General features: G+C 44.2%; 1 protein-coding gene across 2 annotated transcripts; it reads right to left on the reverse strand.

The window, feature by feature from the left end:
* Positions 1-4,745: 4,745 nt before the first annotated feature.
* Positions 4,746-120,070, reverse strand: TTC24 (tetratricopeptide repeat domain 24). Of its 2 annotated transcripts, none has more exons than XM_069218033.1 (12): positions 119,941-120,070; positions 58,679-59,506; positions 48,200-48,415; positions 44,690-44,818; positions 44,330-44,451; positions 32,436-32,555; positions 28,130-28,230; positions 26,459-26,616; positions 20,562-20,682; positions 15,302-15,384; positions 14,254-14,302; positions 4,746-5,975 (listed from the first exon to the last, which is right to left on the reverse strand). In XM_069218033.1, exons 2-12 carry the CDS (start codon positions 59,442-59,444, stop codon positions 5,882-5,884), a joined length of 1,959 nt encoding a protein of 652 aa, XP_069074134.1. In that variant the 5' UTR covers positions 59,445-59,506; positions 119,941-120,070; the 3' UTR covers positions 4,746-5,881. The 2 variants fall into 2 exon arrangements, with proteins under 2 accessions (XP_069074134.1, XP_069074133.1); XM_069218032.1 differs by having other exon boundaries at positions 20,562-20,700.
* Positions 120,071-121,896: the final 1,826 nt, after the last annotated feature.

Below are 121,896 nucleotides of genomic sequence, written 5' to 3' on the forward strand. Positions count from 1 at the left end.
ATAGCATCTAGACAGATGACAACAAATTGATGAAGGACATTGGATAACACAGAATTCATGAGCCTTTGAAAGAAAGACTGCAAGGGCATTACAAAGGCAGAAGGGTAGGGCGATACATTCCAAGTGGCCAAAGGGAGTATGGAAGACTGTTTCACTTACCTTATTTTTTATCTGAAGATGATAGCCTCCTTGTAGATCTAGATTTGTAAACACTGTTACACCTTTTACAGCTTCTAAGATATCTTTAGTCAAAGGAAAAGAATACCGGTCTTTGATAGTAACTTTATATAGGCCCCAGTAGTGAATACAAGGTCTCATATCTCCAGTTTTCTCTTGCGCAAACAATAATGGCATGCCTTTCTGGAGATGCTGCTCTTGTATTCAAGTCAATCTGTAAATTCTTATCTTTGTACTGCTTTAATACTCTTCTTTGTTACTGGGAAAAGGAATATATCCTTCCAAAAGGTATAAGTTCATCTGAAACTGTAGGAATTTGATAATGAATTATCTGTTTTAGGGAAGACCGAACACTGTTGGCTTTAGAAAAATGTAATTCAATTGATTGTAATGCACTGGTATTAAGGAAAGTGAAGCAACTATACAAGGACAAGTCCTAGTAGTAGCTGATTGACATGCTGAAGAAATATAATCCCAAAAGTAGTAACAATTTTCCTGGCAGAACTTAGAAGACAAAGAAATTGTGTGAGTGGCCCAATTGATATACAAATTTTGTCTTACCAATGGAGGCAAGCCCGGGATGATGACATAATTCAAGGAAGATGTAAGATCAAAGAATAAAGTTTCTTTAAGTGAGCTTACAGCTACCGTTGTACTGGTGACCAAGTCAGAGGACAAGGTTGACGCATCTACTGACTAAACTAGTTCAGGCAGTCTACTCTTGCAGAGGTCTTGATTTTCTCTTTACAAAGACTTGACCTGAACCATATATGTCTCAGAGGCCCCTAAGATAGGAGCTAAGATATTGAGACCTCTTTCATTATATAAATGGTCATCCTAGAGGAATAATTTCTGGTATTTGCAGATTTGATGTGAGGGAACCTAGTTAAACATGTATAATCTTCCTCACAGAAGATGGGGTCTTGGATTTCTTTAAAGGGCTTATTGGTCTATTGGGAGTTTCTCAAACCTAATGACCAGACTACCATTACAACCACACGCATGCCTTCCTTTGGCAATATTATTCTGATTCTAACAAAGGTCCTTTGGTAAAACCCATATTCCCAGATTCCTCCTGGGAAGCTGTTGAAGTTCCTGAAACTGTCTCAGATAGTCTCAGATCGTAAGCAGATCTAGACCAGCAACAGTTGTCCTAGCCTTATGCCTCTTTTTCTCTTCTCTGCTGTGATCAATGCTCCATTAGGAGGGCTGAACTAACAAGTTGGGGTGAGGGTGGTCAATCTGCTGCCACAGACCAACTCATCTTTAATCTCTTTTCTCAGATCCTTACGGAAGACCATCATCTGGGTTGTTTCATCCAGTTAGTTTCTGCTGCCAACTCACAGAACTTTGTAGTATAAGTAAGGACATCCATATTCTCATGTGTATTGTCGGACAAGGCTTTTTCTGCCAAGTATTCTCTATCAGGCCTTTCAAACATTAAATTAAAGAGTACAACAAAATTTGAATAATCATTTAAATTAGGATTATTCCTAGACACCAAAGTGGTTGCTCAAGCCAGAACAGCGCAAGACAAATATTCCATGAAATATCCTATCTTAGCTCAATCAATCAAATCGGGGAGAAGTCAAACTAGACCATTAGTATGTCCTAAAACTCTTTTAATTTATTTGGGTCTCCGGAAAACTTAGAAGTACTTACACCAACAATAAGAAGATCTTGGGCTATTGATCAAGGCTTGTTAAGTAAAGCACTCTCTAATTTATACTGAATTAGCTCTTGCACTTGTTGCTGTAAGGCGGCTACCATGTCAATGGTGTGGCTGCAGTGTAACATATAGGAGGACAGAAAATAACCACAGGGTTTTTTGTATCTATTCCTTTTTGATGATCTTGCAGTTGACCCTGAAATTGAGCATATAAATGTGCTAATGTAGACTTGTAAGAGGGGCCATTCACATAAGGCTGGGGTTCTCTTCAATGTCAAAAGCAGCTGCTGGCCAAGTCCATGGGTAAGACAGAAATTGTCACTATTGTTTCTAGCAGGAATGTTTGCTCTCCTTCCATACAGAAGTTTTAGGGTTGGTAGCTGATACAGAGGTTTGACAGTAGGAGCGAAGGCAGGTGCATTGATCTTGCTAACAATGTCTGGCACTTTGAACCAGTAAATGCTCTGTTTTGGACATAGAAAGATTGTGTGCTCTGAAGTTGCACCCTTAAATTTGCACAACCAGTATTCGTCCTGTTGTATAAAACAGGTTCAATGCAATATTTGTTGCTGCAACACAGCACCTGAAAGTGCTGCATATTTCAAGTAATTAGGCATTCTTCACTATATAGCAGTCCATAACCTGTCATGGAGATTCCACTTGAGTCTTCAGTTTGAGGATCTGCATCTATTGTAATGCTTGTGGCATTAGCATATATGAATCAGGCATATGAACCCACCCCAGTGGATGGCTGTCGAGGTAGTAAGCAAGTGACACACACTCGTGGCTTTTCTGCTAGCCCTTGCTGGAGCCACATTTCCTTTAATTGTCAATTGTATTGTCCATGAATGGCTGTATAGAGGAACATACTACCAAAATAATTGAACTCCAATATGTAGCACCCCCTATATTGTAATTCTGACCGGTGACCTTTGAGGAATGTCATCAAGCACATTGGCCAAATATTCATCCTTGAAAAACTTTCCTTGATTACTATTCAACAGGCTAAGTTGTAAAATTTCAGCAGCCTATTTCTAAGTTTGTCCTGTTCAAAAAAGATTCACCTCAATCATGCTGAGGCATTATTTGAATGCATTGATTGTCTTGATAGTTTATTTAGTATTCAGTACCCAAAATAATCTAGTTACCAGAGGTTTGAATTCTGCTAATTCAATGCATCTAATGTCAAACCTATTTATTACCCACCTCCAGTGCTGATATTGCCGCTTTTAGAACACACTTTCATTTCTTAGAAAATATGGCAATACAACAAGATGCCTATCTTTTTAAAATTACCCACTGCTGGTAGTGACATAATTCAAAATAGAGTGTACAAGTTGTATCAATTTAACCACCTCTATCCCCTAAAATATTTCTGCCTGTCAGTACCCCACCAAAGTCCACTGCTTTCTTGAGCATCTTTTGCAGTGGGATAGAGAAAAAGAAAAAAACATGCTAAAGATTAGGCTTCTCTGGAAAGGATGCAATAAACTCTTGACTTCAAAATCAACATAAAGCCATTGCTATAAAAACACTGGTGTTCCATTCATGCCAAAATGCAAATTCTGTTGTGTACAAAGCACTGCGGATTGTCTCGTGCTTATGCCTCTCTCGATTTTATCAGCACCAAGTGGCCCTATTAAGAAAATTCCACATGATTATATTTCTGATGTTACACACATTAACATGCTGCTCGAAAGCGCAGGATAAATAAGATTCAAAGGGAAGACACTAACTAAAAATATATGTATTCTAGCGCATTTAAAATTATGTATGAAAATGCATTGTATGCTTATATTATTGAAACAATGCTTAACAAATACAGGCTTACATACAAAATATGGAAAAACCTCTTAGTGAAAAAGTTCTAAAGAGTCCAAAGATATGAATGGTTCCTCTGAGGTTTCCTCGCCGTTTTCTGATTATAGTTGCTATGTGTAGCCAAATAAGCACACCCCTGTCTGCTTGCATCGTGCAAATACACAGACTGTCAACTATAATTGCATTTATTTGACCCACACTGACTGTGTCATAGTATGTGCATTCCCAGCATGATTTGAAACTGAGGTAGTAGGTGTGCTCTTCCTGACGGGGGCATATGTTGTACTGCACATATTTGTGAATGTTATAATAACTGTCTCTTCTGCACATAACATTATAAATAAATAAATCATAGAGGCCAATCTTTTATATTCTGAGATTCCATGACAGTAGTTGAAACACTCCACAGTAAAAAAAAACAGCATGTATGTTTTTATGTGTTCGCAATCTCAATCTGGAGCCCCGATAACCTATGCCTAACCATTTTTAAATGACTGCCAAAACACTGTCTTTACCTTTTTTCATGACATAGGAAACCATAAAATAATTTATCAGTATGTTGATGATTTGTGGAAACACAGATTTAAGATGGGAATACCATAATCCACAATTACATATCAAGAGCTGCCACTTCATTGTAAGACATGTTCACTTTTATACTGATTGTTTTCCAATACTTAACATCATCTCAGTATAGTCTCCTTTATGTATTGACATTTGTTTGATAAATGAATGCTTTTTATAATTATTTGCACACCTCCCTAACAGACCACAAGAAAGAAGGTGAAAAATAAGGAAAGACAACACCAGACACAGATCTTATTTATGTAATTCACTGAAATGGTACCCGATCAGTTCTTATTTCTCTACTATATCTTATGTTGTAAAGTATATTTCTTACTTCTTTTTGAAGAACAAGAAAATACAGGTCTTAAATTCAAGTATCAAAACTATGCAGATGACTTCGTCTTTATGTCAGACACATACATCAATAGGGCAGTTTTCAACACAATGTACTCAGATCATCTGATGGTCTGAGACTTTGCAAAAAAAATATTCAAACACTGCACTGCAAGAGTCAAATAACAAAAATATATTTAATAACATTTTGCTGCAAGACATAGTAACATTTGCTGTACAGTGCAAAAACGTAATTTCAAGCTCTAAATTCTATTTACATGCTCCAGAAATGTATTAGTTAGTGGTCTGGTTTATCCAATAAATTATGAAACACCGAACACACTCTGAATACTGTAGTCTCATGTCGGTCGGCATGTTCAAAAGGCAGAAATACGTAGTAGATAGGGGAGGCACTAAGCAGTAAGATTAATTAGGATAAAAAAGTTTTACGTTTCCTGTGAGCTACCAGTAAGTGTGGTGGGTAAGGTAGGCTAAGACAATGGTGTTCAGCTGCTTAGACTCTTCTTTACAGAATGCATAAACTACATATGAACTATGTCAAACCTTCAGGAAATGGGTGAAAAGCAATTAACACGAGGGATGTATAATCCATGAAATACGTTTGGGCTTTATTAAATATGTACCTATGCAAAATACAAATAATGTGGCAGTCATTCAGACCTTTACCACCAGTTAATGGACAATCCTGTATGCGGACCAGGTGTTACTCCATTGAAATGTTTTAACTTTTTAGTTGGCAGTTCCTTGAAATGTCTATGAATCAGCTTTATTTCAGAACTATATATTAACTGAAATAGTTACGTGACAAAAATATCTAATACATACAAATAAATACATGGCTTAACCATCTATGACTCTATTCAGGTCCTTGTTCAATGTAATTCAAATTTTCTTCCAGATTTTCTTGTGCCAATCACTGAACAAAGTTATTATGGTGAAAAGAAGCATGTCATACTATACTTAATGATGTTGCATCTTTATGGATTGTGTTCATAGAAGTATTGAATGCAATACGTTATATAAAATTGTCCTCAGAAGAAATGTTCCATCAATCAAGGAATAAGGTTGCCAACAATGCTGTCACTTTAAGCCAAAATGGGCAGATGCATCCTTTTTGTCTGAATATCTTGAAAACATGTTATTGGCAATTTTGTTCCTTAAATATGTAGCTTATTAATGAGGGAAAAAAGGTGATGTATGCAATGGAGCCAACATCTAAGGGCAGTTACAAGAAATCAAGGGTAAAGATTATGCTTTCGCCACCATATATATATAGAAAATGTTTCCATTACTTCACATGACAGCACACATTCTTGATATAGATTTGCCCGATTCCCTTTTCAATGGTCTTAAATTGTGTCCATGTCCATCAACTTCCTTAATGGCCCTGAAATGTAATTAGGGAAAAGATAATGTCAGCAAACATGTAATAACAAAGCAAAATACTTTCCTGCATAGTCTAGACAAACACAATCAAGAGACATATATAACATTATCTCTTTCTTCCTATCTAGAGGTATCCGGCTTCAGTCACATCAGGTTTTACTTTCTGTTTTTCTATAAATAAATCGCATGAAAGAAAGGATTAAACACCCTCATTACAAGTTGGCCAATAGTTTGCAGTATGTGGGGAACTCCTGTAATAAATCACAATTACATATTTTGCAAAAAATATCAGATTTCCCTGATAAATTTCAGCAACTTGAACCTGCTGATATTTTTTAGAGGTAAAATGCCATGTAAATATCATGACATGTTGATTGAGGTCCAGGAAGCACCAAAATCTGCATGTTGTACTCCCTTTTGGGGAATAAACTTGCACTCACACCTGATAAATAACGCACCCCACCATTTTGTTATTTACCAGGTGCAATAAATATCACACTTAACACAGGGCAAAAGTCTTTCCAGCCAATACTTTGTGAGGGAAAAGAGTAATAAGAGACATGGTCAGAAGTGAGAATGTGGTCCCTCACAAGCACAAGAAACATTTTTTGCAAAACAGTGAGGGAGTGGAGAAGTGGTGGGGTATAATCTAAATAGCACATTTACAACTTTAAATTATCAGTAGACCAATTTCTATCTGAAACAAAGAAACCTGTCCAATTGTTGAATATGGAGAGCTTTCCACATCATGGAATCAAAGACATTGAGAGATTTACCTCCTTTGTGTGTGTGTTCTTATTTGAAATACATACATTATTTTGATATACGCATCAAAGTGGAAAACAAAGAAAAACTCAAGGCACAAACATAATGATTTACTTGAAAACAATTAAAAAATGGATGTGTACAAAACTGTAGCAGGTAAAGTTCAGATAATTATTTAAGTTCCAGTAGAGGAAATACTTGCACAAAGGCAGGTATTTTCTTCAAAGTTTGAACAAAGGTTAACTCTTTATCTTTCAGTGTAGAAGTCACTCTCTCTACAGATGCCCTTGTAGCTATATCATTCAACCAATAACCAATATTCAGATTTGTATTTTTCCCATTTCTTCGGGACAATGCATATGGCAACGACAATGCTTTTTTGTGCTGCATTAACTTTACTCATAGAGGTTAAATAATTCAGAATTAACAGATTACTAGTTGCTGGTAAAGTGAATTATTTTGGTTTGATCTCCAGCATGAACGCACCTTTGAGGTTCAGTTTTTAGGTCTGGTATTACATTGCAGCTGTTGCCAGACCTTGTATGATCAACAGAAAAAGAGCTTTAAAAAGCACTACAGAGAGAAAGCATCTTATGCTTCGGCCTAGATGTTGATTTCCTTGATTATATCATTTGATTGGGCACAAGTTGGGTGCTTGGGCTGAAAGAGAATGCTTGTTGCATTTGAAATTATATGATATCATGTGATATCTTTTTTATTGCTAGACGCACTTTTGCCGCTTAAATCATGTGTATTGTGTGCACTCATTGAAAAATTATTTGAGTCTGAGTACGGAAACACAGGGAGTTTGTGTGCACTGGGAACCACAAGAACCTGCAACACAGACCGATGTGTGCAAGCAGTGAGGTCTCGGTCTATCCTTCGTACTCTTTCCTCGTCACCATAGGCGGCCTTTGCTCATTGCTTCTCATATGCTGTTTTCTAGAGATGGGAGAAAATCCCTTTTTCCAATTAACGGTAAGGAAATGCAAAACTGCAGCCAATTTGTCTTTTCCGCATCCACCTGGCCTAGAGGAAGAGACAGGAATGCAAGCGAAATGACATGCAAATTAAGAATTCCTTAATCTGGGCAGTCAGGAATGCAATGAATGAGGAATTAATCTGCCACTTGGAACTGTCAGGGGCAGGCCTCTTCAGTTAACTTAACTGTATTTACCTTAATTTAATTACAATGGCTGTCCTGTGCAGTTGCGGCTTGGAGCTGTAACTAGTGGCGGGGTGGCGTGCTGGGGGATTAATAAAATAAAATAAAATTGAAAAATAATTACACTTACCTCCTCCGTTGCCGCGAAGCGCTGCTCCTCTCCCTCAATGTCACTGCAGGAACAGGCTCCCAGCCTGCCCTGCGCCAATCCTGATGCTGCTTAGAGCAGCATCAGGATTGGCTGGGTGCGCCTAGCCAGGGCGCTCCCAGGCAGACTGGGAGCCTGTGCAGGCTCTCTCCAGCCCAGCAACACAGTTGCTGGGCTGAAGACAGCCTATTGCGCATGTGTGGCCCGAGACGGCCAGCCAAACACACATGCGTTCTGAGGGTAGTGCACAGTGCACTCCCCTCGTCCAGGTCATCCCAAAAGGCCCTGCCCCTTTCACAAAGAAAGGATAATAAATATGGTTTATTATCCTTTCCTTGTGAAAGGATTTGAAGCGGTTGGTGCTGGCAGGAGGGGGAGAGAGGAGCCGCCACTAGACTTCTGGTAAAAAAAAATCCCAGCACGGGAGCTTGAGTGTGGCACCAGCCTGCCAGGCGGACCCTTCAGGAAAGTGCTGCTGGGGAAGTTGCTTTGAAGCACACTGTGAGGGGTCCAAAAAATGTAATTCGCATTTAAGTAAATACATTGTCCAGCCTCACAATGTGCTTCAAAAAACCACTATGCTTTTTGTGGGTTTTTTCCGCCCACACAAGCAGCAGATCAAGTTCAATCCTCTCGGCGGACAGCAAAAAATGGGTGACATTCCAATGTTTCTTTTTCCACACTAGAATTTGTCCCACCCATACTTTCCTAGTAACTGTGCCATGTGTACCACTATAAGTGTTTTTTATGTAATCATTAATGAAGGCACATTCTGTGGCTGTGGGATCCTGTGACCGGCAGTGTGACACATATGGGTCCAATGTTTTCTTCTCCACCTGGGCATACACGGGGCCGGTCTTTAGCATATGCGAGCTTCAACCAGGCACATGGAGCAGACCTTCATTGGGGCGCAGGAGCTGCTTGCAGCAATCTTCCGACGTGGCTCTAAAGACACGCATTGGCGAAGCCAATAGGCCTCGCCTATACAAGAGCTGTTGGCTTTGCCAATGTGTTTTAGTCATGCTGTACACCAGCATGGCTAAAAGAAAGTGGTCTAGAGGACAGTGGCAGAGAGTGGAGTGTCATAGAGTGGAGTAGAGTGTCTTAGAGTGGAGTGACACAGAATGGAGTATAGCAGCGTGGAGTGACAGAGTGGAGTGGAGTGGCTTAGTGTACAATAGTGTTGTAGATTGAAGTGGAGTAGAGTGTGTCAGAGTGGAGTAAAGTGGCATAGAATATTGTAGAGTGGAGTGTGGCAGAGTGAAAAGCAGTGTCATGGAGTTGGGTAGAGTGGAGTAGAGTGGATTGGCATTGAGTGGACTAATGTAGAGTGGTAAAAAGTGGCATGGAGTGTCATAAAGTCGAGAAGAGTGTTGTAGACTGAGAGGAGTAAAGTATTGAGGAGTGTTGTTGAGTGGAGTGTCATAAAGTAGAGTGGCGTATAGTGGAGTTACACAGAGTGGAGTAAAGCGGTGTGGAGGGTTGCAGAGTGGAGTACTGTTGCATACAGTGTATTGGCAAAGAGTGGAGCGGTGTAGAGTGTCATAAAGTGGAATGTCATAAAGAGGTGTAGATAAGAGTTTTGAAGAGTGGAGGGGTGTAGAGTGAGGGGTGTAGAGTGCCGTAGAGTGGAGTATGCATGGTGTGATAGCGCACTGCCATTAGAGACAAAACACTTTTTCAATTGAAATGACCATTACGTTTGCAGACATACAGCTTTATTAATAAAACTTTTCAGCATACAAACGATAATGTGTGGAAACAGGCATCGCCTGGTGTACTGATTTGTTTTGATAGTATTATAATATTTATTTCCACCACTCTGCCTTCCTAATTCTGATATATTTTGGAATATTTCTACAGTCCATTTTTGCAATTTTGTTGTGTGCTAGAAAAAAGTAAAATCTTAAAGCCTTCAGTTCACATGTTTTACCAAACAAGATTGTCACATAAATCCTCTCACTTTGCAGGGAGAGAAAGAAAATTAAACACCAAACTCCCTGGAACACAAAGCCTAACATTTGACCCCTGTCTTTGTACAGCATGTGACAAGATAAAAACAAAATTTAAAGGCCTTTTTATAACTCTTTCACTTCTGAACTCCATTAGTTATTTTGGTGGGCGATACAGCACCCTCCACTCCCCTACTTTCAGCGCCTATGGCATGGAATGAAAATGAGGAAGTGGACTGTTTAATTTATACAGTTAGTAAAGTGCCCTGCCCAAAATAAGCAAGCTTGTAGACAGAACACTGTTCCTCACAGGCATGCTCAGCTAATGTACTGTCAGAGATAAGTAGAATCAGTCAAGCGGAAAGTTAGGAGGCAGGACACCTTTTCCATTGAAAACAGCAACTTTACTTCTGTGAACTAATATACAAGAGACAAATGAAAACACATGCACTCTCCTAGAGTGCCTCACAAAAAAGTAAAAGAAGTGCCCAGAAAGCGAACACTCATGGAACAATGCAGGGAGCCAGTCAGAAAAGTGGTCAACAGGCTATGCTCACCGAGAGGGACAAAGACATGCTGGACATCCTAAAACAATGCCAGCAAATAGAAAGCAAGCAAATGTAAGTTACAAAACACCAAGCCAATGGTAAGCAATGGGTAGAATGCCTTCCCAGGGAAGCATTCAGCATGTCTCCATTATGTCTTTGCAACCTGACGGCTCCGCTTTCTGGTAGGCTTACCTAGAAGTGTATTTAAACACTTAGGGCCTGATTCTAACCGCGGCGGTCGCCGCCCGCCTGGCGGGAACCGTCAGATGGCCGCTCCGCGGTCGAAAGACCGCTGGGGCCATTCTGACTTTCCCGCTGGGCCGGCGGGCGCTAGCCAATATAGCGCCCGCCGGCCCAGTGGGAAAGCTTCCTGCAACACTGAAGCCGGCTCCGAATGGAGCCGGCGGTGTTGCAGGTGTGCGACGGGTGCAGTTGCAATCGTCGCGCTTTTCACTGTCTGCTAGGCAGACAGTGAAAAGCATACTGGGGCCCTGTTAGGGGGCCCCTGCACTGCCCATGCCAGTGGCATGGGCAGTGCAGGGGTCCCAGGACACCCGTTCCCGCCAGCCTGTTCCTGGCGGTAAAAACCGCCAGGAACAGGCTGGCGGGAAGGGGGTCAGAATCCCCATGGCGGCGCTGCTTGCAGCGCCGCCATGGAGGATTCGGCCAGCCGGGGTTAATTCGGCGGGAAACCGCCAGACCCGGTTTTCCGACCGCAGCTTTACAGCCGCGGTCGGAATGGCCCAGGAAGCACCGCCAGCCTGTTGGCGGTGCTTTCCGTCGTTCGCGGCCCAGGCGGTTTTTACCGCCAGGGTCGGAATGACCCCCTTAAAGCTGCTGGTGCTCGTGTCTGCATTTTGACTGGTTTTGTTCAAACAGCTCTCCTTTCTCTTAACCCCCCACACCCACCCACCCTTCATATTTTTTCAACACATTGCTAAAAAGAAGAAATGGTCAGGGTGCAAAATTTTGTTTTGCCAATGATGAGCAAATGTCAACTCTGGGCATTCCCCTACTAGGCACCCGACCACAGCCAACATCCCTTAACACAAACTACACAGTTCCAAGTGATTTTAGGTCTGGCAAATTGCACTTGGTTCACAGACTCCCCTATGGGGATGGTATTGCTGGGGTATCTATTCTAAGGTAGGGAATCTGCAACTAGAAGTCTCTATCAGATGAACAAGTTACTTACCTTCGGTAACGCCTTATCTGCTAGAGACAGTATCCAGTTGCACATTTCTTACCAACCCATCCATCCTCCCCGCTCTGCAAACTGATTTCTAGGGGCATGGACTCCTCTTTCAGAGCCTTAGTTTTGACGCACCAGTAGTCAGTTTCTTTATGGCTCTGCGCTTCTGGAATGGAAAGTCGTGAAAAAAACTGACGTCAGCGTGCCGTGGTGTGCCTATATAGGAACTGCATATGCTGATTTAGGGGAAAAGCAGTTGCAAAGATGGCACTCTTTAGTTTCCTCTCAACTTGTTCATCTAAGAGTAAGAAACATACTCGGTCTCAAAGGGCACTTTTGGTGGCTTCAATGCCACAATGCCCTTCACGGGCTAGTTCACTGACTTGCTGTTTTAGGCTCTCCTGTATGAGGATTCTCAAGCCTCTCGATACAACACCTTCCTTGGACACGGACAGTTCATCATGTATGTTTTTCAATTGTTTTTAATTCATCATCATCAGCAAACGGTCCAGAGCTTCTCTTCCACAAATGAGTTGAAATTATGTCTTTGAGGATAAGCTTGTTCTTATCAGCATTAGTAGCAACAATAATCTGTTCTGTTCAATGAAGAGGGCTCCTTGCGTGCTGGACCTCACAATGAAGTTAATGTACTCCTCAGTCTTGTTTCTTGACAGTTGGTGACAGTTCTCTTTCTCGCACTTGATCATTGTTGCATTTAGCTTTTTGTATCATAACTGGTTGTCACTGCTTTTAGAGTTTTGCTTTGTATAGATGATGGCTCTATGTTGTGGACCTACGCAGTATTTCTTCTTTCAGCCTTTGCAATGGATTTTGGTGGGTTTTTCGAATGCTCTCTTCTGCAGAGCCTTCAGCTTCTTTGAGGGCTATATTTGGGCTGGAGCTGGGCTTCGACTTCACACACACCAACTTCAAACGGCTTATCATTGATTTGGGTGCATGTGGCACACACAAGCAGTTTTCTGTATAGTTGCAAACTCTCAAGGGCAGCAGTCTTGTTTCTTTGGGGCAAATATCCCCTACTCGTCACCCGCTGGAGCGCCCTCCCCAGCCAGGGAGCATGCAAATGAAAACGCCACACATGGAGCTCTGTAACAGACGTCCTTATTCCGCAGCATATAATAACACACCGCATTCTGATTATGTCATTCCTCTGTTGAGTCCGCCCAGAACCACAAGGGTCCTAGCGCACATAGTCTCAGGACACTACACCTGATTGGTTCATTGGGAACAGTTATGTCAACTACAAGAGGTCTAATCTGTTGTTTTTGAAAAGTTGTAACAAAGACAATAAGCCTGCCTTTTTTTATATACCCAATGTTTTTGCATTTAAAAGTAGAACATAACAGTGAGTACATGACAGCATGATCAGTTGAAGCAGATCATTAAAGCCTGCCTTTTTTATTTTGAAAAGCACATGCTAAAGCCAGAGGGCCTATATTACAAGATGTATACAATTATTTGGTTACAAAGAATCTCATAGATTACCACAGAAGGTAAAGGGTTTGGTGTTAGTAATCCAATCAGGTAAACCCTGAGGTGTGGAAGATGTGCATTGTGATAATCCTTGCTACACCCTTTTAGAATGGTTGTATGTTGTTTTACCAATTGTAATTGTGTAGTTAGTAAACACTGTGTGTTTAGGCCTGGCCTAACAGTTTTAGCAAACGGTTAGCCTTCTTTAGCCTCTGGTCCTTGGAATGTCATTAATTTTCTGCTTCCACCCAAGGCCTCACAGAATGGGTCAGTCCACCTCAGTCATTGGCTCTACTGACCTGTGCTGTGTGTGACTGATGGCATTTCACCGGGTCATATGTGCACATTCACCTGAAATTGAGTGTGTTTTAGATTTGGGGTGGGGAGTCAGACCTTTAATTTTCCATTTTCTACTTTTATAGGTACCCTTTAATTTCTTGCCTTCTCCTTTTTTAAATTTTTTAGGGAGGCAGCTCCTCAGATGCCGCTATTAAGCCAGTTGCTTGCCACTCTTTTCATATGCAGCATGCCCCACCACTCTTTGCAACACTTTCTAAATGATAAATCATACTGTCCAGGGTGTTCAATTGTTTTACGTTCCAAGATTGATTCCACATTTAGAAGCAAAACATCAGCCGTGTTAAAGCTGTACAACAGTGACACTACAAACAAAATATGAATCCAGTAAGGCCAGGAAATGTGCTGTTTACTGAGCGACAATCTTGGAATGGTAATTTGGATACTGTTTCTTTGTTGTACTATTCCAAGGTGGCTACCACGTAACTCCTTAATATGGCGGCCATGTCAGACATGATTACCTCACAGAAGATTAGGTTCATGTATCTTTTTTAAGTTCTAATGCAGAATTTCTATCTTATATTTAAATCCCCCTCAAAACAGTACTAGCATGTGCTGTACATATAAACAGAATTTAGAAGGACAATATCGTATTTGGTCTATTTTATACAGCAAATCACTGAGTAGTAGGTAACTTGATACAGTTATAGAACCATACCTCTGTGTGGCCAGCGTCTTGAACTTAAGAGTTTCATAGTCATGGTTGCCTGTAAACGATATCGAAAATGGCCACAGTTATAAAGAAACAGTGTCAAATACATGAGAGAATTATATCACATCTGGAAAATATCATTCTTCCTTATGGAATCTTCAGTAATATTAATATCTACCAAATCCCCTTAGCCCTGACTTTCATGCAGGATATCCAACCATCTTTTTTATAAACAGAACTATTCATTCCTAAATATCCCTTATGTATACTTAATGTAACATTTGCATCTTTTGTATACAACCTATTTTGAATTAACACAAGCTTTAAGAGCAACATGACCATGATACCCATTTAAATCTTCAGTTTAAAAGGGAAAAGCAGGGATATATTAGCACAGCTGTAGTAACAACGATGTACCCAGCTTTAAAAAGAGTTTTTATGCTTGTTGGCAGACTCTCAAGATCTCCAGGAAGATACTCCATAAATTAAGTCTCAAGTGAACACATCATAAGATTAGCAGGATGCCATAGTCAGTAGCAGTATTGGAATATTGGCAAAGAATATGATAGTTGATCTACACAAATATGTAACTCATTCAAACCATAACTGCAATGTACACAGAGAAAGAGCAAGAATAAAACTGTACTACATCAGTCAGTGACACCGATGTTTCCCAAATTGAACGTGGTCCAAAATAATGGAATTAAATTATCACATTAACGTACAGAAGCTGAGAAAAGATTATCTAGGACCTCAAATCCTTCCTCCCTTTAACAATATAAAGACAGTCTCTGTAGCTAGTTTCAAGCTATATAATGTATGTAAATTAATATCCCTTACAGTGAACGTATACATTTTTATAATCTTGTGTGAGGTTGGATATTGTTTTGAGATGACATACAAAATGGTAACGATGCATAAAGCATTTTTTATATAATACAAAATAAATATCTGTTTGTGTCTTGAATGCAGTCAACAGGATATTATTGAATTAATAAAAAGTAGAATTACAACAACAAGGCACTGACACAAGTATACATGAATAACTACTTACTTATTTGTGTCTCATTTAATTCACCATTATTGGCGCAATTCTGGTAAACTGGGTCTGGGTGGAGGTATGTGTTGTTCAAATTGCTAAAAAAAAGGATATAACATGTAGATTTAGAATTTAGTTGTGCAACAGTGAGACACAGCTATGATATCATAGTTTAATGTACAATTTAAAGGAGAAGAATCTAAATCAAATTAATAACAGATGGCCTTTAATTTAGGGTTATGTTTTTTCCCGAAGGCAAGTGAGGGATACTTTTACTTTTTAACATACTTTTCCAAGCCACAGTCTTAACTTCACTTGGATGCTCTTCCTTAAATGTAAGTCAGCCGTTATACACGTGGAATGTTTTGCCTCCCCAGTGGCTTCAGAAAATAATCAAAAAGTTGAGTCATAACATCTAGTCCCTGGTCATGTCGTCTAGGGCCAGATGTACAAAAATGCTATTTCGCATTTCTTAACTAGCAACTTCATAGAAATTGCTATTAAGAAAATGCAAAATGCTATGTACAGAGATAACAATTTCCTAATAGCAATTCCTGCAAAGTAGGAATCGCTTTTAGGAAATCGGTATTAAGAAATCTCATTGCATTTTACTCAATGGGATGGTTTTGCATTTCCTAAAAAAGCTATTTCTTATTAAGAAATCGCTATTTAGGAAATGCAAAACCAGGGACAGCAAAGGGAAAAAAGCCCCCCTTGTTGCACCCCAAAAAAGGGGTTCACCTTTAGAGCACACATATGCCTAAGGGGCATGTGTGTGCTCTATTGCAATTAAAAAAAGGACTCTGGGGTGTGTTTTTTTAAATTGCACCTGGTTACCACCGACTTCAAGTCAATGGTAATTGCATCTCCTAAATGCCTAAGTCGCATTTAGGAAATGCTTTGTACATCAGAATAAGAATTGCAAATAGGGAATATTCCTAAGGGCCTGTGTACATAAGAAAAGGCTGTTTTGCATTTCTTAACAACCAGAAATACCGATTCGGACCTGTAAGAAATGCAAAAAGGGCTTTGTACATCTGGCCCCTAGTTCACAAGGTTAATCAACTAATATGGTCCATTTGTCACACAGTGCTATTCTGCACAACTTAAAGGCAAGATGGACTGCTCAGTGAGAGAAAAAACTGCATATCTCTTTCAGTGTTGTGATGTATAGATGGGTATTGATGGCAAGAAATAATAACAATTATGATAGTTGGTCTGGTCTTGGCAGGAATGCCATTCTGGTATTTCTTTTTTTTTTAAACACGAGCAATAGGCATTAAAAGTGTTAAGTAATAACAAGTAACACTGTAGAGATGTCTAACAGTAGCAGTCGTATGTTTTCTAAACAAATTAAATAAAACAACTCCATCACAAAAATGACCTGTTGCAAAAAAAATATGAAATAAATTAAAGCTGAACTGAAAACAGAGATTGACGTACCAGAACTAGAAATAAAAGTGGACCTTCTAGTTGAATACGAACATGTGTTAGAGCAAACTCCCATCACAGTAAAGAGAGCCAATGGCTGTAGAGGGCCACCCATTGCTCCGTGATGGAGGCGAAATGTGAATGACACTTGAACAAACCAATAAATCTACAGGGCCGACTGAAAGCCACTCCGTATTTTTATTATAAGGTTTTTGGAAAACATGTGGCTGTCATACTGCTAAAGCTGTTTTAAAGTCAGAACTAAAAAATAAATCCTTAGCCGTGAGGACCGGTGGAAGCTGCATTTGTTCTCGGGCCTCATTCTGAGTGCCCGCCAATCCTGCTGAAGGCAGAATATCCTGATTACAAGTTGTGTGGAAACTTTTACCTTCCTCGAACACCTGGCTATTATTTCCTGCACAAATTGTGCTAGGTATAGCCTGTAGAAATTCATGGTGTGAAAAACGCAGTGTTGTAGTTTTGCAGTTCAAATGGGTGAATAAATGTGGTATTACCCAGGAGCCACAGTTCTGAACCGTGGAACACGAAAACATGGTGTAATCCTGCTCCTGGAAACACAACATGTTAAGATAAACAATTGTGATTCCTTTATATGTCTTTGATTGGTTTAAACATACCTATGCAGAGGGAGTGAGCGGCATATCAGATTTAGGCCATTTGGGCCAATACATAGGGTTCACTCTGAGAGATTATGAGCACCTTATGATTAATGTGTCATACCAGGTCACCTTCCCATTTTTTCAAAAACCGATCTAGAAGAGCCATCATCGAGAAAGGACACTGTTTATGTCATCATCACATAGAGCCTGGAAATGGGTAGGCACTAAGCCCCAACAAAGTACACATGATCAGCAGTTAAACATGTCTCTTTTTGAGCAGGCTGAGATTTTCCAAGAGGGATTCTTAACTTTTTGCAGGATGGCAGAGAGGGAGAGAGGGATATATATAAATATATATATATATATATATATATATATATATATATATATATATATATATATATATATATATATATATAAAACTATGACATTTTGCAGTCTTAGCACTGGGATCTCTGACTGAGTAGTTCTTATGGGGAAAAGAAAGATGAAAACATTTGTCTGCTGTGGTGCCCACCTTATTTTTATGAAAGAATCATCTTAACTGCTTCCATCTGCCCAACGGTATCATCATGAATGTAAATCAGACAGATTCTATCCAGTGGCTGTGGTTTAGAACTCCTCCCACTGGACCGCCTAGTTACACTGCGCATGAGACACACGGGACACCTTATTGTCACCAGATGCTGCATGATAATGCACAGGCAGAAAAAAGCAGAGCACTTAATGGACAATATCAGTTGGAGGGAAACACCATGATAATTACTTAACGGTTCCCAATTGCCACCAACATTACTGATAACATAGGCATCCCCAACGGCAGATATCATTGCCAACACTCACTAGTGACATACAGCAAAGCGATCCCATAATAACAAATAAAGCGGCATTGTGGTCCAATAAGGTAACCTAGCCCTTACACAGGCCATGCCAGAGGCAGAGCTCCCAAGTTTCCCAGGTTCACGCAGGAGTAGCACTCTATATTTTTTCTTGCCATTCTGGGAAATGTTATCCACATTTTGTAATGGGATCAACAGAACTACAAATCCCAGAATACAAAGAAAATACTTGGACTGGATACGTTATTCATGCATGGAATTGGGATTCTGGCAGCAGAGCTACCCACATCTATCCTCACTTGTCAAAGGCAGCTGACACTGTGGATTGGTGCCTATCAATTTTCGTTCATCTATGTCTCTCATAAGGAGACAAAGAGCATGCAATGACATCAGGCCAAGAACTACCAGAAACAATGAGAAAAGCACAACTGGCATAAGTACAACATCAAACGCAGGGAGCCAGATCTGTGACAGCTATAGATAAAAAGAGTGAAAAAATGTCAGAGACCCATTTAGGCTTTGTGAACCTACCTCAGGAGCAATAAACCACAAACCAGAAAGAAGATGATTTCATTTTCTTTTACCAACATACATTACCACACAATTTGTTTTGATGAAAACCTTTCTATAAACCACCCTAAAATGACAAAAAACAAGCAGGAACATTCGTCCTATGTTTATACAATTGTACTAATTCCCTGAAGTGTGTCTGAGAAGCCATTTGATAAACTATTTACTGTGTGGCCTACTACAAAATCCAAGTTTCTTAAAAAAACACTGGGCATATGATTTCTTTATAGTAAGCCCCTATGCTGTTTCGGCTCATCTAACCATTTTTCAAAGAGCCTTCTTTAGGATGAATAGGTATTTGCATTAACTGAAACCTCATGACATTCATGATGGGTAGAAAGAGGGATACACTAGATTGGCATTAAAAGTTCCACTGTAATGCAAAAATTATTATGACCACATCAGTGGTCTTAAGGGATTCTGGCCGAATTACTCCAGAGACACCACTGTCAAAGTGAGTGATGTTTCAATTGCTTAATAATCTCTTCTTTCAAGCTTCTATAATAGTTTTGTAACCTCCGAGACCAAGCTGTTTTTAATGTAATAAATCAAAGCTATATTCTTATTATAATAAAGGTACAGCTACCGAAGGAGGTCAATTTAGTCAACTGTGACAACTCCTGAGTAATTCAGGAAACATAAGTCTTTGGTGAGCAACTCCAGCACCTCAGTCTGCAGTTTCCATCTTTCTATTTATATGTAGGTGTCCTGGAGGTCATCTGTTGTGATCAAACGGCGATAAAATCTCAGCAGACTATAAGTAGAATGGCTACATTTCAGAAGACCGCGAGAGAATTGTGGTCCAAAGAGAAACAGGCAAGTGCTACACAAAAACATTTTGAAGTTCTGAGTGTGAGCCAAAGGACAACAATGTGTGAAGACTGCCATTGTCAATAGCATCTAAAGGTTCCAGAACTATGCCTATCTGAAGTAAATAGATACCTCTCATGTTGCTGAGAAACAAGTACATTTATTCAGTTTCCTAACCACTTCCAGCCTTGGCAGATCGTGTCCTGTTGTCCCCAGCTCTGATAGAAGCCTCTCAAACCGGTATTTAAATGGAACAAACAAAGGCAGCAAACAACCTAATTAACTCCGAATCTTTTGTTTGCATTTGCTTATTTTTCAGTTCTGCCTAACACACATATCTGTGAGGTTTTAGGAAATCTGCATTCTCTGCCAGTGGCATCCACGATTATGTTTAAAACACTTAGGGGGAAACATACCTCTTTACATGAGAATGTCCTGATCTATCCAAAACCTCCCATGGTCCCAAGAAAGCTTAAGGTATAATGTGGAACGTAAAACCAGATGGCCTTAGACATATCGAACAACTCCTTCCACTTAGGATGGTGTAGAAGACTTACCTAATTGAATAAATCTCGTAAGCTGGACGTACATCAGCATCTAGGTGCCTTTTAACATAATCAAAGGCACAAACATGCAGCCAAGAGGGAACACTGGCCTTTCAGGACTTTAGCACTGAACAGCTTTAATCATAATATAATCGCCCAGAGACTTGTTAAGGTATGGCGAATGGGGCTCTGGCCCAGGTCCCGAGCATTTCAGGGGCCATCTGCAAACTGTGAAACAAAATTACTACTGCATCTGCGGTTCTTATTTCGAGCATCAATGCCTGATTTCCAGGCAAACCCTGCCTATGTAAATTACCACCCTTTTAGTTCAATATATACAAATGTTTCTTGAGTAAATATCATGAAAATCTGCTTTGGATCAGCATCTTTGGACCAACACTGGGGATCGATGTTGCAGAGCTTATCTTCTGAATACTTTTAAATAAGGTTGACTACCCACCTGTTTGCCTCGGGCTGGCTGTTGTAGTAGAACGGAGCCATGTTTTCTTGATCTGTGTCTTCAGAGTGTCTGTGTGTCACCACCGTAAGACTATCTGAGTCTTCTTCAAGTCTCTCTGATCCTGAGGAAATACACAGCTCTTTGGTAGAAATGAAAGCTTTAATTTAACAACCATCTTTTCAATTATTTTCAAATAAGCCATTGTGTTGCCAAAATGTCCCTTTGCACAACTAGTTTGTTTAGTTGTGGTACCCCCTGCAAGACGTCTGCTGTACACACACAGTGCAGTGAAAGTGGCAGGTCAAACGAAGAGCGAAAACTCATGGAATATGTTAGTGGCACATATAGGGCCATGACTGTACTTTGTTGAGGGGACGTGTTCCCATCATGGTGGCAGGGATGAGGATGGGCCCAGTACTGCATAGTTGAGTTGCATAAGACCTGTTTGAGGAGGTCCTCACATTGTTTTTTTTTTAGATTCACATAGGTTTGGTTGTATCCTGACATTTCTATTCATGGGACAGGAAGCTGCTATTGCAAAGTCAAAAGCATCATCTTAAAATAATAAATGGTGATTCCAAAAGTTAATTAATAAACCTTTTTCAACTGATAGCTTAGCCTGGTTCATTTAGTTCAGTGACGTTTTATTAGTTTTGCAATAAAGTAAGAGAAACCCCATAACAGAATTGAGCACTTTGTATAGGATTTAAAGTTAGCATTGGTATGAAATCACAAGTGATCACCAAACTCCCACTAAGCCTCCCTTGATAGGAACCTTTAGAATATCTTAGAAAGTAAACACTATGTTTTACATTGCCCAATATGAATCCATCACGGCTGACGGCATCAGTCCTTCCTGGATAATTTGCAGATAGCGAGAGTAACAAGCCCATTCCCCACTGCCTGGGAGGGCATACATTATTTAGAAACCACTTAAATAAGTAACCAAGCAGTAGCTTCAGTGTCCTTTCAAATTCTGGATTATCCCCACTGACACTGCTGCTCAGTCACTTCATTGCCAATATGTAGCATAAGCTATGATGCCAGTGCACCAGGGAGGGTGGTTCCCCACTTTTACAATAGAATGCTTTTGCAAGCTTTGCAGCAGTGAGGCACTACCACACAAGCTGTCTGCCAGCTAAATATACACCTGCATACCAGGCCAGCTGCAAATCGAGTAACATGACCCCCAGGTAAATAGATATGGGATAGTCTAACATCTCCTTCAGTGCTTTTGTCACTTGGTCCCAAAACAGGGATCTCCGTTGATATCCCCACCAAAGGTACAAAGTGTCACCCCTTCCTCCTATTCCCTCCAACAGTCATGGTTGGTGGTAAGGTACATGTGGTGTAATCGCACAGGCTTACGGTGTCAAATGTAAAGAACTTTATAATGGATATCATGATTCTTCAAGTTTGTTTGTCTCCCTTTATGGTCTTTTAGTCTCTTGCTGTAATCTGCCTGTTCAGGGTTTTCTCCCAGGTAATCATACGGTATGGAGCTAATTAACACCATTTAGATTTAAGAAACAAGGCCTTCAGAGCCTACTATCTAGGACAGCAGAGTTTCAAAAAGTGACTACCTACTAATAGTTGTACATCAAATCTGGGGTTTGAGGACACACAGTCTAAGCTGGTAATTATCCAAGTCTCTCCTCATACAGATGGAAGTCTAATTTCTATTGCAGGAATAGTTTATTTATTTCCCACCCTTGAAATGATTAGCTGGTATCCAACAGTCTTCTTTTTTTCATTTATTAAAGGGACCCATCTGCACTAATGGCAAGCAATCATTATTGAAATGTATTGGACTGTCCCAAACTAACTGTACCCTTGTCCAATGCATAACAGGTAGTGGCTACAAGAGTGCTTATATATACATTAGGAAGTCTCTGCTTTTTGTGCAGCTATATTAACTATCATAAGGGTCTGCCAACAAGGCATGGCCCATTAGTACCCAATTCTTGTCGGTCTTGAGGACAAACCAATCCACTACGGTCCGGAGTTGTGTCATTACATAACATATGTAAATGCTTGTCAGAGCCAGGCCTCCGCTCTTTCTAGGTTATTAGAGCAGGTTGAAGGGCAGTCTAGGCTGCAAGTTATCCTAAATAAATTTTGATTTCAACTTATGTAATTGTGCAATAAATGTATTTTCTACGTTGATCGGAAGGGTATGAAACAGGTGTGAAACTCTTAGAATAATATTCATTTTGACTACATTAATTCTCCCCAGCCATGAAATGAATAACAGTGTCCACTTAGAACATCCTTTCTAGTATCTCCAACAGAGGAGAAAAGTTAGCCCTGGATAGATCCTGTACCTGTGGTGATATTTTTATATCTAAGTATTTAATATGGGGTTTCCCATGTAAAAGGGGACAGCACTCAAAACCTTGCACCACATCAGGGAGCAAAGACAAGTTAAGGAGACTTCCTGCAGGCTATGCAAAGGCCCGAAAGAAGATATGGTTCACCTGATTTGTATTTGTCCAGCCTTAAAAGAAGCCCGCAGACAACTATTAAAACCGCTTTTTATGAGAAATGGGACTCGTTCCTGTCGGTCAGCGGTGATGTCAATGTTTGATCCTAATGATGCACAATCAATATGCAAATTTACAGGGAGTGCAGAATTATTAGGCAAATGAGTATTTTGACCACATCATCCTCTTTATGCATGTTGTCTTACTCCAAGCTGTATAGGCTCGAAAGCCTACTACCAATTAAGCATATTAGGTGATGTGCATCTCTGTAATGAGAAGGGGTGTGGTCTAATGACATCAACACCCTATATCAGGTGTGCATAATTATTAGGCAACTTCCTTTCCTTTGGCAAAATGGGTCCAAAGAAGGACTTGACAGGCTCCGAAAAGTCAAAAATAGTGAGATATCTTGCAGAGGGATGCAGCACTCTTAAAATTGCAAAGCTTCTGAAGCGTGATCATCGAACAATCAAGCGTTTCATTCAAAATAGTCAACAGGGTCGCAAGAAGCGTGTGGAAAAACCAAGGTGCAAAATATCTGCCCATGAACTGAGAAAAGTCAAGCGTGCAGCTGCCACGATGCCACTTGCCACCAGTTTGGCCATATTTCAGAGCTGCAACATCACTGGAGTGCCCAAAAGCACAAGGTGTGCAATACTCAGAGACATGGCCAAGGTAAGAAAGGCTGAAAGACGACCACCACTGAACAAGACACACAAGCTGAAACGTCAAGACTGGGCCAATAAATATCTCAAGACTGATTTTTCTAAGGTTTTATGGACTGATGAAATGAGAGTGAGTCTTGATGGGCCAGATGGATGGGCCCGTGGCTGGATTGGTAAAGGGCAGAGAGCTCCAGTCCGACTCAGACGCCAGCAAGGTGGAGGTGGAGTACTGGTTTGGGCTGGTATCATCAAAGATGAGCTTGTGGGGCCTTTTCGGGTTGAGGATGGAGTCAAGCTCAACTCCCAGTCCTACTGCCAGTTCCTGGAAGACACCTTCTTCAAGCAGTGGTACAGGAAGAAGTCTGCATCCTTCAAGAAAAACATGATTTTCATGCAGGACAATGCTCCATCACACGCGTCCAAGTACTCCACAGCGTGGCTGGCAAGAAAGGGTATAAAAGAAGGAAATCTAATGACATGGCCTCCTTGTTCACCTGATCTGAACCCCATTGAGAACCTGTGGTCCATCATCAAATGTGAGATTTACAAGGAGGGAAAACAGTACACCTCTCTGAACAGTGTCTGGGAGGCTGTGGTTGCTGCTGCACGCAATGTTGATGGTGAACAGATCAAAACACTGACAGAATCCATGGATGGCAGGCTTTTGAGTGTCCTTGCAAAGAAAGGTGGCTATATTGGTCACTGATTTGTTTTTGTTTTGTTTTTGAATGTCAGAAATGTATATTTGTGAATGTTGAGATGTTATATTGGTTTCACTGGTAATAATAAATAATTGAAATGGGTATATATTTTTTTGTTGTTAAGTTGCCTAATAATTATGCACAGTAATAGTCACCTGCACACACAGATATCCCCCTAACATAGCTAAAACTAAAAACAAACTAAAAACTACTTCCAAAAATATTCAGCTTTGATATTAATGAGTTTTTTGGGTTCATTGAGAACATGGTTGTTGTTCAATAATAAAATTAATCCTCAAAAATAAAACTTGCCTAATAATTCTGCACTCCCTGTATCAAATTCTTGACTGCACACACCAAAGACGTAAACCTGCCATCCGGGATGCATACATAATCACGCACTTTTTTGCATCTTAGAATTAAGAAACTGATTTTAGATCCTCGCATGGTTTCATGGCCAAGGAATTTACGGAATTTTATAGAATTTTAGAGATGTTTTATTTTTAAATATGTTGTATTATGAGATGATTGTTATGGTTTTTATTAACTAAACAATAAAGATTATTATTAAGACAAGTTAAGGAACTCAGAGTTATCCATCATTATTTTGTATCTTCCACCTCTTTAGGGATAGAAGGATATCAACTGTGTAAAGAGCTATTTTATATTCCTCCAAGCAAAAGGTTATACCTTGTGCAGTGTTGTTGTGGGGAATGAGACAGTAGTTCAATACTTAGCGCAAAACGAAGAAGCAACAATAAGGGACCCTTTCTCTTGCTTCTACTGACTTATAATTAGCAAGAGGAGGCCATTCAGTAATTAGGCATCATCTTGGTCTCACTCTGGGGGCCACATGCAGTCAGCAAGAGGTTTGTCAATGAGAACCTCCAGCTCACCTGGTCATAGCCCTTCTCTTCACCCAAAGATGCCAGCAAGGGTGATTACCTCTTCCCTGAAACCTTTTCCAGGAGACCAATCAAGCACCTGATGTTATCAAGAAACTATTTTTGATAAAGCCACACTGATCAGCACGGATCAAGTCTGGCAACACTCCTTGAAGTCGAACAGCTAGGTTCTTAGTAAGTGGTTTAACCTTAACATTGAGGGGGCTATTGGTGGAACACAGGTATATGATACTGGTTCATTCTGTAAAGATCACTATTAATATTTGGTGCAGATTCACTTTCTAAAACTGGTAAATAAAAATGATGTTGTATCCGATAATTCAACCTGTTAGGTAAGTATATAATTATTATTGTTAACTCCGCCCATACCTCAACAGGTAAGTGGACTTAAGAATAATTATATAATTACCTTGCAATATATTGGTAGGTTGATGTAGTGGATACAGTACAATGACCTCTGTTATAGTGACCCTGTAGCATTCCAGAGTAGAGGGCCTGCGCGCCATTCGATTTGACCCATGATTATTCTAATTAAATATGATCTAAATGATTAGATTTGTATGGCTTGAACCACACATGTGACTCTGACTCTCAGTGGGTGTCAGTTCTTAGAGGCATTTTGCGCTATGAGCCACAATTGCTTTTAACACGGTGCACAGTATTCTAATTTCTTTGTTACTTGGAGCTAATGAATTGAGATAGATAGATAGATAGATAGATAGATAGATAGATAGATAGATAGATAGATAGATAGATAGATAGATAGATAACTGGTATGGCAATTTCAAATGTTGGGAATATTACAGTCTTAACGTTTATAGTAAAATTGGTTTTACATTTACAAAAACAGATTTTCTCTTTATACAGAAATTTAGTAATCAACAGGCACAGACCTTTCTACATTTCAGACTAATTAAAAGTGTCTTTTTAAAACATTAGCTTACCAAAATCTGAAAGCCCTATGCTCAGATGTTTAAATGATCCCAGACAATCACACTAACTTTATTGACCTTAGATGGATGAAAGGTCACATCAGCTGTGCTTGGATCTAAACCTATAACATGCAATTCACACTTAGTTCTTGGCACTAGAGGCCTTTATTCACTCATCACAAAACTACTGTTGAACATTTTGGAATGTTACCTGAAGTTTCGCCATCCGTTCTTAGATGAGGATCTATTTCGGTTCTTTGGTTGTCCCCCTGTTTTGTTGGTTGTGATGTGGGCGCCCACTGTACAGGTTCAGGACTTGTGGGATTATAATTCTCCTCGGACAGTTGGGCAGGACCTTGTCTCAGAAACCTGTTCGCACCACAAAAAACTGGGTAAGCATCTACTTCAGCCGTGTGTGGAATACATGAAAAGTATTACTGCTGTTGCCCTTGTTCCCCCACATATCACCATCTAGCCTTAAGCACATACCTCTAAATGTTGGTTAGTTTGGTGCTTACCTACATAGAAGTGATATTCCATGCCAAATTAATGAGCAATGTATGAAGGGAGTTCTGATTGCGTAGCTCACCAGAACTGCAGTGTTATTACGTTTTGGATCTTAACCATAATGTACTTTCAGCTAACGTTTTTAGTGGAAGCTCTATGTTTTCTAATAGCATGTTTTTTCTGATCTGAATAAAGAACGACAATTTCAATTCACAAAACCATATTTAGTTGGTATGGGTGGGGGTAGGTCTCATTACAATATACATTTGCCCCAACCACTGGCTTTGTGTTGCAAGATTTGGGAGCAGGGTATCTCCTGTGTCTTTTCCCAAAATGCACCTTGTATGGCCACTGATGATGTGTAAAGGACACAGGACGTGGCCTCTACCAGAACCCTGCACTCATACATTGTGCCCGAAGATCATGCTGTGCTGTTACATACGTTCTACTGCCATGCACAGCTTGATCAGTGAACAAGGTGTCACCTTGGGCCACACTCTGCCACCCCACTACCATGATGCCACAAGAACACATTACGCACATCTTTAGCCATATGCAGCAGGCTCTAGATGCAGGCAACACCCTCAGCTCTGACTATGTGTCCGCAGAATACACATTAACTTTGGCTGTGCATCCAGCCTCACCCTGTGCACAGCCCTCTTTCTCCCAGAACTCGCTAGGCACAGCCTTCAACCCAGAACTCTGACAGTCCATTTCACCTTTGGGGGTTCCTTCTTCAAATCTTTCTAGAGCTGTGAATCGCAGACCAGCTCTGCATATCCTCTGTGGCAGTGGTTCCCAACCTTTTGACTTCTGTGGACCCCCACTTTATCATTACTGGAATCTGGGGACCCCCCACTGAATCATTAATGAGATTTGGGGATTCCCCACTAAGTCATTACTGAAAGCTGGGGACTTAATATGTTAATATTATTTAATGTTGTAAGCAGTCGTAGACCCCCCTGAGAAGGCTTGGCGGACCCCCAGGGGTCCACGGACCACAGGGTGGGAACCACTGCTCTATGGCGCTTATCAACATTTATGGAATCCGGGGGGTCAATGAAAATATGTGGTTCCCCATTTGCACATGAAATATGTGTAACATAAAATCTGTTTTCATTTTAAGGACTGCATACATGCATGTCTGAAACCATAGACAATGCAAAAGAGTTGTGCTATGGTCGTGTTCCTCACCATAATTTCCTATAAAGGAAGGTGTACACTATAGAGGTACGACTGTACCTCTGTAATATCAATAGGGTTATAATTATATTTTTCTAAGGCGCAGATCGAACTTAAAAACCAAACGAGTACTGCTTTAAGAAGAAAGTTTCATCCTAGACATGTCTAGTCTAAAAGACTATCTTCTACTTACACATTGTTGTTTTGCTGAGAATTCATCTGGCCATGTAAATCCCATTGCTTCCATGGTACGTGTATGTGATTAGTAGTCCATGGTTTCCCAGGCAGCGGGTTCTGTGACAAGCAAGACAAGGATTTTACCAACCCATGGTAGGTACTCTGGGAACATTTTAACAAACCTTACTGATTCATTATTTTTCATTTATATAACCTGGGCATTTCCCAAGGGGAAATTGTTGCCACTCCCTTAACTACCTGTTAGAGAAGGGGAGGAGGAGCCAGACGCAACCATGTAATGTAGGGACAAAATGTATAAACTATAGGAAACATGCAGCAAGCATGCTTTTAAGATGTTACTTAAATTATACAGTTTAGGGATTGTCAATCAAAACATATATATATATATATATATATATATATATATATATATCATCCAAGGTACTTCTTGAAAAGAACCAAAAAACTTGATTTATAGTATCCCCTACGGGAACTATTATGGGCTAGAAGAAACTGCAGTTTGGATGCCACATTCGAAAATGAGGTTAAAGTGATGACTAAAAGATTCATTGAAAGAGGTTACTCGCAGGCTGTAATAGATAAAGCCGTGAGGAGGGTTAGACAGACCAAAAGGGAAGACCTTATGGTAGATAAGATGGAAGATATTAAGAAGGAAAACATAAAGATAAGATTTATAACCTCATATCATGACAGAGTGAAAGAAATTAAGAAAGCATTCTTAAAATTTTGGCCAGCTCTCAGGACTGATGAAAATATAGGAAAATTACTGGATGAGTATCCGGCTTTTACGTTTAGAAGAAGCAGGTCCTTGAAAGATATGTTAAGCCACAGTTTAATATCAGCAATGAGAGAACACAACCTATTCAAGGTTTCTATATATGTGGTAAATGTAAAGCGTGTAAATATAGTTCCAACTGCAAGGAGGTACTATTTCCCGGGACTCATAAACCGTTTAGAATAAGGAAGCATGTTTCATGTTTATCAGACTATTGCGTTTATGCCTTAAAATGTCCCTGTAATAAATTTTACATTGGTAGTACCATACATAGCAAAAAAGCGCATTCTGGAACATATAAGAGCGATTAGAAATGAGGATAAATCCTATCCTGTGGCTAGACATTTTAAGGAATTTCATAACAAAAATGAAAGAAAATTACAATTTATGGTCCTGGATAGGGTCATATTGAAAATAAGAGGTGGTAATAGGACGCTGGACTTAAGGAAATTGGAATCACGGCTGATTATTAGTTGTAACACAATGGAACCTATGGGTTTAAACAAGGATGAATAATTATCTGTGCATTTATATTGACTGATCGTGTAACATTGATATATTTTGAATTTAATAAGTCTGAATTTCAGTTGAAATTATTACATTGTGGGCTAAAAGTTTGTTGTTTAACAGTTTCCCCTTTTCTTCTTTCCATTATTGGCAGGATGTATGGTTAACTAAATAAGAAGCAAAAGAGCTATTATATCTCCAGGGTACATTTGGACTACCCATAAGTATACTGACAGGAACAAGATGAGTGATTCCACATGAGGTATGATTATTTGAATAAGTAATAAATGAGTTAAAGTATTGGTAAAAAATTAAAAAATTCAAATTGAAAAATTTAGACATGTGTATATATAGGAGGGAAAGTGTTAGAATAATTAGTGGTATAGGAGTAGAAAATAACATGTAGGAATTGTGGGTTTAAGTATGTTATATAATCTAAGTTGCACTTGTTATTGTAAGAATTCACTTTAAGATGGCTGCCACTGTTTCAGGTAGTAATTGTAGTCCACTTTTTATGTTAATTATGTTAGTTATGTTAGTTATAATGGAAAGGGAAAAAGGGTTTTTGAATATCTTTGAAAATCTCTGTGATCAAGGGAGCAGAGTCTCCTGACACGCGTTGGAGAATATCTTTTTGCCATTTTTGTGTTTTTCTGCCTGATTAAAGACACTGGGATTGTAGCAAGTAAGTGGCTGCGACATTGTCTTCTTTTCAAGAAGTACCTTGGATGATTTATAGGTGCTCGTGACCCTGTTGCAGCCTGCCGTGTTGGATGCTGACTCACACGCAATTTTATATATATATATATATATATTACCTACTGGCAGTTGCCAGTAGGTAGTTATAGTTAGGATCATGTTTCCATAGGAAAAGCATTTTTTGACTTGCCTATGACGAATCTTCACAAAGTTTTCCAAAAAAAGTGTGCTGGTGATTATTGTAACGGATGGAAAGTTTTGGGTTGATATGTCAAGCGGGGGCCGAGAAAAAGGGAGGATAAAAAAAAGGATGTTTCCCATGGTAATTTCCATAGGAGTTTTGAACACGACTACAGTCCAAACCACTGGATGGAATTACACCAAATTTGGCAGAAAGATAGATTTTGACCCGCAGATTGTGTTTTTTGTTATTTGGTGTGAATTTGTTCAGTAATTGTTGAGAAATTAAAGGAAATCCAAATCTGTATCTTTAGTGCCACGTTTCTTTCTCAATGACTTTGCGATTATCACGGCTTATTTGCGAATAAACCAGCCATTACAAATGCCATGATAGGCTGGCTGCAACCTGAGCAGAAAGTTGCGGCCGCCATTTAGGTAATGGGACAAGGTTCCCAGGGCTGAAAATTAAAATCAATAGTGGTATAATGGGTCAGGGTAGAGGTACCCTGATGCTATGGTTGGCATATAGGGGCCTTTGAGGGACCCCTGAGGTGTATAATATGTTGAGAAACAGGTACTTCTTTCCTACGTTTGATCTTCGCAAATTCATGCCTACCGTCAGCAGGGCCCTCCTGTGTAACATCGCTATGAATTCACGAATATCGGTTAAAAAAAACAGACACATTCAGACACTAATTCATTCCATCATAGATGCACTCAGACTCATGCACCCACTCATACACCCAATCAGAGACTCAAACAACCACTTTCATACCCACTCAGACACCCACGCACCAACTCACAGATCCACTCAGACCCTCACACACCCACTCACAGACCCACTCAGTCACTCATGCACCCACTCAGACACTCATGCACCCACTCACAGACCCACTCAGACACTGATGCACCCACTCAGAGACACATGCACCCACTCATAGACTCACTAAGACACCCACACACCCATTTACAGACAGACTCAGACACTCATACACCCACTTACAGACCTACTCTGACGCACCCACTCAAAGACTCATGCTCCCACCCACAGACCCACTAAGACACTCACACACCCATTTACAGACCCACTCAGACACTCATGCACCCACTGACCCACCCACCCACCCACTCACAGACCCACTCAGACCCTCACGCTCCCACTCACAGACCAGCTCAGACACTCATGCTCCTACTCAAAGACCCACTCAGACCCTCATACACCCACTCACAGACCCACTCAGACACTCACGCACCCACTTACAGACCCACTCAGACAGTTACGCACCTACTCACAGACCATTCAGTCTTGCATCCACTCACAGACCAACTCAAAGGGTCATGCATCCACTCAGAGACTCATGCACCCACTCGGAGACCCATATGCCCACTGACAGACACTCTCACAGACCCACCCAGAGACTTACCCATGCAAGGTTGGGTGATTGTAAGGGGTTGGTTGCAGCCAACACCTGCTGTGCAGGGCCAAAGGCTGTGCCTGGTTGAGTAGTTATAGCGGGTTGGCTGCAAGAAACCTCAATCGAAGAAGGAGCAAAAAGTATATATATATATATATACCCTCATCAAAACAAAAGAAAGAGTAGCAAAAGTACCTGTAACTGCTACTTATGGAGCTGGAAACCGAGCTGCCATTGTTAAACAGATTGTAGCAATAGAGTTGCAATACACACAACAGCACGAAAGAAGAGCAGCAAAGCAATGCCAAGTCACAGACCTTACACCAAAGGTAAGAAGTGGAAAGTACACAAGTCAGGAACTGACAAAGTACTGTAAATTCCCTGAAGCTTTGATATGCCACTAACACAAGAAGCTACATTGCAGAGTATCCCCACCTTATCCACTTAAGAGAGCCTGTTGGAAGCTATTGCTCCCTTGCCAATGAGGTAGTGGTTGAAAGAATCCTACTCTTGCACTGAGTTGTAATGGAATCCATCCTAGTCTCCTGCTCTCAGGGTAGTAGTGAAAGCCATTGTACTCTCCCACATCCAAGAGAGAGGTGGGGTTATCCTACTCTCCAGCGTGCCCCGTATTGTGGTGGGGAAACCATCCTACTCTTGCCCAGAAGAACCAGAGCAAATGTGTATGTGCTACAAGAATAAGTCAAACTTCAGTTTCTACTTACGAGAGGTGCAGCTGCGATTATCCCACCACCGTGGGAGTAGCGACTGTTCATCGATAGCTTGTACTGGAGGGCATCTGCCAGCTTGTTAACAATTCGCTCCTGTACAGCTTCAGACACATCCTGCAAGAGACAGTGACGTTGCTGACATTATGTGGTTGCTGTTAAACACCTACAAATGAGCCTCTCTGTGCCTCTTACGAAGTGCCAATCTTACCCTGTATCTTCCTTTGAAAAATTAACATAGAAGAAATGCCTTCCACGTTATAATCTGCAGTCTACTCAGCTATCTATAAATGCACATCACGAGATTTCACAACATATAGAATAATCAGGGATAAGAGGTATTACATGTAGCATTATATGGCATCATTTAAAGTTCCCTTTGGCAGATGTCCCATTTGCAGTTGTGGCAGAATACATATATTTCCACCACACCTCTAGAGCTTAAGGTGTTTAAGAAAGATATATTATTAATAGTATAGAATATGAAATCTACAATCATAGAAAGTCGCAATAGCCCACAGTGATTACGCAGCTACACGTAAAATGTTTTTCCATCAATAAAACCATGCAGGCAGACACAATTACCTACATTAGAGCAGGTGGAATAAGATTAATCAAACATTCCACTGCTGGGACCGAGTGTTTATTCAATGGATCAGCTTTACAGTTTTCACCATTACGGGTTGAAAGCAAATATAGGTTTCTGACATTATTCCCAAATAACTGCAAGCTGTGTAAGCACGACCTGGTAACTTGCATCAACAGTATAATATCAAGAGTTTTGGGCGCCAATACTACCACAGCACTTCAAAAGCAACCATTAGCTTGCAAAGACACACTAGAGTGTTTCTTTCCAAATGCACACATTTACAAAAGGTAAAAAAGAATTACTGAGCCACCCGTAGTGATTTCAACCTCTTTTCTTTGCCACAAGCCTTGCACCATGCCCATGGTACCCTTTTACTTTATTTTTAATGTTTTTTATTGACGTTGTTGCAATCAATTAATCGAATACAAAGTAGTATAATAGAAAGCAGCACACAGCATCACCAAGAAAAAAGAACAAAAAACAGATAAACAAATACAAAACTATATAAAACAAATTCTCATAGAAATAGGTTCGCCCAGACCCTATTTAACCGCCCTCGAGCATTAAGGGCTCGATCATGTTGAATAGCTGCTGCAAGCTGACAGATCTGTGAGAACAATCGCCACCGTTCAGAAGCCGTGGGAGGAGCAGGTTGTACCAATGCTCTTGCAATACAGAGGCGGGCTGTAATAATCGCAATTGACACTACAGAAATGGCTCAGATTAATATAATGTTTGTGACCCATCATAATATCCTTAACCGACCACTCAACAGGATATTACAGACGAAAAGATAGCAGCTGCGCGTCACCAGACCAGAACGTAAGAGTAATATTAGCAGCATGCTGGCGACACTTCAGGCAATGCGTTTTATAATTCAAATGATTTCTACACCATTCACAGATCCTATCTGGTGTGTAATATAGCATGCATAATGTACAAAATTGTTGCAATTTAAGACTGACTGAGCATACTGACCGATTAATGACATCAAAAGCAGGCGAGATTTCGTCAGCCGATATGACCTGTCCCATTTGGTAGCTAAAACAGACCTATCATCTGCCATCTCAGCCGTCATAATACGATACAGGACCCTGATTGAAAGTTATCAGTCTAATATAAAAAAGTAGGCCAGAATGTCATGATCACTAGCCCCAGTCATAAAGACTAAATTGTGTATAAGAAAATCACGAACTTGTAAATATTTAAAAAAAGACTGCTGTGGAAGATCATATAGGGGGTCATTCTGGGTCGACGACCACGGAAGCACCGCCAACAGGCTGGCGGTGCTTCCTTTGCTATTCCGACCGCGGCTGTAAAGCCGCGGTCGCCCAGCCGGGTCCGGCGGTTTCCCGCCGGATTTCCCCCGGCTGGGAGAATCCTCCATGGCAGCGCTGCTTGCAGCGCGCCATGGGGATTCTGACCCCCTTCCCGCCAGCCTGTTTCTGGCGGTTTTCACCGACAGAAACAGGATGGCGGGAACGGGTGTCGTGGGGCCCCTGGGGGCCCCTGCACTGCCCATGCCGCTGGCATGGGCAGTGCAGGGGCCCCCTAACAGGGCCCCAGCAGGATTTTCACTGTCTGCTTTGCAGACAGTGAAAATCGCGACGGGTGCAACTGCACCCGTCGCACCCCTGCAACACCGCCGGCTCCATTCGGAGCCGGCTTCAATGTTGCAGGGCCTTTCCCGCTGGGCCGGCGGGCGCTCTTTTGGCGGTCGCCAGCCGGCCCAGCGGGAAAGTCGAAATGGCCCCTACGGTCTTTTGACCGTGGAGCGGTCTTTCGACGGGGGAAGTTTGGCTGGCGGCAAATGCCGTCCGCCAAACTCGGAATGACCCCCATAATGTTTGCAGTGACGAGAAAGCACATACACCGTCTGAGTCGAAAAGCTGACCAACAGTTGTGATGCCCCGCATCACCCATGTAAGAAACACTGAATCCTGAAAAATAAATGGAAAAGTAGGATTACCCCAAATTGGTGTAAGTGGATGAATTGCCTGCAGGGAATACCTGGCACAAATTCCATGCCAGATCCTAAAGGCATCTCTGATAATCTTAAACCGTACCCTCTTAAAATAAATATGGCAGCTGCATTGGATCAGAGCGAATCAAAAATCATACCCTAAAGTTAGTTGGTACTCGACTGCATAGCCACCAGGCTGATGATTCGTAAGGATATTTTTAAGATGTGAGCCAAATGCAGCCCAGAAGTACAACTTAAAATTAGGGAGGGAGAAGCCGCCTTGGTTAGACGGAAGTTTTAAAAGACTGATGGCCATTCTAACCCTCCGATACCCCAGATAAAACTGTCAATTGCCCCCTCAAAAGGCCGGAAGTAATTATCAGGAACCCGTAATGGAATAGCCCAAAAGAGAGAAAGAAATTTGGGTAAAATATTAATCTTAACAAAATTACAGGATCCTAAAATGTTACGTGGAAGGTGGTTCCATGACTGCATCTTCGCTACTACAGATTTCAGAAGAGGTTCATAATTCAAGGAAACAATTAGCTCCACATTGGCACAAAGCTGAACCCTGAGATACGTAGCGGAGCTGACAGAAGGTTGGACTGAAAATTAGAAATAACCTGCGTTTTGGAAAAATGAAGGGTCGAATTTAAGAAAAGTGGTGCTGCATCCAATGCAGTGTAATTTTTTTGCGCCCTCCTGTGCCCCCCTAACGACACTATGTGTGCACCGGGTTTAAGATACGTCACACCATGGCAGTATTAAGAACAATGGCGTCAACATTTTTGACGATTTTGTGGTGCTTTGCTCCACTAGCATCCAAAAAGTCTGACGCTAGTGGAGCAAAGTGCAAGGAGGCCCATTGATTACAATGGGTGCGTCCTCAGCAAGCACATGAACATCAGCATCGGGAACAGAGGGCACTGTAATGTCATACATTAGAAAAGTAACAATGTTACCTGCGGACATCCTCATTGTGGCAGCTTCCCCATTTATTTAAAGATACATTGTTACAGCATTCCTGTAATTGACTGACAACGGGGAGGAAAGACATGGTGGGCCCAGACGAAGAAACAGAAACTGCAGGAGGTAATATGTCTTTTTTGGGAGCCACTTGTTTGAGTGAGCTGACCAGTATTGCCCCCACCACAGACAATGTAGAAGGGAGGGGTGGAGAACACTCTCCCCTGACTGTCTCTGTGGCAAGCAGAGAAGAGGCAATGCCAGTAGCCAGCAGCTATGCCACAGATCAGCTGACTGCAGTGCCGGCAAAAGAGCAGGAGCACTTCCCCACCAATTGTTGCTGTGCGGTGCCACAAGCATGAGACTGGTTACCCACCAGGCAGGGGGATCCCCCATGAGTGCCAGCCTTCTTGTGGGCGCCATGACAGCCCAAAAGATAATAATGCTTCTCTTTTCTCTTAATAAATTGAGTATTGATATTTTCTCTGTTTTATTAGATGCAAACATCTTGCTTCTTAAAACTTTTGCATCTTTCTCTGTTATTCTTTGTGTCGGCTTGTTTGTAAAATCATAGAGTCACATCACATATAACTGTGTTTTTCTGATAAACAACTTTTATTGGTTTTCTTATGTGAAGGTACATTTGAGGCATACAATATATAATTGGAGAAACTGAGGAATAACAATTTTCATAGTTCGCATACCATCTGTTGTCAATATTTCTCCTCACAGTTCAGCTCCCATGTGTTGAACAACAATACAATGTGGACTTACATTTAGACAGCCAATCCATAGTATTCCCACCATTTACCCAACATTTTCATACATTTCTTAGGGCAGCCATGGGCTTTCTAAATTGGTTCTTCTTGTCTGGCACCAAAATCCATACCGGCACACCTCTGGGCCATCCTCAGCAGATCCAAAGCCCTCCACACCTGAGATATTTCTCTCTTGGCCACTAAAGCTGCAATGCCCACCAAGGCCCTGTCCCCCAGAGAAGTCCCTATGTCCCCCACCACACACAGCAGGGCCAGTTTGGGGGTTAATCACACAGAGGTTTCCAAAACATCTGATAATATTCACTCAGTTATGGACCAACATTTAGATATAACACAACTTTGCCATACCATGTGACAGAAGTCAGCCTGGGGGGGTACCCACACCTTCCACAGTTAAAGTCGGGGAGAAGACCTGCAGCGTATAGAGCCTGAGGGGACAGGTAGTTGCAACAACGGCACGCCTATATTGCTACTTCATGTGGGGCCGCGCAAACCTCCCACCACTCAACTTCGTCAAGCTCCCGAATCCATTTTTCCCAAGTCTGGCAAAGACGTTTTGGGGGCATTGTTTATCAGCGTATGGTACAGCTTTGCCTCAAGAGGGTTAAACTCTGGTACTTCCTGGAATTGTGATGTGTAGCAACCCAAGGCATGTCTCACTTGAAGGTATTCATGAAATTGTGTGTGTGAGGGGAAGAACTGAGCCTGAAGGTCTGCAAATGAGAACATGGTCAATCCTCGCCATAGGCCAGCTAGTGCTTTAATACCCGCCAAGTCCCACTTATGAAAGCCCTCCAGTCTCGATACTTGCAGAAGTCTACAGCCACGCCAGAAAGGAGTCTGGCCTGTCAGCCGACCTTCTCAGCCTATAAAGTGGAGGGCCCTCCTCCATAAGAAAAAGATAACTCTGGTAATCCCTGGAAGCACCTGAGGTGTCGGGCAACCATAAAGGTCTAGAACCCCATCCAGTCAGAGGTCATTAAGTTCCAACTGGTAAGTGGGGTCACTCCAACCACCGGTAATCCAATCGTTCACAGTGAGGAGATGAGCTGCCCAGTTATATATCTGAATGTCCACAGCAGCAATCCCTCCATTTTAGATCGATCTTCAGCATTTGGGTTAGGCAATTCTGGGGGACGCATCCTCCAGATAAAAGAATGCAGCAGCACCATCACCTCTCGGGACCACGTCGCAGTGATATATTACGGTTAATTCTGATGGGTGTATAGACATCTGGGTAACACCATCATCTTGATCATGGCCACTCTGCCCAATACGTTGAGTGGTAGACGATGCCATGCTGCCAGACCATGCTTGGTTTTCTGTACAAGGGGCATTAAGTTTAGGACGTGAGCCTGCTCAGGCATCGTACTGATATGGATCCCTAAGTATTTGAAGTTGAGACCGAGTATGGGGATATTTGCTTGCCATCCGCAAGAGGCGCTATCGCACTTGGGGGACCAGGAGAGATTTCTCCACGTTTAAACATAGGCCGGAGGTGTCCAGGGCTCAGCCATATAGAGCAAGACATTGTCCACGTATAGAGCAATCTTATCCTTCGGAGGCCACCCCAACTCCACCCTGTATCTTTCGCTTTGGAAGTTTGTTTTTGTAAAACAAAGAAGTGTTGCTGAGCAGCCACATAAAACATGGTGGCCACACAGCAAACTTTCGGAGCTTGAAAGGAACCACCAAAGGGATACAGATCTCAGACAAGACGGTTGAGATTTCTATATATGGCATGCTGTATGTTTGTCAAGTCAGTAGAGTACATCCCTTTGCTGTCCGGTGGAATGGAGTACAGCCACCAGGTTATTAATGACCACCTTAGTCCTGTAAGTAAGTAGATAAGTAATAGATACACCTCAAGGTTGGAAATGGGATTAAAGCACCCCAAAAACTGGTTAAGGGTGCAAAAGTGGTTTCGCTAGAGTGACAAATATTTTATAGAAAAACTGTGCAGTTGCATATATTGGAAGTTACTGACCCAAGAACAATTATACTCTATATAAAAGTATGAATTTGGAAATCACGACCAGCACCTTCACATATCTGCCTGACACGCTCACCATCTCCTGTGGCTCTCAGCAGACCCGCAGCCAGGACACCATCAGATTAGAGACAATGAAAAGGAAGCAAAAAATAAATTCAACCAGCTTGCTACATCTAAGCACCCAGGATCTGAAACAATATCTGTTTACTGATCAGGACTGCCCCAACCCTGCATCAATACTGAAAGAGCTGAAGACGTGCCTCTTTAGAGAACACTACATCACAATGCAATAACAATCCACTTCTGCTCCTGCAACCCAGCAACATCATTTGTTGACTGTATCCGTGCCTTTGTCACAGTACAGCACTCTGCTGCCAGTTGGCTAGATTTGCTCTATACAAATACCACGTACATAAAGACGCTGCGCCCCATTTTAGTTTCTCGAATTCATAAAGGTTTTCCAAGAGTTGCAGGCTTCCAGTGTAAGATGTGAAACTTCTGGGAATTCTAAACATTCAGAAATCTGCACCCATGGAAGGTCTTAAACATGTGTATGCAGATTTCAAAATGTTTTTAAGACTCAGGCCAAGGTTTTTTTTCCCAGAGATTAAACATGTATTACACCTTGAGGTGCATGGTTTAGTGACTTCTAAACCTCAGGTAACTTATAGTTACTTCCAGAAAATGCTTTGTAAATCATATCTGGATACTAATGTGAACTTACATGCAAGTCATGTTTACACATAGAATAACCTTTGTGAATCCACTTGGTCATGTGTATTTGTTTCCCTTCTCCATGTCAACATACACTCATTGTGCAAGGCTTAGTCGCAATGATAGCAGACAGGCAGGTCTGGAATGCAAGCGTGTTTTGCCTTACACAAGCAAATGGCAATGGCGCTATGGCAAAAGACCTCATAAATATTGGATGAGTGCTCATGGAATGACACTAAAAGCATTAAGAACCATGGGCCAGATGTACAAGGTTTCATGGGTGCAAACGTCCCAATTCACAGAATCGATCTGTTTGCGATCGCAAATATGCCTTTTGCTATGAAAAATACACAAATTGTGATGTAGTAAAATGTTACAGAATTGCAATTTGGATTTGCAACGCAATACCGATTTGGTATTTGGAACTGCATGCTTATGGCATCCAATCTAAGTAACAAAGCTGAATGGACGAAATCCACAGATTAAGCCACAGTAAGCCAATCACATAAGGGGAAGGGGTCTTCAGGGGCCACCTTCCCCTTTCAAAATGATTATACATTTTATTTGCATTTTTTTAAAAATGCATCCCGTTTTCCTATAAAGAAAACGGGCTGAGTTAGGAGAAAAAATTGCTTTATTTAAATGAAATCACAGATTTGTTAGTGTGCTGACCCCAGCAGGCCATCGTCTCTGTGATGGCTGCGTTTCCTAGTGAGTTGCAACTTGTGACCTAACTCATTCATATGCATGAATTAGGTTGATTTGCGACCCACTGGAAATTGGTATTTTGCCAACCGACCTATTAGTACATTGGTCGGTTCAGAAAATACTGCACTGGTCGCAAACATACTGGTTGAAAATGAGACCAGTATTTTGTGACCAGTGCTATGTACATGTTCTATGTACATCTGTCCCTAAAAGCAGTACACTGGACGGGCTTTGGTTTGACAACTTTCGGGGCATTTGCCAGGCAGTGGTTGTGTTAGTTGCCTATTACTCATATCTCACAGAGACATTGTTAACACAGACCCAGTGTCAAATACAGAAGAAAGAGCTTTGCATATGTATCCCTCTGAGAATTACAATCGGAGGGCAGTTCACCCTGTGAATTCTCAGGTAACAGGATAGAGTTTTCCTTTGTGAACTCTGGCAAATACAGTAGGCAAGGGTTTTACAATATGAATTCTCGGATAAACACAATATGAAGGAATTGTATATTGTTTACTCGTGACAAACACTATAAGAAAGGGTTTTTCATTGATTAATACAGAGACCTTTTTACACACATTTCTAGTTTAGGAGGTGATCGAGATGTCTGTTTTCCATTGTGTACATTTGTAATTGTATCCTTACTATGTAGTTGTGTGTGAATTAATGTTTTTTGTCTTTTTTTAAATGAAAGCACTGCCCAGACATTGACGTATTAAGTATTATTATGTGCTTTGTGAAGTTATGGGTTTCTAACCCAAACCATCTTCCTGACTAGTCCGTCTAGAAACCATGTGGATCGAGTGCTAAAAGGGTGTTCTTCACGCTCAGTTTGGATTCAATAGAAGTGTGCTAATGCTCTGTCCCTTTGAGCAACAGTGGTGTTAGCTATTCTTCCCATAACTTGAGAGCAGCAAGGCGTTCCAGAACTTATCCGATCCGTTGGGGCTTTCTATCACCCGGCCCATATTGTGTTTATAATGCCCTTCACCTGTCAGGAACACCTGAATCCACAAATGTCTCGATTTCTGTGTTTCACAGTGCAACCCCAACTCAAGATAATAGGGGACCCTCCATAGTTGCCCCACCACCCTGGTGAAAAAAAACATTTTGTCTCTGTTTATCTGTAGACCAGATACTGTTCCAAATTCTTTCAATTCTCGAAACAGGATTGGTATCATTTCTCTGGGTTGTCTGGTGTATATTAGGGCACAATCAACATATACAGAGACTGTATTTCTTCCTGTGGCCCCAGTCTCTAAGGGACTGCCTCAATCATATCGCCAACGGTTCTATAGCTAAGACAAGGCCGAGGAGCGACAGTGGGCATCCCTGCCTTGTGTTCTAACCTGTCTCCCATGCCTTGGATACAATTCTTCCTGACTTAACCCTTGCAGTTAGGTGTGTGTACAGAAGCCACACCCATCCCCTGAAGCTTGGTCCAAATCCCATTTTCTGCAAAACTGATATGATGCATTCACGAACCTGAGAGCAAAATGCCCTCTCTATATCAAGTGTGACAAGCACACATTCTTTCTCCATCTGGGCAGTAGCATGCAATATATGATCGAGCCTGCAAAGACTGAAAAGTGCTCTGTGCCGTGGCATAAAGCCACACTAATCTTTGTGAGAGTTGTAATTATCTCATTAAGCCTGGATTCCAAACACTTTGCTAAGTATTTTAATATCAGTATTAAGAATTGATAATAGATGGTAAGAGGTCGGTCAAGAGGATCTCTGCCTTGTTTAAGCATCATTATTATTATGGCTCCTCTCATTGTGTCTGGTAGCCAGACCTGTGTCTTAGCTTGATCGTAGACTTCATTTAGATTTCCCACTATCTTCCCCTAACACATTTGATAAAATTCTGCTGGAAGCCCATCACCACCTGAAGTTTTTCTACCTGGACAAGTCCCGGAGCACTTTCTCTATTTCCTCAGCTTAAATTATCTGGTGTCAATCTGGGCAAAGCTAGACCTTTCAGATAGGTCCAAGCCCCATCCATCACAGCGCTCTTAGAGCCTTTATACAAATGAGCGAGGTAGTCATGTAGCATCTCAATAATGCTGGCTTGGGTTAGTGCTACCTTAACATCTGGCTTTCTCAGCCACAATATAGTTGTACTTATTCTCTCCTGTTTCAATAACTAGAGTAATAACTTCTCTGCTGTATCTCCTTCCCTATGTAGTTTATGCCTGTGCTCCCTACAAGTAAATGTATCCATGCCCCACGTTCCCTCTATCTCACTTTAAGCTTCTAGTATTGCTTGTTTGTTTTGGGGGACTATTGTTACAGTTGATTGAAAGCCTGCTAACCTCCTCTTGCACTCCCTGAGGGGCTCATTTAATTTAAATCTGGCTTCACATATTTTGCTCATACACTCGCACCTCAGGGCTACATTTAGGTCCTCCCATCCTGTGGTCCTATTGTCAGTGGTTTCCCAGTACATCCTCAGGACGGTGTTAATGGTAGCATGAATTCCACTTCAGACACTCAAGTCCACTGACATATGTGGTCTCTATCCTCCCATTATCTTCCTTACTCTGCAACCCTACCTTCTTCCATTTCCTGGTTCTCTTTAGGTCATTTTCTCTTGCACTTTAATCACTCTTCGCCACTTTTATTTTTCCATTTCACTTACAATTTCTCTTTTGTTCTGTTCCTGTTTCTGTGGGGTTAATAAGGAAGCGATGGAGGGAAATGGGATGAGAAAAGAAAGTACATGCTATGATAGCCAGGCATTTCTCACTCTTGTGCAACTACACCAAGGGCACTAGATCAACCTTGCAGCAGATCTGGGATATTTCTGCCTCAGTCACTTTTCAGGTTCCCAACTTTTAACTGTTTCCTTTGCAATCTTTGAACCTTCTTCTGGTAGAACCTTCTGGTAGTCCATATGCAGTGTCTGCGTCGAACATGCCTGAAAGTGTATCAGAATATGATTTGACCCAATGTAGCTAGCCTGAGTTATGCATGGCAAATAGTCGCCCTCTCATTCAACTGTCTCCCAAGAATCAACTCAGTTACTGCAATACAGGGTGATTCACCCCCAAGTCCTTGAGCTTTAAAGCCGACCCTGCCTAGCCAATACTTGACATTGATGGAGAGTGCCCTTACTTCTGGAGATTAACGCCCTGCAGTCACCAGTCTCAGGTTACATATACCGACCTTTGGCGAGACTCAGGTGGCTTCAGCCTCTACACGTCGACCCTTCTTTGATTGGACTGACCAGACTTTCAAACCCCAAAACCAGGACCGCGGTAGACATAGAGATAGGACTCCATGGTTGCGCATAGCTTGGATGTGGAAGGACCACAATGGCAATACCCTTGACATAGAAGAACAACATGGACACATGGTACAAACATATAAACACCACATACAAGAAAAAAACGCAAACTAAAACAGTGTTTCAAAGATTGTGGATGTTGTTTTTTTTTTTAGGGATCACAATACCAAAAAAAGAGCAGAGATCGCAAGTTATCTCATATCGTACATTAGCAGCTCCTTCATTGTGATTTTCTTTGCAATCTGGGACTCTTAGTCCAGTTTTTACAAATGTAAAATAAGACTTCAAGTGTGTTATTGTAAATGAACAAATCAGGACTGGATGGGCTTGAAGAGAAAGAGGAAGATGGTCGAGAAATGGCAATGGAAATTGTTTTTACAGCCCCTTTTCTATTTGGTGTAGACAGAATTGTGCTAACCTCTTTGATATGAAATTAAGGAGTTGAAAACATTCCACCCCCTACACCGTGAGGAGTCCCCATCACGGGCTTGGCCATAGCTGAAACGCTCCTGATCCACCCCTCCTTAATTCCTGCCCTGCTGTGTGAATGAAGCATGGAAGCACAGCAATGTGGAATCAGAGCATGCGTTGAATTTGGAAGTGGGAAATCGCCATATCCAAGGATGTCACAGGATATTTACAGGAGTGCAACAGAAAACACGTCTCATGCAGCTTCCAGGTGTGCGGCTGCCAATGTTTGTTAATAGGGAAAAATCACAAACCTGCACCTGCTTGTAGCAATATTTCCAACTATGCCTATTTACAACTTTTTGTGGCTCATACCCCCAGTTCACAGGCTGGGCATGTGTTCGGTCTGATCACTTGTCTGTGTGGCTTAACAGCAGGTCCCAACACCTACTCCTGTTGATACGATAGAGTGTGAAACGTACCTGGGCTTTAGAGAGACAAGACAGGGCCTGCTTGTAGTAAAACACAGCCTTCTCAGGGTCCCCCACACGGAACCTGGCAGCTCCAAGCCCTTCGCAGGCCTGCCATTGCCCCTGGATGTCACCTGCAGAGGAGACAGGCAGAAGAACTGATCACGCAGATGCTCAATGGCACATAAAAAAAGAAATAATAAGTGGACTGCATTTTAATCGATTGACCATATAAAATACGATACTTGATTGGGGTATGGTAGACGGGGAAAAATGAAGGGCAGTGAGCAAGATATTGGTGACTGCAACACAAATAGCATGGAACCTCTCACTGGGGCTGTGAGGTAGCATGCTACCAAGTATGTCTCTTACCCGAGTCCTTAAAAGCTTGAAGTGAATGCAAGTAATTGTCAGATGCGGCCTCATGGTCTCCGAGCTGGCTGAAGGCATACGCCAGGTTTCCAAAGCACTGGCCTTGAGCCCTCCGATTACCCAGAATACCTGAAACATATAGACACATCATTGTGGAGCCTTACTTCAGATTGTTCTACTTTTTACATAATAGAATCTTGATATTGCATCGACTATTCTGAGATTAAGCAACAAAGCCACAAAGGTGGACAGATCTACAGAAGGATCGGAAGATTTCTCAATAGGCTTTGGAATTGGAGGGCTCCACACGGGATAGCAGGCCCTAACAACCTCTTGGCGGTTTCTTAGCTTGTTGTGGAAATCTATCAATTCATCTATAGGTCTGCCTGTGTTTGCTAAGCAAACTAATAGTGATTGCAGTAGAACATATCTTTAATCATTTAATCATCAATTATAACATGGCAGCCATTCTCATTAATTTCACTTCTCTCAGCAATGGAATATCGCGTTGCACGCTAAATCATGAAATCATGAAATATGTTATGAAACCACTGGTGTGACCACATAACTGTTTTTGCACATGTGAGAGATGGACGTCAGGGCCCAAGGGAAAGGTGGTCACTCCTGCTTATCCTAACTACATGCACACACATTAGAAAAGAAAATAGAAGAAATATGGTTTGCCTGAATGCACCACAAAACCATTTCTAGAAATTCATTTAAAATAGATAAGCATCCTTGCACATCTAAGAGGGTCTGCTCTCTGGAATGACATACAGAATCTTCCCACCTTACACAAGACATTTGTACCACGCAAACGCAAAGAAACCAAAATGCCAATGTAACATTTTATGGAGCAGCTACACGCGGGTCTATCTAACAGTGAGTCTATCTTTATTTCTCTTCTCTGTTCACCTGCCTCTGAATTTGTATTTTTTTAAATATTATCTGTTGTTTTGCCTATGTGTAAGCATTCCCAGTTTTGGTAACTATTTAAGGTGCTTAGCCCCTGGAGGAAACAATAGAGTTAATTTGAGAAACTAAAATGAAAGCAAACGAGTTCTGCAATTTCTGCAATGTTTCATAGCCATCTGCCTTTATGACTATCTGAATGTCTATACATTTTGTTCTATGCTTCTGTATTCATATGTGCCACTTCGATTTTGAATCGCATTCCCAGTCAACTTTGCTGGGGTTCACCGTAAATAAATTTTTAACAATAGCTACATTAAGATATTTACTAAGGAGTTGAATCTGTCCAATCTTTCAAAGTCATACAAAGGACAGTGGAGTTTTACTTTTTTGTAGGGTGTAAGGACTTGAGGGGTGAGGAAATTAATTGGCTGTTTAATAGGGAAAGAGAGCTACATAGGTTTTTGCAACGACACGGTGTTAAGTGGAATGCTTCAATTAATCTCAGCCAATGGCGATCACTCCGGCCTAATCTGAGTCCATAATGTTTCGACTGCCATGCTATTATGCACTTCAGTACTGACCCTATTCCTCAAAAGAACAGTCCACACCGAGCTGCCAGACAAGACTCCCTCTGGAAGGGCCAGAGGTAACCTCAGGCAGGGCAAACCCCATTTGCGGCTTGTCAGTAAGTTGTAGCTTGACTCCTATAGCACAGTGAGCATGGGTTGCTTGTGTTACCGTTCAGAGAGGACCTGGCTTGGCAGTTCGGGCTGGATTGTTCCTATTGGTGCAGGGCCAAGATTGATTTACATATGGCTGGGTTTAATCTGAGGTGGCATGGTGGACAAACGAAAGATGGGTTGGAATGCTATCCTGACTTATTGCAAGCAGTCCTTCCATCATCTATTGTCTGTTTTACGCAGTGTTCTAGTCACATTCAGAAAAGGGCAGGCGAGGTCAAGTACCCCAATTTGGAATACCTTGGTCAGCAGGCTGACGGCGCGCCACTGCAAAGCGGCACACATGGTGGACCCCTATTCTAGTGCAATATTAAGAAGTGAGGGACAGTGTTCCCTGACCTGGGTATCTTAATGAGGATTTTGGCTCTAGCACCCCAAACGTGGGTAGGTGGGTGTGGTCCACGTACCTCGGGATCCACTTATCTTTGTCCAGTGTCGCCTGGCATTTGTAGGGAGCTTGCCCAAAGGCAAAAAGAGTCAAAGAACAAGTATCGCAGTCATTCACATTCCAGAATCATCATGTTTTGGGTTGCACAACATCGTACTGTCCTTTTCGTAATCCCGGACAGTGACAAAAAGTGAATTGTGCCTTATGGTTTCCTCTGCTACCAGCACACACAGTTCTTCATTACCAGCCTGCCTTGACGAGGGCAAATTTCCTGGGTCTTCACCATATCTGATGGATTTCAGAATATCATAGGACTGCTCCACTCCAGGGCACAATGCCCAAGTGATCAATTGCACACTGCCTCTGCTCCAATCTGCAGTATCATTTTGAGTCGGTCAAATACCATGTTTCCCACGTGCCTCTGTGGATAATGATTCTATTCAGTGAGCTCTTCAGGTGTAATCTTCGGTCTATCGCTTTAGGTACCATCTGCTTTGCAGCCTTTGTTTGCCCCCATGAATGCTTAATTGGTGCTTCTGGTTGCTGGTGGTGGGCACCTGGTGTCATTTTTGGGGATCGGGTCAGATTTTTCCCCATTGGTCTCTGACCCAGAGCTAGACAGAGGATGGCAAAAAAGTAGAAATAATAATGAAGCAAAAGATAAGAAAACAGTGACAGAGCACAAAAGCAAGGAATAGAAATAACGTGCATGAGTGAGATAAAGAAGGAAGAACTATCAGGTGGTGGAAGAAAGGGGCATGAGGTGGAATTTAAAATTTCCAATCATAGGTCCTTGTATAAGAAAAAGTGGCGCATCAGCTATGATGCGCCACTTTTCTTGAGCACCCCTGCCGGCACCTAATGATTCCATCGTTGCACCGTATTTATAATACAGTGCACCACTGCGGTCGTTAGCACGATAGTGTCAAAACTTTTTACGCTTTTGTAGCATTTTGCTACACTAGCATAAAAAATGTTGACGCTAGTGCAGCAAAGTGCAAAGAGTCACAAAGGTTACTATGTGAGTGCCATTTTAACACCTGCTCTGAGCAGGCGTTAAAAATGACACCAAAAATGACGCAGTGAAATCTTTTAAATTTCACTGTGCCATTGTTGCGGGACTCCTAGCGCCGGAACACCCCCCTTGCATATATTATCCCTGGCTCAGGCATAATGTGGTGCAAGAGGTTACAAAGTGGCACAATGCATGCAATGCACCACTTTGTAAATATGGTGCAGGCAGAAAAGTCACATTAGCGCTGCCTTAGCATCAAAAAAATTACACTATGGCGGCACTTAGGTGGGGCTAGGGGCTCTTAAATATGCCTCTTAGTATTCAGCAACCTGGACATTCGGCAGTGCCGGCGGCAGGCTCCCACGAACATTTTTGGTCCCTGTTCATATTTTATTTATTTACTTTTAGAAAATAAGCAATGTTGCCTCATGTTTCTACCACCGGCGACTTACTGTGCACGTAAGCTGCTTTCCTGTGGAACTCCACCGCCGTCTCAAACTGCTCCAGGGTGTTGTAAGCTGCACCCAAGTTCTGCAAGACCACGGCTTCCTTCCGCCCATCCGTTCCATCAGTTTGGCAGAAAGGGAGAGCTTTCTCAAAACTTTCCGCAGCCAGAGCAAAGACCTTAAGTTGGGAATAACTGAGACCAATATCATTGTACAGTTTACCTGTGAAGAAAAAGCGAACATTAGTTGTACACAGTCAGTATATGTAGGCCCTTGTAGTAAGCTGTGACTTAATAAAAATACTGTAAAAGGAAGGACACAAATAAATGTTGGGCTCATGTGTTGGTGTCAACGAATACATAGTACACATATTACAAACTATGTACATTTAACAAAACAGCATTTAAAAATATTAGGATAGTTCGTTAAATAATGGATATTTCCAATGTCTTTTTATCAAGAAGGGACAAATGATGGATAATTAGATGAATGAGACGGAAGCATCGCTCTGAAATTGCTGACCAAGCTGCAAACAGACAGATGGCAAGTAATTCCACCCAAATGACGCTGCAATTTCTGAAAAATGAAGTTCTGTTTCTTTTAAAGCCTGTGCGACCGTATTACCATACTATGTCATTGGGTTGGCGGCCTGGTACCGATCGACAGCAGCCACAGTTACCACTAGGTGATACTTACTGCCCACTTCAGCCCAGACAAAAAGAGCACAGGCAGCCGATGAATGGACACAGTGTGATTTGTACTATAATCTGGCATTAGCACCAGAAATGTAACATTTATAGGCCCACCTCCTGTGCTGGAAAAGCTGTGTAATAGGAGCTACTGCTTTGGCTCTCTATTGGCTTTCACCTTGATTGACTATTTCCATTTTTTTAACATGCTTCAATGCTGCTCTACCAACATTTAACTTTAATCTCAGCTACAAGTCCTGCAGTAACCAATGATGTTCAGTGGGATGAAAAGCCGGGACTGGGTTATCCAAGACTGTCACTAGTTTTTTTTAAAAAGCACGTGGAACAAAGCCCCTATTTAGAGCACGCAGAAATCTAGGTTAGTATGTACACAGTATGCAGATGCATTGTATTTCTTTTTTATTTCAGTGTATCAAATCAGTCGATTTACAAAAATGGCAGGGGAAGCAGAAGCGACATAACACCCTTTGATTCCTACGACATCACAAAGTTGCCCTTTTGTCTCAATCTTAGCCCCTCCACAGCCTCTCATTTCCATAAGGGGTTCTGGGCAAGATATGGAAGCTACAAAAAGTGAACAGGGCTCTTAAGCCTTCTTGCTGACTTCCTGTTCCTACTGCTGCCTTCAAAATTCACAAGACAAGTGCAAGGGCAACACCAGGATTCCCAACAAGGGTGGCAGTTTGCACCCAAGCCATGATAAACTCATGACATGGCCTGATTTAGCATTTGGCAGACTAGCTACTCCTTTAGAGTTGGTAGGACCATCTGCACCCTGAGTGTGGGGACCATTCATTGTTGTTCTTCCAAAACAAACTCCTACTTTGGGAGTTTGCTTTGGAAACAAATAACTTTTTTTTTAAGTTTGACATCCATCCATCATGGTTGACAGTACAATTCATCAAACATGTCCTACGTAGACAGGAACTGCCATGATGCAGTTTCTGTCAGTATAGAGAGTTGTCCTCAGGGCCGTCTTCACAATCTGATAGTAATCAGAGTTAAAGGCCTTCTGGTATCCTCAGGAACCATCCATAAAAACTTCTCCCTGGTTAGAGTACCTTCCGGTCTGAAGAAATTCCCTCCCATTGCCTGGGCAGTAGAATAACCAATGATGGAAGCTTAATGTTAACGTTCATTTCAATAGGAGGTTATAAAGCGCGATCTGTCTCGACCATAAGGGTATCCTGGCGAGGAGGCAGTGAAGCAAGGGCAAACCAACAGCGATAAGGAAGCAGTTAACTAATTAGCCAAGATATAAGATGGTTAACAATCCAGATTCTGAAAGCCCTATGAAATGCAAGATGATGTGCAATGTGTCAATATGTGCCGCCTGTAACCCAAGATTGGTTTTCTCATTGTACAAAACAAGGGCAAGAAGATGGCGCCTGTCCCTAAAAGCCTCTTAGCTGGGCAGATCCACTGTAAAGTCCCCTACAAGAGGTACTCCAATGAAATACATTCTGTGAGGCACTGCAGAATTTAAGAAATAATGTTTTTTTAAACAAGAGGTTTTATCACACCACAATGTATTTTAGCCATGTATTAATTAAATGAGACAATGGGGGTTATTACAACTTTGGAGGAGGTGTTAATCCGTCCCAAATGTGACGGATATACCACCAGCCGTATTACGAGTTCCATAGGATATAATGGACTCGTAATACGGCTGGTGGTATATCCGTCACTTCACTGTCACTTTTGGGACGGATTAACACCTCCTCCAAAGTTGTAATAACCCCCAATGTTATGACCTTCAGTACTTAAATAAGAAAATATTAAGCAATCCTTTATTTTTGTTGCATTCTTTGGCAAAATCTAGATACTTTAAGATTAGTTCTTATGAAAGAGAACCCCTTGTCTCATTCAGGCAACAATTCACCATGGTACCTGAGAGCCTTTTATGGACGTGATCCCAGGGAAGAGTTTTCATAATAAAAATACAGGGGATCCCTCTCGTATGGGGTTATAAGAGTAGTCAAAGGTCCCTGATTTTTTTTACCAAATTCACTGGAATCAACCCTTAAATGAAAGTAGCATTGTTGAGGTAAGAGATGGAGTACGTAATGAACAGGATTATTGGTGAACTACAGGAATCCCACTTTTTAGAAACATTAATGGAAGATCTAATCCCAGAGACCCTGAATGAAGAGCCAGCAGGAAGGACTGAAAGAGCAGAGGGGAATTTGTGCGTCCCAGTGGTTACCCAATATTATCAGTTTATTTAACTATTAGGAATTTGTGACCAGGTGATGTCATCCTTCTATAAGAAAACCAGTGTTTCCAAACCTGATAGGATTATGACAATTAGGACAACCTATCTATTGGAGAACATATCTAGCATCATCATTTTGAAAGGTTTCACGGTGAGGACATCCAGAGTGTTAAGAAGCGAAGCTAACACATATATGTACAGACCGTTACTTGTACTCTAGTGGTTATAGTTGCATGCCTGATGCTGAAGTCAAGGAATCGGATGACTATATAATCCAGCATGGAGTCTAAGTGCTTCATTACTAATTACCAGTTTTGTCCTGGTATTGATAGGCACCTTCCCTGAGCTACTGATACAGAGGCTTAGAAAGTCACAGTGAGTTGCAATACTGAATGATTATGAGGAGCAACCTGTGGGTATCCTCAGAAATGAGGAATTACTGGAGGAAATTGTAATTCCTCATTCATCCCTGGTTTTTCAACCTGAGGCAAACTCCCCAAATGAAACCCTCAGACCCGGCAGGTTACTGCAATTCTGATGATGCTGGTGAAAGGTTAGAAATGCCAGGGCACTTGTAATAAGATTGAAAGTGGATCTTCCAAAGCTCGACAAATAGAGCTCATGGTGAGGATAAAATAGACTTTCAGAGTGCTTCCGCTAACAATCCTTTATGTCAATCTCGTGTCAACTTGAAATTGCCAATTACACCATTCGACTTGCAAATAAATACAATTTAGCTGCACCCAAAAACACATGATTTGGACATTTTATGCAACTGATTATGAGATAAGGAAGCACCCTACTAGATTTCATTGGGTAACCTTGTCCAGAACCCGATGATGCATTTATTTAAGGGTCATTGTGGGGACCCTTGCAGTTAGAAACAGCATCATCGGAAGTATAATGAACAATGCAGCCTACGAAGTACGAGGATGGTACCCACGGGGGTCTTCAAAGACATACCCCATATTTCACATCATCGTGCAGAGCACTAGGATCGACTTATCCTTAGGAGACTGAGAAAGTGATGTTGTGGATGTATTATATCGCTATGTGGCAAATGAGCATCAAAGTGGAAGCTAGTAAGGCAATGCTGCAAAAGACAAATTTAGCAACTCAAAAGTAAAAGTTCACAAAGGTTAAATACTAGTTTATTAATAACTCTCTTGAATACAGAAGCACCCGCTGCTCTTTGAGAGCTATCTGCCAACAAGGGGATGAACAGACCTGCTGATGTTTCACTTATTTTCCTAAAAGACAAATCAGAAAAAAACAGATGCTGCTTTTCCACCATCAAAACATACTTTGTTATTTTCGCACTTTTTAAAAAAATTGGAAATGTACTTAGGTATTGATTTCTTGTTTTTTTCATTCTTTGTAGAGCACTTGTATGCCATATTACAGCCACCTCGAAGCACTAGGTCATTAGATGGGCAATGAGGAGATGAAGAACTGGTTGAGGATCAAAGTGTTTACCAATTAATTATAGGGCCCGGTACCTCAAGAGAGCTGGGTTTGTGAACTCAGTAGTGGTGTCACTTGGAGAGGTCTGGCATTGTTTGTGTCTGCTTTTGAAAGTATGTAAAAGTCCAGCGTCATACTGCGCATTATAAAGTCAATTTAGATTCCATCTAAGCACTCTGGATTTTTACAATTAGGGTAACTAAGATTATACTGAGTTCAGTGCTTAATTTGTAAATAAAAAGGTGCCGGTGCGCAAAGCTCTCCTCTTAAATAAGCGGCTGCTCCTATTAAAAGTGCGAACACTGAATACTGAGGCAGCTTAATCCTCAAGCCATCTCGGGCCTCTTTAATCCATTTACAGCCACTCCCTGCCCCTTCCGCTCACTCTTGCAGCTTTCTGCTTTCTTCCATTGTGACGCTTTTTCGTTTTTCTTTTCCTCCGTTTCCCATGTGTGTCTTTTGCTCACAGGAAGTGCTTGAGACAGAAAAATAAGTGCTGGCCCTCAAAAATAAGTGCCACACCGCACCGGAAACCACAAGCACAAATTAAACACTGGGTTCACACCGTTCTAGTTATGAGGTGCATGGTTTCTTTGTCAGTTTCTGTGTTTTTTATGAATTTCTTCTATTACAAGTCTCACATTTATTGTAGATTATAAACTACAGAGAATTGGGGGGGGGGAGCGTAAAACTAAAAAAAATTGAAGACCTCTGAAACAGACTTTTAAATTTGGGATGGCCATTGCAGACTGCCTCTTTTAGTAGAATGGTTTATTCCATCGTACATCGCTCCATTTAGTACGTTTTGAGCATAACCTGTTTCAGTGTGTGTGGACCTACACAGGGAGAAGCATAACCTAGTTTTCTCACCCACATATCAGTTTTGAGCACTCGATCACAATTTGTGCTGCCGTTTTAAGACTACAGAAAAGAAAAAAAAAAGCAATCATCATGTTTGTTGAAATACTGTTTTGGACATTCTTTGCACAGCCGGTTATTTTCCTAAGGAGGCCTTCCAGACACTTGGAGGCCTTCCAGACACTTGGTCTTCTGTCGAAACGGAAGCTGCCAATAGAAAGATGCCTTTGTGTGCAGCTTCTGGGAGAATAAATACCCCGGATTATGAAGGGAGGCCAGGAGGTGGAAGTCGCCCATTTCCAGGCTGGCTTTGCTATTTTTAGCTCTTATGCTGCGCCCTCTGGGTGATGCGTGGAGTACATTACAGCATTTGTATATAGAGCATTCTACTACCTCTTGTTGGGGGCCCTCGAGTGCTTACCGACACGGCTAGTTTTATGTACAATACGTGTATTTTGGGATGGAGGATCTACCCCGCTTTTGCTAGATGCGACTTACCAGAAACGTAACTAGATTCAATTAGGAGACAGCAAAAAAGGCTTTCCAAGTTGAAAGTAACTGCTGGGACTTTACCCTAGCTGACCCCAGCCCGGTCAGGAGAGTTGTATTATGCAAGAGAGCGAGGGCAGCTCGTTTCTGGAAATCCCCGGAACAGGGAAAAACTATTTACCACGGAGAAGTTATCCCTCCGCTTCCAAGTCGATGGTCCTCGGTCACTGCTGGTGGGCGGGACTCCGATGGCAGTGAGCAGAATCCATCGTTTTATGACGTCACAAAACTATACCGCGTCAAAAAATAGCTTCTTTCATATGCTATCATTGCTCGATAGTAGCGCGCTGACATCCGCAATGTGTCATTTTCATAGTTTGCGTTTATAAGGCACTGCGTTTAAAACAGTCACTGCTGTACTTTTAGGCACTGTACAAACTCCAGACCCTGGGATTTTTCATGTGTATATGTTGATGGCCTTGTGGTCAAAATGCGATAAAGTTTTGCCAGAGGTAATGCACAGGAAGGGATGGTAACATGCCGGCGTGGATTTTCAGCACATATTTAGACATGATGTGCTAACTACAGTGACTTCGGAAGGTGTGACTTTCGCTGCTCCCAGTATTTTCAGAAGCAGGGAAATCAAGGGACTAGGAATCGACTAAATTGGGCTCTCCCGTGGGTTACGACCTGTGCGAATCACCTTCAGTTTGTACAGTAAGATGCGTCCACCCACTCCCACCATAACCACACTGAGGGAACTTTTCATGGATTTCTGTATGCACTAATGACTGACAGGCTAATTTACTCACACTGTTACCGATTTGAGAACTTGAGTTATTGAAATATGCAACCCCATTCCTACATTCTTCCCGAGTTAGCAGTTGAAAAAAAAGAAAACTTAAAAAAAAAATGCAATGTATTACAATGTTTACTGCATAGTGCACACTCACCAACTGCCTGATGTCCTAGCGCTTTGGAGCAGAGTTTGTCTGCAGATCCGACCACGGGATGTGGGGTCCACCATCGGGGATGCCCTCGGATATATCCTGTCCCCTTGAGCAAGTGTGGTGTAGAAGGTTTGAAGGGATTTCCCTGAGGATGCGGTATTAGGGGTGGGGAATGTGCTTTGAGACCTGTTGTGGAGTTGATATATACTTGATTTGTCTCTGTGGGGTGTAACACACTAGGGGTGCAACTCTTCTGACATTGGACCTAATCTGAGTCAACTGTGGATTACAACCCATCACTTGGGTCTCCCCAGATCCCATACCCCATGAACTGTTTACTGTCTTTCCTGTGTGTTTTTGTGGGTGGCTGTGATGGTGTGACGCTGTACATTTCTAACAGCCTTTGTGTGGTTGTTCTTCGGCAGAGCATAGGGCTGGCTTATTAGCCGAGAGATTTAGGGGGTTATTACAACTTTGGAGGAGGTGTTAATCTGTCCCAAAAGTGACGGTAAAGTGACGGATATACCACCAGCCGTATTACGAGTCCATTATATCCTATGGAACTCGTAATACGGCTGGTGGTATATCCGTCACATTTGGGATGGATTAACACCTCCTCCAAAGTTGTAATAACCCCCTTAATCTTTTCTTCAGAGGTGTTGTGTAGGTTAATTCTGTAGCTTGGTCATTCGAATCCCACCTGGGTTCCCAGCATCTCACTTGAGTAGAGTCCCCAGATTCTGTGTTCCCATGCAACTGTGTTCTCGTTGTGAATGGAAGTGCCCAGAACTAATTCTCCTATCCCCATTACGGTGTGTTAAGGATGGTGAAAGTGACTAACCAGCCCTGTAGGACAAAAGTATGGTGAGTGTGGCATATAGAGCTTTAGAATCTTAACTATCAAGGTAGACAATTCTGTATTACTTCGCTAATCTTCCTCTCTCTATACACCGGCCCTTCTTTCGTTCTTTGGGATGTCTGTTAGGTGTCTTATCTGGTATAACACGTCTCAGAGTAACACTTCTCAGACTTTATCTCCCTTTGGACAATGGTGGGCTTAATGTACCCAACCATGAACAATTGCAGGTTACAATCTCACAGATGCAGCAATGCTCCTTCCCCCTTGGAACTGTGAACGGATACGTACCATTTCCACCCCCGCTAAGACGTCATTGCTGAGTGCGCCTCTCCTCCAGGTCACTCATCCCTGCTTTTGCAGGCCCCTGTCTATTACTCGGTCTATTTGACCCTACGCCATTGCATTGCCGCTACTTGGTATGCCACGTGGGTGTGTGTTGACTTCCTTTAGGGGAATTAACACCATGGGATGCGGCTGGACTGCATAGTGTGGGCAATCTGTATCATGATGGAACCCTCATCTCCACAGAGGACCTACTGACAGACTTTGACCTTCTTCTGGACATTTCCTGTTACATGCTTCTAGTGCTGGTGTGTTGAGCCAGGCATGGGGAGAGATACAACTGGAACCCCCACAATATATTTCCATACAATATCCACATGTCTTGGGTGCTGATATCCATCAGACCCGCTGGTTGGGCGGGGCCTAACGCATGCACATAGCCACCCCCCTCATAGCATTGCGTAGACACTTGGATTCCGACCTTGGGCACACTTGCACTGATACCGAATGGCAAACTATTCCGACTGACCCTTCCTAGTGTCCTGTAATGCCTGCTTCAAATTATTACAATTCTGTATCGTACACCGAGCCTACCCAACTCCCAACAACATAAACCGCTATTTTCATCATACCATCGCTGCTTGATCCCGATGCCTAGCCCCAGACGTGGAGATTTTACACATGCTCTGGTCCTGCCCGTCACTGACACATTATTGGAGGGAGGCCACTACACACCTGACATGCTTTACGGGGACTATTGTGGCTTACAGTTGGGAGGTGTGCATTTTGGGTCTCTACCACTGCGCAAAAAATTAAGACCCGCAACAAGGTTTGCGGACCTAGCCCTTCTTTTGCTGAAATGGCTGATCACCCAAAAATGGAAAGCAGCCCCCACCAGCTGCCCCGGCATGGATCCTATCCATGTTGGCATCGGCCCTGGCGGAGAGCACACTGCTACACAGAGAGGCGGTGAAGGGTCTCCGTAAATCCCCCATTTCTGAAATGTTTGATGCACTAATAGGGAAAGTGTGCGAGGGTACACCAGGTACTCAACACCCCTCTTGAGGACTCCTGTGGGGTATATCCCTCTCCCCTCCTCCTCGCACTGCGGTAGATGTAACTGCCGGCAGCTGCTCCTTTTTCAACACTTAACCTTGCCCATGCAACCCCAGAGACACCCCGGGATCTACGACTTGCCTGACATTTCTTTTTGTCACCCTGAACGAGTGCAGGCTCATTTAATATTATCCTTTATCCTTTCATTTTCTTTCTGAGTTGATTTAATATGTGTTTGCAATTACAGCATTTAGTATCTCTGTACTGCAACATACCTAACTTCTGTGTACTCAGATGAACACTTTGATATAATTAACATTATTCTTGATGTGACCCTGTTATTACTGTATAGGTGTGTAGCCTCTATTATATGTGATGTAACCTGTCACCGTACTATCTACACATGCTATTTCGGACACACAAAAAGTATACACAACTTAAATGGACCCCAGCATTGTGTTGTAATCAAAAAGCTGAAAAAATGCCAAAAAAATAAGGGTAGACGTGATTAGTGAAAACTGTGGAGGAGAGACAAGGTAGCCATACATCATTTAGCTGGGGTGTTTATTCTATGGATATTTGTGTTCCATCCCACAAACCACTCCATCATGACCTAAGCAGAGAGATCCTTGGCTGGCCCCTCTATCTCTCGTAATTAAAAACTGTGACATCTCATTCTGGAGCAATTCAAATGCCTGCGGCAAGTGAACGAACCACTAAACATGTCCTGCGTTAGAGCACTGAAAGTTTCCCAAACCAATCAAATCCTTTCCTCCTTTCCCTAATGTGAGCATGCTCACTCAGTTTGATACCATTGGAGAAATTGAAATATACGTGCTAGTCTTCTACTACCAATGTCACGTAGAATTGAACTGATAAATTTGTATAGTAGGGAATGTGGATTAGGCTAGAAGAGCAAGACAAGATTGGATCGGATCAGGTGGAATTGTTCAATCGGGAAGGTTCTGGAGGCTAGACTGGTCTCTTGTTTGTATGCTGAGCATTCTGTCATATATATGGTTGCTCAGAGGTACTGTGAAAAAGGAAAACATGTTTGTTGTTATTGGAGGCATCAAAAACATCAAGCTGAATTGAAGCATAAAGCAATTGCGATGACAGAAGTCAAATTTAGGGCCTGAATATGGGCGGGTCAGTGTTTTCCCACCACTGCGCACGCCCTGGTTTGCGTAATGGTCAGAATTCCAAGTTTAGTTTTTTTAAAGGTACAGTATGCAGTAATTACCAGGTGCGTTAAATGCCTCAGCCAATCATCATACACAAATACCTAACCCAAGGGGGGAGATGTTCTACTTCCTTCTCACAGAGGACCCCTCATTAAGGAGTCCAGTGATCTCCCTCCAACATCCATTCTCATCTGCTGCAGTAGGCCAACGAAGGACATGTTCACACAACTTGGTCAAGTCACGTTCAAAAGATAAGATTAGAACTTGGTTTTCGTGGTTCCTCAACTGACCTGGTGGTAGCCAATACACCATCCTGCTTTGTTCCGCAAACTTAAGGCTTCTTACCTGAATTAGTGAGACTTTTCATCTTAATGTGCATAAAAACATTTCACAATGAAAAACATGTGTCATCTCTTACCCATCAGTTCCCTGTTGGAGATGTTCTCACACAGCAGGCGACACTCATCAAGGACTTTGACCACGTCATCATACTCATATTGCTGACTCTGCAGCATATAGTTCCCAGCTTCATTCAGGGCAATGGCAGCAGGTTCCAGTCTCCCCACTTCAAGATAAGAATTCCCTGCTTCGTGAAAACACTGGGCAGCCCTAGATGGGTCGTTCATTCCAAGGTAACAGTACGCCATTTTCATACCCGTGTCAGCCTCGTTCGACATCTTGAGTGGTTTGTAATGTTCAGCAGCTTTCCTGAAATACTCTAAAGCCCTTGGGAAGTCCTGGAGGCTCTCATAAGCAGTCCCAATATTGAAATACAGATCGCCCGTATGGTCTTCGGACTCACCATCCTTTGGCTGTGATTTAAGGAGAAATTCCAGGCCTTTGTCTGGTTTTCCTATTTCTACGTAGGCTGCCCCAAGGTTGAATGCGCAGGCCCGCTGCACTGACTTATTTTTAGTTCCCAAAGAGAGGAGAAATGCCTTTTTGAAAGCAGTCAAAGCATCCTGCAAGTTACTATTCAGAAGGTACTTGTGTCCTTTCTTGGTGAGAGCCTCAATCTCCGTTTGAGACATGTCTGGCCCATTCCCTGCCTCCTGAGGCTGCTCACCAGGAGCTTCCTTCTCTTTCCATTTTTTCTTCTTTTTCCTTGAGTTTTGAGGCTGCAGTGGAGCTGGCCCTGAAGGATCAGCATATGCTCCAGGTTTGGAAGGTTCCTCTGTAGCCATTAGTGACAGCACTGGTATCTAAATTTCAGTTCCTTAGATGAGACATGAGTGCAGACATGTTTCTAAAATAAAGTGCAATAACAACTATTAATTGTATTTCAGAAAATATAGGATTTTCACTTAGAAAATTCAAAATATGAAGAGAGCTTCTAACTCTGGTTCATGGACAGATAAAATACAATGAGACTTCAACTCACCATACTAACACTCACTGTGATAGAAAAGTGATAGGCACATAAAAGGGTGAAATTATGAATTCAGGTTCCCCAGATATCAAGTTTTTGTTCCAGGACTGTGAGAAAATGCAAGTATAATAAAATAAAAGCTACTTACCTGAACGCGACTCTTCTCGCTGTGCAGCAGTCCAGCCAGCAGAGTTCCTGGAAACAGAACAAGCATTTACAATGCAACGGGTCTCGCGTTTGCTCATGTTAGAGCTGATCGCGTTGTAAACTCCTAACCCGACTTTTCACCTATCGGGCAAAAGTGCATTTATGTACATAACCCAAAAAAGTGAAATTAACTATGTAAAGCGCTCGACTTCTGCCAAGCGAGATCGCGCTCGTAAATTAGAGAAAAAGAAGTCCACGAGCTCGATGGAAAACAGCGAGCCTCGCATGTTTTCTGTACGTGGTCGCTGCGCTCGAGGAGGGCTAGCTACCGGAAAAGGCATGACTTATGCGTGCCTTCGACTTATGAAAGCAAGCAGATTTTATTAGGCAAGCCCACAAACCAATAAAAAACACTGACGTGAAGTTGACAGGGCTCCGAGCCTTTTTCTAAATACAATAGCGTCTTGCTGCGATACGCATGCGCGAGCGCATGCAACGCAGGCTCGACCCTAAAAAGGAGACCGTCACAAAGGGAAAATGACAGGAAAAGAAAACAGACTTGGACGAGCTGGGTCAGGGAACGATGGGCCGGCGCTAGGCGTGGGCAGTGTCGGCAGCTGCCCAGGGCCCCGTGCCTGCTCACAATGGGCCTCGCACCGCTGTGCTAACTATCCAAAGACTCCAATGTTACAAGGCCCATGAGGCAGGCCCCCTCCCCTGAGCCTCACAGCAATGTTTCAACGATGGAGGCCCAGTGGAAGCGCCCCCTCCTCCGGGCCACGCTACGGAAAGATCTTCAAACCCCCGCCGGGTGTCATGGGCTGGGCTGGGAGTTCAGTTCCTTGAATGTCTTTCAGTCGCTCCCCTAAAGACATTTTCAGCTGAGTAAATTTAGATTTTTTGTATTTGTCAGCTTCCCCTGCTGGCCCCTCTATCTGATCTTAATCCCTTTGTATACATTATAACAGCGATTAGGCAGGCATTTACAGTGCTGTAAGGTGTGAAGTGTGTCCTGTCTGTGCGTGAATTAAACGTGGGGTAACCTGCAGGGCTCACACAGAGAATGACACTGCATCATTTTGAATGATGAGAAAGGTGGAAGAGCAGAGCATGGCCTTTGCAGGTGGATATAAAATGAGGGAACACACATGGTGGAAGGTGCGCGGAGGAGGGAGAACTGATAGTGAGAGAAAAGTAGTGGGGAGAGAGGCACAGAATCAGGGACAGAAAGTATAAGTAGCTGGAGAAAATGGAGGCAAGGGAAGAGGAGAGGTGGGTGTAACAGGCACAATTATTGAGGGAATGGAAGAAGCATTGAGAGAGGGCAGTACCTTAGCAAGGATTCTATGTGCCTAGATGCTATTAGGGTTGGAAAATACAGCAAGTATCAGTGCTCAATGCCTGTCAGGGCAGGTAGAGGGGACTACTGCACAATGCTCCTTCAGGGACGCAATTTTTAGAGATGCTAAAACTTACTACATTTAAAGGCTCCCAATGTGTGAATAAAAACCCTGTTTAAAATCTGTCTTTGGGTATTTATTTATTTCATTAAGCCTGATTCAAAATGCTCACATATTATCAGATTAGCGGAATGAGGCACACAGAGATTATGATAACGTTCGTAATAAATAATGCGATTGGGCACCGTTGAAACCCCTGACCCCAAGGTAATATTCCGTATATTTTGGGGGGATTTTCCCCACACACACTTACTAAAAGCTTTTAGATTCTTTTAACGGTTCCCAACCTTTGTACCAAATTGGAGCAGACAAATAAGGTAAACAATTAAATTGTTTGACCAAGATCACACAGCTTAGACCAATAGGAAGGCTGAGCTTACAAAACATGTCTCCTGGACAAACAATTTGGGTGGCAGGGACTCTGATGGCAAGGCCAACAGATGAAGAAAATGTCACCGTGTTTTTTTGGACCTGTTCATATTGATGAGTCAGTCTTCATTTTTTACTCATATTTGGTTAAAATGGCCAAGCTAGTTTTTTATTCTAGTTCCATGGCCAAAATGTACCACTCAGCCAAAGCCAGTGATGGTGTTTGCCAACTCTAGTGAATTGCCCATCTTGCTAGGGATCTTGTCAATGTGTTCTTTTTTCTTTAAAGCAGTCGCTACTTGTATTAAGCCAGTTTTAAGCTGTTTCAATATTTGAATGTAATGTATGTAATGGACAAAAGGCAGAAGTATATTGTGAGCCCTTTACTTAGAGTCTGGAGCAGTAGATGGTTAGTTGGCAGGATCCATGGTAGATACCATTGTTTACACTTGATGCTCCAGAATTTAAGACTATATTATTTAATTTGGATGAGTTCTCCCTTTTAGAAACTTGTCTCTCCAAACGTGGCAACAGCGAGCATTCAAAACTTACTCCAAGAGGTGGTGAAGGTACTGGACCTCATATACAGTATGCCACCTTATTCATACACTATACGCAGCTTATCAGTCATTCTGGTAATGTCTTTTAAAATGATCAGATTTAGAGAAGGTGGTTATGGAATGAAACACCACAAATTGCACTCTGTGAATAACTGTCTGCAAGTCCCCAACAAACATCTTACAATGTGTCCGTGTGCACAAAGTGTCCTGCGAAATGATAAGGGGAAATAAGCCAATCTGAAACCCTTAAATGCTGTGTGTGAAAGTGGCCAGACTCGGATAGGCAGGGAGCTGGAAAATCCAAAGTTGACCAATGGGCCTATGGCTGGGCCAGTTGGTGGGACAATGATCCTGTTATCCAAAAAGCTGTGCATTTAACTGAGGGGAGGTGCAATTTGGTTATCACATTTTTGGCTAAATATGAGTCAAGTGGCTTGGTTCTGGACCCTTTTCATTTTGGCAAGTGGCTTCTCTTTTTACAACTTTAAATCTCTGGCATTTCAGTAGCTTTATTTTGCACCTTGCTGGATTTCCTGTCCTTATAGGTGTGGACTGCACAGATTCTACTATAATAAGCCCCTCTTATTTTGTTGATTTAATGTACTACTTGCCCGTTTAGTGACTGGTTCAGTATAGCTTTGGATATGTTTTTTCCATTACCATCAAATTGTTGTACCTTTTTAGCCATCTTTTCTTTATATCCAAGTTAGTTCATCATTTTGGATCTATTAAAAAAGTTTAAGAGTAATTGCTGTGTTTAGGTGCTCCAAGTTGTAGCTGTGGTCTAGCATTTGTTGCTTCTACCTGCCAGTATATCAGTTAGCCCACCTGTGAGGGACATCTATGCCTTCTCCTCCTCTTATATCATGCAATCTGTGCTTTATATTCTTTGCTGCAACACTTGCAGTTCACCCACCTGATTCAGAATGTATCCCTTTGCATTGATCCCCGTGCCTGCTGAAAATCAAATGCTTTATCTTTAGGTCGCACTGACATAAAGTGAGGTTTGGGAAGTCACTTGCAGACCTGCTGGATAGCTCTGGGACAATCTGTCTTGGAATTTTAATCATGCACTGATCTGGAAACAATTAGTGAACATCACCACAATTATAGCAGTTTTGGAGGCCTAGCTTTTCCACCCAGTTTGATTAATGTCATACATTTCTACTTAATAGAGCTTTAAAATATATGTACATCTTTTACATGGATTATTAATTAAATGTTTAGACATTTTACTGGCCTAATTATAGTGACTGAAATGTATTTTTGCCTTGAACCGCTCATCCCACATGGTATATTGGTGTGGAAGGGCAAGGACAGATGGTAAGGCGTGTGACACCTCCACATCCATGCATGGTGACTAACAAAGATCAGAGAGGTGCTGTGAGAGGACACATAACAGTTTTCCATGAATCTCCTTAAATGCTAGAAGAAGGCTTAAAGCCTGTAGTAAGAAGCAGAACCCTCGGTTACAACTCAAAAGTTAAACTTAATGTACATATTGTTGGACATTTGCCATTTTTGCATGGTCACTATAGATTTTATTTGCCTTTTGCTGGACCTTTTATTTGCACTGGCTTTATAACTCTGTTCTGTTTACCGTTGCTTATTAGTAGTAAAGTGCCTGTGCCCCCACCCCTTTTAAAATGGTTGGACTGACATGCTCTGAAATTGTATTTTAACTTGCCTATTAAGTCCCTAGCATATGGTACAAAATGTACCCAGGTCATGAAAGCTAAATGCTACTATTAGACTGCAGCACTGTTTTGCTATTCACTATAGTGCTGCAGTGCACACATGGCTTCAGGACTACCATTGTAGCCTGACTGTTGCAGTGTAAAAACATAATTTTGTCATGTAAAAATAAACCCTTTTGATTGGTCAAAATATATATATTAAATATGAATAAGATAGCCCTTTTTAGGCCTTGTTACCCATAAGGAAGGGTGCAATGGTATTTAAAAGTAGGACAAGTAGATATTTAATGTTAACATGTCCTTACAACATTAGTTTTCAAACTTTTTAATGCCGAGCCCCACCAGTGGGAAAAAAAGTTTAATTATGCCCCCCTCAGGATTGTTCACACTTATTCTATTAAGTTGGCAATGTTTAAGTATGCCTAGACTTGTTTAAACATTGCAGATAAGTTCTGTTACCTTTTCAAAAATGTAATAAATGTTTTTCTGCTTAAACAAAACACTGCTATCTACATAATGCTTGTTTTACCCAGAGACTGGCACCCCCCCCTAGGATCATTTAAGGCCACCATAGGGGGGCCTTCCCCTTAGTTTGAAGACCTCTGCCTTACAGTGACTAGCATCCAAAAGCTATTGTTCTGTGGGAAGTCAAACTCTCCTATGTAGAAAACTGGAGTACAGATAAAAATCCAAACAATGTATCACAGTAACGGGACTAGAAAGAAAAATAATTAAACAACTGTTTTTTAATATTTATTACAAATCCAATTCAGTTGTGAAGCCAGCTTTTTAATAAATATTAAGGAAAAGTAACTTTTGGAAAGTTGTCCATATCTGCCTGAACTGTCAGGCTATTAAGCATAATCTGCTGACAGCTCTCAGCCAGTTTTTAGCATATGGAGTTGCCTCAGCCAGGAGATGCGAAATACCTTGAATGTAAAGGATTATGGCCCTAATGCAGATCAGGGAGTTTAATATTACCACCTCCCAGAGCGTCAGTATGGGGGAGAGGAAATTGCACTGCCATCTGAGAGGATTACTTCCCCCCACTTGAGCTGTTACGATCTACACAACATTTGGGGTTACTTATAGGGATTTGCCTCTGCCCAGAAGGCTCTCTGATGTCTCCCTTTACTGAATCCTGTCCCATTGAAATAGGGATAAAATGGCCATCATTAGAAGGAGATGTACTTTGACTAACAGGACTAATAGTGTGCTTTTTTAAGAGCTGCAACATGTTTGATCCAACAGACTTGATAAGCACTGGTTTACTTTTTAAAGCACCCTCACTCCTCTCAGCCCGCAGCACTTTGGGTCCTGAAGTCTACCACAGTGGGCAGTAGATACACAGGAAGTGTGAAGTGCTTAAAGTAGTGCAACAGTAATACTGCTCATGCACTTCCAAATGCAAGCCACAAACATACAGCCAGAGACCGCTGTCTCCGACTCTCCCATCTTTTCTGATTGTGGATCTCTGAAAATGTGGCAGAGATCTCTGCACACAAATGTGTTGTAGTAAATGCTGGAGAGGCAACAGTGAGTGACTAGAAAATGGGGAATACTTACTACAAAATGGCGAAGACTCACAGCCGAAACGTGTCTGAAGTTCTTTGAATAAAGGACTCACCAGACCCCGGTTGTTTCTTTTCCTTGGTTGTCATACAGCATGTGGGGCACCAAACACGGACCGAGCACCCGCCGTGTGTTTGGAGGCATTTTGGTGCCGATGAGACTTTATATATATATATACGCACACGTATACACTCACTTGAACACACACATATCTGTGTAATTATTAATATATATGAACAATATTTTTAACATAATAATAAACTTAATTGTAAAAACACTGCATCAAAATTTCCTAGCTTTTAAATTAATTAAATATATAGCTTTTTTTAATAATAGGTTACCGATAAATATTTCAAATTAATTTAAAATTATATTTTCAATTAGAACATATCTTTAAAAAAAAAATACAATTTAATCATTTTTCCTATACTTTTCTGTAAGGAGATTTCTACCTTGGTGTCGGAGGTTTCCATCTCGATGGTGGAGATCTCCGTTCCAGTGTGGACATGCCAGTCAACTCAGCAGAAAGTAAAATACTGTTGCAAAGTTACTTGTGATAACTTTATGGTCATAAATATCATTGCCAGAGGCTCCAAATCTTCACTGGAGGGGGCAAAGGCATGTAAGTGTACACCTACGAGTAAATCTTCAGTCAGAAATTGTGGAAAAAAGTGAAGAGTTACGCCTAGGTGCAGGAGTAACTATACCCTTGAGACTCCGGCCCTACGTTTCTGCCTGTCAGCAGAAATGTTAGAGGCTGTCATCTTGTCTGGGCATCTCAAATGGTCTCTATCTAGGGTCATCACTTTTCCTAGTCTGAAGATTGAAAATGATCCAAATAGAGACTACTCTCCTTTGCCCTTGGTGATACTTTACACCAGTGCTCCAAGCATCTTACTGGCTTAGTTTTTTAGGCACTTTGCACTGGCCAAGGTGCCATGCGTGGCAAGTGCCTATGCTTCACCCAAATACAGCTACAACGATACTCACAAAATATAACCCTCTGGTACCTCAACTGATCTCCTGCTCTACAAGAAGAAACAAGTTTTGTACATACAGCAAATTTATAGCATTTCTTCATGGGCAAAGACAAGACACATTGAAGATCACTTGGAAATCAGGAAAGGGTTAAAGACCTGTCTCTTCCTCAAAGCAGGTTTGCACTGTCTAAAAAACAGAAACACAAACAATACCAAACACTTTCCACATAATTTACTCTAACAGCCCACAACCATCCAACCAGAACCAACAATACCACAAAGCTCAAGCGTATTTTACTTCACCCCTTGTCATTCCATTACAGGCACTACATGTTCAGTGACATATGATAGGATAAGAGCATCACTCTGGTCATCAGGCATTTCTCCAAAACAGTTCCCAAAAAGACAGCACTGAAAACCAAAATGTTTCCACCAAAGCACAGCCTATGGTGTAACTTGGCACCCATCCGACTAATGCTTGTGGGCATTTCCTCAGGTGTAGGGCGTGCTATATAAAGGCAACAACATTATAATACAACACAATACAACTTTCTCCCTCTCTGCTGCTCATGCCCCTCCCAGAAACATTTTAGTCATTGTTTTCAAATGAGGAGAAGAGCAAGCTTACAAATAGTCTGCCTTTCAAGGTAGACTGGTTTCTTCCTGTCAGTATAAGACAAAGCGCAGTGAGCAAGATACAGAAACTGCGACAGCGCCCTGAATTATTGACACATCTATCTGATAGTGGCTCTGCCCTGCGAGGAGCACTTGGTAAGAATAAACACATTACTGTGGCATAGCATAATGCTATAATACAAATAACACACCAAATCCTCACCTTCTAGAAATCTATCTAATTAATCAACTTTAACACAAAGGGCTGAGTTTATAGAAATACCAGAGGATTAATTTACAGGTTACACACAGATCTCAAAAGCAATCTACCTTAAGAGCATAACAGATAATGTAATTCATAGTGCACATGATAATGTGAATAATTCAATCCTTGTTTATTTCAAAACCATATTTTCATACAACCGATCTACCAAACAAAAAACGCAATAAAACCTCTCACATTACAATTTCTTAGAGTTTGAGTCTGCAAAATCGAATGATAACAATAAAAATGTGAAAATATTCAACATCGCACATTTAAGGACAGTTCTGTAGATGATGGCTGAAAAGTAGACCTTACTATATAATACTTACTCATCAATTTAATGAGATGTCTTTCTCTGAGTTCACAAGTTGTTACATTATGAGAACAATTAAACAATATGATCAAACTAACGCTTATTTTTATCAGGCATTCTCTGTTTGTTAGACAAAATGATGCCTCATATTTCGCTTGATTCATTACATTAATATAGAAATTGACTGTACAAAATAAAAGATACCATTGGTACGCTGTTAGACATTTGGACAAAATATTGAGTTTTAAATACCGAGATATTGTAATATTGAGTTTAAAACATTGTGATACAAAAATATTATGATGGAGAAATATTGTTTAAAAGAATATCGATTTTTTTAGGCGAGTAATTTTGTTTTCAAGCATATCTGTGTTGTTAATATCGTTTTCAATAATGTTGTAAAAAATATGTTTTAAATTATTTTTATGTCTTATTGTTCATATATTAATTTTATATTTTAAATATTGTTTCTATAATTGTTGACAAGTTTTTTTAAAGTTTGCAATTTTAAGTGATTCATTAATTTTAATGTAATTGTTAATGGTAATTTATAGTGTTGCAGCAGGTTGTGAGGTTTTTATGGGTACATGGTGGGAAGTTAATTAAGTATAATTAATGAATATTTCATTATTAATTTATTCTTAAATATTTAATTATTAATTATGAAATTGCGTAGTTATGTTTTTTACTTATATATTAGGAGTGGATTGCTGGGTTTGTAGGGGACTAAGGGGGGACGCTAATTAAGTAGTATTTATTTATTGATTCATTAATAATGTATAATTGGTTATTAATTATATAAATTGTGTACTTTTATTTTTCCTTTCATATATTAAATGCAGGTTGTTGGTTTTTTAGGGGCATAGGGTGGAAAGTTAATTAAGTAATAATTGACTACTAATTATTTATTAATTTATTATTAATATTTAATTGGTTGTTAATTGTGTATATAGTGTGTGGGATGTTGGGTTTGTAGGGGTATAGTGTGGGAAGTCAATTAAATGATAAGTAACAATTATTTATCAATGTATTAATAATGATTTATTGATTTTTAATTATATCAATTGTGTAATATTTACATTTATTAAGTTATATAATAGATGTGGGCTGTTGTGTCTGTAGTGGCATAAGGTGGGGAGTTATTAAAGTAATAATGAATGACCAATTATTCATTGATTAATAATTATTTAATTGATTATTAAATATGTTAAGTGTGTTATACTTATTTGTTTTAGTTATATTTTAAGTGTGGGCTACTGGGATTGTGGGAGTACAGTGTGGGAACTTAAATAACACATTATTAACATTGTTTAATTCATAACTAATTACTACATTTTTTAATAATCATGTAAATTGTTTAATTGGTTTTACATTTTATAATTATAATTTTCCTGATAAGAGTTGCATATTTCTGGTCAGCTAATAGGTTTAATAAAAAATGTTATGTGTTTGAAGTGAAGTACTTTTCCTACTGTTGCACAAACTGGAGAGGGAATATTAAATTGACCTCCTCCAAAGTCCACTGCTTTCCCTACTGTTGCACCGACCGGCGTGGGAATAGTAAATTTTACCCCTCCAAAGTCCAACGCTTTTCCTTCTGTTGCACAGATTGGAGTTATAAATAGTAAATTTTACCCCTCCGAATTTTCCTGTCCTTTCCCTACTGTTTCACAGACTGGAGTGGAAATAGTAAATTTTACCTCTCCGAAGCTCAAAACATTCTCTATTGCTGCACAGGCTGGAGTGGGAAGAAAAATAATATGATATTTTTTCTGACAGTTTTGTGCTTACCGTTACACTCTGAGGAAGCATGAAAAAGGTAATGGTGAGTTAAAAGGTTGGTAGGTTTTTCTCCACTAGCCCTGCATCTGGTTTACTTCTCTTGGTGTTTTCTTGGAATAGTCGGTAATGCGTTACCAATCACACATAAGAGAAAGGGGGGAGTTAAGGATTCCACCCTATTTGAAGTCTGGCATGTAGTTTTCCCCTTTTTAAGTAACAGGCTCGACGGGTATTCAGAAGGAAAATGCTCATAGACAAACTTGGGATCCAAAACAGATTGGGCCTTTCCCTTTTATCAGGTCCAGGTGGATAGTTTAATCAGCAAGCGATATCCCTTTCACTTGATAGCTCTCACCATGCCTCCTTCCTGTTCACAACACCAACATAACTCTTTGGAAAAAAAAAAAAATACAGGACAGAAAGAAAATTGGTGAAGGAAAATAATGAGAGAAAATAAAAAGTCTCTGCAGTAATTTACTTCGGGGAATTTCGGGGAGACATGCTCTCGAGTTACTCACCAGGTGGCCAAGTCTCCTGAGGTGACGGAGGTTGAGATGTGAAAGCTGGTGGTGTCCACCAATTCTCCCTCCACTCCTCTAGCTCCTCGCTCAGTTCTCCTTCCTTGTCTGGTTGCGTCTTGCCCGCATCCGTTCGCTCTTTATCACGTTCGGGGTCAGCTGTTATCCTGTTGCTGGTTCCTTCAGTCCTCCTCTCTTCGATTTGCCTCTGACTTCAGTGCCTTCCTGGTATGCCCATCCGCCCCTTTTTTGTCCTTTGTTTTTTTTGTTGTCTGTGAACCTCCTACCTGTTCATGGAGAATAGAGCCCTTCCTTACTTTCGGTTGGTGGGTGGATGACATCAGCCCATTCCCCTCTCTAATGCTATGCTTCCTCTCTTCTTTTAACTGCTGTTGGCATGGGACCCGGATCTCCGAAGGAGCCTCGTTCTCCCTTGAGGGTAAGTCCAGGGGAGAGTTTGTCCCCTTTTTACAGGACAGATATTGAAACCAAAGGATAAAGAACTGAGATGAAATTACCTGAAGGAAAAAATGATCAGGAAAACGGGAAACTTATAAACCTATTAAATATCCAGTATCAAAAAGGCGATATGGTTTGTTCATCATGTAGATAAGGAGAACAAATGTATCCAAATACCCTAGAGCGGAGAACTTAAATTCCAATAAGAAAATACTAAAGACCTTAAAGTTAAGCTCAACCTAAGAGAGGCAACAGAGGAGATTTTATCTATATACAGAAATTCTCTTATTTGATCACAGGTATCTAACCTGTCAATATATAAGACTCCAAGAAAATAAGAAACAGATAATAAGATATATATAAATCTATTTTCTAATAACACTTTCCTAATTTCTTGAGGCATGCTGCAGATTCTCTGGGTTTGCCCATCCGAAGGATGAGACATTCCAGAAAAGCAGAAAGAATGGGTAAACCTATAGAACAAAACAAAGAAACCTAGGGATGGCAACCTTGATGATATTCAAAAATTAAACTGTCCCATTCTAATTTGTGGAAAATAAAGTTATACTTTATAAAAACCCTAGAGAGTATCTGCTGTTAGATCTGCCCTACTACACAACAGATCAACAGTTGAAGCATGCTATAGAAATATGAATTAGCACATTCAATATCATATCATATTTATAGTGGGACCGCCAACACGATTACTTGGAATACAATATAGATCTATCAATAAATGCACTCACATAACTAAGTTTAGAGGTAACAGAAAAAGTGTACACGCCATAGCAAGGATATTAATTTAGCAATAGCATAATGACCTTGTAGTTAGTCAATTATACTAGTTAATCAGACTATGGGTGAGGCCCTTCTGTTCACCCAGTGGATAATGTGGTGTCCACATTGCTTCCTATGACGACAATGCTAAAATTATTGTACTCATTACAAAAGATATTATAAAGAACTACATGACTTCTGTGGCTAACTGGGTCTTCCTTAACTCCCTCAAATTAAATGGTGACAAGAATGCTGTCTTGATCTTTGGCAATCAGTCTTCATTCTGGTCCACACTTGTTGGCTTATGGAGCTAGATTGGGTGCCAGTGAGCTCATACCGAACCTTGGGTGTCCTGATTGGCGCCAAACTCCCTTTCACCTCAAACATCCCAAAAACTGTCTCCACTTGTTTCTTTATTCTCCATCTTCTACTGAAAACTCTTTCTTTACTTTCCATAACATCTCACAAAACATTGGTACATGCACTAGTCTCTTCTTGGCTTGATCTTAACAACTTTCTCTATATTGGCCTTCCTTGTTATCTGGGTAACCGGCTACAAATAGTCCAGAATGCCATGGCCAAGATATTACTGGACATTCCAGCTCCATAAAACAATATTTGCAGGTGCGTCACGGGCTTCCTGTACAAAAATGTTCCTGTTTTACACCCTCTGCATCACTCATCAGGCACTTCACTTCAGAGACTCTTTAACATTTGGCAAAACTTTTCTTGGCATAATCTATCTCGTACTTTATTATACTTCTCATTGAACTCATCAAATGTACCTCACATCAAAATTTGTAGGCAAGTCGGCAGATCCTTCACCTTCCTTGCTGCCAAAGCATGGAACATTCTGCACCTTTCTGTCAGGATCCTATATGACCACTCTGTTCAGGAAGCATGTAAAAACTTGGCTTTTCCAAAATTAATCATTCTCTGGGATCCTTCAGTGCCCGAACGCCTTCATATATTTTCTAGATTCACTAGACCTAGATCAATTTATAACAAGGTTTTCTGTTGATGACTGAAACATAAGTGATTTTCATTATGCCTGAGATCCACAGGGAAATCGTTCCAGGTTGAAGTCTCATGAGTGGTATTGAGATGATCAACCATGCTCAATTGACGAACATGAGAGATTGTGAGAAAGCCTGCCTTAGCTGATCTGAGGCCTATGGAAATAAAATAGTGCATAAACATTGCACATATAAAGAGAGAATCTTTGTGGTAAAAAATCCAATGAACAATACACAAGGATTTTAAAAGGATCCATTAACTGATTGACAGACAACAACGAGGTCTTAAATTAGATGAAATCTGAGATGATTTACGTAGGCCCACAACACGCCGGGCTGCAGAATTTTGGATGACTGAGACAAATAAAGGGGCAGTCCCCAAAAAAGGGAAGTTCAGTAGATTAGATTGCAATTTCCTGGTAGTTGATGGAAGTAAAGGAATAACCTTATTAGAGCTTTTTCAACAGTAGAAAGCAGGAAGAGGTCCTTCTGTTCACATGTCATGAACCCAAGGCAAGAGTCCAAGGCCACTCTCAAATTCAAGCACTAGTCACGTGTGTGGTTAAAGTCCCCAGATCTGCTGGCCACAGAACATCAGACTAATATGAAGACTTGCTGCCAAATATCAGTTTTCTTTTTTGTTAAAATTTATGCAGATGGAATTAGCAACCATCCAACCTGCAGTATATTTTAGACAGCCTTTACAATAATTCTGAGCAAGGGTGGTCTCCTCAGTTACTCTGGTTACTTACAGGCTGCCATCTGCATGTGCAGAGAGAACTTCATCCAAAAACATTTAACCAATCACGCTAGGAGGGGTTGGACCGACTGCCAACCACTGTAGCACCTCACAAGTCAAGGGTTGTGTATCTGACTTGAAGGTAAGTTAAGCATGAACAAGCAGAATAAAATTATCGAACCCAGTCCTGGACAAGGTGTCTAACACCAACCTCAAGAAGATGGCATGAGAGACCATATCAACAGTCAATGACATATCAAATGGAACAAAAACAGCCAGGGCCTTCATCGTCCAGCATAAGGCTAAAATCGTTATGACCTAAGCGCAGTAGTGCCTCTGTGGCATGAAAACATGCTTGAGCAGGCTCAAGAAACTCATGTCTCTCAATAAAGGCAGACTGCTGCACATTTGCAATACTTTGTGCAAGATCTGCAGGAAAGGGGAAGAGAAAATAAAGGACTGTACTGTATAGGTCTGGCCGGAAAATGAGAAAATCATTCTTGTTCAGTCACCACTAAAAAACGTCACGCTTAGATTAATCAGGTCAATAAATGTGCCCGCCGCCAAAGGAAGGTGGATGGCCATGTCATTAGCAGGGGGATGTTAACCCCTTCTGTGCCGCGGACGTAGTGGTTATGTCCCGCGGCACAGTGCTGCTGTGCCGAGGACGTAACCACTACGTCCTCGGCACACAGCCCAGAGGGAGCGCTCTCGCTCCCTCTGTGTGCTTCCCCCCCACCCCACAAAGTCAGGGATGGAAGGGGAAGCCCTTCCCCTTCCACCCCCGACCCCCCCCCCCCCCATAATGACGTCAGCGTGCGATCGCGCACTGACTTCATTATGGGATCCTCGCCGCACAGGAAGCCATTTGCTTCCTGTGCGGCGACGAGTGAAGAGGTGAGTTCCTCTTCCCGGTGGGTGGGGGGTTGGGGCTAAAGAGGCACCGGGGAAAAGGAAAGGCTTTTCCTTTTCCCCGGTGTCTCTTTGAGCATTCCTGCTGCCCGATCGCATTGCGATCGGGCAGCAGGAATGCCCACTAGACACCAGGGATTTGTTTTTTTTTGTTGTACTTTCTGTTTCTGGCTTGCGGGGAGCGGCCCCTTGGGCAAGGGTCGCTCCCCTTTAGGGGGCAATTACTTAGGCCATTTCTGCCCCCCTTGGGGGCAGAAAACACTAGATCACCAGGGATTTATATTGTTATGTGCATTTATGTGTGGGGGGGTGCCCCCTTGGGCAAGGGGCGCCCCCCCAAAGGGGCAGAGAACTGTTGGCCTTTTCTGCCCCCCTTGGGGGCAGATCGGCCTATTTTTTTTAGGTCCATTTGCCCCCAAGGGGGGCAGAAGCCACTTAGGCACCAGGGATTGTGTGTGTAGTGGATGGGGGGCCGCCCCCTTGTGCAAGGGTCGCTCCCCTTTGGGGGGCCTGTCTTTTAGGGCCATTTCTGCCCCCCTTGAGGGCAGATTGGCTACTTTTTAGCCAGATCTGCCCCCAAGGGGGGCAGAAAACACTAGATCACCAGGGTTTTTTATTTTTATGTGTATTTATGTGGGGGGGGTGCCCCCTTGGGCAAGGGGCGCCCCCCCCCAAGGGGGCAGAGAACTGTTGGCCTTTCCTCCCCCCCTTGGGGGCCAATTGGCCTATTTTTTTTAGGTCCATCTGCCCCCAAGGGGGGCAGAAGCCACTTAGGCACCAGGGATTGTGTGTGTAGTGGATGGGGGGCGCCCCCTTGGGCAAGGGTCGCTCCCCTTTGGGGGGCATGTCTTTTAGGGCCATTTCTGCCCCCCTTGAGGGCAGATCAGCCTATTATTTTTAGGCTGATCTGCCCCAAGGGGGGCAGAAACCACTAGAACGCCAGGGATTTTATTTTAATGTGTTTATTTTTGTGGGGGGCGTCCCCTTGGGCACGGGGCACCCCCCCAAGGGGGGCATTGACCTGTTGCCCATTTCTACACCCCCTGGGGGCAGATGGGCCTATTTTCTTAGGCCCACCTGCCCCCAAGGGGGGAAGAAGCCACTTAGACACCAGGGATAGTGTGTGTGTGTGTTAGTGGATGGGGGGGGCCTTGGGCAAGGGTCGCCCCCCACTTTGGGGGCACATGTACCCAGGCCATTTCTGCACCCCTTGGAGACAGATCAGCCTATTATTTTTAGGCTGGTCTGCCCCCAAGGGGGGCAGAAACCACTAGAACGCCAGGGATTTTTTTAAATTTGTTTATTTTTGTGGGGGGGCGTCCCCTTGGTTACGGGGCGCCCCCCCCAAGGGGGGCATTGACCTGTTGCCCATTTCTACACCCCCTGGGGGCAGATGGGCCTATTTTGTTAGGCCCACCTGCCCCCAAGGGGGGCAGAAGCCACTTAGACACCAGGGATAGTGTGTGTTAGTGGATGGGGGGGGCCTTGGGCAAGGGTCGCCCCCCACTTTGGGGGCACATGTACCCAGGCCATTTCTGCACCCCTTGGAGACAGATCAGCCTATTATTTTTAGGCTGGTCTGCCCCCAAGGGGGGCAGAAACCACTAGAACGCCAGGGATTTTTTTTTATTTGTTTATTTTTGTGGGGGGGCGTCCCCTTGGTCACGGGGCACCCCCCCAAGGGAGGCATTGACCTGTTGGCCATTTCTACACCCCCTGGGGGCAGATGGGCCTATTTTGTTAGGCCCACCTGCCCCCAAGGTGGGCAGAAGCCACTTAGACACCAGGGATAGTGTGTGTGTGTGTGTGTTAGTGGATGGGGGGGGCCTTGGGCAAGGGTCGCCCCCCACTTTGGGGGCACATGTACCCAGGCCATTTCTGCACCCCTTGGAGACAGATCAGCCTATTATTTTTAGGCTGGTCTGCCCCCAAGGGGGGCAGAAACCACTAGAACGCCAGGGATTTTTTTTTATTTGTTTATTTTTGTGGGGGGGGCGTCCCCTTGGTCACGGGGCACCCCCCCAAGGGAGGCATTGACCTGTTGGCCATTTCTACACCCCCTGGGTGCAGATGGGCCTATTTTGTTAGGCCCACCTGCCCCCAAGGGGGGCAGAAGCCACTTAGACACCAGGGATAGTGTGTGTGTGTGTAAGTGGATGGGGGGGCCTTGGGCAAGGGTCGCCCCCCACTTTGGGGGCACATGTACCCAGGCCATTTCTGCACCCCTTGGAGACAGATCAGCCTATTATTTTTAGGCTGGTCTGCCCCCAAGGGGGGCAGAAACCACTAGAACGCCAGGGATTTTTTTTTATTTGTTTATTTTTGTGGGGGAGCGTCCCCTTGGTCACGGGGCGCCCCCCCCCCAAGGGGGGCATTGACCTGTTGCCCATTTCTACACCCCCTGGGGGCAGATGGGACTATTTTGTTAGGCCCGCCTGCCCCCAAGGGGGGCAGAAGCCACTTAGACACCAGGGATAGTGTGTGTGTGTGTGTTAGTGGATGGGGGGGGGCTTGGCCAAGGGTCGCCCCCCACTTTGGGGGCATATGTACCCAGGCCATTTCTGCACCCCTTGGAGACAGATCAGCCTATTATTTTTAGGCAGAAACCACTAGTACGCCAGGGATTTTTTTTTATTTGTTTATTTTTGTGGGGGGGGCGTCCCCTTGGTCACGGGGCGCCCCCCCCCAAGGGGGGCATTGACCTGTTGCCCATTTCTACACCCCCTGGGGGCAGATGGGCCTATTTTGTTAGGCGCACCTGCCCCCAAGGGGGGTAGAAGCCACTTAGGCACCAGGGATAGTGTTGTGTGTGTTTTTTTTTTGTTTGAGGGCTGTCCCCTTTGGCAAGGGTCGCTCTCCATGGGGACACACTACTAAAGGTATTTTCTGGCTTCCTTGGGGTAGACAGGCCTATTTTATTAGTAGGCCCATCTGCCCCTATGGCAGAATCCACTTAGGCACCAATTTCTAAATGTTTGATGGTGGGGTGTTTGTCAACTGAAGAAGTCTTTGCATTTGTGATAAAAAATGTTTTCCTCCTTTTTGTTCTAGTTCAAAGCTTTTGCTTTATTTGCTGTGGCTCCTTGCGGTTTTGGCGGTGGTTGACCTGCAGTTTGCACAGTTGCATGTTTTAGGTAAGTAAAAACAATTTACTCCAAAGGAGTATTGTTGCCATGCATGAATGACATGTTTGTAGGGGGTGTACTAAATGCAGGATTGTGTGTGAAATTGTCCTTAGGTTTGTGCCCAATGATATTTGTTTTGTCTTATTTCTAATTTGCCTTTCTTTCTTTCTTTTTAGTGGGATATCATTGGTGATTGTTGTGTAGTTGCTGGTGAATCAAGCTTTTTCAGGCAAGTGAGCGGTATAGTTTTTGAGTTTATAACTCTTACTAACAAAGCTACACTTTGTTACTTGTCTTACACAGTGCTGGTTGTTGGTGGTGAATTTGTCCAGTTAATTTTAGCAGGAGAGATCATGGCTAGCCGCAGGATGACCGCTCAGCAGGTGGTTGGTATGCTTTTTGAGTCACATTCTGATCATGACTATGAGACGGACTCTGCATCTGAGGCAGAGGAGGAAGTCAGAGATTCTGGCAGTGATGTTTCTGTTGGAGGGGAATCTTCTGATGATGAAGCCACACTCAGTGCAGATGAAGGGCCTGTTTTAGAGGAGGACATTGATGTGCCAATAGTGCAGCAACCTGGGGCTGAAAGGTTTCCCGTTATAAGACCTGATGTCTGGGTTGCCCCAAACATGGAGCAGCCAGAGTTGCCTGCCTTTACTGGTCTCCCGGGGTGTAACGCCAATACAGAGAACTTTATGCCTATCAATTTCTTTGAGTTATTCATGGATGATGTGTTTTTGGAAGAGATTGTTGAGCAGACTAATTTGTATGCGGAGCAGCATTTGAGGGACAACGCTGCTAGACTTAGGCCACACTCTAGAGCTGCCCAGTGGATTCCCACAAATTTGGAGGAGTTAAAAAAGTTTTGGGGTTTGACTTTTTTGATGGGGTTGATAAGGAAGCCGTCACTGGCTTCTTATTGGTCTACTAGTCCCTTGATGGCAACAGCTATATTTCCAGCGACCATGAGTCGTAATCGGTATTTGCTTCTTCTTAGGATGCTGCATTTTGTTGACAATGCATTAGCCTTGCCACGACATCACCCAGATTCTGACCGTCTTTTTAAGATTAGGCCTGTCCTTGATCATTTTGTAGATCGGTTTTCGGAGGTCTATGTTCCAGGCAAAGAGTTAAGTGTGGACGAGTCTTTGGTCCTCTTCAAGGGTCGTTTGGTTTTTAGGCAGTACATTCCTAGCAAAAGGGCACAATATGGAATTAAATTGTATATGCTGTCTGAAAGTAGGACAGGATATGTGTATAGTTTCCGTGTGTACACTGGTAGGGATTCCAATATTGACCCCCCTGGTTGTCCTCCCACTTTTGGAGTTACTGAGAAAATTGTGTGGGATCTTGGTAGACGACTGTTCAACAAAGGTCACCATTTGTATGTAGATAACTTCTACACTGGTGTGCAATTGTTCAAGGAATTGTTTAGAGTGGACACAGTTGCTTGTGGCACAATCCGTTCTAACCGGAAAGGCTATCCAAGGGAGCTTGTCTGTAAAAAACTTGAGAGAGGACAGTGCTGTGCCTTGCGGAACGAGGAGCTGCTAGCTTTGAAATTTTCAGACAAGAGGGATGTCTACATGCTAAGTACCATCCATGATGAGAGTACTTCCCCTGTGACTGTTTGGGGCCAGGTTGCTGAAGTGCGCAAACCTGTGTGCATTTTAGATTATAATAAGCACATGGGAGGTGTAGATAGAGTTGACCAGAGGTTGGAACCTTATACTGCTATTCGTAAGTCTTATGTTTGGTATAAGAAGTTAGCACTTCACCTCTTCCACTTAGCAACCTTCAATGCTTTTATTGTGTTTAGGGATAGGTCTCCAGAGTCAAAGATGACATTTGTGAAATTTCAGGAGTCAGTGATAGAGAGCCTTATTGTGGTGGAACAGGCCAGAGTTCCTAGAGAAGCAGTGGTGGAGGATGTGGCTAGATTGAAAGATCGCCACTTTGCTGAGCACATTCCTCCCACACCCAAAAAAGACTTTCCAGCTAAGAAATGTAGAGTGTGTTTTCGAAGAGGTATCCGGAGGGAGACTCGAATGTACTGCCCAGATTGTCCTTCAAAGCCTGGGCTGTGTGTCGGTGCTTGTTTTAAGAATTACCACACCCAGAAGAATTTCTGGGAACAACCATGAGTGTAAACTCATGTCTGTTTTGTATTTTCATGTGTTTAGTTTCATGGTTAGCATTTCTGTCATGTTCTTAGTTAGAGCTTTTGTGTTTGTAGTTTTGTAATTCTTTCTACTTAGTTAGGGGTTCCTCTGATAAAAAAAAAAAAAAAAAAAAAATGATGCCATTGTGGGTGGAGTGGGGCTTGGCTGAGAGTGTACATATTGACTTGCTGTTGGCTACTGCAACACACTGCCAGCCAAACACCAGTCCACACACTCCCATCAGCTGTTGTGATTGTTGTATCAGGCATGTGGGCGTATGTAAGTGATGGGCCCTTGAGTGGCGCTGTCTGTCGATGTGAGTGTTGTAATGTGCTGGGCCCGTGGCTGGCGGTGTGAATGGCCTTGTGTGTGTCATGTATGAAAGTTGTGTGAATGGACTGTAAAGCGGTTGGTGCCTTGTCGCGGCTTTACAGCTCACGAGCTGTGAGTCATTGGTTCAGTTTTTTTCCTTTCAGTTACTAACAGTGCATTTCATTTTTGTGAAAGCTCTTGTTAGTAAAATTTGATCCACTGAACCATCACTCACCCTCGTGCCAAATCCAACCAGTATGTGTGGTAAAAATGACAAAACCTGCTCCGCTGTAATCAGGCGTCGCAGCACACCTGTGACATGCTAGGTGCCTCAGGTGGGACCCCGAAGATGAAGCATGCCACCAACTTGGTTGGTGGGTGAGGGGTCTTTTTCACATAACCTAACTGTGTTTCTTTTCAAAATGTTAGTGTTTGGCACATCACGGACGTATGTGGGCACATCAAAACGATATATTACAAAACTACCTGTGTTTGGGGGGGAGAGGGCACCTATGTTTTTGGTCCTGTGTGCGGCCTTCATCTAGGGAAACCTACCAAACCCAGACATTTTTTAAAACTAGACACCCCAAGGAGTCCAGGGAGGTGTGGCTTGCGTGGATCCCCCAACATTTTCTTACCCAGACTCCTCTGTAAACCTCAAAATGTGCTTAAAAAAGCATATTTTCCTTACTTTTCTTCGTAGGATCACCACTCCAGCACAAAATTCCTACTCCCCGGTGTTCCCCTCAGCCTCCCAAGTAAAATGACACCTCACTTATGTGGGTCCCCAAAGCAGAGTCAGTCTAAAGATGTATAAAAGAATATGTCCTTATAAACTTGCTGTGCTATCCCCTCTATCTCTACAAGTTTTGGGCCTTATTCTGTTGCAGGCACCTGGCCCACCCACACAAGTGAGGTATCATTTTTATCGGGAGACTTGGGGGAACGCTGGGTGGAAGGACATTTGTGGCTCCACTCAGATTCCAGAACTTTCTGTCACCGAAATGTGTGGAAAATGTGTTTTTTTAGACAGAATTTGAGGTTTGCAAAGGATTCTGGGTAACAGAACCTGGTCCGAGCCACACAAGTCACCCCATCTTGGATTCCCCTAGGTCTCTAGTTTTCAGAAATGCACAGGTTTGGTAGGTTTCCCTAGGTGCCGGCTGAACTAGAGGCCAAAATCTACAGGTAGGCACTGTTTTCAATGAAAAAATGTGATGTGTCCACGTTGCGTTTTGGGGTGTCTCCTGTCACGGGCGCTAGGCCTACCCACACAAGTGAGGTATCATTTTTATCGGGAGACGTGGGGGAACGCTGGGTGGAAGGAAATTCGTGGCTCCTCTCAGATTCCAGAACTTTCTGCCACAGAAATGTGAGGAACATGTGTTTTTTTAGCCAAATTTTGAGGTTTGCAAAGGATTCTGGGTAACAGAACCTGGTCCGAGCCACACAAGTCACCCCATCTTGGATTCCCCTAGGTCTCTAGTTTTCAGAAATACACAGGTTTGGTAGGTTTCCCTAGGTGGCGGCTGAGCTACAAGCCAAAATCTACAGGTAGGCACTTTGCAAAAAACACCTCTGTTTTCCTTCACAAATTTGGATGTGTCCACGTTGCGGTTTGGGGCGTTTTCTGTCGCGGGTGCTAGGCCTACCCACACAAGTGAGGTATCATTTTTATCGGGAGACGTGGGGGAACGCTGGGTGGAAGGAAATTCGTGGGTCCTCTCAGATTCCAGAACTTTCTGCCACAGAAATGTGAGGAACATGTGTTTTTTTAGCCAAATTTTGAGGTGTGCAAAGGATTCTGGTTAACAGGACCTGGTCCGAGCCACACAAGTCACCCCATCTTGGATTCCCCTAGGTCTCTAGTTTTCAGAAATACACAGGTTTGGTAGGTTTCCCTAGGTGGCGGCTGAGCTACAGGCCAAAATCTACAGGTAGGCACTTTGCAAAAAACACCTCTGTTTTCCTTCACAAATTTGGATGTGTCCACGTTGCGGTTTGGGGCGTTTTCTGTCGCGGGCGCTAGGCCTACCCACACAAGTGAGGTATCATTTTTATCGGGAGACGTGGGGGAACGCTGGGTGGAAGGAAATTTGTGGCTCCTCTCAGATTCCAGAACTTTCTGCCACAGAAATGTTAGGAACATGTGTTTTTTTAGCCAAATTTTGAGGTTTGCAAAGGATTCTGGGTAACAGAACCTGGTCCGAGCCACACAAGTCACCCCATCTTGGATTCCCCTAGGTGTCTAGTTTTCAGAAATGCACAGGTTTGGTAGGTTTCCCTAGGTGGCGGCTGAGCTACAAGCCAAAATCTACAGGTAGGCACTTTGCAAAAAACACCTCTGTTTTCCTTCACAAATTTGGATGTGTCCACGTTGCGGTTTGGGGCGTTTCCTGTCACGGGCTCTAGGCCTACCCACACAAGTGAGGTATCATTTTTATCGGGAGACGTGGGGGAACGCTGGGTGGAAGGAAATTCGTGGCTCCTCTCAGATTCCAGAACTTTCTGCCACAGAAATGTTAGGAACATGTGTTTTTTTAGCCAAATTTTGAGGTTTGCAAAGGATTCTGGGTAACAGAACCTGGTCCGAGCCACACAAGTCACCCCATCTTGGATTCCCCTAGGTCTCTAGTTTTCAGAAAGGCACAGGTTTGGTAGGTTTCCCTAGGTGGCGGCTGAGCTACAGGCCAAAATCTACAGGTAGGTACTTTGCAAAAAACACCTCTGTTTTCCTTAAAAAATTTGGCTGTGTCCACGTTGCGCTTTGGGGCATTTCCTGTCACGGGCGCTAGGCCTACCCACACAAGTGAGGTATAATTTTTATCGGGAGACGTGGGGGAACGCTGGGTGGAAGGAAATTCGTGGCTCCTCTCAGATTCCAGAACTTTCTGCCACAGAAATGTGAGGAACATGTGTTTTTTTAGCCAAATGTTGAGGTTTGCAAAGGATTCTGGGTAACAGAACCTGGTCCGAGCCACACAAGTCACCCCATCTTGGATTCCCCTAGGTCTCTAGTTTTCAGAAATGCACAGGTTTGGTAGGTTTCCCTAGGTGGCGGCTGAGCTACAAGCCAAAATCTACAGGTAGGCACTTTGCAAAAAACACCTCTGTTTTCCTTCAAAAATTTGGCTGTGTCCATGTTGCACTTTGGGGCATTTCCTGTCACGGGCGCTAGGCCTACCCACACAAGTGAGGTATCATTTTTATCGGGAGACGTGGGGGAACGCTGGGTGGAAGGAAATTTGTGGCTCCTCTCAGATTCCAGAACTTTCTGCCACAGAAATGTTAGGAACATGTGTTTTTTTAGCCAAATTTTGAGGTTTGCAAAGGATTCTGGGTAACAGAACCTGGTCCGAGCCACACAAGTCACCCCATCTTGGATTCCCCTAGGTCTCTAGTTTTCAGAAATGCACAGGTTTGGTAGGTTTCCCTAGGTGGCGGCTGAGCTACAAGCCAAAATCTACAGGTAGGCACTTTGCAAAAAACACCTCTGTTTTCCTTCACAAATTTGGATGTGTCCACGTTGCGCTTTGGGGCATTTCCTGTCACGGGCGCTAGGCCTACCCACACAAGTGAGGTATCATTTTTATCGGGAGACGTGGGGAAACGCTGGGTGGAAGGAAATTCGTGGCTCCTCTCAGATTCCAGAACTTTCTGCCACAGAAATGTGAGGAACATGTGTTTTTTTAGCCAAATTTTGAGGTTTGCAAAGGATTCTGGGTAACAGAACCTGGTCCGAGCCACACAAGTCACCCCATCTTGGATTCCCCTAGGTCTCTAGTTTTCAGAAATGCACAGGTTTGGTAGGTTTCCCTAGGTGGCGGCTGAGCTACAGGCCAAAATCTACAGGTAGGCACTTTGCAAAAAACACCTCTGTTTTCCTTCAAAAATTTGGCTGTGTCCACGTTGCACTTTGGGGCATTTCCTGTCACGGGCGCTAGGCCTACCCACACAAGTGAGGTATCATTTTTATCGAGAGACGTGGGGGAACGCTGGGTGGAAGGAAATTCGTGGCTCCTCTCAGATTCCAGAACTTTCCGCCACAGAAATGTGAGGAACATGTGTTTTTTTAGCCAAATTTTGAGGTTTGCAAAGGATTCTGGGTAACAGAACCTGGTCCGAGCCACACAAGTCACCCCATCTTGGATTCCCCTAGGTCTCTAGTTTTCAGAAATGCACAGGTTTGGTAGGTTTCCCTAGGTGGCGGCTGAGCTACAAGCCAAAATCTACAGGTAGGCACTTTGTAAAAAACACCTCTGTTTTCCTTCACAAATTTGGATGTGTCCACGTTGCGGTTTGGGGCGTTTTCTGTCGCGGGCGCTAGGCCTACCCACACAAGTGAGGTATCATTTTTATCGGGAGACGTGGGGGAACGCTGGGTGGAAGGAAATTTGTGGCTCCTCTCAGATTCCAGAACTTTCTGCCACAGAAATGTTAGGAACATGTGTTTTTTTAGCCAAATTTTGAGGTTTGCAAAGGATTCTGGGTAACAGAACCTGGTCCGAGCCACACAAGTCACCCCATCTTGGATTCCCCTAGGTGTCTAGTTTTCAGAAATGCACAGGTTTGGTAGGTTTCCCTAGGTGGCGGCTGAGCTACAAGCCAAAATCTACAGGTAGGCACTTTGCAAAAAACACCTCTGTTTTCCTTCACAAATTTGGATGTGTCCACGTTGCGGTTTGGGGCGTTTCCTGTCACGGGCTCTAGGCCTACCCACACAAGTGAGGTATCATTTTTATCGGGAGACGTGGGGGAACGCTGGGTGGAAGGAAATTCGTGGCTCCTCTCAGATTCCAGAACTTTCTGCCACAGAAATGTTAGGAACATGTTTTTTTTTAGCCAAATTTTGAGGTTTGCAAAGGATTCTGGGTAACAGAACCTGGTCCGAGCCACACAAGTCACCCCATCTTGGATTCCCCTAGGTCTCTAGTTTTCAGAAAGGCACAGGTTTGGTAGGTTTCCCTAGGTGGCGGCTGAGCTACAGGCCAAAATCTACAGGTAGGTACTTTGCAAAAAACACCTCTGTTTTCCTTAAAAAATTTGGCTGTGTCCACGTTGCGCTTTGGGGCATTTCCTGTCACGGGCGCTAGGCCTACCCACACAAGTGAGGTATAATTTTTATCGGGAGACGTGGGGGAACGCTGGGTGGAAGGAAATTCGTGGCTCCTCTCAGATTCCAGAACTTTCTGCCACAGAAATGTGAGGAACATGTGTTTTTTTAGCCAAATGTTGAGGTTTGCAAAGGATTCTGGGTAACAGAACCTGGTCCGAGCCACACAAGTCACCCCATCTTGGATTCCCCTAGGTCTCTAGTTTTCAGAAATGCACAGGTTTGGTAGGTTTCCCTAGGTGGCGGCTGAGCTACAAGCCAAAATCTACAGGTAGGCACTTTGCAAAAAACACCTCTGTTTTCCTTCAAAAATTTGGCTGTGTCCATGTTGCACTTTGGGGCATTTCCTGTCACGGGCGCTAGGCCTACCCACACAAGTGAGGTATCATTTTTATCGGGAGACGTGGGGGAACGCTGGGTGGAAGGAAATTTGTGGCTCCTCTCAGATTCCAGAACTTTCTGCCACAGAAATGTTAGGAACATGTGTTTTTTTAGCCAAATTTTGAGGTTTGCAAAGGATTCTGGGTAACAGAACCTGGTCCGAGCCACACAAGTCACCCCATCTTGGATTCCCCTAGGTCTCTAGTTTTCAGAAATGCACAGGTTTGGTAGGTTTCCCTAGGTGGCGGCTGAGCTACAAGCCAAAATCTACAGGTAGGCACTTTGCAAAAAACACCTCTGTTTTCCTTCACAAATTTGGATGTGTCCACGTTGCGCTTTGGGGCATTTCCTGTCACGGGCGCTAGGCCTACCCACACAAGTGAGGTATCATTTTTATCGGGAGACGTGGGGAAACGCTGGGTGGAAGGAAATTCGTGGCTCCTCTCAGATTCCAGAACTTTCTGCCACAGAAATGTGAGGAACATGTGTTTTTTTAGCCAAATTTTGAGGTTTGCAAAGGATTCTGGGTAACAGAACCTGGTCCGAGCCACACAAGTCACCCCATCTTGGATTCCCCTAGGTCTCTAGTTTTCAGAAATGCACAGGTTTGGTAGGTTTCCCTAGGTGGCGGCTGAGCTACAGGCCAAAATCTACAGGTAGGCACTTTGCAAAAAACACCTCTGTTTTCCTTCAAAAATTTGGCTGTGTCCACGTTGCACTTTGGGGCATTTCCTGTCACGGGCGCTAGGCCTACCCACACAAGTGAGGTATCATTTTTATCGAGAGACGTGGGGGAACGCTGGGTGGAAGGAAATTCGTGGCTCCTCTCAGATTCCAGAACTTTCCGCCACAGAAATGTGAGGAACATGTGTTTTTTTAGCCAAATTTTGAGGTTTGCAAAGGATTCTGGGTAACAGAACCTGGTCCGAGCCACACAAGTCACCCCATCTTGGATTCCCCTAGGTCTCTAGTTTTCAGAAATGCACAGGTTTGGTAGGTTTCCCTAGGTGGCGGCTGAGCTACAAGCCAAAATCTACAGGTAGGCACTTTGTAAAAAACACCTCTGTTTTCCTTCACAAATTTGGATGTGTCCACGTTGCGGTTTGGGGCGTTTTCTGTCGCGGGCGCTAGGCCTACCCACACAAGTGAGGTATCATTTTTATCGGGAGACGTGGGGGAACGCTGGTTGGAAGGAAATTTGTGGCTCCTCTCAGATTCCAGAACTTTCTGCCACAGAAATGTTAGGAACATGTGTTTTTTTAGCCAAATTTTGAGGTTTGCAAAGGATTCTGGGTAACAGAACCTGGTCCGAGCCACACAAGTCACCCCATCTTGGATTCCCCTAGGTCTCTAGTTTTCAGAAATGCACAGGTTTGGTAGGTTTCCCTGGGTGGCGGCTGAGCTACAGGCCAAAATCTACAGGTAGGCACTTTGCAAAAAACACCTCTGTTTTCCTTCAAAAATTTGGCTGTGTCAATGTTGCGCTGTGGGGCATATCCTGTCCCGGGCGCTAGGCCTACCCACACAAGTGAGGTATCATTTTTATCGGGAGACGTGGGGGAACGCTGGGTGGAAGGAAATTCGTGGCTCCTCTCAGATTCCAGAACTTTCTGCCACAGAAATGTGAGGAACATGTGTTTTTTTAGCCAAATTTTGAGGTTTGCAAAGGATTCTGGGTAACAGAACCTGGTCCGAGCCACACAAGTCACCCCATCTTGGATTCCCCTAGGTCTCTAGTTTTCAGAAATGCACAGGTTTGGTAGGTTTCCCTAGGTGGCGGCTGAGCTACAGGCCAAAATCTACAGGTAGGCACTTTGCAAAAAACACCTCTGTTTTCCTTCAAACATTTGGCTGTGTCCATGTTGCGCTTTGGGGCATTTCCTGTCCCGGGCGCTGGGCGTACCCACACAAGTGAGGTATCATTTTTATCGGGAGACGTGGGGGAACGCTGGGTGGAAGGAAATTAGTTGCTCCTCTCAGATTCCAGAACTTTCTGCCACAGAAATGTAAGGAACATGTGTTTTTTTAGCCAAATTTTGAGGTTTGCAAAGGATTCTGGGTAACAGAACCTGGTCCGAGCCACACAAGTCACCCCATCTTGGATTCCCCTAGGTCTCTAGTTTTCAGAAATGCGCAGGTTTGGTAGGTTTCCCTAGGTGGCGGCTGAGCTACAGGCCAAAATCTACTACAGGTAGGCACTTTGCAAAAAACACCTCTGTTTTCCTTCACAAATTTGGATGTGTCCACATTGCTGTTTGGGGCGTTATCTGTTGCGGGCGCTAGGCCTACCCACACAAGTGAGGTATCATTGTTATCGGGAGACGTGGGGGAACGCTGGGTGGAAGGAAATTTGTGGCTCCTCTCAGATTCCAGAACTTTCCGCCACAGAAATGTGAGGAACATGTGTTTTTTTAGCCAAATTTTGAGGTTTGCAAAGAATTCTGGGTAACAGAACCTGGTCCGAGCCACACAAGTCACCCCATCTTGGATTCCCCTAGGTCTCTAGTTTTCAGAAATGCACAGGTTTGGTAGGTTTCCCTAGGTGGCGGCTGAGCTACAGGCCAAAATCTACAGGTAGGCACTTTGCAAAAAACACCTCTGTTTTCCTTCAAAAATTTGGCTGTGTCCACGTTGCACTTTGGGGCATTTCCTGTCACGGGCGCTAGGCCTACCCACACAAGTGAGGTATCATTTTTATCGAGAGACGTGGGGGAACGCTGGGTGGAAGGAAATTCGTGGCTCCTCTCAGATTCCAGAACTTTCCGCCACAGAAATGTGAGGAACATGTGTTTTTTTAGCCAAATTTTGAGGTTTGCAAAGGATTCTGGGTAACAGAACCTGGTCCGAGCCACACAAGTCACCCCATCTTGGATTCCCCTAGGTCTCTAGTTTTCAGAAATGCACAGGTTTGGTAAGTTTCCCTAGGTGGCGGCTGAGCTACAAGCCAAAATCTACAGGTAGGCACTTTGCAAAAAACACCTGTTTTCCTTCACAAATTTGGATGTGTCCACGTTGCGGTTTGGGGCGTTTTCTGTCGCGGGCGCTAGGCCTACCCACACAAGTGAGGTATCATTTTTATCGGGAGACGTGGGGGAACGCTGGTTGGAAGGAAATTTGTGGCTCCTCTCAGATTCCAGAACTTTCTGCCACAGAAATGTTAGGAACATGTGTTTTTTTAGCCAAATTTTGAGGTTTGCAAAGGATTCTGGGTAACAGAACCTGGTCCGAGCCACACAAGTCACCCCATCATGGATTCCCCTAGGTCTCTAGTTTTCAGAAATGCACAGGTTTGGTAGGTTTCCCTAGGTGGCGGCTGAGCTACAAGCCAAAATCTACAGGTAGGCACTTTGCAAAAAACACCTCTGTTTTCCTTCACAAATTTGGATGTGTCCACGTTGCGGTTTGGGGCGTTTTCTGTCGCGGGCACTAGTACTACCCACACAAGTGAGGTATAATTTTTATCGGGAGACGTGGGGGAACGCTGGGTGGAAGAAAATTCGTGGCTCCTCTCAGATTCCAGAACTTTCTGCCACAGAAATGTGAGGAACATGTGTTTTTTTAGCCAAATTTTGAGGTTTGCAAAGGATTCTGGGTAACAGAACCTGGTCCGAGCCACACAAGTCACCCCATCTTGGATTCCCCTAGGTCTCTAGTTTTCAGAAATGCACAGGTTTGGTAGGTTTCCCTAGGTGGCGGCTGAGCTACAAGCCAAAATCTACAGGTAGGCACTTTGCAAAAAACACCTCTGTTTTCCTTCACAAATTTGGATGTGTCCACGTTGCGGTTTGGGGCGTTTCCTGTCGCGGGCGCTAGGCCTACCCACACAAGTGAGGTATAATTTTTATCGGGAGACGTGGGGGAACGCTGGGTGGAAGGAAATTCGTGGCTCCTCTCAGATTCCAGAACTTTCTGCCACGTAAATGAGAGGAACATGTGTTTTTTTAGCCAAATTTTGAGGTTTGCAAAGGATTCTGGGTAACAGAACCTGGTCCGAGCCACACAAGTCACCCCATCTTGGATTCCCCTAGGTCTCTAGTTTTCAGAAATGCACAGGTTTGGTAGGTTTCCCTAGGTGGCGGCTGAGCTACAGGCCAAAATCTACAGGTAGGCACTTTGCAAAAAACACCTCTGTTTTCCTTCACCAATTTGGCTGTGTCCACGTTGCGCTTTGGGGCATTTCCTGTCACGGGCGCTAGGCCTACCCACACAAGTGAGGTATCATTTTTATCGGGAGACGTGGGGGAACGCTGGGTGGAAGGAAATTCGTGGCTCCTCTCAGATTCCAGAACTTTCTGCCACAGAAATGTTAGGAACATGTGTTTTTTTAGCCAAATTTTGAGGTTTGCAAAGGATTCTGGGTAACAGAACCTGGTCCGAACCACACAAGTCATCCCATCTTGGATTCCCCTAGGTCTCTAGTTTTCAGAAATGCACAGGTTTGGTAGATTTCCCTAGGTGGCGGCTGAGCTACAAGCCAAAATCTACAGGTAGGCACTTTGCAAAAAACACCTCTGTTTTCCTTCAAAAATTTGGATGTGTCCACGTTGCGGTTTGGGGCGTTTCCTGTCACGGGCTCTAGGCCTACCCACACAAGTGAGGTATCATTTTTATCGGGAGACGTGGGGGAACGCTGGGTGGAAGGAAATTCGTGGCTCCTCTCAGATTCCAGAACTTTCTGCCACAGAAATGTGAGGAACATGTGTTTTTTTAGCCAAATGTTGAGGTTTGCAAAGGATTCTGGGTAACAGAACCTGGTCCGAGCCACACAAGTCACCCCATCTTGGATTCCCCTAGGTCTCTAGTTTTCAGAAATGCACAGGTTTGGTAGGTTTCCCTAGGTGGCGGCTGAGCTACAAGCCAAAATCTACAGGTAGGCACTTTGCAAAAAACACCTCTGTTTTCCTTCAAAAATTTGGCTGTGTCCATGTTGCACTTTGGGGCATTTCCTGTCACGGGCGCTAGGCCTACCCACACAAGTGAGGTATCATTTTTATCGGGAGACGTGGGGGAACGCTGGGTGGAAGGAAATTTGTGGCTCCTCTCAGATTCCAGAACTTTCTGCCACAGAAATGTTAGGAACATGTGTTTTTTTAGCCAAATTTTGAGGTTTGCAAAGGATTCTGGGTAACAGAACCTGGTCCGAGCCACACAAGTCACCCCATCTTGGATTCCCCTAGGTCTCTAGTTTTCAGAAATGCACAGGTTTGGTAGGTTTCCCTAGGTGGCGGCTGAGCTACAAGCCAAAATCTACAGGTAGGCACTTTGCAAAAAACACCTCTGTTTTCCTTCACAAATTTGGATGTGTCCACGTTGCGCTTTGGGGCATTTCCTGTCACGGGCGCTAGGCCTACCCACACAAGTGAGGTATCATTTTTATCGGGAGACGTGGGGAAACGCTGGGTGGAAGGAAATTCGTGGCTCCTCTCAGATTCCAGAACTTTCTGCCACAGAAATGTGAGGAACATGTGTTTTTTTAGCCAAATTTTGAGGTTTGCAAAGGATTCTGGGTAACAGAACCTGGTCCGAGCCACACAAGTCACCCCATCTTGGATTCCCCTAGGTCTCTAGTTTTCAGAAATGCACAGGTTTGGTAGGTTTCCCTAGGTGGCGGCTGAGCTACAGGCCAAAATCTACAGGTAGGCACTTTGCAAAAAACACCTCTGTTTTCCTTCAAAAATTTGGCTGTGTCCACGTTGCACTTTGGGGCATTTCCTGTCACGGGCGCTAGGCCTACCCACACAAGTGAGGTATCATTTTTATCGAGAGACGTGGGGGAACGCTGGGTGGAAGGAAATTCGTGGCTCCTCTCAGATTCCAGAACTTTCCGCCACAGAAATGTGAGGAACATGTGTTTTTTTAGCCAAATTTTGAGGTTTGCAAAGGATTCTGGGTAACAGAACCTGGTCCGAGCCACACAAGTCACCCCATCTTGGATTCCCCTAGGTCTCTAGTTTTCAGAAATGCACAGGTTTGGTAGGTTTCCCTAGGTGGCGGCTGAGCTACAAGCCAAAATCTACAGGTAGGCACTTTGTAAAAAACACCTCTGTTTTCCTTCACAAATTTGGATGTGTCCACGTTGCGGTTTGGGGCGTTTTCTGTCGCGGGCGCTAGGCCTACCCACACAAGTGAGGTATCATTTTTATCGGGAGACGTGGGGGAACGCTGGGTGGAAGGAAATTTGTGGCTCCTCTCAGATTCCAGAACTTTCTGCCACAGAAATGTTAGGAACATGTGTTTTTTTAGCCAAATTTTGAGGTTTGCAAAGGATTCTGGGTAACAGAACCTGGTCCGAGCCACACAAGTCACCCCATCTTGGATTCCCCTAGGTGTCTAGTTTTCAGAAATGCACAGGTTTGGTAGGTTTCCCTAGGTGGCGGCTGAGCTACAAGCCAAAATCTACAGGTAGGCACTTTGCAAAAAACACCTCTGTTTTCCTTCACAAATTTGGATGTGTCCACGTTGCGGTTTGGGGCGTTTCCTGTCACGGGCTCTAGGCCTACCCACACAAGTGAGGTATCATTTTTATCGGGAGACGTGGGGGAACGCTGGGTGGAAGGAAATTCGTGGCTCCTCTCAGATTCCAGAACTTTCTGCCACAGAAATGTTAGGAACATGTGTTTTTTTAGCCAAATTTTGAGGTTTGCAAAGGATTCTGGGTAACAGAACCTGGTCCGAGCCACACAAGTCACCCCATCTTGGATTCCCCTAGGTCTCTAGTTTTCAGAAAGGCACAGGTTTGGTAGGTTTCCCTAGGTGGCGGCTGAGCTACAGGCCAAAATCTACAGGTAGGTACTTTGCAAAAAACACCTCTGTTTTCCTTAAAAAATTTGGCTGTGTCCACGTTGCGCTTTGGGGCATTTCCTGTCACGGGCGCTAGGCCTACCCACACAAGTGAGGTATAATTTTTATCGGGAGACGTGGGGGAACGCTGGGTGGAAGGAAATTCGTGGCTCCTCTCAGATTCCAGAACTTTCTGCCACAGAAATGTGAGGAACATGTGTTTTTTTAGCCAAATGTTGAGGTTTGCAAAGGATTCTGGGTAACAGAACCTGGTCCGAGCCACACAAGTCACCCCATCTTGGATTCCCCTAGGTCTCTAGTTTTCAGAAATGCACAGGTTTGGTAGGTTTCCCTAGGTGGCGGCTGAGCTACAAGCCAAAATCTACAGGTAGGCACTTTGCAAAAAACACCTCTGTTTTCCTTCAAAAATTTGGCTGTGTCCATGTTGCACTTTGGGGCATTTCCTGTCACGGGCGCTAGGCCTACCCACACAAGTGAGGTATCATTTTTATCGGGAGACGTGGGGGAACGCTGGGTGGAAGGAAATTTGTGGCTCCTCTCAGATTCCAGAACTTTCTGCCACAGAAATGTTAGGAACATGTGTTTTTTTAGCCAAATTTTGAGGTTTGCAAAGGATTCTGGGTAACAGAACCTGGTCCGAGCCACACAAGTCACCCCATCTTGGATTCCCCTAGGTCTCTAGTTTTCAGAAATGCACAGGTTTGGTAGGTTTCCCTAGGTGGCGGCTGAGCTACAAGCCAAAATCTACAGGTAGGCACTTTGCAAAAAACACCTCTGTTTTCCTTCACAAATTTGGATGTGTCCACGTTGCGCTTTGGGGCATTTCCTGTCACGGGCGCTAGGCCTACCCACACAAGTGAGGTATCATTTTTATCGGGAGACGTGGGGAAACGCTGGGTGGAAGGAAATTCGTGGCTCCTCTCAGATTCCAGAACTTTCTGCCACAGAAATGTGAGGAACATGTGTTTTTTTAGCCAAATTTTGAGGTTTGCAAAGGATTCTGGGTAACAGAACCTGGTCCGAGCCACACAAGTCACCCCATCTTGGATTCCCCTAGGTCTCTAGTTTTCAGAAATGCACAGGTTTGGTAGGTTTCCCTAGGTGGCGGCTGAGCTACAGGCCAAAATCTACAGGTAGGCACTTTGCAAAAAACACCTCTGTTTTCCTTCAAAAATTTGGCTGTGTCCACGTTGCACTTTGGGGCATTTCCTGTCACGGGCGCTAGGCCTACCCACACAAGTGAGGTATCATTTTTATCGAGAGACGTGGGGGAACGCTGGGTGGAAGGAAATTCGTGGCTCCTCTCAGATTCCAGAACTTTCCGCCACAGAAATGTGAGGAACATGTGTTTTTTTAGCCAAATTTTGAGGTTTGCAAAGGATTCTGGGTAACAGAACCTGGTCCGAGCCACACAAGTCACCCCATCTTGGATTCCCCTAGGTCTCTAGTTTTCAGAAATGCACAGGTTTGGTAGGTTTCCCTAGGTGGCGGCTGAGCTACAAGCCAAAATCTACAGGTAGGCACTTTGTAAAAAACACCTCTGTTTTCCTTCACAAATTTGGATGTGTCCACGTTGCGGTTTGGGGCGTTTTCTGTCGCGGGCGCTAGGCCTACCCACACAAGTGAGGTATCATTTTTATCGGGAGACGTGGGGGAACGCTGGTTGGAAGGAAATTTGTGGCTCCTCTCAGATTCCAGAACTTTCTGCCACAGAAATGTTAGGAACATGTGTTTTTTTAGCCAAATTTTGAGGTTTGCAAAGGATTCTGGGTAACAGAACCTGGTCCGAGCCACACAAGTCACCCCATCTTGGATTCCCCTAGGTCTCTAGTTTTCAGAAATGCACAGGTTTGGTAGGTTTCCCTGGGTGGCGGCTGAGCTACAGGCCAAAATCTACAGGTAGGCACTTTGCAAAAAACACCTCTGTTTTCCTTCAAAAATTTGGCTGTGTCAATGTTGCGCTGTGGGGCATATCCTGTCCCGGGCGCTAGGCCTACCCACACAAGTGAGGTATAATTTTTATCGGGAGACGTGGGGGAACGCTGGGTGGAAGGAAATTCGTGGCTCCTCTCAGATTCCAGAACTTTCTGCCACGTAAATGAGAGGAACATGTGTTTTTTTAGCCAAATTTTGAGGTTTGCAAAGGATTCTGGGTAACAGAACCTGGTCCGAGCCACACAAGTCACCCCATCTTGGATTCCCCTAGGTCTCTAGTTTTCAGAAATGCACAGGTTTGGTAGGTTTCCCTAGGTGGCGGCTGAGCTACAGGCCAAAATCTACAGGTAGGCACTTTGCAAAAAACACCTCTGTTTTCCTTCACCAATTTGGCTGTGTCCACGTTGCGCTTTGGGGCATTTCCTGTCACGGGCGCTAGGCCTACCCACACAAGTGAGGTATCATTTTTATCGGGAGACGTGGGGGAACGCTGGGTGGAAGGAAATTCGTGGCTCCTCTCAGATTCCAGAACTTTCTGCCACAGAAATGTTAGGAACATGTGTTTTTTTAGCCAAATTTTGAGGTTTGCAAAGGATTCTGGGTAACAGAACCTGGTCCGAACCACACAAGTCATCCCATCTTGGATTCCCCTAGGTCTCTAGTTTTCAGAAATGCACAGGTTTGGTAGATTTCCCTAGGTGGCGGCTGAGCTACAAGCCAAAATCTACAGGTAGGCACTTTGCAAAAAACACCTCTGTTTTCCTTCAAAAATTTGGATGTGTCCACGTTGCGGTTTGGGGCGTTTCCTGTCACGGGCTCTAGGCCTACCCACACAAGTGAGGTATCATTTTTATCGGGAGACGTGGGGGAACGCTGGGTGGAAGGAAATTCGTTGCTCCTCTCAGATTCCAGAACTTTCTGCCACAGAAATGTGAGGAACATGTGTTTTTTTTAGCCAAATTTTGAGGTTTGCAAAGGATTCTGGGTAACAGAACCTGGTCCGAGCCACACAAGTCACCCCATCTTGGATTCCCCTAGGTCTCTAGTTTTCAGAAATGCACAGGTTTGGTAGGTTTCCCTAGGTGGCGGCTGAGCTACAGGCCAAAATCTACAGGTAAGCACTTTGCAAAAAACACCTCTGTTTTCCTTCAAAAATTTGGCTGTGTCCACGTTGCGCTTTGGGGCATTTCCTGTCACGGGCGCTAGGCCTACCCACACAAGTGAGGTATCATTTTTATCGGGAGACGTGGGGGAACGCTGGGTGGAAGGAAATTCGTGGCTCCTCTCAGATTCCAGAACTTTCTGCCACAGAAATGTGAGGAACATGTGTTTTTTTAGCCAAATTTTGAGGTTTGCAAAGGATTCTGGGTAACAGAACCTGGTCCAAGCCACACAAGTCACCCCATCTTGGATTCCCCTAGGTCTCTAGTTTTCAGAAATGCACAGGTTTGGTAGGTTTCCCTAGGTGGCGGCTGAGCTACAAGCCAAAATCTACAGGTAGGCACTTTGCAAAAAACACCTCTGTTTTCCTTCACAAATTTGGATGTGTCCACGTTGCGCTTTGGGGCATTTCCTGTCACGGGCGCTAGGCCTACCCACACAAGTGAGGTATCATTTTTATCGGGAGACGTGGGGAAACGCTGGGTGGAAGGAAATTCGTGGCTCCTCTCAGATTCCAGAACTTTCTGCCACAGAAATGTGAGGAACATGTGTTTTTTTAGCCAAATGTTGAGGTTTGCAAAGGATTCTGGGTAACAGAACCTGGTCCGAGCCACACAAGTCACCCCATCTTGGATTCCCCTAGGTCTCTAGTTTTCAGAAATGCACAGGTTTGGTAGGTTTCCCTAGGTGGCGGCTGAGCTACAGGCCAAAATCTACAGGTAGGCACTTTGCAAAAAACACCTCTGTTTTCCTTCAAAAATTTGGCTGTGTCCACGTTGCACTTTGGGGCATTTCCTGTCACGGGCGCTAGGCCTACCCAGACAAGTGAGGTATCATTTTTATCGAGAGACGTGGGGGAACGCTGGGTGGAAGGAAATTCGTGGCTCCTCTCAGATTCCAGAACTTTCCGCCACAGAAATGTGAGGAACATGTGTTTTTTTAGCCACATTTTGAGGTTTGCAAAGGATTCTGGGTAACAGAACCTGGTCCGAGCCACACAAGTCACCCCATCTTGGATTCCCCTAGGTCTCTAGTTTTCAGAAATGCACAGGTTTGGTAGGTTTCCCTAGGTGGCGGCTGAGCTACAAGCCAAAATCTACAGGTAGGCACTTTGTAAAAAACACCTCTGTTTTCCTTCACAAATTTGCATGTGTCCACGTTGCGGTTTGGGGCGTTTTCTGTCGCGGGCGCTAGGCCTACCCACACAAGTGAGGTATCATTTTTATCGGGAGACGTGGGGGAACGCTGGTTGGAAGGAAATTTGTGGCTCCTCTCAGATTCCAGAACTTTCTGCCACAGAAATGTTAGGAACATGTGTTTTTTTAGCCAAATTTTGAGGTTTGCAAAGGATTCTGGGTAACAGAACCTGGTCCGAGCCACACAAGTCACCCCATCTTGGATTCCCCTAGGTCTCTAGTTTTCAGAAATGCACAGGTTTGGTAGGTTTCCCTGGGTGGCGGCTGAGCTACAGGCCAAAATCTACAGGTAGGCACTTTGCAAAAAACACCTCTGTTTTCCTTAAAAAATTTGGCTGTGTCCATGTTGCGCTGTGGGGCATATCCTGTCCCGGGCGCTAGGCCTACCCACACAAGTGAGGTATCATTTTTATCGGGAGACGTGGGGGAACGCTGGGTGGAAGGAAATTCGTGGCTCCTCTCAGATTCCAGAACTTTCTGCCACAGAAATGTGAGGAACATGTGTTTTTTTAGCCAAATTTTGAGGTTTGCAAAGGATTCTGGGTAACAGAACCTGGTCCGAGCCACACAAGTCACCCCATCTTGGATTCCCCTAGGTCTCTAGTTTTCAGAAATGCACAGGTTTGGTAGGTTTCCCTAGGTGGCGGCTGAGCTACAGGCCAAAATCTACAGGTAGGCACTTTGCAAAAAACACCTCTGTTTTCCTTCAAACATTTGGCTGTGTCCATGTTGCGCTTTGGGGCATTTCCTGTCCCGGGCGCTGGGCCTACCCACACAAGTGAGGTATCATTTTTATCGGGAGACGTGGGGGAACGCTGGGTGGAAGGAAATTCGTGGCTCCTCTCAGATTCCAGAACTTTCTGCCACAGAAATGTAAGGAACATGTGTTTTTTTAGCCAAATTTTGAGGTTTGCAAAGGATTCTGGGTAACAGAACCTGGTCCGAGCCACACAAGTCACCCCATCTTGGATTCCCCTAGGTCTCTAGTTTTCAGAAATGCGCAGGTTTGGTAGGTTTCCCTAGGTGGCGGCTGAGCTACAGGCCAAAATCTACTACTGGTAGGCACTTTGCAAAAAACACCTCTGTTTTCCTTCACAAATTTGGATGTGTCCACATTGCGGTTTGGGGCGTTATCTGTTGCGGGCGCTAGGCCTACCCACACAAGTGAGGTATCATTGTTATCGGAAGACGTGGGGGAACGCTGGGTGGAAGGAAATTTGTGGCTCCTCTCAGATTCCAGAACTTTCCGCCACAGAAATGTGAGGAACATGTGTTTTTTTAGCCAAATTTTGAGGTTTGCAAAGGATTCTGGGTAACAGAACCTGGTCCGAGCCACACAAGTCACCCCATCTTGGATTCCCCTAGGTCTCTAGTTTTCAGAAATGCACAGGTTTGGTAGGTTTCCCTAGGTGGTGGCTGAGCTACAAGCCAAAATCTACAGGTAGGCACTTTGCAAAAAACACCTGTTTTCCTTCACAAATTTGGATGTGTCCACGTTGCAGTTTGGGGCGTTTTCTGTCGCGGGCGCTAGGCCTACCCACACAAGTGAGGTATCATTTTTATCGGGAGACGTGGGGGAACGCTGGTTGGAAGGAAATTTGTGGCTCCTCTCAGATTCCAGAACTTTCTGCCACAGAAATGTTAGGAACATGTGTTTTTTTAGCCAAAGTTTGAGGTTTGCAAAGGATTCTGGGTAACAGAACCTGGTCCGAGCCACACAAGTCACCCCATCTTGGATTCCCCTAGGTCTCTAGTTTTCAGAAATGCACAGGTTTGGTAGGTTTCCCTAGGTGGCGGCTGAGCTACAAGCCAAAATCTACAGGTAGGCACTTTGCAAAAAACACCTCTGTTTTCCTTCACAAATTTGGATGTGTCCACGTTGCGGTTTGGGGCGTTTTCTGTCGCGGGCACTAGGACTACCCACACAAGTGAGGTATAATTTTTATCGGGAGACATGGGGGAACGCTGGGTGGAAGGAAATTCGTGGCTCCTCTCAGATTCCAGAACTTTCTGCCACAGAAATGTGAGGAACATGTGTTTTTTTAGCCAAATTTTGAGGTTTGCAAAGGATGCTGGGTAACAGAACCTGGTCCGAGCCACACAAGTCACCCCATCTTGGATTCCCCTAGGTCTCTAGTTTTCAGAAATGCACAGGTTTGGTAGGTTTCCCTAGGTGGCGGCTGAGCTACAAGCCAAAATCTACAGGTAGGCACTTTGCAAAAAACACCTCTGTTTTCCTTCACAAATTTGGATGTGTCCACGTTGCGGTTTGGGGCGTTTCCTGTCGCGGGCGCTAGGCCTACCCACACAAGTGAGGTATCATTTTTATCGGGAGACGTGGGGGAACGCTGGGTGGAAGGAAATTCGTGGCTCCTCTCAGATTCCAGAACTTTCCGCCACAGAAATGTGAGGAACATGTGTTTTTTTAGCCAAATTTTGAGGTTTGCAAAGGATTCTGGGTAACAGAACCTGGTCCGAGCCACACAAGTCACCCCATCTTGGATTCCCCTAGGTCTCTAGTTTTCAGAAATGCGCAGGTTTGGTAGGTTTCCCTAGGTGGCGGCTGAGCTACAGGCCAAAATCTACTACTGGTAGGCACTTTGCAAAAAACACCTCTGTTTTCCTTCACAAATTTGGATGTGTCCACATTGCGGTTTGGGGCGTTTTCTGTCGCGGGCGCTAGGCCTACCCACACAAGTGAGGTATCATTTTTATCGGGAGACGTGGGGGAACGCTGGTTGGAAGGAAATTTGTGGCTCCTCTCAGATTCCAGAACTTTCTGCCACAGAAATGTTAGGAACATGTGTTTTTTTAGCCAAAGTTTGAGGTTTGCAAAGGATTCTGGGTAACAGAACCTGGTCCGAGCCACACAAGTCACCCCATCTTGGATTCCCCTAGGTCTCTAGTTTTCAGAAATGCACAGGTTTGGTAGGTTTCCCTAGGTGGCGGCTGAGCTACAAGCCAAAATCTACAGGTAGGCACTTTGCAAAAAACACCTCTGTTTTCCTTCACAAATTTGGCTGTGTCCACGTTGCGCTTTGGGGCATTTCCTGTCACGGGCGCTAGGCCTACCCACACAAGTGAGGTATAATTTTTATCGGGAGATGTGGGGGAACGCTGGGTGGAAGGAAATTCGTGGCTCCTCTCAGATTCCAGAACTTTCTGCCACAGAAATGTGAGGAACATGTGTTTTTTTAGCCAAATGTTGAGGTTTGCAAAGGATTCTGGGTAACAGAACCTGGTCCGAGCCACACAAGTCACCCCATCTTGGATTCCCCTAGGTCTCTAGTTTTCAGAAATGCACAGGTTTGGTAGGTTTCCCTAGGTGGCGGCTGAGCTACAAGCCAAAATCTACAGGTAGGCACTTTGCAAAAAACACCTCTGTTTTCCTTCAAAAATTTGGCTGTGTCCATGTTGCACTTTGGGGCATTTCCTGTCACGGGCGCTAGGCCTACCCACACAAGTGAGGTATCATTTTTATCGGGAGACGTGGGGGAACGCTGGGTGGAAGGAAATTTGTGGCTCCTCTCAGATTCCAGAACTTTCTGCCACAGAAATGTTAGGAACATGTGTTTTTTTAGCCAAATTTTGAGGTTTGCAAAGGATTCTGGGTAACAGAACCTGGTCCGAGCCACACAAGTCACCCCATCTTGGATTCCCCTAGGTCTCTAGTTTTCAGAAATGCACAGGTTTGGTAGGTTTCCCTAGGTGGCGGCTGAGCTACAAGCCAAAATCTACAGGTAGGCACTTTGCAAAAAACACCTCTGTTTTCCTTCACAAATTTGGATGTGTCCACGTTGCGCTTTGGGGCATTTCCTGTCACGGGCGCTAGGCCTACCCACACAAGTGAGGTATCATTTTTATCGGGAGACGTGGGGAAACGCTGGGTGGAAGGAAATTCGTGGCTCCTCTCAGATTCCAGAACTTTCTGCCACAGAAATGTGAGGAACATGTGTTTTTTTAGCCAAATGTTGAGGTTTGCAAAGGATTCTGGGTAACAGAACCTGGTCCGAGCCACACAAGTCACCCCATCTTGGATTCCCCTAGGTCTCTAGTTTTCAGAAATGCACAGGTTTGGTAGGTTTCCCTAGGTGGCGGCTGAGCTACAGGCCAAAATCTACAGGTAGGCACTTTGCAAAAAACACCTCTGTTTTCCTTCAAAAATTTGGCTGTGTCCACGTTGCACTTTGGGGCATTTCCTGTCACGGGCGCTAGGCCTACCCAGACAAGTGAGGTATCATTTTTATCGAGAGACGTGGGGGAACGCTGGGTGGAAGGAAATTCGTGGCTCCTCTCAGATTCCAGAACTTTCCGCCACAGAAATGTGAGGAACATGTGTTTTTTTAGCCAAATTTTGAGGTTTGCAAAGGATTCTGGGTAACAGAACCTGGTCCGAGCCACACAAGTCACCCCATCTTGGATTCCCCTAGGTCTCTAGTTTTCAGAAATGCACAGGTTTGGTAGGTTTCCCTAGGTGGCGGCTGAGCTACAAGCCAAAATCTACAGGTAGGCACTTTGTAAAAAACACCTCTGTTTTCCTTCACAAATTTGCATGTGTCCACGTTGCGGTTTGGGGCGTTTTCTGTCGCGGGCGCTAGGCCTACCCACACAAGTGAGGTATCATTTTTATCGGGAGACGTGGGGGAACGCTGGTTGGAAGGAAATTTGTGGCTCCTCTCAGATTCCAGAACTTTCTGCCACAGAAATGTTAGGAACATGTGTTTTTTTAGCCAAATTTTGAGGTTTGCAAAGGATTCTGGGTAACAGAACCTGGTCCGAGCCACACAAGTCACCCCATCTTGGATTCCCCTAGGTCTCTAGTTTTCAGAAATGCACAGGTTTGGTAGGTTTCCCTGGGTGGCGGCTGAGCTACAGGCCAAAATCTACAGGTAGGCACTTTGCAAAAAACACCTCTGTTTTCCTTAAAAAATTTGGCTGTGTCCATGTTGCGCTGTGGGGCATATCCTGTCCCGGGCGCTAGGCCTACCCACACAAGTGAGGTATCATTTTTATCGGGAGACGTGGGGGAACGCTGGGTGGAAGGAAATTCGTGGCTCCTCTCAGATTCCAGAACTTTCTGCCACAGAAATGTGAGGAACATGTGTTTTTTTAGCCAAATTTTGAGGTTTGCAAAGGATTCTGGGTAACAGAACCTGGTCCGAGCCACACAAGTCACCCCATCTTGGATTCCCCTAGGTCTCTAGTTTTCAGAAATGCACAGGTTTGGTAGGTTTCCCTAGGTGGCGGCTGAGCTACAGGCCAAAATCTACAGGTAGGCACTTTGCAAAAAACACCTCTGTTTTCCTTCAAACATTTGGCTGTGTCCATGTTGCGCTTTGGGGCATTTCCTGTCCCGGGCGCTGGGCCTACCCACACAAGTGAGGTATCATTTTTATCGGGAGACGTGGGGGAACGCTGGGTGGAAGGAAATTCGTGGCTCCTCTCAGATTCCAGAACTTTCTGCCACAGAAATGTAAGGAACATGTGTTTTTTTAGCCAAATTTTGAGGTTTGCAAAGGATTCTGGGTAACAGAACCTGGTCCGAGCCACACAAGTCACCCCATCTTGGATTCCCCTAGGTCTCTAGTTTTCAGAAATGCGCAGGTTTGGTAGGTTTCCCTAGGTGGCGGCTGAGCTACAGGCCAAAATCTACTACAGGTAGGCACTTTGCAAAAAACACCTCTGTTTTCCTTCACAAATTTGGATGTGTCCACATTGCGGTTTGGGGCGTTATCTGTTGCGGGCGCTAGGCCTACCCACACAAGTGAGGTATCATTGTTATCGGAAGACGTGGGGGAACGCTGGGTGGAAGGAAATTTGTGGCTCCTCTCAGATTCCAGAACTTTCCGCCACAGAAATGTGAGGAACATGTGTTTTTTTAGCCAAATTTTGAGGTTTGCAAAGGATTCTGGGTAACAGAACCTGGTCCGAGCCACACAAGTCACCCCATCTTGGATTCCCCTAGGTCTCTAGTTTTCAGAAATGCACAGGTTTGGTAGGTTTCCCTAGGTGGCGGCTGAGCTACAAGCCAAAATCTACAGGTAGGCACTTTGCAAAAAACACCTGTTTTCCTTCACAAATTTGGATGTGTCCACGTTGCGGTTTGGGGCGTTTTCTGTCGCGGGCGCTAGGCCTACCCACACAAGTGAGGTATCATTTTTATCGGGAGACGTGGGGGAACGCTGGCTGGAAGGAAATTTGTGGCTCCTCTCAGATTCCAGAACTTTCTGCCACAGAAATGTTAGGAACATGTGTTTTTTTAGCCAAATTTTGAGGTTTGCAAAGGATTCTGGGTAACAGAACCTGGTCCGAGCCACACAAGTCACCCCATCTTGGATTCCCCTAGGTCTCTAGTTTTCAGAAATGCACAGGTTTGGTAGGTTTCCCTAGGTGGCGGCTGAGCTACAAGCCAAAATCTACAGGTAGGCACTTTGCAAAAAACACCTCTGTTTTCCTTCACAAATTTGGATGTGTCCACGTTGCGGTTTGGGGCGTTTTCTGTCGCGGGCACTAGGACTACCCACACAAGTGAGGTATAATTTTTATCGGGAGACATGGGGGAACGCTGGGTGGAAGGAAATTCGTGGCTCCTCTCAGATTCCAGAACTTTCTGCCACAGAAATGTGAGGAACATGTGTTTTTTTAGCCAAATTTTGAGGTTTGCAAAGGATGCTGGGTAACAGAACCTGGTCCGAGCCACACAAGTCACCCCATCTTGGATTCCCCTAGGTCTCTAGTTTTCAGAAATGCACAGGTTTGGTAGGTTTCCCTAGGTGGCGGCTGAGCTACAAGCCAAAATCTACAGGTAGGCACTTTGCAAAAAACACCTCTGTTTTCCTTCACAAATTTGGATGTGTCCACGTTGCGGTTTGGGGCGTTTCCTGTCGCGGGCGCTAGGCCTACCCACACAAGTGAGGTATCATTTTTATCGGGAGACGTGGGGAAACGCTGGGTGGAAGGAAATTCGTGGCTCCTCTCAGATTCCAGAACTTTCTGCCACAGAAATGTGAGGAACATGTGTTTTTTTAGCCAAATGTTGAGGTTTGCAAAGGATTCTGGGTAACAGAACCTGGTCCGAGCCACACAAGTCACCCCATCTTGGATTCCCCTAGGTCTCTAGTTTTCAGAAATGCACAGGTTTGGTAGGTTTCCCTAGGTGGCGGCTGAGCTACAGGCCAAAATCTACAGGTAGGCACTTTGCAAAAAACACCTCTGTTTTCCTTCAAAAATTTGGCTGTGTCCACGTTGCACTTTGGGGCATTTCCTGTCACGGGCGCTAGGCCTACCCAGACAAGTGAGGTATCATTTTTATCGAGAGACGTGGGGGAACGCTGGGTGGAAGGAAATTCGTGGCTCCTCTCAGATTCCAGAACTTTCCGCCACAGAAATGTGAGGAACATGTGTTTTTTTAGCCAAATTTTGAGGTTTGCAAAGGATTCTGGGTAACAGAACCTGGTCCGAGCCACACAAGTCACCCCATCTTGGATTCCCCTAGGTCTCTAGTTTTCAGAAATGCACAGGTTTGGTAGGTTTCCCTAGGTGGCGGCTGAGCTACAAGCCAAAATCTACAGGTAGGCACTTTGTAAAAAACACCTCTGTTTTCCTTCACAAATTTGCATGTGTCCACGTTGCGGTTTGGGGCGTTTTCTGTCGCGGGCGCTAGGCCTACCCACACAAGTGAGGTATCATTTTTATCGGGAGACGTGGGGGAACGCTGGTTGGAAGGAAATTTGTGGCTCCTCTCAGATTCCAGAACTTTCTGCCACAGAAATGTTAGGAACATGTGTTTTTTTAGCCAAATTTTGAGGTTTGCAAAGGATTCTGGGTAACAGAACCTGGTCCGAGCCACACAAGTCACCCCATCTTGGATTCCCCTAGGTCTCTAGTTTTCAGAAATGCACAGGTTTGGTAGGTTTCCCTGGGTGGCGGCTGAGCTACAGGCCAAAATCTACAGGTAGGCACTTTGCAAAAAACACCTCTGTTTTCCTTAAAAAATTTGGCTGTGTCCATGTTGCGCTGTGGGGCATATCCTGTCCCGGGCGCTAGGCCTACCCACACAAGTGAGGTATCATTTTTATCGGGAGACGTGGGGGAACGCTGGGTGGAAGGAAATTCGTGGCTCCTCTCAGATTCCAGAACTTTCTGCCACAGAAATGTGAGGAACATGTGTTTTTTTAGCCAAATTTTGAGGTTTGCAAAGGATTCTGGGTAACAGAACCTGGTCCGAGCCACACAAGTCACCCCATCTTGGATTCCCCTAGGTCTCTAGTTTTCAGAAATGCACAGGTTTGGTAGGTTTCCCTAGGTGGCGGCTGAGCTACAGGCCAAAATCTACAGGTAGGCACTTTGCAAAAAACACCTCTGTTTTCCTTCAAACATTTGGCTGTGTCCATGTTGCGCTTTGGGGCATTTCCTGTCCCGGGCGCTGGGCCTACCCACACAAGTGAGGTATCATTTTTATCGGGAGACGTGGGGGAACGCTGGGTGGAAGGAAATTCGTGGCTCCTCTCAGATTCCAGAACTTTCTGCCACAGAAATGTAAGGAACATGTGTTTTTTTAGCCAAATTTTGAGGTTTGCAAAGGATTCTGGGTAACAGAACCTGGTCCGAGCCACACAAGTCACCCCATCTTGGATTCCCCTAGGTCTCTAGTTTTCAGAAATGCGCAGGTTTGGTAGGTTTCCCTAGGTGGCGGCTGAGCTACAGGCCAAAATCTACTACAGGTAGGCACTTTGCAAAAAACACCTCTGTTTTCCTTCACAAATTTGGATGTGTCCACATTGCGGTTTGGGGCGTTATCTGTTGCGGGCGCTAGGCCTACCCACACAAGTGAGGTATCATTGTTATCGGAAGACGTGGGGGAACGCTGGGTGGAAGGAAATTTGTGGCTCCTCTCAGATTCCAGAACTTTCCGCCACAGAAATGTGAGGAACATGTGTTTTTTTAGCCAAATTTTGAGGTTTGCAAAGGATTCTGGGTAACAGAACCTGGTCCGAGCCACACAAGTCACCCCATCTTGGATTCCCCTAGGTCTCTAGTTTTCAGAAATGCACAGGTTTGGTAGGTTTCCCTAGGTGGCGGCTGAGCTACAAGCCAAAATCTACAGGTAGGCACTTTGCAAAAAACACCTGTTTTCCTTCACAAATTTGGATGTGTCCACGTTGCGGTTTGGGGCGTTTTCTGTCGCGGGCGCTAGGCCTACCCACACAAGTGAGGTATCATTTTTATCGGGAGACGTGGGGGAACGCTGGCTGGAAGGAAATTTGTGGCTCCTCTCAGATTCCAGAACTTTCTGCCACAGAAATGTTAGGAACATGTGTTTTTTTAGCCAAATTTTGAGGTTTGCAAAGGATTCTGGGTAACAGAACCTGGTCCGAGCCACACAAGTCACCCCATCTTGGATTCCCCTAGGTCTCTAGTTTTCAGAAATGCACAGGTTTGGTAGGTTTCCCTAGGTGGCGGCTGAGCTACAAGCCAAAATCTACAGGTAGGCACTTTGCAAAAAACACCTCTGTTTTCCTTCACAAATTTGGATGTGTCCACGTTGCGGTTTGGGGCGTTTTCTGTCGCGGGCACTAGGACTACCCACACAAGTGAGGTATAATTTTTATCGGGAGACATGGGGGAACGCTGGGTGGAAGGAAATTCGTGGCTCCTCTCAGATTCCAGAACTTTCTGCCACAGAAATGTGAGGAACATGTGTTTTTTTAGCCAAATTTTGAGGTTTGCAAAGGATGCTGGGTAACAGAACCTGGTCCGAGCCACACAAGTCACCCCATCTTGGATTCCCCTAGGTCTCTAGTTTTCAGAAATGCACAGGTTTGGTAGGTTTCCCTAGGTGGCGGCTGAGCTACAAGCCAAAATCTACAGGTAGGCACTTTGCAAAAAACACCTCTGTTTTCCTTCACAAATTTGGATGTGTCCACGTTGCGGTTTGGGGCGTTTCCTGTCGCGGGCGCTAGGCCTACCCACACAAGTGAGGTATCATTTTTATCGGGAGACGTGGGGGAACGCTGGGTGGAAGGAAATTCGTGGCTCCTCTCAGATTCCAGAACTTTCTGCCACGGAAATGAGAGGAACATGTGTTTTTTTAGCCAAATTTTGAGGTTTGCAAAGGATTCTGGGTAACAGAACCTGGTCCGAGCCACACAAGTCACCCCATCTTGGATTCCCCTAGGTCTCTAGTTTTCAGAAATGCACAGGTTTGGTAGGTTTCCCTAGGTGGCGGCTGAGCTACAGGCCAAAATCTACAGGTAGGCACTTTGCAAAAAACACCTCTGTTTTCCTTCACCAATTTGGCTGTGTCCACGTTGCGCTTTGGGGCATTTCCTGTCACGGGCGCTAGGCCTACCCACACAAGTGAGGTATCATTTTTATCGGGAGACGTGGGGGAACGCTGGGTGGAAGGAAATTCGTGGCTCCTCTCAGATTCCAGAACTTTCTGCCACAGAAATGTTAGGAACATGTGTTTTTTTAGCCAAATTTTGAGGTTTGCAAAGGATTCTGGGTAACAGAACCTGGTCCGAGCCACACAAGTCATCCCATCTTGGATTCCCCTAGGTCTCTAGTTTTCAGAAATGCACAGGTTTGGTAGATTTCCCTAGGTGGCGGCTGAGCTACAAGCCAAAATCTACAGGTAGGCACTTTGCAAAAAACACCTCTGTTTTCCTTCAAAAATTTGGATGTGTCCACGTTGTGGTTTGGGGCGTTTCCTGTCACGGGCTCTAGGCCTACCCACACAAGTGAGGTATCATTTTTATCGGGAGACGTGGGGGAACGCTGGGTGGAAGGAAATTCGTTGCTCCTCTCAGATTCCAGAACTTTCTGCCACAGAAATGTGAGGAACATGTGTTTTTTTTATCCAAATTTTGAGGTTTGCAAAGGATTCTGGGTAACAGAACCTGGTCCGAGCCACACAAGTCACCCCATCTTGGATTCCCCTAGGTCTCTAGTTTTCAGAAATGCACAGGTTTGGTAGGTTTCCCTAGGTGGCGGCTGAGCTACAGGCCAAAATCTACAGGTAAGCACTTTGCAAAAAACACCTCTGTTTTCCTTCAAAAATTTGGCTGTGTCCACGTTGCGCTTTGGGGCATTTCCTGTCACGGGCGCTAGGCCTACCCACACAAGTGAGGTATCATTTTTATCGGGAGACGTGGGGGAACGCTGGGTGGAAGGAAATTCGTGGCTACTCTCAGATTCCAGAACTTTCTGCCACAGAAATGTGAGGAACATGTGTTTTTTTAGCCAAATTTTGAGGTTTGCAAAGGATTCTGGGTAACAGAACCTGGTCCGAGCCACACAACTCACCCCATCTTGGATTCCCCTGGGTCTCTAGTTTTCAGAAATGCACAGGTTTGGTAGGTTTCCCTAGGTGGCGGCTGAGCTACAAGCCAAAATCTACAGGTAGGCACTTTGCAAAAAACACCTCTGTTTTCCTTCACAAATTTGGATGTGTCCACGTTGCGCTTTGGGGCATTTCCTGTCACGGGCGCTAGGCCTACCCACACAAGTGAGGTATCATTTTTATCGGGAGACGTGGGGGAACGCTGGGTGGAAGGAAATTCGTGGCTCCTCTCAGATTCCAGAACTTTCTGCCACAGAAATGTGAGGAACATGTGTTTTTTAGCCAAATGTTGAGGTTTGCAAAGGATTCTGGGTAACAGAACCTGGTCCGAGCCACACAAGTCACCCCATCTTGGATTCCCCTAGGTCTCTAGTTTTCAGAAATGCACAGGTTTGGTAGGTTTCCCTAGGTGGCGGCTGAGCTACAGGCCAAAATCTACAGGTAGGCACTTTGCAAAAAACACCTCTGTTTTCCTTCAAAAATTTGGCTGTGTCCACGTTGCACTTTGGGGCATTTCCTGTCACGGGCGCTAGGCCTACCCACACAAGTGAGGTATCATTTTTATCGGGAGACGTGGGGGAACGCTGGGTGGAAGGAAATTTGGGGCTCCTCTCAGATTCCAGAACTTTCTGCCACAGAAATGTTAGGAACATGTGTTTTTTTAGCCAAATTTTGAGGTTTGCAAAGGATTCTGGGTAACAGAACCTGGTCCGAGCCACACAAGTCACCCCATCTTGGATTCCCCTAGGTCTCTAGTTTTCAGAAATGCACAGGTTTGGTAGGTTTCCCTAGGTGGCGGCTGAGCTACAGGCCAAAATCTACAGGTAGGTACTTTGCAAAAAACACCTCTGTTTTCCTTAAAAAAAATTGGCTGTGTCCATGTTGCGCTTTGGGGCATTTCCTGTCCCGGGCGCTAGGCCTACCCACACAAGTGAGGTATCATTTTTATCGGGAGACGTGGGGGAACGCTGGGTGGAAGGAAATTCGTGGCTCCTCTCAGATTCCAGAACTTTCTGCCACAGAAATGTGAGGAACATGTGTTTTTTTAGCCAAATTTTGAGGTTTGCAAAGGATTCTGGGTAACAGAACCTGGTCCGAGCCACACAAGTCACCCCATCTTGGATTCCCCTAGGTCTCTAGTTTTCAGAAATGCACAGATTTGGTAGGTTTCCCTAGGTGGCGGCTGAGCTACAGGCCACAATCTACAGGTAGGCACTTTGCAAAAAAAACCTCTGTTTTCCTTCAAAATTTGGATGTGTCCACGTTGCGGTTTGGGGCGTTTTCTGTTGCGGGCGCTAGACATACCCACACAAGTGAGGTATCATTTTTATCGGGAGACGTGGGGGAACGCTGGGTGGAAGGAAATTTGTGGCTCCTCTCAGATTCCAGAACTTTCTGCCACAGAAATGTTAGGAACATGTGTTTTTTTAGCCAAATTTTGAGGTTTGCGAAGGATTCTGGGTAACAGAACCTGGTCCGAGCCACACAAGTCACCCCATCTTGGATTCCCCTAGGTCTCTAGTTTTCAGAAATGCACAGGTTTGGTAGGTTTCCCTAGGTGGCGGCTGAGCTACAAGCCAAAATCTACAGGTAGGCACTTTGCAAAAAACACCTCTGTTTTCCTTCAAAAATTTGCCTGTGTCCATGTTGCGCTTTGGGGCATTTCCTGTCCCGGGCGCTAGGCCTACCCACACAAGTGAGGTATCATTTTTATCGGGAGACGTGGGGGAACGCTGGGTGGAAGGAAATTCGTGGCTCCTCTCAGATTCCAGAACTTTCTGCCACAGAAATGTGAGGAACATGTGTTTTTTAGCCAAATGTTGAGGTTTGCAAAGGATTCTGGGTAACAGAACCTGGTCCGAGCCACACAAGTCACCCCATCTTGGATTCCCCTAGGTCTCTAGTTTTCAGAAATGCACAGGTTTGGTAGGTTTCCTTAGGTGGCGGCTGAGCTACAGGCCAAAATCTACAGGTAGGCACTTTGCAAAAAACACCTCTGTTTTCCTTCAAAAATTTGGCTGTGTCCACGTTGCACTTTGGGGCATTTCCTGTCACGGGCGCTAGGCCTACCCACACAAGTGAGGTATCATTTTTATCGGGAGACGTGGGGGAACGCTGGGTGGAAGGAAATTTGTGGCTCCTCTCAGATTCCAGAACTTTCTGCCACAGAAATGTTAGGAACATGTGTTTTTTTAGCCAAATTTTGAGGTTTGCAAAGGATTCTGGGTAACAGAACCTGGTCCGAGCCACACAAGTCACCCCATCTTGGATTCCCCTAGGTCTCTAGTTTTCAGAAATGCACAGGTTTGGTAGGTTTCCCTAGGTGGCGGCTGAGCTACAGGCCAAAATCTACAGGTAGGTACTTTGCAAAAAACACCTCTGTTTTCCTTAAAAAATTTGGCTGTGTCCATGTTCCGCTTTGGGGCATTTCCTGTCCCGGGCACTAGGCCTACCCACACAAGTGAGGTATCATTTTTATCGGGAGACGTGGGGGAACGCTGGGTGGAAGGAAATTCGTGGCTCCTCTCAGATTCCAGAACTTTCTGCCACAGAAATGTGAGGAACATGTGTTTTTTTAGCCAAATTTTGAGGTTTGCAAAGGATTCTGGGTAACAGAACCTGGTCCGAGCCACACAAGTCACCCCATCTTGGATTCCCCTAGGTCTCTAGTTTTCAGAAATGCACAGGTTTGGTAGGTTTCCCTAGGTGGCGGCTGAGCTATAGGCCAAAATCTACAGGTAGGCACTTTGCAAAAAAAACCTCTGTTTTCCTTCACAAATTTGGATGTGTCCACGTTGCGGTTTGGGGCGTTTTCTGTTGCGGGCGCTAGACATACCCACACAAGTGAGGTATCATTTTTATCGGGAGACGTGGGGGAACGCTGGGTGGAAGGAAATTTGTGGCTCCTCTCAGATTCCAGAACTTTCTGCCACAGAAATGTTAGGAACATGTGTTTTTTTAGCCAAATTTTGAGGTTTGCGAAGGATTCTGGGTAACAGAACCTGGTCCGAGCCACACAAGTCACCCCATCTTGGATTCCCCTAGGTCTCTAGTTTTCAGAAATGGACAGGTTTGGTAGGTTTCCCTAGGTGGCGGCTGAGCTACAAGCCAAAATCTACAGGTAGGCACTTTGCAAAAAACACCTCTGTTTTCCTTCAAAAATTTGGCTGTGTCCATGTTGCGCTTTGGGGCATTTCCTGTCCCGGGCGCTAGGCCTACCCACACAAGTGAGGTATCATTTTTATCGGGAGACGTGGGGGAACGCTGGGTGGAAGGAAATTCGTGGCTCCTCTCAGATTCCAGAACTTTCTGCCACAGAAATGTTAGGAACATGTGTTTTTTTAGCCAAATTTTGAGGTTTGCAAAGGATTCTGGGTAACAGAACCTGGTCCGAGCCACACAAGTCACCCCATCTTGGATTCCCCTAGGTCTCTAGTTTTCAGAAAGGCACAGGTTTGGTAGGTTTCCCTAGGTGGCGGCTGAGCTACAGGCCAAAATCTACAGGTAGGTACTTTGCAAAAAACACCTCTGTTTTCCTTCACAAATTTGGATGTGTCCACGTTGCGGTTTGGGGCGTTTTCTGTCGCGGGCACTAGGACTACCCACACAAGTGAGGTATAATTTTTATCGGGAGACGTGGGGGAACGCTGGGTGGAAGGAAATTCGTGGCTCCTCTCAGATTCCAGAACTTTCTGCCACAGAAATGTTAGGAACATGTGTTTTTTTAGCCAAATTTTGAGGTTTGCAAAGGATTCTGGGTAACAGAACCTGGTCCGAGCCACACAAGTCACCCCATCTTGGATTCCCCTAGGTCTCTAGTTTTCAGAAAGGCACAGGTTTGGTAGGTTTCCCTAGGTGGCGGCTGAGCTACAGGCCAAAATCTACAGGTAGGTACTTTGCAAAAAACACCTCTGTTTTCCTTCACAAATTTGGATGTGTCCACGTTGCGGTTTGGGGCGTTTTCTGTCGCGGGCACTAGGACTACCCACACAAGTGAGGTATAATTTTTATCGGGAGACGTGGGGGAACGCTGGGTGGAAGGAAATTCGTGGCTCCTCTCAGATTCCAGAACTTTCTGCCACAGAAATGTGAGGAACATGTGTTTTTTTAGCCAAATTTTGAGGTTTGCAAAGGATTCTGGGTAACAGAACCTGGTCCGAGCCACACAATTCACCCCATCTTGGATTCCCCTAGGTCTCTTGTTTTCAGAAATGCACAGGTTTGGTAGGTTTCCCTAGGTGGCGGCTGAGCTACAAGCCAAAATCTACAGGTAGGCACTTTGCAAAAAACACCTCTGTTTTCCTTCACAAATGTGGATGTGTCCACGTTGCGGTTTGGGGCGTTTCCTGTCGCGGGCGCTAGGCCTACCCACACAAGTGAGGTATCATTTTTATCAGGAGACGTGGGGGAACGCTGGGTGGAAGGAAATTCGTGGCTCCTCTCAGATTCCAGAACTTTCTGCCACAGAAATGAGAGGAACATGTGTTTTTTTAGCCAAATTTTGAGGTTTGCAAAGGATTCTGGGTAACAGAACCTGGTCCGAGCCACACAAGTCACCCCATCTTGGATTCCCCTAGGTCTCTAGTTTTCAGAAATGCACAGGTTTGGTAGGTTTCCCTTGGTGGCGGCTGAGCTACAGGCCAAAATCTACATGTAGGCACTTTGCAAAAAACACCTCTGTTTTCCTTCACCAATTTGGCTGTGTCCACGTTGCGCTTTGGGGCATTTCCTGTCACGGGCGCTAGGCCTACCCACACAAGTGAGGTATCATTTTTATCGGGAGACGTGGGGGAACGCTGGGTGGAAGGAAATTCGTGGCTCCTCTCAGATTCCAGAACTTTCTGCCACAGAAATGTGAGGAACATGTGTTTTTTTAGCCAAATTTTGAGGGTTGCAAAGGATTCTAGGTAACAGAACCTGGTCCGAGCCACACAAGTCACCCCATCTTGGATTCCCCTAGGTCTCTAGTTTTCAGAAATGCACAGGTTTGGTAGGTTTCCCTAGGTGGCGGCTGAGCTACAAGCCAAAATCTACAGGTAGGCACTTTGCAAAAAACACCTCTGTTTTCCTTCAAAAATTTGGCTGTGTCCACGTTGCGCTTTGGACCATTTCCTGTCACGGGAGCTAGGCCTACCCACACAAGTGAGGTATCATTTGTATCGGGAGACGTGGGGGAACGCTGGGCGGAAGGAAATTCGTGGCTCCTCTCAGATTCCAGAACTTTCTGCCACAGAAATGTGAGGAACATGTGTTTTTTTAGCCAAATTTTGAGGTTTGCAAAGGATTCTGGGTAACAGAACCTGGTCCGAGCCACACAAGTCACCCCATCTTGGATTCCCCTAGGTCTCTAGTTTTCAGAAATGCACAGGTTTGGTAGGTTTCCCTAGGTGGCGGCTGAGCTAGAGGCCAAAATCTACAGGTAGTCACTTTGCTAAAAACAGCTCTGTTTTCTGTGATGTGTCCACGTTGTGTTTTGGGGCATATCCTGTCGCGGGCGCTAGGCCTACCCACACAAGTGAGGTATCATTTTTATCGGGAGAGTTGGAGGAACATAGAATAGCAAAACAAGTGTTATTGCCCCTTGTCTTTCTCTACATTTTTTCCTTCCAAATGTAAGACAGTGTGTAAAAAAGACGTCTATTTGAGAAATGCCCTGTAATTCACATGCTAGTATGGGCACCCCGGAATTCAGAGATGTGCAAATAACCACTGCTTCTCAACACCTTATCTTGTGCCCATTTTGGAAATACAAAGGTTTTCTTGATAGCTATTTGTTACTCTTTATATTTCAGCAAATGAATTGCTGTATACCCGGCATAGATTGAAAACCCACTGCAGGGTGCAGGTCATTTATTGGCTCTGGGTACCTAGAGTTCTTGATGAACCTATAAGCCCTATATATCCCCGCAACCAGAAGAGTCCAGCAGACGTAACGGTATATTGCTTTCGAAAATCTGACATTGCTGGAAAAAGTTACAGAGTAAAACGTAGAGAAAAATTGATGTTTTTTTCACCTCAATTTCATTATTTTTCTTTTTCAGTTGTTATTTTCTGTAGGAAACCCTTGTAGGATCTACACAAATTACCCCTTGCTGAATTCAGATTTTTGTCTACTTTTCAAAAATGTTGCGGTTTCTGGGATCCAGCGTTGGTTTCATGCCCATTTCTGTCACTGACTGGAAGGAGGCTGAAAGCACAACAAATCGTAAAAATGGGGTATGTCCCCGTAAAATGCCAAAATTGTGTTGAAAAATTGGGTTTTCTGATTCAAGTCTGCCTGTTCCTGAAAGCTGGGAAGCTGGTGATTTTATCACGGCAAACCCTTTGTTGATGCCCTTTTCAGGGGAAAAACCACAAGCCTTCTTCTGCAGCCCATTTTTCCAATTTTTTTGAAAAAAACGAAATGTTCACTGTTTTTTGGCTAATTTCTTGGCCTCCTTCTGGGGAACCCACAAAGTCTGGGTACCTCTAGAATCCCTAGGATGTTGGAAAAAAAGGACGCAAATTTGGCGTGGGTAGCTTATGTGAACAAAAAGTTATGAGGGCCTAAGCGCGAACTGCTCCAAATAGCGAAAAAAAGGCTCAGAACAGGATAGGGAAAAGGCCTGGCAGCGAAGGGGTTAAAGGGAGCAGCCCCTTAGTGTTTCATCACTGCCCAGGAGTAGTATTTTGTCAGTGGCCACCTGCCTTGTAAGGAAGCCACAGCCAGCGCAAGACTAATCCCCCTTGACCCCAGGTGTATGATGACACATCCGGTCTTAGGGGGAGGTCCGTGGGGGTACTTTGGTGGGCTCACCACCTGGATACTCCTCTTTTTGTGGCCAGCAGCAGAGAAAAGCTCATAGGGTCATGTTGGGCTGGATCATGAGTGCCGGTGGAGTGACTGCTCTCGCAAATGCCAATACCAGAGTTTACAAGGCATGTCAAAGGGGCAACCTGGTGCAGCAATGTGGGCTTAAAGCATGCATGTCAGTAATTGTCTCTCAATTTCAATTTAGCGCACAGATACATCATGGAAACAAGGGGAGTGACCACAAAGACAACACACCTTGGGTAAGAGCAAGGTTTGCGCCAATGCAGACCAAAGGCGGCATCATTATTCACCAAAGCGATGCAAGCTTAGTATTGAAAGGGTGCAAAAGGGTACATGAATGGAAAACTTTGGCACCTGTAGTCAACACAGGGCTTTAATTAGGACAGGACAGCTTTAAGATTTGCTTTCTAATTCCAGACAAACGCTCACGTTTTCATGGGCAACGGTAGTCCCTCAAGAGGTATTTCATGCAACCCTGCATCAAGTGCCATCCAAGGAGCAAGTACCTAGGAATGGGAAAAGGATGGCGAGTAAGGGTCGGGTAGCAATGGGGCACTTTGCCAGCAGCTGGTTAGAGTGACAGCTCCAGGCACCCCCCAAAGCACAAGTAGAGCAGAGTTAAGACAGAAGTACACGAAATAGGAATTACTTTTACATTGTCTATTCAGGCCAGGGCACCAAAGCAAAAGGACCCTCTACCCATTGCAACACAGATCCGTGGCAGAAATGGAGGGTCAAAACTCTCCAGCACGATTCTCCATCAGATACCCCCAGCCTAGGGGCAGCGACAAGCGAAGCAGGCGAAGCAGCTTTCTGGGCAGAATTTACATAATTGGAGAAGGCACAGGGGGTCAACTGGACCCTAGGGTCCCTGGCGGATCAAACAGCCACACCATTTGTGGCCCGATAACACACAACCCCAAAAGACGAAGTGTATATGCTGTAGCAGGAAGACTCAGGTGTGGCTTCCTTGAGCCAGGACGACCCACTACCTTCAAGGGAAAAAAGACAGCAGGACCAAGCAGCACCACCAAGCAGAGAAAAGCAAGGAAATCACCAATAGGCTCATCTCCCCCAGGAGTCAGACCACCCGATCCCTGCATGGTGAGCAAGCCCACTGTGAGACAGCTTACATCACAGCCTCCTGAAGCAAGCACCAATGTGAAGCAACCCAGCAGCCCAAAGAAATCAACGAATCATGGCAGTCGGGTAAAATAATCGATGTGCTGCAATGGCTCGTGGCCAAGGTAAAACCTCTGGAGCAGTCCAGTGCTTTGGCAAGGAGAAAAAGGGATGTAGGGTGTCAAGGCCTAAGAACAGTTTAGGGGCAAGGCAAGACTCCACTGCCCACCAACCCTGGCAAGGGGGACATCCACCCAAGCACTAGCCCTGGCCCCACAGAAGTAAGCAGCTCAGAGAAGAGCGAGACAGGCCAGTGAGGGAACACAAGCGGTGATACCCCAGCCTTAAGTTATGCACCACCAGCACCCATCTTATCTGCCAGGACATCGCTAGCTTGGAGAATCCCCTTAGCCACAAAGGAAAGAATTTGGAAAAGGAAATTCAAAGATGCACAGCGATGAGGGCACTGACACGACCGTGCTGACAGTGAAGGAAGAGGATAGGAATCCCAGGCATAAAGCCGTGCCCAAGCAGACATTGGATAACTGGCTCGAGGCCTTCTCAATCCTATCAACCATAATCATGGAAAAATTTCCAGAGCAAGGCCCAGTGCTATGCAATTACAATAGGACCATCCAGGATGAGGCCAAGCTCAATGGAGGCACAGGTTGGTTAACATACGATATGCAATTCAGGCAAAAGATGGAATACACGCACACAATGACATGGGAGAGCAAGGACATAGAGTTGTTGATGCAGCACTTGGGGGCCAGAAATGCACCTACACACAGGGATAGGGTCCACCAGTCCAATGCACTCAGGTAAGAATTCGACACAAGCACGTACTATAGGAGGTACTTCACAGCAGGGCGGCAGCCCTTTAGAGTGAGCAAATGGGGGGGTTTGTTACAGGGGCCAGCACACACGGAAGCAGGGCAATTCAGTGTGCAGCCTTAACAAAAACAAGGCTTGCACATGGGGGACAGCATGTAAATTTAGCCACACACGCTCCAAGTGCTCTGGCGCCCACCCAGTGTCAGGTACGTGGGAGGCAGGGCTCAAGGCAAGATGAACCTAGGGCTGCAGGGCTCGGTGCATGTACAAAGCAGTCATAAGATTGGTGATACATTTGCGACCTCACCTTTCAAATTTCACACTTTGGTAGCAATACTGGCAGATTATCCTTGGCATTATGCACAAAAACTACTGTTCTAGGGTTTCAGAGATGGTTTTGCCATCCCTTACACAGGCCTACTGGTAGCGAGAACAGCCAAGAATTTTAAGTCCGCCATTGATTTACCACGAGTGGTGGACAGTGAATAGTGAAAGAATGCCAACTAGGGCAGATAGCTGGCCCTTTTGAATCTCCTCCATTATAGAACTTGATTATTTCTCCACTAGGTGTTGTCCTTAAAAAGGAGCAGGGTAAATTCTGCCTCATCCATCACCTGTCTAACCCCAAGGGCACATTGGTGATTGACTGCCTGGTAGAAGGCTCATGCTCTGTGACATTTGCATGCTTTGATGACACAGTGGCATTGATTCCCCAGGCAGGACCACGTGCATAGAATCTGCCGCCAGGCTATTACCAGTCCACACCAACAGTTTCCACCTGCTCGGCATTCAGTGGCGTGACCGTGTTTACTTTCACAAGTGCATGCCTCTGGGCTGTGCAGTGTCATGCTCATACTTCGAAACTTTCAGCTCCTTCTTGGAGTCAGCTCTCAAGAAGAAAGACCCCTCAATGAGTGCCATGCACTCCCTGCATGACTATTTGCTTACTGGGTAGGTGGACATAAATGATTATCATGAGACCCTTTTAGCTTTTCAGCTTTGCAAGGGATTGGGAGATCTGGTGGCAATCGAGAAAAAACACAGGGCTCCCACATGTTCTCACATTCCTGTGGATGTGTCTTTTGCCACGGGACAAAATAGAGGCTCTCTGCACTGAGATCCAGAACATCCTAAGTAGGGAGAAGGTGGCTCTGGACACTGTTCAAACCCTGCTAGGCAGAGTCAATTTTGTTGCTAGAGTAATCCCTGCAGGAAGGCCATTTGCACAGAGATTGGCATGGGATTCCTTCAGCCAAGGCTGTCAGGAAGCATCTCTTGATTCAGCTGAATCAATGGATCAAAAAACACCTGGCCATATGGGCCACCTTCCTGAGAGCGTTCAGTGGGGCACTAATCTGGCGAGTCCCACGAGCAACCAACCATCCCCTTAGGCTGTTCACAGCTGCATCAGGGCGCAACAGATTGGGACCCATACTAGGAACCCGATGGTGGCCCAACGTTTGGCACAAGAAGGGCACCACGAAGAACGTAGCAGTCCTGGAGCCTTTTCCCATAGCATTGGCATTCCAATTGTGGACCAGAGAACTGAAGGATAGGAATATAGTGTTTTGGTCTGACAATATGGCAGTAGTGCACACAGTTACCACCCAGACAGTGAAATGCCCCATCTTGCTGAGCAGCTGGTCAAGGCTTGCCTGTACAGCATCGTTGACTTCGAAAAGTATAAAGAACACCGCAGCTGATGCACAAGGACACATGGCTACTTTCAGCAAGATGGGGTGCATCTATCAGAATTGGGCACTGAGGTGTTTGTAAGGAACATTTGGTGGGCCCTGAAAACATTTGGTTGTGGCAAATGAACCCTAGAGCTACACAGGTGGGGGACTCAAAGTCGCGGTAGGCCACCCTGAGCTATGGTGGGTATTACAGGTGATCCTAATGAAAAAAGTGGTTAATACCCCATCAGGTGATCGTAGGAGGCCAAGAGAAGAATGGGACGGCAACCCCTTCATCCCGTAAGGGGCAATTGGTATCCTGACAGCTGGCGGTTGGCCTTACCTCGCTACGGGGTGGCACGTAGACAGTAACCACTAAAAAATGATTGGGTCGTAGCTCCAATGCGAAATATAAAGCACCAGAAGGATAATAAGACAATGTGCTGCCCGGTGGCTGGAGATTGTTTCAGGATGGGTGTCAGCAGTTAGTCCTAAACAGCTCTGCACTCCTATGATTTCCTGTTTCGTGTATCCTGCATTACAGAATATGAATAAACTTGCGACAGTTTTTCCCACAAACACTGTGTGGTCTCTTTTTGTTGGTGATGCAACTGTAATTGGTCATGAAAGTACGTGTGTAGACATGTCAGATGAAAGAAGGGCTAGGGGTGGAAATGCTAGGTGGATGGTCATGTAACCCGCAGGGGGGCACTAAAGGGGACAGCCCCTTGGTGTTTCCTCACTGCTCAGGAGTAGTATTTTCTTGTGGCCAGCTGGCTTAGTAAGGTAGCCACGGCCAGCACAAGATTACACCTCCCCCTTGACCCCAGGTGTTTTGACAACACTTCCGGCCTGGGGGGGAGGTTGGCGGGGGTACTTAGGTGGGCTCGCCACCTGGATATTCCTGGTTCAGTGGCCAGCACCAGAGGAATTTTAAATCCACCCACCCTGCAGGAACAGGATAGCCAAGAAGAGCAGCCAATCGCTGCACAGCACTGCAAGGGGAGTTACAGAGTGATCCTAATGCAGAAAGTGATTAATACCCCATCAGGTGGAGATGGGGCAACTAAATATGAGATCCCCAGGCGCATGGGGCAATGAGAAGAACGCAGTGGCGACCCCCTTCGTCCCATAACCGGCAGTGGTATCAGGACAGCTGGTGGCTGGCTTCACCTCGCTCCGTGGTGGCACGGAGGCAGCACCCATTAAATAATTATTGGGCCACAGCCCCAATGCAAAATATATAGCACCGGATGGATAGTAAGATGGCAATGCGATGCCCGGTGGCTGGAGATTGTTTCAGGATGGATGTCAACAGTTAGTCCTAAATGGCGCTGCACTCGTATGAATACCCGTACACTAACCCTGCCTCTGTGCTGCATAACAGAATATGAATAAACTTGCAACAGATTTTCCCACAAACAGCGTGTGGTCTATTTTTGTTGCTAATGCAACTGTAATTGATCATGAAAGTATGTGTGTAGCCATGTCCGATTACGGAAGGGCTGGGGTGCAAACGCTAGATGGTGTTAACTTTCTCTAGCCATCCCCATTGGGCTCTCTATCTCTGGCACCTTTTTATCTCTCTGTCATAAATGCTCTAGTGCGTGAAATCTTCCTTGTGCCCTGCAGTTTATAGACACTACCATTTGTATGACGTCACTTAGTCCCACTAATGATCAGACATAACTTCTATTAATGTAATCTTCCATGAAGTAAGTGGAGAAAACGTATTGGCTAATTTCCGTGAGATATGCAAGTAACCAAAAATAGACAAAAAACATTCGATGTACCACTAACGTTGGGTTCTCACGTAGTGTGCTGTTCACAATAAGCCCCTTAACGCTTCGTCAGAAGTACTAAGCGCTATAGAAATTTAATTACAATACAGCGGTAGGCGGGCCCTTAATTCTAAATGATTAACGATTTTGTAATTCTGCCTGAGTGTGAAGTCACTCAAAGCACTCTGACGGAAGTAATGCGACAGAAAACACTATATTGTTTTTTTCCCACTCGTCTCAGACCGTATATTGCTTTATGTGTAACCGTACCACCAAAGAACAACTCACTTAACTCAGCCAATGCGCCTAGAAGCTGAGTAAGACGCTGTTTGGAGGGTTTAAGAAATCCCAAACGCCTGTGTGTGCCTACCTTGATGAGCAGCGTAGATGCGAGGCTTCTGGACTCAGTCGGGGCGCGATGGTAGCTCTTCTTGGATGGCTGGCGAATTTCTACACGTCGTGCAGGGTGGCTGGCTTCGCGGGATAGTCAGTGCCTATCTAGTTTCCCTACAGGCCGTCCCCGCTGCGTCACTATGGCAACATCCATCAACAATGCATGAGCCGCCTCCGCGGAGACTGGCGTGAGGATCCTCCAACCAAGGGCCTTGGAAAGTGGGCGAAGCCAGACCATGTTTTTCCCACCGCTGTGTTTTTTTTTTGGCAGAAAAGTATTGTGCTCAAACAGGCACGTAGGGTGCCCGTGTCTTCTACCCTGTCTGGACAAATGGGAGAATTTGAGGATGTCTACTGTATTTCAACTAAAACTTACGCGAACAGGTGCAGATGCTGAAGTGCCATGATTGCTCTGAAGGCACATGGATGTTTGTTGTGAAATATAAAAAAAACACGGTTTTATCGTCGTTATTCAGCACCTTTGCAATGCCAACTCACATTCCACGTCAATGGGACCCTCACTTTTTTGTTTCTTGATTACTGTTACTGCTGTAGAAAAATCCACTTGTGGAGCAGTCTGCAGACAAAAACTCAAGACTATTATTCTTTGAAATAGGATCCGCGATTTCACTTCTCAAATGCCACTTCTGGAATGGAGAAGTTTAATATACATATAAAAAATATTTTGTAGGGCTCTTAGACTCTGCCATAAACGTAAGAAGTATTGGGTTTTTTTGTCAGATGGAACCGCTGGTAACAAATTTACCTAGGGCCCTTCAATCTCACACTATGACTCTGCAACTTTGTCTTTGCTGTTTTTAGGTCCCACCTAAGGCAGCGCACACTGTCTGTAGTGCGAAACGTTGTTAGCTTACAATGGGCCTAGAGTCTGCCCCTTGCTTACCATCAGTTGGCTTCATTGTCACTCGCATTTGCTTGCTTCTTATTAGGCAGCTTCCGTGGTCTTTCCTTCTTCGTCTTGTTTTTGTCTGCCCCCTGTAGCATGGGAACTGCTCATTTGTCAGGCACTACTTTTTTATTTTTAAGCATGCTATGAGAAAGCATGTGTTTTCCAGCAGTCTTGCCTCTGTCCTCCCACCACCATGTTCCTTTTTCTCGCTCTCCCTTAGGTACCGGTCTTGCTTCCTCAAAGCCCAACTTCCCTTGCCATTCTTGTTTCCCCTCCTCTCCTTGTCCACCGCCCACCTGCCCACTCTCTGTTGTCCATGTGCTTCATCATACACTACTGCTTGTTCTCAGTTGTCCGGGTGGTGCTCCAGACCCAAATAAGTCAGATCACTTCACCATCCTCTACCACCTCCCCATATTGTCAACTTGTTTCCCCCATGCCCTCTTGCCTGCCCTCCATCGTCAGCTTGCTTCCCCATCCTCACTCGCCTGCCCTCTGTTGTCAGCTTACAACGCCAACCCCTCCCTCCCCCTGTTGTCACCCTGCTGTCGCAAACCCTACTACCTGCCTGTCAACTTGCTTCTCACTCCATTCCCACCTGCACTCTGTTGTCGGCCTGACCAGCCCTTCTCACCTGCCCTCCCTTGTTACTTTGCTCCCACAGCCCCTCCTGCGCAGCTTGCTCTCCTTGCCCCTCCGATCTGCCCTCAATTGACACCTTACTGCCCCATTCCCTCCTGCACATCCTCCATTGCCAGCTTTCCACCACAGCCCCAACTTACTGCCCTGTTTTCCAGCTTGCTTTGCCAGTACCTCCAGCCCACCATCTGTTAGCTTGCTGCAATCCCTCCAGCCTGCCCTCCATTGTCTGCTTCCTTTCCTATCCTTTTCATATTGTGGAATGATTGCTGTTTGGGTGAATGCTTGTATGAGTGAGTAAATGGCTACCTGTATGATGTCTGAGTACTACGGTGGATGGATGGACGACTAGAAGGATGTTTGAATGGTTGGGTTGGTGCTGAA

The sequence above is a fragment of the Pleurodeles waltl genome, chromosome 12, assembly GCF_031143425.1.
Source record: "Pleurodeles waltl isolate 20211129_DDA chromosome 12, aPleWal1.hap1.20221129, whole genome shotgun sequence".
In the NCBI taxonomy this organism is placed as follows: domain Eukaryota; kingdom Metazoa; phylum Chordata; class Amphibia; order Caudata; family Salamandridae; genus Pleurodeles; species Pleurodeles waltl.

Coding starts and splice junctions, on each gene's coding strand:
- TTC24 (XM_069218032.1), bottom strand. CDS start 59,444: ATGGCTACAGAGGAACCTTCCAAACCTGGAGCATATGCTGATCCTTCA. Junction 32,556..44,329: donor CTTGTCTCTCTAAAGCCCAG/GTACGTTTCACA, acceptor TGTCTCTTGCAG/GATGTGTCTGAAGCTGTACA. Junction 26,617..28,129: donor TCTCAGCAAAACAACAATGT/GTAAGTAGAAGA, acceptor TGGTGCGAACAG/GTTTCTGAGACAAGGTCCTG.